The sequence below is a fragment of the Bolinopsis microptera genome, chromosome 10 (assembly GCF_026151205.1).
Source record: "Bolinopsis microptera isolate Bmic1 chromosome 10, MBARI_Bmic_1.0, whole genome shotgun sequence".
NCBI lineage: Eukaryota > Metazoa > Ctenophora > Tentaculata > Lobata > Bolinopsidae > Bolinopsis > Bolinopsis microptera.
In genome coordinates this window covers 4,686,315-4,817,053 of record NC_087081.1, presented here as the reverse complement: position 1 = coordinate 4,817,053, position 130,739 = coordinate 4,686,315, and the positions used below count along the sequence as shown (strand labels likewise).

At 37.8% G+C, this 130,739-nt stretch overlaps 4 protein-coding genes and 1 long non-coding RNA gene across 7 annotated transcripts; 2 read left to right on the top strand and 3 right to left on the bottom strand.

Moving 5' to 3' along the window:
* Positions 1-15,759: 15,759 nt before the first annotated feature.
* Positions 15,760-39,292, bottom strand: LOC134822309 (arfaptin-2-like). Of its 2 annotated transcripts, XM_063833289.1 has the most exons (12): positions 39,246-39,292; positions 38,331-38,383; positions 37,828-37,953; positions 32,622-32,779; positions 22,007-22,135; positions 21,660-21,785; positions 21,223-21,316; positions 20,900-20,975; positions 20,642-20,750; positions 20,354-20,437; positions 17,856-17,939; positions 15,760-17,662 (listed from the first exon to the last, which is right to left on the bottom strand). In XM_063833289.1, exons 2-12 carry the CDS (start codon positions 38,368-38,370, stop codon positions 17,576-17,578), a joined length of 1,113 nt encoding a protein of 370 aa, XP_063689359.1. In that variant the 5' UTR covers positions 38,371-38,383; positions 39,246-39,292; the 3' UTR covers positions 15,760-17,575. The 2 variants fall into 2 exon arrangements, with proteins under 2 accessions (XP_063689359.1, XP_063689358.1); XM_063833288.1 differs by lacking the exon at positions 38,331-38,383.
* A 311-nt stretch (positions 39,293-39,603) lies between these two features.
* Positions 39,604-44,235, bottom strand: LOC134822311 (magnesium transporter protein 1-like). The gene is made up of 8 exons (XM_063833291.1): positions 44,186-44,235; positions 43,907-44,073; positions 43,650-43,767; positions 43,350-43,432; positions 43,012-43,210; positions 42,755-42,836; positions 41,546-41,689; positions 39,604-40,155 (listed from the first exon to the last, which is right to left on the bottom strand). The coding sequence occupies exons 2-8, from the start codon at positions 43,975-43,977 to the stop codon at positions 40,052-40,054; spliced, it is 801 nt and encodes a 266-aa protein (XP_063689361.1). The 5' UTR covers positions 43,978-44,073; positions 44,186-44,235; the 3' UTR covers positions 39,604-40,051.
* Positions 44,236-52,717: 8,482 nt separating this feature from the next.
* Positions 52,718-53,416, top strand: LOC134822460 (uncharacterized). Its single transcript, XR_010161189.1, has 3 exons — positions 52,718-52,816; positions 52,937-53,068; positions 53,304-53,416. It is a non-coding gene; the product is annotated as an uncharacterized LOC134822460 (long non-coding RNA).
* A 7,724-nt stretch (positions 53,417-61,140) lies between these two features.
* LOC134821852 (uncharacterized) lies at positions 61,141-65,394 on the top strand. Its single transcript, XM_063832666.1, has 4 exons — positions 61,141-63,601; positions 63,760-63,898; positions 64,177-64,274; positions 64,406-65,394. Exons 1-4 carry the CDS (start codon positions 61,782-61,784, stop codon positions 64,647-64,649), a joined length of 2,301 nt encoding a protein of 766 aa, XP_063688736.1. The 5' UTR covers positions 61,141-61,781; the 3' UTR covers positions 64,650-65,394.
* Positions 65,395-68,853: 3,459 nt separating this feature from the next.
* LOC134822307 (alpha-protein kinase 1-like) lies at positions 68,854-105,783 on the bottom strand. Of its 2 annotated transcripts, none has more exons than XM_063833286.1 (18): positions 105,738-105,783; positions 89,473-89,577; positions 87,378-87,429; positions 84,034-84,141; positions 76,895-76,979; positions 75,620-76,101; positions 75,155-75,250; positions 74,778-74,852; positions 73,966-74,640; positions 73,632-73,818; positions 73,290-73,433; positions 72,937-73,073; positions 72,633-72,758; positions 72,349-72,465; positions 72,054-72,152; positions 71,694-71,829; positions 71,327-71,403; positions 68,854-71,184 (listed from the first exon to the last, which is right to left on the bottom strand). In XM_063833286.1, the coding sequence occupies exons 2-18, from the start codon at positions 89,565-89,567 to the stop codon at positions 70,693-70,695; spliced, it is 3,183 nt and encodes a 1,060-aa protein (XP_063689356.1). In that variant the 5' UTR covers positions 89,568-89,577; positions 105,738-105,783; the 3' UTR covers positions 68,854-70,692. The 2 variants fall into 2 exon arrangements, with proteins under 2 accessions (XP_063689356.1, XP_063689355.1); XM_063833285.1 differs by having other exon boundaries at positions 68,939-71,184; positions 72,337-72,465.
* Between the last annotated feature and the right edge of the window lie 24,956 nt (positions 105,784-130,739).

Here is a 130,739-nt window from a genome sequence, read left to right as displayed (position 1 = left end):
AGCAATTATCTTGCTGAATATTTTGGCCAACTTTTTCATTCACAGTCTGACTGTTTTAAGTTTTAGAAGATTCCTTTGGTCGGGGACAAAATATTAAATTTTTGTTTTTGGAAATTGTGAAGAAAACCTTTCAAACGTATACTAGGTTAGATTTGTCTTCTTTATGCATTTATGTTATTCCTGCTTTTATTATTAATAATATTAATATGGTGTCTGTTTGTATCACATAGTGTACAGAGGTGCGAGGGAGGAGAGAGACACGTACCTACCTAAAACTAGTTTAATGTAACGAGAAATTGCTGTTAAGGACCTCGCTTGCCAGGATACGTCCTCTTTAGATAAGGTAGACTATGTTCACATACTATGATAGTATTTTCTTCGATAATAAAGATAGCATAATTATCTTAGTGTCTTTACAATAATCGTGATCAGCAGAAGATATCGGAACGACTCATCTGCAGAAGGCAAGGGCTGAAGGCGTGTCAGTAAATAGTAAATATTTAGTAAATACCGCGATCCTTTGTTTATTGTGTTAGCCGACCACAGGATAGTCTCTGACTGCTATTGTTTACTAATTGTATAACTTTATTATTAGTGCGGTTTTAACTTTTACTGTTTGTCGCTGGGCTATTAAAAACGTTTGCAATTCTTGTTGTTCAACTAAACTTTCAGTTCAACTATTTAAAAAGTTAGACTCCCGATGTATGTTGTTTTTTTTGGCCTAGCAATTAAGGATTCAAATATGATGACTCAATATTTACAATTCATGTTAAATAATTTTAGTTATGATTAACTCAAGAATCAAATGATTCTGAATATAAAGACGACACCTTTGTTCGTCTTATTAACATCATGGTTTGGACTTATCATTGGTCAAGGTAAAATCACAATAATTTAAACATAAAATCCTATCCTAAGTTAAATTTTTTTAATAACGATAGTTGGCCATGAGACAAGCCATTAGGCTCAATCTCATGAAGCAGTAGTTATGACTTAAGAGTGACTACATTTTAGGCGGCTGTCATGGCTGACAGCACCGGCGGAGAATAATTAGTTGACTCTTCTTATCGAATAAGCGTACAAGTATGTGCACCAATCACATACCGGGCGCTGGCCCAACATGGACGTAATAATATCCGCAGGATGCACTGTGTCTGGTCCGAAAGTTTGTAATACTGTGTCCTGCTCTGACTTACTTCGTGTTGACTTCTCTAGTCAGACACTCCTACTAAGTTACAAGGTAAGTTAGTAATACTGTGTCCTGCTCTGACTTACTTCGTGTTGACTTCTCTAGTCAGACACTCCTACTAAGTTACAAGGTAAGTTAGTAATACTGTGTCCTGCTCTGACTTACTTCGTGTTGACTTCTCTAGTCAGACACTCCTACTAAGTTACAAGGTAAGTTAGTAATACTGTGTCCTGCTCTGACTTACTTCGTGTTGACTTCTCTATTCAGACACTCTTACTAAGTTACAAGGTAAGTTAGTAATACTGTGTCTTGCTCTGACTTACTTCGTGTTGACTTCTCTATTCAGACACTCTTACTAAGTTACAAGGTAAGTTAGTAATACTGTGTCCTGCTCTGACTTACTTCGTGTTGACTTCTCTAGTCAGACACTCCTACTAAGTTACAAGGTAAGTTAGTAATACTGTGTCCTGCTCTGACTTACTTCGTGTTGACTTCTCTAGTCAGACACTCCTACTAAGTTACAAGGTAAGTAATACTGTGTCCTGCTCTGACTTACTTCATGTTGACTTCTCTAGTCAGACACTCCTATTAAGTTACAAGGTAAGTAATACTGTGTCCTGCTCTGACTTACTTCGTGTTGACTTCTCTAGTCAGACACTCCTACTAAGTTACAAGGTAAGTTTGTAATACTGTGTCCTGCTCTGACTTACTTCGTGTTGACTTCTCTAGTCAGACACTCCTACTAAGTTACAAGGTAAGTTAGTAATACTGTGTCCTGCTCTGACTTACTTCGTGTTGACTTCTCTAGTCAGACACTCCTACTAAGTTACAAGGTAAGTTTGTAATACTGTGTCCTGCTCTGACTTACTTCGTGTTGACTTCTCTAGTCAGACACTCCTACTAAGTTACAAGGTAAGTTAGTAATACTGTGTCCTGCTCTGACTTACTTCGTGTTGACTTCTCTAGTCAGACACTCCTACTAAGTTACAAGGTAAGTTAGTAATACTGTGTCCTGCTCTGACTTACTTCGTGTTGACTTCTCTAGTCAGACACTCCTACTAAGTTACAAGGTAAGTTAGTAATACTGTGTCCTGCTCTGACATACTTCGTGTTGACTTCTCTAGTCAGACACTCCTACTAAGTTACAAGGTAAGTTTGTAATACTGTGTCCTGCTCTGACTTACTTCGTGTTGACTTCTCTAGTCAGACACTCCTACTAAGTTACAAGGTAAGTTAGTAATACTGTGTCCTGCTCTGACATACTTCGTGTTGACTTCTCTAGTCAGACACTCCTACTAAGTTACAAGGTAAGTTTGTAATACTGTGTCCTGCTCAATTTAAAACATAAAGATTGTATTTATAAATCCTAAGGAAAACAAGTAAGTTCTAACTTAACAAACTTAAGTTCCAGTATTATCCATTAATAAGAGACACTTCCTCCTCAAATTAAACTCACTTCTCAAAATCGTTTCCCCTTCAGGTGATGGAGCAACCACCATTAATCTACCCAAATGTTGGAGGTGGAGGTTTTCGTTTTCAGCTCCCCGTTATCGCTGACCTTTCTATCACAGAAAACTTAGGACATTCTTCAAACACTCTCTACCAAGGTTGTGAAATTTGAAAGAGACAGATTTATTCGAAGCATTGTAGTATTTAGTTTCCATATTGTAGGAAAAGTTATGAACAAGTGAATTAATTTCATTAATGTTAGCCAAGTATCTAATTTAACTGTTTTGCGTGATTTTCCTAATAAATTTCTCCCACAGCGGCAAGTGTTGGTGACCTTGTTGCTGATTTTGAAGTTTCACCCTCAACTGGACAGGCAGAGGTAATCGTCCAATTAGACGAGACGAGTTCAAGGTTCAAATCCTTGCAAACAGTCAGGTACCCTACAAAGCTTTAAGCAATATCTGATACTATCTCGCGGCTATTATAATGCTGTATAGGTTATTTGCATCGTCCAATAGTAGGTTTACCAAGACGCGCGACGAGTTGGACTCGTCGACGGTCTTGGAACAAATAATATACGAGTATCACTCGTTAAGATAGTAATTAGGTACACCTGAAATTAAGCCGTTCAGCACTGATAAGCTTCTACTCATCAAATATTTTCTAGTCATCCAAAGCGTAGTTTTAAATTTACAAGTAACAACTATATTATCATAACAACAGGTGAAGGATAACACTTTACTGGACATCACCACAACGAGCCCATTAGAACAGTACGGTATCACGGGGGATGGACTTAGTAGTGTAGTGGTTGGGTACACTCTGCACACTGGTCAGTGTATCAGCGTGGAGGGGAATGCATTTCCTGTTCCAGGTAAGAGAAGGCAAAGTTTCACTTTCACTTTGAAAGTTTCACAGCTAGATATTTGTTATTTACCATGGTTATTGAATACTTGTGCTGATCGTGTGCAGCTATGAGAAGGCAAAGTTTCACAGCTAGATCTTCGTTATTTACCATGGTTATTGACTATTACTTGTGCCATATAATGTTTTCTTGTATTGCAGCATTGTGGTTTGCAAGACTCATATTAGCATCAAAGTTACCATCGCTAGAATTTCATCATACAACCGCATACAATCACAAATATCTTTTTCTTGTAGATTTTTGGGCTGCAGTTATGTTGAAATTTCAATCCTTAACATCAGATATAGAATTGTATTTCAAATGCCAGGCCCGAAGACATCTCATCAAGACTTTATAATCAGAAACGATGATAGGTGGTTTTCAATGAAGCTTCTTTACGGATTGGCCCAATTTGAAGATGCAAAGGGTTTGATAATGTGATGCCGGCTTCGATTATACAAATGTTCAGTCTGGAATTCGATGAAAATTTGATGGACTCTAAAAACATTGTTTTGTCTTATTTCGAACTAAATAGACAGAATAGAATAAATAGAACATGTCCAATATATCACAACAAGATTATTTTTAGTAAGAATTTTTTAAATCTGAAATATAAGCCAATAATAACTCTCTGGTTTTTGAGAACTTAGATTTTATAAATTGATCGTTCATCGCTCATCAATGACAATAGGAACAATTTTTACAGCCAAGTTTTCACAAAAACACTTATTTAGATAAGCTAAATCTAATATCAATAAAGCAATGATGAACTTGTTTCTTTAAAAAAATCAAAAAGATTTTCTAGTAATTAATAAATAATTATTTGTCTTCGCTCAATACCATCAAATCAAAAACCATAATCTAAGCAAAGAAGCTCACTAAAATAAAAACACAAGCTCCGACCGACAGACAGATATTCCCGCCATGAAACAGAACCCCACTGTCAGCAGTGTCAGTAGCAGGAGCAGCTTCCTTAGCTGGAGCATCGGTCCCTGCAGATTCGTCAGCGTAGACGGAGACAAAGAGGGTAGAGGGTCAGGGTCAGGATGTAATAGATGAATTTGTTCATGGCGGGCGGGAGGTTTATCAGCTGTCAGGGAACGTTTTGTGAGTGATATTATGGTTGCAGAATTAGCTTTTATTTGCTCAAAATATTACAGTAAAAGGGCAATTTTGCAGTTTGCACACTATAATGAGTAATCATAGTTACTATGGTACTGGTAGATGGCTAACTAAACTGCGATATAGGATTATAAGTATAAAATAGTCACTACAGATCGTATTACTGCACTGAAGCTGAACGAATTCGCAGGAAATAAAAGAGTAGCGGATTAAAACTTATTACACGATGCTGTATAGAGTATAAAATTAAATATCGAGTATCCCATCATAGAAAAAAGGGTGGATAGAGGGGGCACCACAATGCAACTGCTCTGTAATATCAAATTTAAACGGAGATGGTTATTGTCATTAATAGCCAAATCGGACCTCGATCACGACGAAACAAATTTTCATCGACGCAATATTAGTGACCAATCACATGTTGTAGACACGTGTGTAGTCACGTAATGTTTCTCTTCCTTAAAGAGTCATGGCTATTGCCTAAGATTAATTTTATGTGGAGTATGGCAAGAGAAAGTGAAACTGGGCAATGTGATAGATGCTTTAATTACTTTTTTGTGTTAAAACGATCGAACCTCATACGAGTTTTGATTAATAATTCTATCAAATCGTCTGTAGACTTTGTTAAAAACTGTATAACCTTACAGTTGTTTATGTTAAAGCTTTAAAGGTTATTGACAGCCATCTACATAATGAACATGATCGCTTTCACTTTCACTTTCAATGAATATATCGGGGAACTTTATCTATAGTAATATCGCATTGTTTAAACACTAAACAGCTCAAGTCTAATTGATTTGAGTTAACCACTGCGAAAATCACGTATGGCTAGGATCCCTTTACCCGGATATTATGATTAACGGTACATAATTTATCTGAATAAGAATAATTCACTTTAGGCTGAAACTTTGTATATTAGTATATTATCAATTCAATCTATCCCGGTTTTGTTGGATAACGTATGTTTATAAAAAAGCATTATCATTTTGTAGGACTATCCCCAAACAATAACGAATAAAATTAGCAAATAAAATTAGTCAATGCTATCTTTAGACAAATGTGAAATACAGCTTTTAGACTAGCATTTAGATTAGTCAAAGAAAAAGAAAACAGGTTAACTGGTTTAATTTTAAGTCTAAAGTATAAACCAGTTTTTTGCATTTTTAAGAATTACCTTATCAAACGTTATTTGACCTGGCATTGCGTTAAAGGACATAATTTTGGACGGACATTAAAATAAACACTCGAAAGCATTCAAAAACATCAAAAATCCGAAATTTGTTCATCTTTTTGGGCGATTTTTACAATTTAAGGAATCGATTTTCAATCAATTTTTAATACAGTAAGCAAGAAAATCAGTCGTTAAACAGTACAAACGTTCATTTAATTCAGTCCGATGATAGGAATTAAGTGAATTAACTTGACCGAAATCAAAAATAAGTCATATCTTGGACAATAAGTTCGTTGTGGAATAGGTTGAGAAAACATTTTAATGGACTTTAACGGACAAACTTTATTTGAACGGATATTAAAATAAACGTTATATACTATGGCCACCAGCATCCAAATAATGTCCGTTCAAATAAAGTCCGGTAAGGTACGCATCAGGCATCTTCATGATCATAACCAATAGTCAGATGATGCGATTATCAATCGTTCTCATCAATTATCAATGATTCATTTATACTCTCCACAAATCTGTTGCAGAGTGTTCAGTGCATCTTTAAAGCTGTTTTCACAAGTAATACTAGACACGTGTTCAGGGGTGGGTGCACCTTTGGTAATCCTAGTCAGTATGGGAATCAATAATGTAGCAAAGGTCTTTGTGGTCTCTGCTGAAAGCTTTACTCTTTGAAGGTGAGTGCGATGTTTATCCAGAAGTGCTCGTAGAGCTAAAGGAATTTGTAATGCGTACTTGACCCTATCATTACATTTACAAGCCCAAGCCGGCCTGTTAACATTTACTTTGTCACCTGCAAACCCGATCGATAAAGCAAGGTAAGCTTTCGTTGCACTCGAATGATAGGTTGGGGGCATACAGTTATTGTCGTTACTGCACCCTGTATCTTTTTCTCTCCACTGCATATGTGAGATACATATTGACTCAATTGTATGTTCGAGAGATGATGATGTAACCACAATTTCGCTGTAACATGATTTTATTTCTGGTTGAAATTCGTCAGCCATTCTTTTAAGGAAGAAGTTAGCTGCATCCTGTATATTTGCAGCTCCGTATAAATTTGATAGACCATTTACAGATTTCGACAAATCTTTTGCTAAGTTGGAAAGAGATAGGCTAACTTGGGCGATTTGTTCATGAATTGTTACATTTACTTTCACTTTTAAAACTGACAATTCGTGCACTTTCGTCGCTTCTTCTAGTTCTATCATTTCTTCGTTGATATTCATCGCAGTTGTGAAGTTGTGTGTTTGACTGCTAAGGAAAGTTGTGGTAAAGTAAAACAAAGTAACAGACAATCAACTATGAAGATATGGTGTAAAACATCATTTGCGAGGATCATTTCAAACGTTTTTGAGTGGTACCAGCGATTATATCGCTGAATTTAATAATTTTGTATGATGCTCATGCAATATTGACGAATTTATTAACTAAACAGTCATTGAAACTGCGATCAATTGTTGGTCTATTGGAAAGATGTAAAATGTTTGAAAAAATTACAAAAGAATACGCTAGAAAATCGTGTTCAAAGAAAATACTGTTAACAACATTCGAGAATCGAGAACAACTTCTATACTCAACATGCAGACTGCCCCAGTTTTCGTGTGACTGCAAAATTAAATGTAAATCTACTACCTATAAAAACAAATTAAATTTAAATTTAAATTAAATTCCTCATGTCTTTCTCCGTTATTGTATTATTCACGATTTGTTAGTCAGCCAGATTATCATTAGTCAATTTATTGAGACTTATCAGTATCAAGTCAGCTGCTAAAAATAACGTAGCTAACCTGCAGTGGACGTAGTCATAATGTAAATTAATCGCGATCCATGCATGATATTCGAACGAGTTTTTGTGAAGTATAATTGTGATCGAGTAATAAGACTCAGAATGAGCTGTGACTGTAAAATGTAAAGGTATATAATAAATAACTTCATTAAATTTTTGTATGCTGATTCTGAATCACCCCCATAAAAAACTTTCTTGAGAAGATGTGGGCGAAAATCTAACAGTATGGGTCGTTCACATATTACGTAATCCCCCTTCCGTAATCAGTTTTACACATACTCATAGCTATTACGTCAAAATTACTCTAGCGTAATCATTTGGAAACCTACCTCCCCCCTCGGCTGATTATGTAATATGTGAACGACCCCTTATAATATATTATAACTAAACATAATCATATTTTAGAGCATAGAGCAATGAGCATGCGACTACGACGCACATATTATATTTATTTGACTTTTATCAAGCAAAAACTGCTTTAGCCTTTACCCGGATAAAAAGTAGCAGAATAACTTCAGATCCCAGCTGCATCACTCCCACGAATATTTAAAAGCCTTCTCGCAAAGCATCAGTATCACAACCAGTAAATATTTTAAAAAATGTCATGATGTCTCGTAGAACGGCTGTCAAACATTTTACAATTATGTATGATTAGGATTAAATTTTAAAATGCATGTATAGTATTACATTCTACGACATTTAATGTGGATTTGCAAGCTAGCAGGAGGCCAACATCGAAAATTGTACATCCTGCAGCAGAATCATTCAAGGATAAACCTTTCGCGAACAGTGAACACCACAGTTCTTATCATATTATTCGCGAACACCAGCAAACTACTAAAGTGCAGACTGCAGACAATCGTAGGATTTGAAAAGCCACTTCTGAGATGTTATTTCGATTGAATTTTGGTTTCATCCCTGGTTCAAAAATTGTAATCTGGTAAAGTTATTTGAATCCTAAACTTTTATGAATATCTGATATAAAAACTATGAGATTATAATTTTTAATTTAATGAAGCAGCAAAAAGCATCATGTCATTAGAACAGGTAATCTGATTGAAGAAATAATGAATAAAAAGGAACGGTATTAAAAACTTGTTCTCAAGCTAAATTCTTGAATGGTAGTACTATTAAAGTTTTGATTTTCATTCTATTTTAAAATCAACATTGATCTGTTTACGTTACACTTATAGCGGCATAGTCGATCTAATATCTCAACATTCCAGCAATATTTTATTCATTCATGGCTTCGTCAACATGGTACAAGAATAAAATATCAATAGCTGTCCTTTCAATACATGAAACTTGCCCTGAAAGGCGTTTTGAATAAATCTTCAAATACTTATTTTTCTTTGTTTCGAGTTTTTTTCATCGTTTCCTGGCAGTGGTAGGATTGGCATAAAGGTTCAATTGTCTGAGCCGTTGGATATCTGCATTAAAATATACACAAATCTTTCAATCTGTAACCTGGATAATTCTTACTGATGGTTTATATTGCAGCCAGTTCAAATCACTTTCATGTGTTCGAATGCATGTCTTAACTTCCAAATTCTTCTCACACCTCAAAATCACCGATCGTATCCACTCTCAATCTCTCAGCAACAAACAATCTAAACCTCTTGTTTGTCAGCGCGTATATGAACGGGTTAAGAGTAATATTGAGGGAAAGAGAGTGTGTAAAGAAGATCTGAAACCACTGAGGGATCACAGCTCTCTGACTCATCAGAGCAATAAAGATTATGAGGGGAGTGTAAGAGGCTACGAAGACACAGCAAATTAGGGTTATCGTCAGGGCCGTGTTCCCAGAAGCTGGAGATGTGACTGTACGTGTTTTTTGCTTTCGAGTGAGGTATGATTGGAGTAATCCACGGAATGTAGGTGGGTCTGAAGCGGCAATTTCCCGTTTCATTCTGAACTTGGTGACCTTGAGAAGGATGTATAGGTTGGTGGTAACGATTACAAGCATGGGAAGGATGATAACACAGAATGTCAGAACGTTGTTTACTACCTTGTAGCTTGGGTTAGAGAAGTTGGCTGGAGCACATCTGTATCTCAAGGGTTGGTACTTTGCGTAATTCCCCCTGATCCCAAACATCAAGACCGCACTGTAAGCACACCCCATCGCCCAAATAATGTTAACAATGATCTTGAGGGTTTCCTGGCTGACACCAGAGGCTCCGATCCGAGAACAGTTCACCTGATGGATAACTCTGACTCGGTAGCAAGCAAGGGTTACTAAGATCAGGATCTCCACGACAAAAGGCATCGTTCCAAAGAAAGCTAGTAGGTAGCAGAGATGGGACCTGGTGAGAGTATATTATCAGGAGCTAATAGTTATACTCTATTTAATACTTAATACTCTACTCCTAGGATATGTCATGTATTTTAATCTTTAAATTTGCAGTGTAGGTCAAATACTCCTAAATATATTTTCCTTTGTTGAAAGATGTAATCAAAAGATTGTACAACACAATTAAAATAGCAACTTGCACAAGACTGGAATGAAAATCTCACCTAGGATCCATTCTTTGAAGATGAGACTAAGAAAAATAGGTATATTGTGAAGCACAAGAATTAATATCTCAGCAGTAGCGAGATGCTCGATCAACATTATTGATATCTTATCAATATTGATGGCTTGATACTTTTTAGAACCGTACAGAACGATGGAATTCCCCAAAATCCCAAACACCAACATGAACAAATCAAACAGAGCAAGAACTTTTCCTTCTACTGTCGAGAACACATCGTCAGCAGTGTGATTCGTATTGATGGAGGTTATGTCCACACGTCCTACGATATCTGGTCCTTCAGCTACTAAATCATCTGACATCTCTGATTCTCTACATGTACCTGACACCTTAGGGTTATTGTTAATTATACAGTAGTCCCCTCTATAACGCGGTTTTTGGGTCTCAAATTTAAGTAACATAACTGAGTTGTAGAGGGGACAGCGCTGTAGAGAGATGGGAGGGGGGGGGGGGGGGGGGGTGTTAACCAATGACGAGAACATTGAAATTTTAAAGTTTACACTTTGACGACGTATTTGAATTGGAGAACTTGAAAAATACATGCATATGTGTAATTGTATTGCAACAATCAATAGATTATCAACAAGGAAATGACAATTTCGGTAATGAAATAAAACAATACAAGTACTAATTCATTGTGCGTCAACTGTACGTCAAAAAGAAGATCAGCCATATATCATTTCATTATGATTACTCATACACTGAATCTATAATCATCATGAAATAAAATGAGGTAAATTCAGAAATAATTCATGTTTTGATAAAGCAACTTATTAGTTATCCGCAGAAATTCCATGCACTAAAGAAATAACATTTGAGCAGCAGATCAATTATACTGTATCTTTTATATTTAAGGAAGCGCATACGTTCTGGTAAATTAGTCACCAATTAGTCACTAATTATTACATGTATCAGTGATGATCTGTCATTTTAGTAACAAAGTATCGCCTATATCTTTTTGTTATTTACGGTCAATAATTAGCCAAGATATGTGTTCATCGATCGGTAAGAAAGGTCGAAAGTGTGGTTAAAACCTGAAAACTGTTTGGTTTAAAATAACCATAGGGTTCACGATTTTCGATAGCCGGAAACCATAACCATGTCTAGTTTTCAGAAGCAATCGATTTGTAAAAGGATCCTTACCAGATCCTAACAGACTTAATCAATTAATTAAACAATTAAACAAATGCTCCTTCCTCTATACTTCGTGCTCTACCAGACCACTTCCACTGATGAACACACGAACACGTGACGAACACGTGACGAACACGTGACGAACACGTGACGAACACGTGACGAACACACGTATACGTCAGCTAGACCGGAGTACGTGGTTAGACTCCTTGTATTTATACCGTTATAACGGTTAATTCAACCACAATATCCACCACCAAGCTGCAGACGTAACACTAATTATGCGTTTTCGAGAAATATTTTGCATACGTAAACAATCCTGGTTTTAAACGTTCAATCCTAATATTTAGTGAGACATAGCATTGCTCCTTAATATAAGGCAAGATTAAGAGTTTATTAGATAAACCATCACAAAACACAAGAAGAGATAAGCACACAGCTTGTTACCATGACACGTGATAATGCACAAAACCTGTTACCTGGTTACGTTATACGTAGTTATATAGTACTGGTACAGGTAATATATCAGTGGATTAGCTCCCACCAAACAATATGATCGCCACACAGTGAGCCCACTGAGCCAGTATTTATGAGATACCCTGACAGTTACTATTACAGTATTAATATTATACGGCACGCTATAAACAGTTATAAACAGCTATAAGCAGTTACCGTATCGCATCAGTGCCAGCCTGACCTAGGTTCACAATACCACTCTGACAAGGTGAAGTGAGGATCACGATTAACTGATTAAGTTGTTAAATACCAAATACAGCTGCCGTGATTACCTCTGCAGGCAGTCATGGTATTACAAGAATAAAACTACAAGTATGTAATATAGAGCACGTGTAATGGAGCACGTGTTATATATAACAGAGGGCACGTGATTAACACGTGTCTCAGCAGTGTTTTGTGTGGTTGTTGATGGTGAGAACCCCATGAGGGCAGTTTTGTGCATAAACTAAACCCCGGGTAGAATGACATTAACGAGTCAAAAGACAACCAAAGTGCACTGAACTTAAAGATGCTTGTATAATACAATTTAAAAGTGTCGAAACTTGGAACTACCTTAATTTTATGTTTAGGAATGTACAGTAAAACCCTGATTTATCGCGGAGTTTCGGGGAAAGGAAAGTAAAACAGCCGTGGTAAATCGGGGTTTGCGGTAAAATAAAATTAAGTAAAAATAAGCCATATTCGGGGGAAGGAAATGGCCGCGGTAAATCGCGGGGTTTGTAGTAAATGGTGGTGCAGTAAATCGGGGTTTTACTGTAGCAGTATCAGCTGCTGTTCTATTTCATATTTATCAACCTGTCACTCCGCCAAATCAAACAATCTTTATTAACACTTAAGCCTGGGGTCTCCAGGTAAAATTTCATGTATGAAATGTAAAAGTTACGGTATTATCGAATGTTAAATGTCGAATTTTCATACAAAATGCACACACCGTCTTACATAAATAAGATTAAGGTTTCCCAAAGAATAAAATGTTTGCTCGATTCCTGATGTTTTAAAGTATTACTGCAAAATGTCGACTATTATTATTTCTTTCGCCTAAGAATTATCATTTATCTTAGGTTTTTGCAGGCAAACGATAAGGTCTTACCTTGTGATTTTTGTCCATAACTCCTCAGGGAAGCATTTTAATCCTACGTCACGTGGGGGCGATTTGGAATCAGCGTCCAAAATACATCGAATGAAGTTACTTTCTTGATACTCTCAAAGCCTTTTCGTAAGATTTTGTAAATTTAGGGGCGAGTGATGTAATGAGAGCCAGATGTTATTTGCAAGGTAAAAATTGTTGAATGTGAACATCTAATACAAATGTCGATTATATAAAATTGTACTTGTAGCATAAAACGCATAAAACGGCTTTCCCCGAAACGGATATTTTGCACTAATCCTCGTAACGTTTAAAAAATTCGCAGGATTTCCAATTACGTCAAGTACCAAGTAATTTGTAAACTGTCAAATCTTATACTGTTGAATAATTAAGGGAATCAAATTGTTATTTTTGTAGGATTTAAGTTTATAGCCCCAATAAGGTCGTTTAAATTATCACGTGGGTGCTTTAATAACTTAATTGAAACATAAAAATCAAACTGATTAATTGTCGGCGACCGATTATTTTCTCCACTGGAAATATAAGATTTATATAATTATAAGAGAGAATAATCCGTGGTTTAGAGCGGATAAGCAACCCATTCCCTTTGCTAAATACTCATACCAGTCGCCATGATAAAATCAAATTAAGAGCATTGAATGATATTCTTTATTTCCAAGAAAAATGTATACCACAGCGCGAATACGGAACCAGGTGCATCAAAGACACCCATCTCTCCCTCTCTCTGCTGTGTCTATATAACAGGGTTGTATAATACTATAACTACTTATACTACGGTAGGATAGTAGGAGATACACCAGCATCACTTGGAAATTACTACAAGAAATGACCAGGCCACTACGAAGGCGGCCGGGGAATATCCAATATGTATCACGACAACTTGATTGAAACCCAGCTCTCCTTTCTACGCTGGTGGACTGATTGATAAGAATCATGACCACTTTCCGAAAGATTTATCAGGTACTAGTAAAGTTATTAAAATTTAAAGAGCGTGATTAATGTTAATTGTTTTAGGTCCTGTGCAGGCTAATTTTACCTTTTGGATTTAATGAATTTGGTATGACTTGGTGCCAGGATATATCGCAAAATAAAGACTTTTCTTGAGTCATCGTAAAATACAAAATAACATTGTAGGCTGCTAGTTTGTACACAGTACACGTTGTATACCTCGCTTCGCACGCGAAAAGGGGTCGCAACGTGTGTCAACTGCTAGTATTGACACAAACTAAAGACACGACTTTTCTTCAGTCATCGTAAAATAGAAAATATTATTAGACTAAGCTCGTACTGTAAAATTATCCTGCAAGTATCTAACCATAGATCTGGATACTGATGAGAAGTTGGTTTTTGTTAGACACGTGACATCACGTGACGTCACGTGACATCGATAAACCGATCCAACTTCCAATCAAAATCACTGTCACATGTAAAAACGAATATTGTTCACCTCCCTCCAGTATATCTAATATACAAATATAATATATCCATTAATCTAAAACCTTTACTAAAAGTAAACCACGCAGACTATCTGACGTCCAAGCCCAGCTCTCTGTTAATGCCATTATGATCTACATGTGTAAAAAGTTAAAGTTAAAGCTAAACAATACAATTTAGAGCACTTAGGTATTTATAGTAGCAACTTAACAACTCCACGTAAAAACACACCCTTTTCAGGTGAACAAACAAAACTACTATTTCAGGGACACTAGTCACTACAACTGAAGCTGCTGTTTTGTTACGATTGTAAGTATAACAATACAGGCAACTGCAGACGTGTAACTAGACGTGATAATGATATTTAACAGTCAGGGCCGGAAGACGAAGGCTAGAAGCCACCTTCAGATAGCTGTCAGCTGTGTATCTGTAAGGGTGGATGGGGTTTTCCGGCACCTGCACCCTTAGTCTCACTCTTACAATTTCACCTGTGAAGATAGTGATAACAGATGCTAGTCTTTACCAGCATTGTAGCTTAACAATGGAGGTATAATTGTTCACGTCATTGTTTGACTACTCTTATTATATATGGGTTGTATAGTATATACTATGTAGGAGTATATAGGAGGGTATCACGGAGGAGGGTGGTATTATTCCTCAGGGTATTTACCCGCTTCTGTTTGAATAACGGTTTTTCATTTTGGGTGAGGGCCAGGGTAACCTTATATTTATCGAATTAATGTCCAATTTTGGAGCAAAGTACACAATATCACACCTCTATCAGTGTTTGGTCGATGTGACAAACAATTATGCGGGGTGCAACAACTGGGGGTATAAAAAGCCACAAGGGGGGCTCCACAAAATGTTTGGACGGTACCAAAATAAGAACCATGAGGCGAAAAATTTTAACTTCACGAGTTAGGCAAGCATGATGCAATAGTCTTCGTCGTCTCGTAGAGTACGTAGATAATTTTTGCTAATAAAGTAATAACAATATTAAAGTAATAACTGTGGACGAAAACAGTGTTCACCTTCCCGGTCCACGCTAACTAAGTAAACGAGACCTATATTTACAGCTTTAACGTTGTGAGAATAGCCGTGAGATGAAACGAAGGATGACCAAATAGTAATACTCAAATGCCGCGTAGCTAACTAATTGTAAATGACAACCCTTCTACAACCATGGCTCCATTTCGCTATACTTTTCTAGTGTTCTATGACGACAATGTTCTCTTATATTCTCTGATTTGATTTGAAAAGATCATTGTAGGGCAATATGGCTGGCCAGCCACGAGATATTCAGAACAAAAGAAAACAAATTTGTCATGTGGTGATATGAAATATAAAATTCGGGTCCTATATCCATAATATAAACACACTTACATTTTTGCTCAAACCGAATATTATTAGTTAAAATTTAGTTGAGACACCACATCACAAAACCCGCACATAATTACAAAATATTCCTGGAAAAATTCAAAAAATGTAAGCAACATAACTTTTTAATATCCTTAAACTTCCAATAAAGTAATGCTACAAATTGCATAATGTTCGCACCCCAATCTAGATCTAGAAACGTTCCATTAAATCGCTTATATTAAAGGGGAATCATATAATTAATTACTTGAACCTTGGATTAGTCCACAAGTTAATCCGGCAAGAGATATTATTGTTCCTTAAAAACGCCTTAATATCGATATACTCCTAGGACCACAAATCTGTCGTCTCACATTTTCAGGTTCTGCAAAAACCAACCAACTCTATTTGTGGCTGAGAAGCGGAATGCAAATGATTAAGGGCTGATTTATTACATAGAACATACACTGAAATGTGAATGGATTCTGTGACAAATGAGCACGAATGCACTACCATAGCACCATACATTCAGCCCAAGTAAGGCTATCGAGTATTCGTGATTCTGCATTTGAAAAGCCGTGAAAACGAAATCTGACATAATCTCAGTTGGTTTGATTTTATTCAGCAAAAAAACGCTGAAAATGCAATGTCTACCCTTTATTAGCACAAGTCGTCACTTTCAGCAGACAAAGAAATCAAATTAACGGATTACTTTCACGTGGAGGAATATGTGATCATTCTTCGTAGACACTAGACAATCTACCAATATATTTAGACATTGTGGAATGTGGGTGAACCGGCACCTTCAATCTAACATAAATTAGACTCCACAACTCAAATCTAACTTCAACATAAATGAATGATTAAACTCCAAAACTGTGTGATCTACGTTTTTTCAACTTTAATTTGAAGACTACTGATCTACTTTCTAAATATAGCTTCAAAAGTTTTTACTTATTGACATGCATAATGCGCAACATGCAGTAATATTATGGAAAAAAAGCAAGAACAGAACTGATACATTAAATGAATATTGGTGAATATGCTCTCATCGTGTTAAAAAACTCAAGCTTTGATACATAATAAGCGATATGAAATACCTTTTAGGCTTAAACGACTCAGCATTTATCCTTAAAAATCACTTTTAAGCCTAAAAATGCGAATAAAAGAGGATTGATTTGATTTTCATCATAAAATTCCATTGTGACGAGAGGAAAATGTATTGACTTCAAAATTGTTCATTTTAAAGAACTCCATGTCCGGCCCTGGGTGAAACACATCCTTGTCTGTGGATCAGTCCGCGGACTAGTGCATAGATCGGCCGAGCTTCTTGGATACTGCTAACAATTATGTAGATAAACCACCGTATCCTGGCATATCAAACCACACCCAAACGAGAACATGCACCGACTCAAATTCAAACTGTAGAAATAAACCACATCCTTCAATTTTCTGTCAGCGTATGTCGAGAACAGTGATACTAAATCTTAAATTAAGCACTTATGTTATAAATCCGTCTTATGGTATAATCACACCGACACATATAATTTAATACTTAAATATGAGACGATGTTATTTTAACGGTTATTTTGTCGGTATTCGGCCGGGTTTAGTAATTGATTAGGGATTATAAGCCAATCTTCTAAATTATCCAATATTTTCAATGATGTTCAGTTTATAAAATGCACTACGGTCTAAACCATCAAACAATTCCTGAATGACTGTTCATCTTTCCATCACGAGCTAACGACGAATGTTCATGAAATACTTGTTGAGAATGAATTCTAAAATCTTAAGAATACAAAATGTCTGAAATACACACAAATCTTGTCCAGTGGGTCCACAAGGCCCGATATGATAATATTATTCGTTCCGAGCTAAAAATGAATTGGTTGTGGCGTCACCATCTTCAGAACTTTTCTTCGTTTTTATGTGGTATTCTGCTAAAACCTGCAGTGAAATGAGAGTTGTTGAAATTGCTATTGAAGTTGTATCAAATCATTTTCCTTGAAATGAAACAAAGCAAACGGTTTTCATTAATTATGCTCATCCTTGACGTCAAGTCCCTTAGGTAACGACATTGCATTTATAAGCTTTATTTTGCACTATCAAATGTCAAGAGTATAGGATCTTTATTTCTAACCTCGCTAAGCTTGTCTCCATTTCCACTGAAGTAAGCGATAACTGCGGAGTTGAACATTTCCAGTTGTGTTTTCATCACCATCGACTGAAATTGAAGTATTATATTTTAGTACTTAAAATTAATAGTTACCCAATAAATACCCAGTCAAAAGACGCATTAAACACTTTACAATCAATTGTAATAATCTCAATAAATGTGTGGGTGTGCCAGGTGATGTGTGTGTGTGTGTGTGTGTGTGTGTGTGTGTGTGTGTGTGTGTGTGTGTGTGTGTGTGTATGTGTGTGTGTGTGTGTGTGGGTGTGCCAGGTGATGTGTGTGTGTGTGTGTGTGTGTGTGTGTGTGTGTGTGTGTGTGTGTGTGTGTGTGTGTGTGTGTGTGTGTGTGTGTGTGTGTGTGTGTGTGTGTGTGTGTGTGTGTATGTGTATGTGTGTGTATGTGTGTGTATATGTGTATGTGGGAAATTTCCGGCCGACTTAATCAAGAAAATGGTAAGAGTTATGGGACTGGTTTTTTCGGTATTGTTTCGACAAAACTATGACGAAGCCAATAATATACTTTTAAAAGCACATTGCATACTTTCGCATTTCAATTGCGATTTACTTAGGACGCCCGCCAAAATTGTAAATTTTCAGTCCGGGTGTGTCCGAATTTTCAAAACCACCCCCCTACCCCGGACGTCCGGATTTCCAGCTACTTTTGTAAATAAAATTCAAAAAGTTGAAATAAAATTCAAGGAGTTGAAATAAATGAGACTTTTTCGTTAATTCTGCCAAAATTTCCGGATTTTCAGTCCCCCCCCTCCCTTTTTGCCGGACGTCCTAAGTACCTTACAAGACATATTTATGTGGATCATAATTCTGGGGATCGGAATTCTTTTTCTTTTGATTGGTCGGCGTCGACTGTAAGCCTTCCTTGCGGTGGCTTTCGCAACGCGTCCCCATTCTCCAACTCCTGCTGCTGGAGAGAGAGACTCCCAAATTATATACCATAAATATATTATACATAGATATCGACAACAGACTCCGAGAGTCTTGAAGTGCTGTTACCACCGCCCCTGGTGCAACCCCTTACGGGTTAACGATGGGGAGACAGGGACTTCCAGGGACGGTCAGTGCCTAGAAAAACTGCAAGATGTCCTATTTGTATTAGTGGTTAATGGGATCCTCGAAAAGATCCTCCTTTAGTAGTCTATTGGTTGCCTCGATAAATTTTATAACCGTACTAATTCTAGCTGATACTATGTCTTCCCAGGTTAGAAAAATATTACCGAAAATTCTTAGCCTAATGGTCATGTATCCTATACAGTGACACATGAAGTGTTCCGAGGTTTCTTCCTCTTCTGGACAGTGTTCACAACGGGGGGATGTGAAATTGTTTGCCTTGTATTGGAAGTAGGCTAGGGGGCTATGTCCTGTGAAGAGCCAGGTTAGCCATCTTTGATGGCTAACCTGGGGGGGATTATGGGGGAACGAAAATATGGGGATTTTTTTCAGAAATCCCCAAATTTCGTACCCCAAATTAAATTGTCGCATTTTCACGCTAAATTATTTCAGAGAAATCAAAATCAGTTTTTGATGGAATTTTTAAAAATTGCATGTCTTCCTTATTCTATTTTGTACTTAATGTTTTTCTAGTGTGAAACTAGTCGTTGTTATAGAAGTCTTTATAAAATTATATGTGAGATAATTTTGAATCTGACGCACGTTTTTCACGGAACACTGAAAAACCAGTATTTTCTATTCAGTAATTTTTATACTAAGTAACTTTCTATTTACCTGAGAAATGCGTATCCTTGTCTCACAAAACACGTAAAACAACTTATTTGACAAATTCACCTCAAATAAGCCCTATTAAAGCCAATTACATAAAAATTAATGTGTGGGATTTTGAAATGGCGGCCGCAATTTTGGTAGTACGAAAATATGGGGATTTTTTTCCAAAAATCCCCAAATTTCGTACCATATAAATATGTCTCGTAAGGTAGATGGCACCATAGGCACAGGATACACTAGAAGTGACGTGCGTTCAATATTTCCGTACATGAGCGCGTAGGTGGCCGTTTGGTAAGATATTCGATCGCGCAGCACAGCGCATATAATTGCGCGGCGCGCGCGTGACATCGACATATAACTACTTAAATTGTGTGTTATCTAGCTTTAATTAATTAGACGACTGCGCGTTACGTCTAAACATTCAAATACTTGCGGAGGTAATAGTTCATACTTCCTAGGCTACGTAACACAAGTGCGATTTAGAACATTCAAATTCTGACAGCTGACTTTAAGGTGTAATCAAAATATAAAAATAAAATCAAGAGTCGGAAGACGACGTGGAAAAGCGTGTACATTTTTTGGAAAAGCAGAAAAAGGAATAGGAACAAGAGACTCTCAAGGTAAATTAACAATTTCGTTCAACCGAAAACACGATCAAACTTCGAAGGCTCCTCAATATGTAATAATAATTTATATAATAACCGTAGCCCTAAAAATTATAATTACCCTGTTTTCCCCCAAAAGATCCAGTTTTGTGTTCGTGTCCCGTTTCAGTTTCTCCCACTTTTGTTTTCTGTTTTCAAAAATGACCTGTTGAAAAATAAATAAAGTTAATATTTCCACCAATCATATCGTTGTGACGTGTATAACCACGTGACCAATTTTATATCAGGTTGCAGCAAAGGATAACTACGATATAAGCTTTTAACTGTCAACCTTCGTACAACTGAATGGCAGAGGTGAATAAAAACATATATATCTAAGAGTCTGTAATTGAAAGAGTCATAAACAAACCTGTAATTCTAAAAGCCTATTCTTATTTGCTTCAGTTTGGGGCGCATTTTGTAGAGTAACTATATCGTTACGATATGCGTCATATTCAATACGTGAGTTTTCGTAGTTTCTGAAGAAAGAAATAGCACATTATATTTGAGACACCCTATGAGTTATGAGTCGATAATAGGTTTCAAAAAGTACTCTAAACTTGTTGACTGTAAATATGATCGAATAATAATTATCGATTGATAAACTAATTAATTAATTATCACATACTTGATGGTGAGAAAAGTGTCTTGAATAGTGACGTTAACCAAGGTGTTGAGCGAGTCTACGAACGTTTTAATAGCACCTGCAACACATATCTTATGTTAAATGAAGTTATTATTATAGACTTATTATAGATTGTAGACTTATTACAGACTAATTATAGACTAATTTCTAGAGAAACTCATAAGATCTCTATACAGATTACAGATACGTGCTATTTTATAAAATCAATCATTAATGTTTGTCATCGAAGCTAGTTTGGAGATCAAGATAAACTAAGTAGAGAAATTAAAAGATGGTTCAGAAAAGCAGTCAGCAATATGTCATACCCAGCAATCCCTCTCCGTTTTTCTCTAAAATAGAGTGAGTTGTGGCACTTGCTTGTAGCTGGTCTTGAAGGTCAGGTGCGTGAGATATCAGCGTCTAAGACAATGTAATGCTTTAAGATTCTGGATCAATTGAGAAAAGTAGTAGATTCTAGAATCTAGATTATCTTTATAAAGTATTGGTCAGCATATTCATAATGGCAGAATTTCATTCATTCCATACTCGTTCTTATTTAAATTATAAAACCACCTGGTGCATATTTTACATTTACACATTTTACATATTTACATTTTCAACTCTATAATTTAAAAATTATATTATTTGTGTGATGCATGTTAATCTGCAGCTTTACTCATCTCAACAAGACATGACATCAGGTTAAGAAACAGAAGTTATTAAATATATAATTAACTAACGAGTTAATGAGTTAATGACCAACCTGGAACTGAGCCCGGATATTGTGATGAGTGGTGAGCAGCGCCTCGAATCTGGCGAACATTACCCGTGCTTCCCTTAACATATTACCATACTGTACTTTAGATAACCTTAACTCTTCTATCCTGTCCTGGGGTAGAAGGTTGGTGAGAATGCTTCGCTTGATTTTCTTAAAAGTGCACACCGCGAATTTTGCAACTTTGGCTAAAATAGTAATAGGGCGTGATACAGAAACATTGTCGCATCGTGGGTCTGATTAGATCAAGTGGGTTGACTTGAGATTTGTTGTTTTTGGGTTATGGTTATCAAATAGTTACAATTCTATGCGAGTGATATATAATAAGGACTTACTTCTAAATCCTTGTCCACGGTTTTAGTGGAATGCCCAAACTTTTCACTGACAAGCTGTTTGGTAAACTTGTAATTCTGAACAGTCCACTTCTTGATTTGCTCAAGTTTGGGTTGCTCCATTGACAGGCACTGCAAACAAATATACCATTAAAAACATAGCGTTAATACTACATAGTCATGTGATCAGGAACATGTGATCAGGAACATGTGATCAGGAACATGTGATCAGGAACATGTGATCATGTGATTGTCTGTGCCAATGTAAAATGTTGCAAAGCAATTATTCACTGTCGCTACTTTTTATTGTTCCTTGTCACAAGAAATATGTTGTAGTATATATACAGGATACATGACATAAAGAATTTGGTTTAACTTGTTTGTACGAAAAGCATCAATATAGTCACTAATGTATACAGTATGTAGTTACATAATGTAGTAGTAGTAGTCAAGTAATAGTTAAGCAGTATAGTAGGTGCTATTTTCAACCTGTTTTAAACTTCGCCCAGATACAAGTTTAGCGGCGGTATGTTTGTCTGTTTGTTTGTCTGTTTGTTTGTCAGTCGATGTGTTCACTGGGTCCGGTAATTGTAACGCTACTTCTTCATTGTACTGTAAGTATAATTATAGTAGTTATGTTTCATTGTTATGTTGCAATGTGTCAAGTCCGCTTGATAATATTTTAACATATACTTTAAAGTTTAAGTAGAGTTGGCCGCTGCAATGTAAATATATATTTAATATATTGAATATTATATTATATTTAATATATTGAATATTACATTATATTTAATATATTGAATATTACATCATATTTAATATATTAAATATTACATTATATTTAACATATTGTAATTAGATTGTTATGGAAACTAAGTTATTCACGTCATGGCAAACAGAGTGTAACTTATAATTATAGTACCCTCTTGTAAAATGTAGCTGTTCAATATGTACTTCAAAATAATACGGTATCCAAACGGTTATCTTAGTTTTTATCTTTTACCTTACCTATCTTGAGCCTCGAAAACAAGAAGTGACCGTAGATTGAAATGAACGATAACTCAACAATCCACGTTCAAAAATGTAATAAAATTCCGACGGTACTATTCACCACATAAAAAGCGTGTAACTATAACTACAGGGAAGAAGGGAGGCGATACAAACACGAAACACCATTATACTACAACAACCGTCAACCACAGCTGTTAAACAACATGTAACCTCGGCACACGTACACACGTACACACGTACACACGTACACGCTCCTGTATAACACAACTGCTAAAGTAAGGGTTCATTGCACTCTACCACCTCATTTCACACATATTGTTGCGTTATTTGGAGGTGTAGCTAGACAGTATCCCACAGTATGTGGAGACTGCATAACTTTATAAACTACAATGGTATACGTTGTTCTATTTCGAAATCATATCCTGTCCAAACCCAGGCTAGGATGCACTACATGAAGAAGCAGGGTGAGAATCCCTGCCACGTTTTTTGGTCAGTTTCGCCGGGGCTCATGTCTTTCCTCGAGGGAGCATTAGTGTCTACAGAAAAACTAACAAATCCTAGCGAAGTCCAATCCGAACCACATCTTCCATCAGAGGTGGTGCTGGGTCAGCTGGTTACTGAACGGATTGGCCTGGAGAAAGGCATAGTCCTGGTATTCTCAAGTTAACCATAGCTCAGGGGGTCAGGCGCTGTTCCCTCACGGCTGGTTCTTGGAGCCAACACCCTCAGCCCCACAGAAGTGGGAGCACTGTCGGTGGTGACTCACCCAGATAACGGACAGTGTCTCTCCTTCTTTCTTCTTGGACTTGCATTGTTGCTGGTGAGTCAGCTGGCATCAGTGTATCATACTTTCATATTCATGTTCTCTTCCCCACTTCTCCTACACCTCACTTTACTACTCACTCATTCACTCACATGCCGCCTTAGGGCCGCTACCAGTTAGAGGGGATCTAACAATCAGACAAACTGCCAGCCTTAGGGCCGCTACCAGTTAGAGGGGATCTAACAATCAGACAAACTGCCAGCTATTGGAGATATAGCACTTAGATTATTTCCAGCAAACGTAAATTAGCAATAATTACGTGAACAAAGAAATTGCCAAATTGCGACAAAAAAAGGGTCTACTCAAAATACAAATTTCGTATGTAAATTCGTGAGTCAGCACTTTAGTATAGCGCGGAAATTGAGCCGCGCATGGCAAAGACAAATAAATAACACAAAAACAACAAAGGAAATGGGAGAATTACATCATAGGCTCAGGCATGCCTGGTAGGTTCCTGTCAGCCCACTAGAATGACAGGGGGCAGCCTGTTCTATCGAGTACCCGGGAGAACATCCAGACATGGGTGGTGTTCTCCCGTGAACGAGCATTATGACAGTTTCCCTAACGGGAAACGTCGCTCACCAGGCTTTATCCTCTGGAGGGGCGGGATCACTAGCCCATGCCAAGTGACCCAAACCTACTGACACCTACAACCAGAGGAACCCCAATAGACGTTAGTCACTAACTGACGGACGTAGCCTCCCAATAGGGAGGTAAAGTGGGTGCCCCAACATAAAAAAAAAAAAAAAACTACATGAAGAATTCGTTCAAGCATTAATAAGCAATAAGATGCTTTTTCATAAGTGCTTTGGACACATTTGTGCTTTGGACACAATTGCAAACAAATATTCGTTACGATTTCAACTTTTTATTGGCATCCTTGATATAAAATGTAGGAATAAACATTACCACTGATAGAACACTGCCAGCACGTTTGAGTTAAATATTGATATTTTATAAAAATATTTACAGGAGCAAAAGAAGCCCTGTGTAAGTATAAGTCGCGCCTTCAATTGAAGTTATGGACAATCGAATGAATACCTTCATTTGTCCTTCCACCAGCAATTGTGTATTAAGATACACACAATATACATTAATACACAAGCTTTAGTGAGTATACATTTCACGTGTTTTGTATAGTTGAGCAATAGATGAAAGTGTCAATAATAAAGAGCATTACAAAATAAAGAGCATTACAATTAGCGCTTGTTCTATTGTTCCCCTCAAATGTACAAATTATTGTGTACATATGGTGCAATGTGTACATTACATTTAACAATTATACACTCTGCAATTTCAACCTACTATTATGTATTCCTCGCTGTGAGTTATTAATAGATCATGGAGTCATTTACCCTACTGACTGTCCAAAAAGCAGGGAAATGCAGATTAAAACCCAATAAACCCAATAAGTAAAAACAAAAGGTTGCAAAACATCTACACAGTACACACCTTTTCATCGACACTATAAATATATCCTTTAAGTTTACTCAACAAACTGAGATTTTCCGTTTTTTGGGTGTTACGAAATACGAAACCAAGCGATAAACTAATGCAACTAAGCTAATCTAGACTTACAAAGAATCTAGACTTATATACGTTAATTTACAGAGGAGATTTAGAAGACAAACTGTATATTATATAAGATATACTGCGTGATTACAGATATCATGCATGTTATACCGTCATACAATTCCCGCAACGAGTAGCTGTAAAATTGTGCGCTGTACAAGGAATATATTATATCTAATGTACTATTTAAAGTACTATTTACATTGTATTTAATGTATGTATATTGTATAGTGAAATACACACGTATATGTGAAACGTGATTCAGTGAAATTTGGAACCAGCCTAAATACCATAGCGATGATACTGTAGTTATATAATCAAGAGGCTTACTTATATCGGTCATGACTTTAGGGGCTAACTTGTTAAAATTTAGATTTGTTAAGAGTTGAACTGTAGCGGGGAGCCATTAGCTGAGAGTTTACTAAAGAACTACAAACCTTGCATATATTTCTGGCCAGTAGTTTAATATTATCATAATATCGTGATTAAACTCAGAATATTGAATAACATTATTTCCTATTAATAGAGAAAAGTTAGTACTCGAGAGGATATTATTGAGTACATTGACAGGTATAGGATTGCTTGCGGAGATGTGATGTGTAGATATTTGTTGACTATTCCAACACGTGTATCCCTGCACTCGTAGTTTGTTGAGGGCGTTGACACGGACAATTACAGAGTCGAGTACCAATCAAAGGACAATGTTTGAAGTTATTTGGCCCAGTTATCTGGGTATCAGCTGAGAAAAATGTCGATTGTCACGTAGTAAGAATCGCTCAATATACACGAGAGTCGATTGCGCTATGTATTTAATTAGCTGATTATAATGTTGGGTATAGAGTATAGATCCCTTGTCTATATTTAGCGGCCAGTGCAAGTTTGCATATGTACAGTACATTGTACCGTGTATAGTGTATATTATATTATGTATATTATGTCATAAAGTACGGAACAAATTCTCACTCATTATTTCTGGGAGAAAGCTGACTTTAGTTAATTTTGTAAACTATTCTAGGGATCAGCTTGAAACTTATCCTTAACTAGATATTTAAGGGGCATAGGGCGGTAATTAGAAATACTATCAAAAATTAAATGCTCGAAGAATGACAAATGGGAAGGGAAGCCTACATTTTATTAAAATCTGTATCTGGGGCCTGATTTTGCAGACTGTGAGCTTCATACATAATCAAAACAATTTCAAATAATTTTCGAAATTTTTGTCGACTTACCATTCCACAGCTTTGTTTTTCCGGTACATTCTCAATGCTATTCGGATCTCGTTCTAACTCTATCTCCTCCTCCTGCAGGCCCCCCTCTACATTTGCATCTCCTGTCCTCCCAAATATTTTATCGAAAATCCCTTCCCGTTTCTCTAGTTGAGGCGATGCACAGCTACTATCTATATTTAGCGAGGCATTAGATTCGTTGTAGGGAGGAGGAGGGATGGGAGAAGAGGGAAGATCAGGAGCTGAACCAGAAATTGGAGAAGAGGGAGGGGAGATATAGGACGAGGAGGAGGTGATTTAGTCGGGGTGGTTGGTATCGGGGAGGATGGTGTTGGGGGTGTTATAGAGTTTGTAGGAGAAGAAGGTCGAGTAGACACAACAGAGTTAGACGGAGATGAGGGTCTAGGTGGAGGTACTATATTTGTTGGGGGTGATGTACTAACTGGGTAAGCTCGGAGAGTCAGCCTACGTTTCTCCCTGGGAGGGCTTACTGGGGTGTAAAATGGTTCTTTTAGATCCTTGATAGCCTCATCTATCACCTCATCTACTGATTCTAGTTTACAAGGTGAGAACTCTGCTTCAGAGCCCTCTTTAGATAGCGTTTCCTCGTAACTTTCCATTAGTTTCTAGTGAGAGCGAGGACCGCTTTTTGCGTAGTGGTGGTGACAAAGGTGTGGAGGAAGCGCCGGGGTTTTCTATTACGGTTCCTAGAACAGGTTCCATGGTCATAGTGAGGGCTGCCTTCTTTTACTCCTCTCATACAGATTAGTTCCTAACCCGGTCTCTTCTAGTGAGGTTTAATTTTTCAACAAGAGCTAATGAAATAATTTAACTGATTTACAAGGACAAGTGACAAAAAGTTTAATAGTTGGTGACGAAGTGAGAGTGACAAGTGACAAAGCTAGATTTACAAAAACTAGAGTTCATATTTTGCATGATTTTCTAGACAGCACAAGATCAAAGATTTTAGTTGCAGGTCAACTTTACAAATCAAAAATGAAACAAAAATAATAAATTGGCAAAGCTAGATGATATGACTCGTAAAGCATCCGGCAACGCACAATAAGTACTGCATTTCCAATCTTGATTGTGTAGCATGCACGCTGCATTTTAGCTTTTTAGTACATAAAATGCTCGTATTATGCAACTAGGCGCACTAGCAACACTGAATACAAAACAACATCTGCATAACATCTGAAGTATCAAAATCAACGTTCAAATTATAATATCCGCAGCTAGGATCTAGAGACCTAGAAAACAGCAAGAACGAGTTTCACAAAGCAACAGTATTATTATAGAGTAAACTGATTCTCAACAATCTTTATAATATAATGTATTAGAAAGCACGTGTATATCACGTGACTGAAAACATTGTAACAATAAAAAATAAAGTTGGACCTGGTAAGCAAGTTGGGGCTAAGAAGTAATCAGTAGGGAGCTGGTCTGTAATAGAAATGGTAAATATCTTTAGAGTAAGCTGGTGTCATGATAACGTAGAGTCTAGCGCTTTACCATGATTGGAATCCAACCATGGAAAAGCGCTAGACTCTACGTTATCGTGACATACTTGGGACGGTGCCACAAGGCTCAAAATCAAGAAGGTTATCAAAGGAACAGTTTGGCAAATTAATCCAAAGGCCAAGGATGTGAAAGTAAAAACAAGTGGTAATGAACATGAACATGAGCCTTAAGACTTAGTTAGGAGACCGCAGTAACGCCGAGTTGGTTGACTAATGAAAGAGATCACGCGAAACTATGATTCTTAAAGGAAGAAGGGAACTAAATTTAATAAAGATGGGATTAAACCATTTTGGCAGGTAGGGAGGGTCATTATGCTGCTTTTGCACAATACACTTAAACGGTATTACAATCACGATTGTAACAGCTGCGTTCTGCATAACCCAAAAAACTCAAAATGAACTTTATACATAAGAAAGTAAATGGGCTTTGGGCAAACATCAGCTTCACTTATCAGTGAAACAGCAGGAAACAGGTGAAGTTTGCAATTATCGAGGTTAATACTGTAAATCTAATCAGATCAGATTCCTAAACCCCAGGTCATTTATCTGGATCTAGGTATCAAAATAATTGTGAATTATGGGGACTTTCTGTGTACCTTATTCTCGTAATCACAAATTATGAATTGAGATGCCACACAAATTCAATAAGTCATTTTGAAAATGAAAGCAACGAGTACCTGACCATGGTCATTAGAAACGCCCCTAAAAGTTCGTTTTTTGACAAAATATTTAAAACTTCTGTAATTACATTTCTGTTTTAGTTACGCATTTGATTTTTAGTATGCGTATAGAAAATCGACACGGCTTTAAAATGAGATGTTCGGCGACCTCGTAGCTCAATCACTAGACTCAGTAAGAGTGATTGAACTGCGAGGGACAATTGCAGCTAAAGAATTAGCCTCATCACTTTTCAAAAAGAATTTTCTCATGTTACGTCCATGATATCCAAGTTGCAAATATAATCCATAGTGATTATACTTGATAGTTGATCGAGATCTAAACTTTAAATATTCGAGGTGAGCTAACCACCTTTTGAAAGGGTGAAATGAGGCTTACAAGACGTATACTTTTGTGTATACGTTCGGGCAGGTTCGGTATTGTGATTATCTAATGTGTCAACAATAAAGATTGATTCATCCTCTTCAAGCTCAACATTTCAGAAATTGCCGAGTCTACTTCTGTAAAATGTAAAATGACTTGTTAGCCTCAATTTGCCCTCGACTAAATGCTTCAATAATTTTATTAATCGAAACTCAATTAGTTGAACTATAGACATGTGAAATATCATATGCCTATCTTAAAAGTTCTTCCTGAATAATCCTGTGGCAAACTTCTAAAGTTAAATTGGGAAAAACGTGGTCCATCTCGTGCGAACTTTCCTAATGACCAGGGTCTGCTTCACAAATTTAAGAAGTTATTTTGAAAGCAACGAGTAAGGTACATGAAAATACAGCTATTGAATATGTTCCTTCACGGCTGTACATCGCTACATGAAATTCTTGCGATTTATCACGTCCTTTGTGCCATCCTCCTAATATTGAGATTATGTTTCTTATGCTCATAATGCATAATTTTCTACAGATTCTAAATAACTGTTTTCGTGTGCACTACAAAGTACAAATCTGTGTAAATCTGAGGATTATTGCACAATTCAAATGACGCAGTTACTCTCAATTACAATAAAGTTGATCAAAATAGAAATATTACAAAAAAAGCTACAAACTAATGACACCAAAACAAGAAAGAAACAGGGGAGAAACAAGGAAGAAACAGGGGAGTAACAAGGGAGAGACAAGGAAGAGACAAGGAAGAAACAGGGGAGAAACAAGGGCCAGGGAGAAACAAGGAAGAAACAAGGAAGAAACAAGGAAGAAACAAGGAAGAAACAGGCGAGAAACAAGGAAGAAACAAGGAAGAAACAAGGAAGAAACAAGAAAAAAACAGGGGAGAAACAAGGAAGAAACAAGGAAGAAACAAGGGAGAAACTACGAATAACGGACGTGACTTATCTGTTCAAAATCCCGCAACAACAGATAAGCTACGATGACAGGAATAAAGATCCTACAGTGAACAGTCCACAATGCCACCTAGTCCTCACACGCCTCGTGTATATTCACTGAGCTATATTAAGTTGTTCCCTTAATTTAATCTTACCTAATGTTATATTTCTGTAGATCATTGAATAGTTAAGTTACCAGACCAACAAAAAATGCAATAATTATATAACAAAAACATTCCTGTTGTGCATCATTAGCTGGAAAGAAAGACTGAAATATATTTTGAAAACAGATTTTGCTTGACACAACTAATCAAAGATTGAAAACAGACTAAGTATCGTGATGAACAACATCAAGTTAATGATACTCGGCATACTCCAAACAAAAGAAACACACAATATTATTCTGCAACACACTCACACACACACTGCAAAGATACACAGGAAGAACCTATTCCTCATCATTATCCGAAGAATGTAAACTATTAAGGTGATCAATCGAGTTAACAATGTTCCGGGAACTGATCCAGGGATATGAGAAAAGCCCGCTACACGAACAACACGCGATAATACCCGCAAATTGAAGTAATTGAAGTAAGGGCCGAGAGGGCACCGAGGGCACTTTGTTGGTGAACTAGTTTGTCATTGCCGTGTCCCGATATTATCTACATTGTTGTGTTGTGTTGGAAAAGTAATGTAATATTGGTAAAATTAAGTGTAAATTCAATGATATTAGGTAAGGTTGCAGTGGGTAAGGACATATCACGTATTTTGTTGGCGAAGGACAAAGGTCGAAATGTTTATTCCGGCGCAGCTGTGTCTCCATATTTGAGGATCAATGATCGGAAATATTCGGCAATGTTTTACGAAAACTAACTTAGTTATGTAATTAACTGGTTACTTAAACTGTAAAAACAATGTGAATTTATTGAAATAAACCATTCCACAAATGAAACATTCATTAAGCAGTTGTATTAATTCATCCAACAGTCAAGTTGCTTGAACAAATAATTAACATTGAATCTATTCTATGCGGCTAATGAACAATATCCGGATAGGAACAATCGCACAAACATTCAAACATTCAAACGTTAACCTTGACTCTGTTACAAAGACTCTGTAACATATTTGCCCCTTACTGTTCCGAAAATAACCAAAGCTGAAGGTAAATATTCGATGCACTATTTACACACAACGAAAGATTGATAGATCAAGTTAACAGTTACGATATTATTGATAAATCAGTCAGAGGGGTGGGGTACTCTCACGACTAAGGGATTTAGGCCCTGTAATCTGTATAATATGGTAATCAAGGTTGAAAGCGAGGCTGCAAGTCTACGTATTAACGTTAACGATTGATCCTAAATTTGATTTAACGAAGTAAATTCTTTAATTATGAACCGGCATATTGAATATTGATGCTGCGGGGGAATATTTAGAAAACATACACTGACATACACAAACATACACTGAACAGCTGCAGTGATTTTAAGCGACGGCAAGAATGGTAACATTTATAAAAAGATCAGAAAGTTAGTTTGAAGCACCCAAGACCATGTCAAGAAATAGCCATCCTTAACTGAAAAAATGCAAAGTTACCCCCAATACTGGCGAAACGACCAACCACGGCCCAGAAAACCTGTAGAAGCCTGGCCCCAAATAGCTACACGAGCTGTCTCATTATATTAAATAATTGTTCAATTACGGACACTAGTTTAAGTTAATAACAGGACATTATGTCCATTTAAAAAGTGACAAATTAAGTAGATTCAATGGACAAGGAAGGTTTCTCAACTGATCAGATGAAAGGTTCTTGACAAGAACAAGGAATGATGTTGAATATTTTGACGTTTGAAACATTATCTTAACTTACCAGTTCTTTACTTGGCAGTTTGTCGTAAATCATACAAACAAGACAGTCTCGTCTGGATGATAATGGAACGAAATAATGGATTTCCCTGTCACATCAACAATCTTAGTTTAATCTTACCGAAAGTTATGTTTTTAAGTTACACTGAGAAAAACGAATTGACAAACTCATGAAATTAAAGCGGTAAAATACGATACGTAAGAACTTATTTAATAATGTTATATCAATGACACACTGCAGATACAGAGTTAGTAATAATTTTTTCTTACACGGGGAGGTGTTTCATGATTTACGTGACCAGACTCACCAGAATATAATTAAACGGTAAGAAATAACATTACAAATTGCAATAGCCTCTAGGGAGGGTGAAATATCTGGAAATTAGTTGATCCGATTACTTTTATCCTTGGTGTTTGGTCTTTGCTCCAAAGGTTTACTGGCGCGGTATGGGATAGTCAGTATAGGTACTAGTTAGTAAATGTAATATGATGTGATTATCGGGGACGTTAATTAAAACGATTATAGTCAGTTGTACGGAAGTAACATTTTTGTTTCAGATTATATTATATATTTTGTTTCTTTTAACATATTTTAACTAACCGGTTGGCCAGTGTTTTCAGTAACCATACCACCACCACCACCACTCGGCATGTAACCATCCTCAGTAGTGTTACCATAGTTACCACTTGGAGCATCTCCGTATGTGGGGGCGTTACCATAGTTACCACTAGGGTTGCCGTAACTGGGTACTGTGGGGGCTGAAAATAAGTTATTTAAAAAATAGTTATTATTTTAGTTCTGAAACGTTTAATAACTTTTTATTTAAACACCCATGAATATTCCAGAAGTACCAAGGTCAATATTAATAATATATTACTTTGAGTAGCAACAATCAGATTTACAATGTACATAATTTTGTTTTCCATACTAAGTCACGCTTCAATATATCGTTTTGCGGTATGTTTTTATTGCCGAAGCGTATTATATTTATAAATATGTACTTGGATTTATTTATTACCCTTATTATAGGGGGGGGGGGGGGGGTGACATGTCTCCAATGTCTCCAATGTCTTTTGTCTTTTTTGAAAAGATAGGGTGCAGAGACATGTCCTGGAGACATTGGAGACATTGGAGACACAGCTTTTGGAGACATTGGAGACATTGGAGACATTGGGGACATTGGAGACATTGGAGACAAAGCTTTTGGAGACATTGGAGACATTGGAGACACTGGAGACGTAGATGTATGATTGGAGAAGGAGGAGGATCTAGGAGGAGGATGACCCAGGAGGAGGACTCAGGAGGAGAAGGAGGAGGATGAGGACTCATGAAGAGGACTGAGGAGGACTGAGAAGGAGGAGGACTGAGGAGTACTGAGGAGGATGGCGAGGAAGAGGACTGAGGAGGAGGAGTAGGACTGAGGAGGAGAAGGAGGAGGACCTAGAAGGAGGACCCAGAAGGAGGACTCAGGAGGAGGAGAACTCAGGAAAAGAACTGAGAAGGAGGAGGACTCAGGAGTACTGAAGAGGATGACTGAGGAGGAGGAGGAGGAGGAGAAGGACTGAGGAGGAGAAGGAGAAGGTGGAGGAACTAGGAGGAGGATGAACCAGGAGGAGGACTCAGGAGGAAGAGGAGGAGGACTCAGGAGGAGGACTTAGGAGGAATGAGAAGGAGGAGGACTGAGGAGAACTGAGGAGGAGGAGGAGGACTGAATAGGAGGAGGGGGACTGGGGAGGACTGAGGAGGAGGAGGACTGACGAGAAGGATGAGGAGGAGGACTGAGGAGGATGGCTGAGGAGGATGACTGAGAGGGAGGAGGAGGAGGACTGAGGAGGAGGAGGAGAAGGACTGAGGAGGAGAAGGAGGAGGACCTAGGAGGAGGAGGACCCAGGAGGAGGACTCAGGAGGAGGACTCAGGAGAAGGACTCAGGAAAACTGAGGAGTGAATAGGAGGAGGAGGGGGAGGACCTAGGAGGAGGAGGACCCAGAAGGAGGACTGAGGAGGAGGAGGAGGAGGAGAACTCAGGAAGAGGACTGAGGAGGACTGAGAAGGAGGAGGACTGAGAAGGAGGAGGACTGAGGAGTACTGAAGAGGATGACTGAGGAGGAGGAGGAGGAGAAGGACTGAGGAGGAGAAGGAGAAGGTGGAGGAACTAGGAGGAGGATGAACCAGGAGGAGGACTCAGGAGGAAGAGGGGGAGGACTCAGGAGGAGGACTTAGGAGGAATGAGAAGGAGGAGGACTGAGGAGAACTGAGGAGGAGGAGGAGGACTGAATAGGAGGAGGAGGGGGACTGGGGAGGACTGAGGAGGAGGAGGACTGACGAGAAGGATGGGGAGGAGGACTGAGGACTGAGGAGGAAGAGGAGGATGAAGAGGAGGAAGAGGACCCAGGAGGAGAAGGACTGAAGAGGAGGATGAGGATGAGGACTGAGGAAAAGGAGAAGGACTGAGGTGGACTGAGGAGGATGGCTGAGGAGGATGACTGAGGGGGAGGAGGAGGACTGAGGAGGAGGAGGAGAAGGACTGAGGAGGAGGAGGAGGACCTAGGAGGAGGAGGACCCAGGAGGAGGACTCAGGAGGAGGACTCAGGAGGAGGAGGAGGACTCAGGAGGAAGACTCAGGAAAACTGAGGAGGAGGAGGAGGAGTGAATGGGAGGAGGAGGGGGACTGGGGAGGACTGAGGAAGAGGAGGACTAAGGAGAAGGATGAGGAGGAGGACTCAGGAGGAGGATGAGGACTGAGGAGGAGGACTGAGGAGTACTGATGAGGATGGCTGAGGAGGACGGCTGAGGAGGATGGCTGAGGAGGATGACTGAGGAGGATGACTGAGAGGGAGGAGGAGGAGGAGGAGGAGAAGGACTGAGGAGGAGGAGGAGGAGGAGAAGGAGGAGGACCTAGGAGGAGGAGGACTCAGGAAGAGGAGGACTCAGGAGGAGGACTCAGGAAGAGGACTCAGGAGGAGGCCTGAGAAGGAGGAGGACTGAGGAGAACTGAGGAGGAGGAGGATGAGGACTGAATAGGAGGAGGGGGACTGGGGGAGGACTGAGGAGGAGGGGGACTTGGGGAGGACTGAGGAGGAAGAGGAAGACTGACGAGAAAGATGAGGAGGAGGACTGAGGAGGAGGACTGATGATTGAGGAGGAAGAGGAGGAGGATGAAGAGGAGTAGGAGGACTCAGGAGGAGGAGGACTCAGGAGGAGGAGGACTGAAGAGGACGATGAGGATGAGGACTGAGGAGGAGGAGGAGGACTGAGGAGGATGGCTGAGGAGGATGACTGAGAGGGAGGAGGAGGAGGACTGAGGAGGAGGAGGAGAAGGACTGAGGAGGAGAAGGAGGAGGACCTAGGAGGAGGAGGACCCAGGAGGAGGACTCAGGAGGACTCAGGAGAAGGACTCAGGAAAACTGAGGAGTGAATAGGAGGAGAAGGGGGAGGACCTAGGAGGAGGAGGACCCAGAAGGAGGACTGAGGAGGAGGAGGAGGAGGAGAACTCAGGAAGAGGACTGAGGAGGACTGAGAAGGAGGAGGACTGAGAAGGAGGAGGACTGAGGAGTACTGAAGAGGATAACTGAGGAGGAGGAGGAGGAGAAGGACTGAGGAGGAGAAGGAGAAGGTGGAGGAACTAGGAGGAGGATGAACCAGGAGGAGGACTCAGGAGGAAGAGGGGGAGGACTCAGGAGGAGGACTTAGGAGGAATGAGAAGGAGGAGGACTGAGGAGAACTGAGGAGGAGGAGGAGGACTGAATAGGAGGAGGAGGGGGACTGGGGAGGACTGAGGAGGAGGAGGACTGACGAGAAGGATGGGGAGGAGGACTGAGGACTGAGGAGGAAGAGGAGGATGAAGAGGAGGAGGAGGACCCAGGAGGAGAAGGACTGAAGAGGAGGATGAGGATGAGGACTGAGGAAAAGGAGAAGGACTGAGGTGGACTGAGGAGGATGGCTGAGGAGGATGACTGAGGGGGAGGAGGAGGACTGAGGAGGAGGAGGAGAAGGACTGAGGAGGAGGAGGAGGAACTAGGAGGAGGAGGACCCAGGAGGAGGACTCAGGAGGAGGACTCAGGAGGAGGAGGAGGACTCAGGAGGAAGACTCAGGAAAACTGAGGAGGAGGAGGAGGAGTGAATGGGAGGAGGAGGGGGACTGGGGAGGACTGAGGAAGAGGAGGACTAAGGAGAAGGATGAGGAGGAGGACTCAGGAGGAGGATGAGGACTGAGGAGGAGGACTGAGGAGTACTGATGAGGATGGCTGAGGAGGACGGCTGAGGAGGATGGCTGAGGAGGATGACTGAGGAGGATGACTGAGAGGGAGGAGGAGGAGGAGGAGGAGAAGGACTGAGGAGGAGGAGGAGGAGGAGAAGGAGGAGGACCTAGGAGGAGGAGGACTCAGGAAGAGGAGGACTCAGGAGGAGGACTCAGGAAGAGGACTCAGGAGGAGGACTGAGAAGGAGGAGGACTGAGGAGAACTGAGGAGGAGGAGGATGAGGACTGAATAGGAGGAGGGGGACTGGGGGAGGACTGAGGAGGAGGGGGACTTGGGGAGGACTGAGGAGGAGGAGGAAGACTGACGAGAAAGATGAGGAGGAGGACTGAGGAGGAGGACTGATGATTGAGGAGGAAGAGGAGGAGGATGAAGAGGAGTAGGAGGACTCAGGAGGAGGAGGACTCAGGAGGAGGAGGAGAACGACTGAGGAGGAAGAGGAGGAGGAGGAGGAGGAGAAGGAGGAGGACCTAGGAGGAGGAGGACTCAGGAAGAGGAGGACTCAGGAGGAGGACTCAGGAAGAGGACTCAGGAGGAGGACTGAGAAGGAGGAGGACTGAGGAGAACTGAGGAGGAGGAGGATGAGGACTGAATAGGAGGAGGGGGACTGGGGGAGGACTGAGGAGGAGGGGGACTTGGGGAGGACTGAGGAGGAGGAGGAAGACTGACGAGAAAGATGAGAAGGAGGACTGAGGAGGAGGACTGATGATTGAGGAGGAAGAGGAGGAGGACGAAGAGGAGTAGGAGGACTCAGGAGGAGGAGGACTCAGGAGGAGGAGGAGAACGACTGAGGAGGAAGAGTAGGAGGAGGAGGAGGAGGAGGAGGAGGAGGAGGAGGAGGAGGAGGAGGAGGAGGAGGAGGAGGAGGCTGTGTCTCCAATGTCTCCAAAAGCTGTGTCTCTAATGTCCCCAATGTCCCAAATGTCCCCAATGTCTCCAATGTCTCCAAAAGCTGTGTCTCCAATGTCTCCAAAAGCTGTGTCTCTAATGTCCCCAATGTCCCAAATGTCCCAAATGTCTCCAATGTCTCCAAAAGCTGTGTCTCCAATGTCTCTAATGTCTCCAATGTCTCCAATGTCTTTGTCTTTTTCGAAAAGATAAGGTGCGGGAGACATTGGAGACATGTCACCCCCCCCCCATTATATTATATGTATTAACACTTCAACATACCCGTATCATACCTCAATATTGTAACTGAAAATAACAACATCTCAAAAAACACTAAGGTTGCCAGGGTATGCTCACTGTCAGTAACATGATCACAATATCACAGATTAATTGATTAAATCTGTAGCAGAAAGTGAAGTTTCTTCACGAGTTAAAATAACCCGCCAATTCTCGGGGAGTTGCATAATTATAAGCAACTCCTGCACTGGAATATTATTATTCCCGAGTTTTGTAAATAGAGAACTTTAACACACAGTAACATACTTAGTTCAGAACTCTTAATCAGAATCCTTAAAGTAACCTACTCTATTTGACCAGTAAATAACCAATTAACAACCAATTAATAACCAATTAATGACCAGTAAAACTACCCGGTACTAACCGGTGAATGGCTGGGTGTTATCGTAGGTCCTTGTGCTGGGTTCATCCTCATCAAAAGTCACGTACTTCTGAGCCGGGGCGGTGGGAGCTACCATCTGATCCGTTCCGTTCTTCATTGGACTACCGTCTGAATTATTAGAAATTTAATCTAAAGTATTAGATAATTTATAAATATCGTTGATCTCTAGTTTAAATATGTATTTTAATTAATGATCATTGATCAGTTTACAATCAGTGAACAGTTTTGAATTTCAAACGAACAAACTTGAATCGTAATTGCAATTGTGTGATCCAGCTAAAATCTGTTTTCAACAGTAAAATTGTAAAAATGTCGACAATTTTACGAACAAATACTTCACAACGATAAATGTTAATTTATCAATTAACCAATTAATCGTTCAAATAATCATGAGTCTCAAACCGTTTATTATATCCACTAGCTCATTAAATTTCGTGTTTTCAATAAATAACGAAGGATTGATTTACGTGGTCGGATTTTCATACCATTTTCTATTTGTGAGAAGACATCATGTAAACTGTCCATGTCAGTTAGTGAACTGTAAAATGAACAATGTAAACTAGAAAATGTTGTTCATGTATTATTCATTGTATCAATTTAAACTATGCGATGTATGATGAATGTATAATGAAGCGAGGAAATGTATACAATGTAAAATGAATGTGTATTTTCGGACTGCACGTATATATAAATAAATACACAAATATTAGGTGCCATTTTTCAGAATAGCACCGTTAAAATTAGACAGCTCATTCCCGGCATTTGGCGTGATTTTCCGAAATCTATTAAAAATCTCCTCTAGGCCTGCAACTTACAGAGGAAAGAAGGGCGGCAATACACGCAACAGTACAATTAAAACCAACCTGAAACAGGTGTGGTCAGTATGGCACTGTTGATGTTGCCCCACTGAGAGCAATCATCATACCTTAAACTGTGTTCCCGCATAATACGGCTCAGAATTTATGTCGTAAAATAGGGATTTTTTAAACTGTTCCGGTCTGTTCCGGATCTAGTAAAGAAACAGCGATCTGGTCGGCAGCTAACGAAAACAAGAGGATATACAACACAAAGTGTACACAATGTAAATGAATGAAAAGTGTGTGTCTTCACATGGCACGTAGATAATTCAACTCACAAGCAAGCTGCAAGAGTTTTACAATATGAGCAGTGGAATGATAACATGAAACGTGATACTGAGTATTATAAGTAGTGAATTTAACAGTTTTTTGGAGATGGAAATTAGTTTTTGTTAGGACTCGTGACTGCTGTTAACCACTCGCTGATCCGCAACGATCCATTAAATTTGGAAATTGTTGACACCCTCTAAAAACATTTATGCTTTCTTTGCACCAGTAATTAATGAGCTATCAAGTTATAAGTATATAATTAGTTTCACTTACCAAGGTTAAGATCTACAAAAGAACCCATCGAAGAAGGCATCTAACCTATTTGGTGATGAAATTGTTAGTTAAATAGTTGAACTGCTAGATACAAATAGATTATCGTTAAATTATTAACATTAACAGGTTTACTAAATTGGTAAAATGTCTGAATAATTTAATGTTACTGGGTCTCAACCTGTGATTTGAGGATTACAATCAAGTTTATACTTCTCGATTAATAAATTTATTCGAGAGTAAATTTAACGGTTATAAGTAAACCATGGAATTTGTATTTAGAAACAAAGCAAGATAAATTAATTTCCAAATCAAAGTACATCAAAAACAAACAGCTCTTATTATTCGATACTAAATCAACCCTTACTCATCACCTCTGCTTAACAATAATAATTATCAATAAATAATTAGTGCAACCACCCCAAAAGATACAAGATTCTGTGTATTTACTCAAAACGAAGTCATCAAAATGTTGTCCCAAAATTATACGGATCAGCAATCTGCATAAACAGTAAAGTAAGCATGAAGTAGATTTTAATTATACCTTACATCAAATAAAACATAAAGCCAGACCAAATGTAGAAAAACAATAAATAATTTACTACATTAATGCAAACAATTCACAGCGAGAAAACCATTTTCTTTCTTCTCAATTGAAATATCAGAGTTTTAACTAATATTATAAGTAATAGGATACAATGGACAAGGTAAACACTAAACAGCGTAGGAAAGCAGCTAATAACCTCATAATATAGTAGCGACGTCATAACGCGACGATGACATCACAAGCTAATGATGACGTCATAACATTAGAAGAGGAGGCTGTAGGGGTATCCTCTGTGTTTCATACGGAATATAGCGAGCAGAATAGAGAAGAACACTACTACCAACGCCAGACCTCCGTAACTCATATCTGAAAATATAAACCTTCAGTTTTACTAAAAGTAGCTTATAAATTTGTACGTTTCTTATGTTGTAAAGTGCTCCACTGGGGTGAATTAGGAGTAAGTATATATGCTCGGACAAAGCAAACTAAATGTGTAGACCAAGTTTAAGTTTCTTGACGTTTGAATCAATCATCAGGTAGTAGCTTATAAAGTAAATGAGTATACTTAGTAGCTTACAAATAGTACAATTAGTAGCTTACAAATGTAACGTTAAGACTAGCGAACTTTAATCGTTAATCGATTACTTCGTACATTGTACTTAAAATCGAATATGTAAAAATCTCTGCAAGCACAGGACGAGTGGGCTAAAATAACAAGTTGTTTCCTTATATATTAGGGTTATGTTATACAAGCTATTATAACTTACATTACCTTGTAATGTGGCGTCACATCATGTGTACAGTGACACAAACACACAAACACGCAGAACAATAAAGCCACAATGTGTCCAGGCCCTAACTTCTACATTCTACACTACATTCTACACTAACTTCTACATTCTACACTACATTATAACCGAAAACTACAGTCACAAAAGCAGAACAACGTGTGACACAGAGTAACTGGTGGGGTGCCGTGTGGGGTGCAACATGAACACAGTTTGCATCATTACTGTAACCTGATTCCACACCTACCACTACCAATGACAATCCAGTGTTTTTCAGGGTTTTCCTAAGATTTACGTTGCCATCTAAACAACCGGAGATGAAGTTTGGTATTTGGTCAGATAAGAAGGTTCTGCGCGCAGGTCTTCTAAATCATGGTAACAATGGACACATCTGCATATAATTACACAGCGGTAATTATTACTGTACAATTTAACCACATGCAATCACGTCAAATTGGTAAAAGTGGATTATATCATTTATAATATGTATATTGTACACAATTTAAATCAACGCTACTTTCTGCTCAAAAGGTATCTCAGAGACTACGGTTCAATGTTTCCATCACTAAACACGGCTCACAACAACAACAACAATGAACAAACTACAAGATTACGTGTAAGAACTAGGAATGTGCTATAACATTCCTAGATGAAGCACAAAATACTCCAACTATATGTATAATACAGATCAAAACATGACACAAATGAGACTAAATGAGCTTCATGTTGATTGTTGAAGCACACAGCAATGATTGTAGCGCACGCAAATATAAGCAAGCTATTTATAGGAGTAAAGTCATGGTTTTACTGTTTTAGGCCATATTTTACAAAGCCATCTAACTCGAGTTATGACGTAGCATGATAAAATCTCTATTTAACCTATTCAAGCAGTATTTACTTAACCTATTCAAGCAATATTTACACAACGTCTTCCCGTTTAAATGTAGAAAGTTGAAGAGAGAACTTACATTTGGAGTTAAGGTTAGTTGGATCTTTAGGAGCGTCTGCCATCATGATGAAACCAAGTGCGATAACCCCGTTAACTACTGCTATTATGTAGGACTCAGCCACAAACATCATGTTACTGCCACCGTGGATAAAACTGGTTCTACCTGAGGGGGTTTATTGTAATTTACTAATTAATTAAATAATTAAAAGTTAGGAAACGATCGTTTTTCCAGAACATATGATATCGGCTGTGCATGATGAAACATATTTTTGATTACATATTTTGTGCAAATATTTCGAATTGCCACGTCTGCAATCTGCCATTACAGTATCTGATATCATTTTCACCGATACTTATTTATAGCACACTTCACAGTTCACATTTCACAATCGACCCATCTCTAGACCCAATCATGCAAATGAGTTTTTGTCACCACCACCTACAACAAGAGTCTGTTATCAGCATCACGGACAAAGGATAGGACAAAGAAGACACTCTCTGCCACACTCATAGAGCCTGGCAAACTCTAATCAAAGGTTAGTCTGGCAGTGGCTCACACTCTGTTGATATCTCTATAATGAGATTTGTTTGAGGCCTCTCAGCTTCCCTAGTTGAGTGTGTCCCACAACCAAGCTCATTACCCAGAAGTCCTACATTATATATCTATTATAATGAATCTGGACATACGTGGCAAGTACAGCTCAATATGAAGAAAAAAATCTGATATCAACACTGTTGACGACAGACTTGGTTGGTAGTTACTCGGTACAATCATCAACTTGTCAATACGTTTTCTTATAGACCCGTCAAAATAAACCATAAGAAACGTAAAAAGTCAGGTACAATCAGCTTTTTCAAGGTTGTTAAAGTTGTCAATGGTTGTTAAAGTTGTTAAATTGTTAAAGTTGTTAATGGTTGTTAAAGGTTGTTAAAGATTGTTAAAGGTTGTTAAAGGTTGTTAATGGTTGTTAATTGTTGTTAAATTTGTTAATGGTTGTTAAAGTTGTTAATTGTTGTTAATTGTTGTTAATTGTTGTTAATGGTTGTTAATGGTTGTTAAAGGTTGTTAAAGGTTGTTAAAGTTGTTAATGGTTGTTAATTGTTGTTAATTGTTGTTAATGGTTGTTAATTGTTGTTAAATTTGTTAATGGTTGTTAAAGTTGTTAATGGTTGTTAATTGTTGTTAATTGTTGTTAATTCTTGTTAATGGTTGTTAAAGGTTCATTACCTGTCTCCCGGTCAACGTGAGCGAAGGGAGCACCTCTGATATGAAGCCACATCTGTCCTGACGTCATAGCAAACATTATAAACTGAAGAGTAGATTTATTGTTGGTTGTATGACTGTGATAAGGATTGGTTCGACGGGCAAACTAATTTAGCGGTTATCATCTTGACTTTATTACATGACGAGATTCTGTTTTATTTGAACAACAAAAAAGCCTAGAAGATCAATGAAAATAAAGTTACTGAAGGACCACAACTAACCATAGATGTGATAGCCCAATATTTCCACTTGTAAAGGAAGTCCAGGCTGTTTCCCTTGATGAGCAGAGTACCAGACACAGCGAACAGGAACACACCCAGAAGAATAGCGTTAGTGTAGTTTGGAGGTCTGATCACTTCTATTCCTATATCTGTTCTGTCTTTTACCCACTTGGAGATGGATTCGGCGTTTATTCCCCTCCTGAGATAATATATGGTTGAGAGAACTTGATTTCTGAGATCAGAGAGGCTTAATTCAAATGATCAGGCTCTATTGCGAATAGCATGTTGAAGTCTTACTATAAAACTGACTATAATCATCAACTTTTAATTCCAAGTACCTTTCAAGGTCGAATTTGTCCTCCTTCTTTCGTTTACCACTGGCAGGGAAATGCAGGATTACTGGGGCTGAGGTCAACTTCAGCTGAAAATAGGAACTTGATTGAATAAATCTGTCGCAAAAAGGTAAAGTAACTACAAAGATTACACAATTACAAGTCAATTGCAATGAAACAAGAAATTTCAATGAAACAAGAAAAAGTGGGAAAATATTTGTCGTTATGAAACAACTATCTCCGAATTAAACAAGTAATTAATCTGGGGGAGGATATGATAAACATTTAAGATAACTTAAAACTTACCCTCTGAAAGATAGCAGCACCCCCATCATAGTCTACCATTGTAAAGAAGATGTCACTGTTAAAGCTACGGGAGTATCGGTGAGACCTTGCTAATGTTGTGTACTCAGTGTGCACCTCTCTGGAAAAGATAGGGTTGGATTTAACATAAATTTGAAAGCTAATTGTGCTTGTCATATTATTTGTCTCATGAGTCTGAAGAAATCTTATATCCTGTGACTCTTCATCTTATACTGTGTATCCAAAACTGAAACACTTACTTGCAAATCTTGCAATTTCTGTTAGGGGAAAGAGCAGTAAACATGACAACAATACTGTAGTTTCTAGGCATTGTCCTGATGAAGGATTTGTACTTGTCATCATCAAGTTTTACAACAGGAGTGCGGTAAGAGATCTCATTCAGCTGCTCAACTCTGGTCTCCAGTGACTGAGGTAATAAACTGGTTTTCATGTTATTGTTGGTACAAACCAATGATTTAACATAATCTTCACAAGAAAAAACATTGAAAATGAGAATAATTGCAATCCTTATAACTTACATTGGACAGTGCTGAGGCAACGAATGCGCACAGGAGGACGGCTGTAATCATATCCTGATCAAGATTTAGGTTAATAAATTGTGAAATTGTAAATCACAAATATACCTATCTAAATTATTGCAAATTTTGTTACCAAAACCTCACTGTGGGAATGTTTCCAGGAAAAAGAAGAATCATTTTAAAATAAGGTTCTAGGCAAAACGCTCAGTTGGGGTGTACAGTGTTGTAAAAAGTGTAGTAAAAAAGGTACAATAAATTACACTTTTGTACACCTTAAATTACACTTAATTAAATTATCTTCTCAAAATCTTCTTTTCTCCTATTATTTTCTCATCAGTCTTCACATAACAAAAATGTCACTTTTACACACTTTTTTAGGCCTTTTAAGGCTATTTTACACTACACTTTGTTACACTATACTTTAGCCTTTTTTATGTATGGCGTAAAAAAGGGTAGAGGACCCCCTCAGATCTTTTTATTCTATCCCAAACAGAATTGTTTCACAGTTGATCAACTAGAACGCCTTTGTTTTACTATATAATAAATAAACATTACTTTGATTAACATTAACACAACAGAGTTTCTCAACAGAGTTTCTGCCACGAAACAACTTGCACCGACAAACTTTCAACGCATACTCAATACTGTATAGATCAAGAAAAACTCTAAATCCACAAGTAGAATACAAACTAATTTAATAAATTTAGATACTAACTAGTCAGTAAACATATTACAAACAAGTGCTTTGAGAGAGGGCTAGATTTATAAGGCCATTGCCTGTCCGCTTATTGGGCCCAATAAGCACTTAAACTTGTTGATGAAAGGCAATAACATAAAAAATGCTTGGAAGGTCGGAAAAATAGCCAGAAATAGATAAATTGTCAGACATGATGTAAATAATTAGTAGCAAATTATATCATGATGCACCTGTAACATGCACATGTAAAACTGGTTTATACAGATGTAACAAATTTCTCAGTTTATTCTAAAATGTTTATTGATTCACAAAGTATCAATTTCCATTTCGCACCAGGTTTATAAATCATTAGTTGATAATTGTAAAAGCAAATATTCTACCGTAGCAAGTAGCGCTCGATTTCAGTGATTTGCTAAAATTTTGCGCGGCGCACTTTTTGTTCCTCTAACTGCCCACACTATTTTAAAGCATATAAATTTGGTCATGTAACTTGACCATTGTTAATGATCTGGCCCAGCGCGCGTTACTTCGTAGCACGTGCCATCGGGTTCACCTAACCATGTGCTTTCGCGCCACTTCGGGCGCGCTTGTTTCACAAGTCAAGAAAAGTGTTTTACCGCCGTGAGGCGGGCGCGCGCTACTGCAAGCGCAAGGGCTCTGGATAGAGCAACCATCGGGCATGTGCCATCGCACGAATTTTAGACGAGTAACATTCGTCAATCATGTAACATAATGGACTTATTTGATATTAAGCCATATTTTGTAATAGCATTTTTAATGTTATTACATTGCATTCGAGCGTTAACGGAGGTTATTCGTCTAAATTTCTTCGAAGTAGCGCGCGCCGCTTTCTTCTCGAAATGTTGGCCCGATGGCAAGTGCTACGAAGTAGCGCGCGCCGGGCCAGACCATTAACAATGGTCAAATTCGAGCGTTCACAATTAAAAATTATTGCATTACATCGAGATAAAATGATTGTTCGCGCGTCGTGTCGAAGTCCTCCAATATAAGGCAGTGTTATTTAGTTATTTGTAAGTTTATAACCTACCAGTGACCAGGACGCGCGCCGAGTTGGAACAGATATTTTACGAGTATCACCCGTTAAAACCTACCAGGACGCGCGCCGAGTTGGACTCGTCGACGGTCCTGTATATGGAACAGATATATGGAACAAATATTTTACGAGCGTGCTAACTCACTCTACAGTCGATTTTCAAGATTGTTCTAAAAAGGCCCCCAACGGTTGTTACCGACTTCAATTGATGTATTTCGGACGCTGATTCCGAATCACCCCACATGACATAGGATTAAAATGCTCCCCTGACGAGATATTGGCGAAAAACTGTCTCGATCACGTGATATGACCGTATAAGGAAGTTAGTCTAATTTCTCGTTAGGGTTAGGGTTTCAGCATATGTTTTTGTTAAGGATTGGGTTAGGGTTAGGGTTGGGATCAGATTAGAGGGTTAGGGTTTCGAAAAGTCGTTCAGAACCAGCTGGAGAACGGGTTGAAAAAGTTACGTGACAGTCGAGTGTAGAGTGATTAATCATTATCCGATATTTTACGAGTATCACCCGTTAACCGCATTATCAATTATTACCGGCCAGATCCAATTTTGACCCGGGGATATACTTTAATATGAATATATCTATATTATCTCTATTCAAAATTTTGAACCATTTTAAAGTACCTTATCGGACCTTATACTATTATTTGGACGGACATTACTTGTCATACATCATAGTTCCTAGTACATTGTATGACCCGCCGCGCACTGTATCGTCACCATAGTGAAACGACCGTGGGAGTTGCAACGTGATACAAGACATTCATGAACGGACATAATTATGAACGAACATTAATATGAACGCTCAAATGCATTCAAAACCATCAAAAATCCGATTTTTTTCAATTTTTTGACGTTTTTTTTAATTTCAGCAAATGATTTTTAAATCCATTTTTTGTACAGTAAGTAATATATATATAAGTAAGTATATACAAGAAAAACGGTCATTAAGCAGTAAAAATGTTAAAATATGTGTACATGATCAGTGTCTAATATCACATATGACTGATGACATATCATCTTCATCAAATGGGTTTTCGTGCATGAAATAGTCCATGCTTAAACAAGCATCAGTGATTTCTAGCTTTATGGAAGCCTTTTTTAATCAAACAACCCCGGTCCTGCATTTCAGTGTTAACTTTTACAAGCCATTCGGCTGCCAGACCTTGGGTCAGAAGTGATATGACCACCATATACGTCATGAAGTAATTAACATGCAAGATTGAAGCTTGTTGCGTATAATTAGTGATGTGATCCATGGTTTGAATATAATTGACCTACAAATGGGCTAGATCTGGGGTAGAGTTCATATGACAACTCTGTAAGTTCGTAGATGTGCAGCTGGGAGGAAGAACGAATTCAAGTGAAGTTACAGCCTGGTTTGGAGCATGGTGCTGTGCACCTGTTCAAACATCTGCAATACGCCACTGAGATACAACTGACCCGGAAGGAGCGTGAAGTTGTTTATGCCCGGATCAGCCATAACAGCTATTTCGGACACCCTGAATCAGTCATTCTCGCTAAACTAGGTATTTATTTAACACCATAACACAGCCTTTATATAATATACGAAAACATATATATTTATAATATTGTATAATTATATACATCAGATTTTCAGTTTTGTGTCCTACGCAGCACTTTATCAGTTTAAGTAATTGGGATATATTATTCATTTCTATAAAATCTTTTAAATTTGATTGAATGATGAATTTCAGCCGATGATGAACAAGATGTGCGGAGGGAGGGTGTGGCCGATTGTCTGAAAATCCTTGACTGGGAGGAGAAGGTGCCACCCTCCCGACGTGTGAGGGTTTTTTACAAGCCATACTTGGACATGACCGCAAGGAAGTTCACTGAGCTCCCCATCTACAAGGAGGATTCTTGTGGATGGTGGTTTAAAACGGGAGTCGGTAATAATTATTATTATCAAAGATACTTTCTTGCATAATATGTGTCATATGGGGGGGGGGGGGGGGGGGGGGGGGGGGGGGGCCCATATGTTAACGATCAGCTTAATCAATCATTCATTCAACATATTATTATACTACTACTAGAACTAACGTGTCCAAGTTAGGTTATAGTTTCTTCGGTCTCAGTACATCAACATGATGCAAACAAAAAATAACACCATTATCCTCAGCAAAGAAGGAGTCCGAGTATGCTCGCCGCTCGGGTAACCCTACCCCCCTTGCTACGTGGTCTGACGAGAGCCGCTATCATATCATACATAAGAATGCCTCTCAAAACAGAGTTTTTTAATAACAACCAAGCTGTTGAGAGGCAAGTGGCGCTTATGTCAATCTGTGGTAAGAAGGTGGTAGGGGAGGATAGGAAGTCTGGGCAACAAATTGCTGTCGCAGAGCACAGACAGCAAAAGAAAAAGCAGAAGAATTGAAGGTACAATAAATCAGATATACTGTATTTCCTAAGTGGCTCACAAGTAGGAGCTCAACCATTATTTCTTGTATTGTCACAAAAAACGTCGGTAGCTTAACTTAATTTCAGATCACATCATTATAATGGATTATAAATAATGCTAAACATTAACCATATTAAGTGAAGAGTATTATGTAGGCTTTTAACAACCATATAATGCTTTATATCCCACACCCAAGTACAAAGTAACGGAAATGCAATTGATTTTAACCTGTCGACAAAATTTCAGAAAAGATTCCCGCAAGCAAGCATGTTCCTTCGTTCTGCTCTGATCTCTACTCTGTTACTAAGTTACTAACTGATGATGGACTTTGATACGATTCGTTGATATGATTTATGACGTATTGTATATAGCTTACATTTAACCATATCACAATGCTGGCAAGCATGACCGCCGCTCTTATATTCACAATACTATTTACCCCCTTTACTATTTACCCCCTTTACTATTTACCCCCTTTACTATTTACCCCCTTTACTATTTACCCCCTTTACTATTTACCCCCTTTACTATTTACCCCCTTTACTATTTACCCCCCTTACTGTTAACCCCCCATTCTAATTCGATGTTAAAGATAACAGGAATAAGAAATAGTTATTTGGAGGATTTCAAGAAATTTGTGCAAAATACGCGCCAGCATGTTATACGAAATTAGGTAAAAAACCCAAAATCGCCATATTCAGGTGCCTTAAAAACCACGTTAAAAATGAGTAAGAGATCTGAAACTTTGCAGGGTGTCTAGACGTTGACCAAATCGAGTGTAAATGAAATTTCAAGTTTCAGGAGTATCGGGAAGTGGGTTTCCTGGAACCCCTGTTTTACAACAGATTGTCGTGAAGTATAGTATAGACGCTTTGTATAGACGCTTTGGCAGTCAATTGTAGCCTACATTTAAGTGTCCGTAGATTCAAAAGTATAAAAGATACAGTCATCTCGAACCACAGGTTTTAAAGATAATCGTTTAACTTTAGTTTTCATTATATTTAAAATAATTTAACGCCATTATCATCACTTGATGACGTCATCAAATTAAGTGTTTTTAAAACTTGTTTTTTGACAAAATAACAACTTTTAAGATCGATTTTACACCATTAAAGAGTAATTTTATGCAAAATCTGAGGACATTTTCATCTTAGATAATTGTTTAGGCATTCTGAAAATCTACCGGAAAAGTTTCCTACTTTGCTCCTTCATAAAGATATTCGCTATTTAAGTTAGTGCTTTTTTGAAGAATAATATTATAAAAACACAAAAGTTGTGAATTAGTATTCTCTGGTGTTGGGCCATCCCTTGGATTGTGGAGCTCAATTTTGCTTCCTGAAGGTCTAAATTGTGTTATAGGCTAGTTTTAAAGTTGAAAATAAAAAAGTTGCACACGTGGGGTCACGCCCAAATTGATTTAAAATTGCTAAAATCACTGAAAATTGTTATTTTCATGATTTTTATCAACTTTGGAGTCCCGTTGTGATCCAAGTTCTTTTTGAAATCTTCTGAAACTTTGCATGCTTATCAAACTATATATAAAATACCACTATGCAAAAATTTACGGTGATTCAATGTTGTATGCGCACGAAACGTTTGCTCAAAGTTTGCACGTGCGAAAGGTGATAATTTTGCTCCTGCATGATTTCGTTTAGATTCTACTTTCCCACAACAGTAAAACAATATATTATATGAATTTAATACCAACTTGAATGAATTTAAATTGACATATTCAGTCAATGATCGACAGATATGCTACCTCAAACACAAGGAAATGTTTTAAGGCAATTTTAAAACGTTGAAATTGCATCCTTATAATTATTAACTTATAGCTTATTAATTAAGTTATCAGTTGACCCTGACATTAAACAAAAAGAGTTGATCGTTTACCAAAACTCATAATCAATAATTATGGGTATAGTAGACAAATACTGTTTTAAGCTTTTTGACAGAAATCTGTTACTGGAAACTGATGGAAACGCTAATTGATAACCAAAACTAGAATGTCGAGTTCACGCTTTCATAATTTCCCAACTCGAAATACGTCTACTAAGTGACAGAACATAAGGTTTTGACGAGAACTATGACGTTCATGGTTTCTCACAACTATGACGTAAATTGATTTGTAACAAATTGAATTCCTTTGCTTATCGACTTACAAAACACACCTGACAATTTTCACCTACGTCAGAGATAACCTGTTCTAGTGTTGAATTCTCGTGGGTTGTCTGTTAAACGTGTAAAATGAAACCCTATTGACCATGGTGTTAATTTTTTAGTACGGATTGCGTAACAGCAAGAGTACTGAGTAACCATATATGGTGAGGAATGAAGATACAAGAACAAAATTTAATAATGTCGTCATATAATTAATGATGATATCTGACGCGATTGTGACGTAAATTGCTGGGAGTTTCCTGGCTGCAGTTAATTAAACCAGATTGTAGCATAAAGTATAAAAACCCACCTCTCGCTTCAGTCTTGGAAAGATTTTTTCAAGTTGTGTCCTTTGTTATAAAAGCTTTGAAATATTTAGTTTGCTCATTTTCCCTTGTAAGTAATGATTTTTTGGCCTTGTGTCTGTCAAAGTCACAAATAATTTTACGGCTTCGCATACACCGGGCACCTTCTTTGTCTGCCTCTACGTGGCATAAATGTGAAACAAAATCATATTATTGAAGCTTTATTGCGACCCTTAAATAAAAATATACATTATATTTCATTTAATTGATTTGATTATCTTAGTCTTTGCGTCAGTCATTTTCAGTTTTCCAAATAAATTATTTCATACGGTCATGTCACGTGATCGAGACAACATTTTAAACCTGTGTCCTGTTTGGTGATACGGAGTCAGTGTTCAGAAATGCATGTTTTAAGTTGGTTTAATTATCGGGGGCCCTTGCACTTTTAGAAAAACCTTATAGCTCGACTGGAGATTGGCTTAGCCCTAAATGATATGATTGGATCCACTGAAACAAGTTATTACAAAGTGCTAGTTCTGGCTAAATCGCATTATGGCATTATTTTCTTCGGCTTCCTTGATCATCTTTTTTTTTGTGAAATTGAAAAAAGTTATTCTGGAATTTTATAATGTCCGTTAACGTAATATTCGGTAAAATCACACATGATAAGGGGTTGTCCTCTTTTTTCATCCGTATACTGTTAAATATGTAAAATAGGAGGTTTTCAGTAACCAATAATTTATTTTATGTAGTGGATAACATTTGCATCGTGCAATAGCTGACATGTCAGGACCCAGAGCTCAACTTATAACGGCCTGGTCAGAGAGAATAAAAATCCAGGTATGTCCAATTATAATCATATCGACAGAATAATGCATCGTTTTATTTTCATACCAGACATTTATTATATAGGTATAATAATTGTAGTTTTGAGTAAACATAGTTCAAACTTTGTGTCTAGTGTACTCATTGAGTCATTTGAGTCTTGAGTACTACTCAAAACTCACGCATAGCAGTTGATAATACAACATTCCATTTCCAATGTTAGAGAGTTACGGTATTCATTACGCATAATATTGGTACAAATAATGGGGAGCAGTGCAGCTGTATACACTGTCTAGTACAAACTCCAGTGGTTTTAGGCTGGGTGAGTTAACTCTCAACTATATAAATTTTCATTTTATTAGTTTTCGTTAATTTAAGGGACCATAGTTATAAAATATAAATCTTTGTATATATTTTGGTCTCGTAAAAATATATTAGAAGCTCCTCAATTTTCAGAATATGGACAGTAATATTGATTATTAATTGAATTATTACAACCTCTTTGTATAAATCAGTTAAGACTTTTTCGAAAAGGTGACATCGGCCGTTTAATTATAATTATTTTTCAGGGGAGTGAAAATGAAAACATACTTGAAAATTATGAAAAAGAATTTCCGCCACTTATCAAAGCTGAACTTGCACCTAAACCCCATAATCAGGTTTTTAATGACAAAATCACAATTATTTTATCATGTTGTTGCACGGTTAATTGGCTGTATTGTGGATAAATATTTTATTTCCGGAAAAAATATTTGAAGACGTTTTATAAATAGCATGTTTTACAGGAACTTTGGAGTCAAGTTGTCTCAAATCCAACACTCATTTATGGGTTGGCATCCTCTGAAGCTCCTGAAAATTGTTATGTCCAGAGGGTGAGTAAAACTGTTAATTCAATGATTACCCCATTTTATCGGATCCTTTTTTATTAAATTCAGGTTGCTGTAGACAAAAACACAAAATATATTAGTAATAGTGTCACTCTCGAGTTGATTTAGATTATAAGACAAAGCTTTTTTAAGTCGATGAAAATTACAGGAAAAGGATTACCTATGTGAAAATACGACAACCGGGGATGGAGTTCTTGTACTGAAACAGAAAAACATTAAATGTAAAACAACACAAGCTCAGAGATTCAAGAAGAAAGAAAGAAAACAAAAAGTTTGTAACTTAACTTTGATATAAAAAAAGCTTATCAAAGTGCGATTAGTTCCTTAAAATTAATAATAATTACAATCAGTTATTTTTTACTTTCTATACAATTACGAGAAACATTGGCAGGCTTATAAAGCTAAGGTGAGTAAAAACAAACATGGACAATGCAGAACAGAATCCCTATCATTTGGAATTAATTTACACAACGGATTCGAAAGACTAGGCCTAGGAGAAGAGCTGTGCAACAATTCAAAAAATGTAAGATTATAATTATTTGCATCCATAACTGTTTGTCTCTGACTTGTAATTAATTATCTGACATTTTCTTTTTATTTAGCTGTAAAATTGTGCAGCATAAATTCATTATAGGTCGCATAAAATTGACACTTTACCAATACCACATAATTATTTGTCCCGCAGAAGAAAATTGTTTCAAATATATGTTATATCAACATAATATTTACATTAATTATGATATTGTACAAAATTGCAGGAAGAATGTCATTCATACGAAAATAGGACAACAGGGGATGAAGCTGTCGCACCAAAAAAGAAACCCATTAGAAAAACAAGAGCTCAGCGAAACAAAAAGAAAGAAGAAAAACGAAAAGTTTGTAAAATTCATTTTTTGAAATATTGTGATGTTTTTGATTAAATCTTTTTATTGCGCATTCAATGCAGACTAATTGGCACTCCTTCCTAAAGAAATAAATTAGTATACGATGTGTAGCGATTAAATATATCAAAAGGTACTTAAACATCGATATTGTAACGAATTACATGAAGAACAATTTGCAGGCTAAGGCTTTACAGTTAGAGATACAATTACTAAAGCAGTTTGACGAAATAGAAATCATACAAAGATCGATATCTATCGAAGAAGAAGAAAAACATGAAAAAAGGACTGCAAAAAGAAGAAAGAAAGCAGCTAAAGTAAGTCTAGTCGTGAATTTAATTAAATCTCTTAATTATAATTATTTACATGACCAACTTCTTATATACGACAACTTGGTTCATTTTGAGGTTTCTTATACTTCATTCCCAGTGCGAAATCATCAAAGACATTAGTGGAGGAGGAACAGACAAACAATTCACAAAGAGTTTCAAAAGAAATTCGAAGAGAAAACGAATAGGAAGGAAATATAAAAAGCAAACTTCTGAGTCTTCCGTACACAGAAAAGGTAAGAAAATGTTATAAGGGTTGTGTTAATAAGTTGAGGTAATAATTACTTTTACAATGTATTGATTTTTTGAAAGAACAGCTTTCTGTCCGCAGGTCTTATTGATAATTTAGTATTATGATCCTCAATGTCTGGCATTAGAAGGCTTTCGTAACCTTCGAGACTGCTTCGACTTGTTTTATTTATTATTTTCAATCTACAGCTGCACTTTAAATATTATAGTTTAACGTGCATGATGCGATCATAAACGTCACAAAATATTCCACAATTTGTTAATTCTAATTCCCTTCTTTCACTTTGAAATGTTATTTTCATTGCACATTTTCGAAATACATGCCACTTCTAAACACAAAAATAATCAACACATTGGCCAAAAAGTACGCACTGTACGTATTTTTTAATAATTACGTACGCATATTGTTTGAGCTTAAATTATAATATCCGGTCAATTATTACATATTTCACAGTCTCAATATGAACGTAAATCCTCCATGTAACGATATTTAGCCTTAATCTAATATTTTGCGATTATAAGGTAAACAAACTCATTAAAAATAGATTAGATCAGGAGGGTGCTATCAATGACATTGCTATTTGAATTTTATAAGTTTCTGCGCGAATAGCTAGCCTCGCTGCACAGCTGTCGTATGTTAGGCCAAAATATCTTACTACATGTACGCGTCGGTACTTTATTATCTTAGATCCCGAGAATATGAATATATTTGAGACTCGCACCAAATCTTTTCACCAGCCTGTTTGTTATAATCGTAATAATAATAACGATTATATTTTTTATACAGTTCATGTGAAAATATTTTTGTACATTGTATTTCAGATTTGCCCGAAGAAGACAGTCTTGAAAGCAGCAGGAATTCTTCGTTCAAAGATAATCAGAGCGATGATCAGCCTTTCAAAAGGGAAAGTGAAAGAAATAGTTCGCCTTCAGATGATAGAATGAAAGAGGATGAAGAATACCTAATGAATGAGGAGCAATATGCTAAGGAAAGTGAAAGACGAAGTTTTCCTTCAGATGATGGAATAACAATGGATGAAGTATACCTAAAGAATGAGAAGCAAGATGCTAAGGAAAGTGAAATACAAAGTTCGCCTTCAGATGATGGAATGACAATGGATGAAGAATCCCTAATGGATGAAGAGCAAGATCCTAAGGAAAGTGAAAAATATCTACTAAGAAAAATGAAGCGTGCATTAAGAAACATTCGCTACCACTCTTCTCCCGGTGGCAGATCTGCGCTAAACAAAGCAAAAAGCAAGTACCACTCTTCTCCCGGCGGCAAATCTGTGCTAAACAAAGCAAAAAGCCAGTACCACTCTTCTCCCGGCGGCAGATCTGCACTAAACAAAGCACAAAGTAGGTACTACTCTTCTCCCGCCGGCAGATCTGCACTTCATAAAGCAGCTAAGAAATATAAATCAGTCCCACATGTGATCGATCGAAATAAGGAAGGACTCCGAATTTTTAGGCAAAAACCAGAAACCAGGCAAAAACGGAAGGATTATGAAGATTCGAAGAAAGAAAAACTGTCGCAGTCTAGAAGAACTCGGTATCGCCGAAGCAGATTGTTTGAAGAATTTGGGGACGATTTTGACGATGACATAGATTATTGCTTGAAAAGGAAGCAGGCCATGAAACAGATAAGGACGCACATGACCCGCAACAATAAAAAATTGCAATTCCTGTTACACAAGGAGAGGATCAAGGGATTCAGAAAAAGTGTCTTCCTCCCCAATCTTCCCTATGTTTCAAAAAGAGGAACTTTCAAATCAAAAACGTTCATGAGGTCAAAGAGCAGGCTGACATGGAAAAATGCCGTTATTCGATTGATGATGGAGCATTTGAATGATCAATTTACCAACAGCATCATTAAAAAATGGTACCCGTCTCTCAATTTTAAAGGAAAAACAAACCATTACAAAAAGAATTTTGTCGCATCACAGCTTCAGAGGAGAATTTTGAACAGCCGTGATCTGTGGATCAAAGTTTTATATGGCCGTTGTCATAAGCTGAACTTGACATCGGAGCAGCTTCTCAACAAAGAAAAGTTGGACACATCTGAGACTGACGAGAAGCGCCATGACAGCATCCTTGGCTATAAATGTCACAGAAAAGGTACGGAACCTTACTTTCCTATGTACAGCTTTCTCAGTGGGGAGCCATTCACATTTCGTTACAACAAGGCTTCAAAGAAGAGCAGAGAGGAAACGAGAAAAAGTGAACGATGTACTACCGACTGCATTCCTGCTGGGGGTTTTGCAGTAACTCGCTTCAAAGACTTCTTGGCAAGATGCAAAAATTTAGAAGTGAGAAATTCCAGAACCTTCGTTCAGGAGTCAAACAAGTGTGGCAATGTCAAAGCAAATGAAATCTACAGCTTGATAGTCGAGCAGCGTAATCACCCCGAAATCTGTTTAAGGAGGGAGGCGAAGAACAAGTGCTCAAGTGACTTAGTTCTGCTGAGACAATTGAGCGTCCACTCCAAAAATGCTCGATCTATCTATAAGACTGTCAATGAAATGAAAACAGCCGACCAATTTGTGTCAGACTTGGATACGGCAACTGCAACAGGGGATATCGAGTATTTGATTAAACTGCTGCAATACGAACCCCTGATTGCAGAAAAAACATTCAAGGTTGAGAGACCGGAACAAATCATTAATGAGCAGTTTATGGAAGAAAACTTTCCTAAACAGTATTTAGAATTCCTGACTGCAGTCAACGCCAACCATACAGTGCCTTGCATTTCTTGTCGAAGGCTGACTGAGGATGATCCTAAGAAATGCAAAACCATAACATCTCGATGGAAGAAGGTGAACATCGTCAACTCAGAATACATGCTTCTTCTCCACTATCTGCAGTCAGATGAATGGCTTAAAATGGGAGGTGTTTATGTTGACACGTTGGTGGGCAAAAGAATTTGCAACTACTGTCACACTAAAATGGACAAAGGGGAAGTTCCACGGATATCAGTGAGGAACGGGATGAACGAAGGGATCGTTCCCATGGAAATAGCTGATTTGTCCCAGTTTGAGTGTATGTTCATTCGACAAATTTCAATGTTCCAAACGTTTTTGAAGCTGGGACCAAGTGTTGGAAATCGGCCGAACAATGAAAAAATGGCGGCAGTCAAAGGATTTAGTGTCCACATCCCGGTCCCAATACAGGCGAACGTTGAGCAATTAGCGGGAGGAGTGCCTCATGGACTGTTGAATCCAAAGAATTTTATTGTCCTTCATGGTCTGCCAAACAAAAACAGGAAGGTTTGGCAATCTTTGATTAATGTGGAGAAAGTCATTAAGGCAATAAAATGGCTCGTGAAGAACAACCCTCTTTATGAAAAAATAAACGTTCCAACAAAGGGTGAGATTCTTGACATGATGTGTGAGGTTGATAGTGATATTGAAGATGGAGAGGGAGCGATTCCAAGAGACTTCTTTGATAGCTTTGATTGCTCTGACAATAAGAAAGCTCAAGATCCCTCCGATTCATCCTCTGCTACTTCTAGCGCTGGTTCGAGTATCAAACCGTCTACTAAGAGAGCTTGCCATAAGAACAGTTACACGTCTGAAGACATGGACATGTCATTGCCTGAAATGCTACCTGCGGAAAAGAAAGAAGATGTTGCCGATATAAATGACGAATATCTTGACAATTTATGTGAAATGGAAAGCGGCAGCAACGATGATAATTCAAGCAATAGCTCCATATTTTCACTTCGTAGTACATTGAAAAAATCAGCTAAATTACCCAATGACTCAACAGACATGGAAAGTGATATCAGTGTTGATGAGGAACCACGCCAATCATGTGACAGTGAAATTAGTTTCAACGAGAATGAGACCATAGATAAGGGCGGTAATTGTCATATAAAACCGTTCAAGAGCGTGACCAGTGTCGACTTTAAAGACATGGAATTGAGTCTTGACGAAGAAGATCCCTCCTATAAGAGTTTATGGAAGTTTTCTGCAACAGTCAGCAATGAAGAAATGGCCCGGATAAAAAATATCTCTAGTAGTAACAGCAGGAGGAAGTTGATTGCGCTAAAATGTGTGGTGCATATGGCTAGGATGCTAAACAGCAATGGTTCCCTCTGCGTTCGTTGCCATCAAGATGTCAAAAATTACAGAGATAGAGTCATTAATCTGTTGCGATTGGGAAAGAACACACTAGGCTACCAGCTGCTTCACATCCAAGCGATCCTAACGTCGTTTGCAAAGATGAGATCAGCATTGCTTGCAGAAGATGACTCGATCAAAACCAACAAGTGCTCCTTCTGTGTCCTAAATAAAGTCTCTGAAAATCCCCTCAAGAAGAAAGCTAGGCGTAACACAAAAGGCAGCGTAAAAGCAGTTTCGAATAGCCATCAATTGAGAGCAAGCTGGGGAGCCAAATTTTTTTATAGCACAAAAGTAAAAACCTTGTCCCTGTTAGATTCTATGAAAGAGGAAAGGCAGTTATGTGACGGATGCTACGAGGACGTTGAGAAAAAGTCAAGCAAAGGCATATCACACTTTACGAAACCCTCACGATCTCTAACACTCAAAATACAAAAAAGGTCTACAGCTTTGTATGACTCGTACTGTGAAGTACAGGGGCTATATGCAAATGCTAATGATAATGAGTCACGTAGAGATGGTATGTGCATAAAGTGTGATCACCATATTTCCCTCTGCCAGGATATCCTCGATAAGAGGTTCGAGGATTTGGAATTACCTGCAGAGGAAATGAAATGTTCTGAGGTTATCGGCTTGAAAGATAAGGAAGAAACTAGGCTTCTCACGGAGAACTTCCCTGAAAATATTTCTGCTAAAGAAAGGTCCACTTTAAGATCCAAAAACAAGTTCTATAGCGACCATATTCTTCGCCATATTGGCATCGCTTTAGTCAAGTCCATCCATTGTCAACATTGCAAGAAACATCTCAAAGCAACTATAGCAGCCTTTAAAAGACTCGCGAAGTACAAAAAGCCGTCACCTAAGAATCAACCCGTAAATCTTGAAGACTGTGATCCCAGTGTATTCCAAAGTTTAGACGTTTTCTACTCTGAGCGATTGGCAAACTCACTTTTACATGGGTGCTGCTTCAAGTGCGAGAAATCACTCGACTTAATTGGAGGCGGGACAGAAAGTAGTGATGATTTCTCTGATATGACATCAGCTTCAGGTTCATCTGCCAAGATTTCTTCAGCAGCAGAGGAGTATTCAAGTCCAAATATTTTCTTCGAGGACGTGAAATCAGATGATGGAGATAAAAAGGGGTCTAAGAAAATGATGGAAGAGATGACTGAGGAAGACTACAAGAACTTAATCGAAGAATTCACTGTCACTGGTATGGATATCCTCGACGATAATCCTGAGTTAATGGATGATCTATACAGGTTGTTGAGATTAGATGATGATCCTGTAGATCTGACAGACACAAAGCTGGACCTGCTGGCTTTTCCTGAGATCTTCAGCTGGGGTGTTGGTGGAAGGAAGGGTTTTAGAGGCGAAGAAGCGAAGCCCTTGCAATACGAAAAGTGTAGACTGATGTCCAGCAATGGGCCAACTCGAAGAAATGTACAGCATTTGTTTCACTTAGCAGGGGAGAATGAGCGTAGAAAAATCCGTTCTAGCATCTTCGCCACGCTAAAAAATGTACAAGGCATGGGACACCTAGATGCAGCGACTTTGCTCAACAAAATCAAAATGAAAGATCCAGCATTATTGAAAAGAATAAACAAAGTATTGAGGTTGGTTCCGAACACACAAGCTTATTGGGAAAGTGCCCGCGCAAAACTTAAAGCGCAAATTGAAAAGTTTGGTCCCCCAACCTTTTTCGCCACATTTAGCCCCAATGAGTACGACTGGGAGGACCTAATTCAACATTTAAAAGATGTCAACAGTGACATACCTAATATAGATGACCTGTCTCCTTCTGCTTTGCTGAATAAGGACCCTGTATTGACATCAACTTACATCCACAAAAAGTTTGATGCTCTTTTAAAGTTTATAATTGATGCAGAACCTTTGGGGAAAGTCAAGTCATACTTTGTGAGACATGAATATCAATCTCGAGGTACTATTCACTTTCACACATTTATTTGGATTGATAAAAGTCCCCTGATCGGCAAAAGTTCTGATGCAGAGGTTGCAAGCTTCATCCAAAAACACATCACTTGCAAACTCCCTGATCCAGTGAATGAAGCAACATTGTTTGATGTAGTGGGTAGCTACCAAAATCATTCGTGTAGACCGTATTGCTTAAGAACATTTAAAAAGACCAAAAATCCTTCAAAGGCCAACAAAACTAGTTCAAAAACGCAAGTCGCCTGTAGATTTGGGTTCCCAAGACCAAAATCACAGAAATTCATCCTTCATGATGTTCTCTCGAGTGTGATTGGAAGAAAAACAAAGCAGATGAAGCAACGATTGTATGATTTGCCAAGAAGTGAAGAAGAAAGAAGGATAAATGACTATAACCCAATATTATCCTTCCTCTGGAAAGGTAATATGGACATTCAATTCCTTGCGGAAGACAGTCACTCGATCACGCAGTATGTTACCAAATACATAACTAAGGGAGAAACGAGTGTTGTAGACATTGATGAAGCAGACTTGAAAGATCTGTCCAAAACATCGTATCAGAATCTTTCCAAGTTTGCGTTCCAGCTTCTCAAATCTCGTGAGATGGGGGCACATGAAGCAGCTGACAGGATCCTTCAAAACAGTGGCGAACTATGGAGATCCTCAGAGACTTTTGTGTGGCTCCCATCCACCACTCCAGATCGTAGGACTAGGGTTATGAGGAACCTTAGTGACTTACAGAATCAGAAGCCTGACAGCACTAATCTATTCTTTGACGATTGGGTACACGTTTTTTATCCCAATAGGCCTCGAACAAAGGATTTTGAAAGCATGACGCTCTACGACTTTGTCTCTAAGTACGAAAAAGCGATAGGGAAACCTGAAAAATTTGAAAAGAAAGACGAGGACAAGTATATCAAGATCAAAAGTGAAGATGGAAAATATATACGAACTCTTCAACGGAGAAAGAAAGAACCCGTTATATACCATCACAACTATTCCTTAAATACTGACCCTGAGCTGTTTTATTACAGCATGTTATCTCTTTATAAGCCTTGGCGAGATGAAGCGGACATCGCAAGCTCTCACGACAAATACAGCGATGCGTATTTTGATGCCGTCGAGGACTTTACACAGCTCAAGGAAATGTCGAGCAAGAAGATCAATATTGAAAAGGCTAAAGAGAAGATGGAAAAGGAAGCAGAAGCAAAAATGGCAGCATCTGGTACAGCTACTCCTTCACAGGCTGAGGATGACATCGATCTCGGAAATCAAGGTCTTAGATCCGGCCTACGAGATTTTGAGATAGTCAACGATAGAAGCGAAATAAAGTCTCATGGGGAACTTGAATCGTTCGTCAAAACATTGAACGAAGATCAAAAAAGAGTGTACGTCAAAGTCACCAAACATATTGAGCATATGGTTCGACACAGGGACAAAGAATGCACGGGTAAGGAGTGCAGTCGACCTCTCAATTTATATGTAAGTGGGTTTGGCGGAACAGGAAAATCTTATTTGATAAAAGCTCTTCAAGGGTATCTTTGGGTGCAAAAAAACCTCTTCGATGAATCAACTGATATTGCGTTGACTGCACCAACGGGGCTTGCTGCAGCAAATGTGGGAGGACAAACGCTCATAGTCTTTTTAGTTTGCCAGTTGAGCATGGTGAAAAACTGCCCAAGTATACCGCACTCAAGAAGAATTCGATGCAGCAAACAAGGACTGTACTCAAAGACTTAGCATTGCTTGTTATCGATGAGATTAGCATGGTGTCGGCAGAGATGTTGATGTCAATAAACTTAAGATTGCAAGAGATCTTCGGTGCTGATGATTTGTTCGGCGGAAAAACCGTTGTTGTCTTTGGAGATCTTCTACAGTTGCCGCCTGTTCATGGCAAACGGCCATTTCAGGATTTGTCTGGGGATGATGTCCATAAGTTAACTGGAGGCCTTAGAATCCCGAGTCACCTTTGGGAGAACTTTGAGTTTGATGAACTCACTATAAATCAACGGCAACATGGAGATGCTAACGAAAAATGGAGTGGTATGCTTGGCAGGATTCGTATTGGCCGTCAGAGTCTAGAAGACATTAACATTCTGCAAGAGCGGCTTATCCCAGTCAGACCATGCGAACTGCCTAGCCAACACTTGGATCAAATCGTTGATTACTACCTCAGTTTACAGAAACAGTTCCCTACTACTGTCTGTCTATTACCCAAACGAAACATGATGGAATCTTTTAACGCCACAGTCATGAAAAAACTCTTTCCTGATACAATTAAAGTTGAAGCAGACGATGAAGTCGACGGCAGAACTAAAAATGACAAAAAACGGGCATTAGATGCAGTTCTGAAGATTGATAAATTGGGTGATTCTCGAAATACAGCCGACCTTGAAAAGTGCCTCATTTTGAGCGAGGGTGTCCGAATAATGCTCAGAAAAAACATTGATACCGCGAAAGGGCTCGTGAATGGTGCTATGGGAATAGTCAAACAAATCGTGCGGCAGTCCGACGACCCAAACTCAATCGTTGAGAAACTTTTAGTGCAATTTGACGGAGTCGACGGCGATGTTGCAATAACGAGGGATACTCGCAAAGTGAAGTTGTTCGAAGAGTCATACCTCCATCGTCGACAGTTTCCTATCAGCACCGGGTACGCCCTCACCATCCACAAAGCGCAGGGCATGTCTCTGAGTCACGTGTTTTGCGATTTAGGCACTATGATCTTTGCAACTGGTCAGATTTATGTCGCTTTAAGCAGGTGCAAGACTCTTGAGGGACTTTATTTGGTAAACATAGATGAGTCCCGGATTAAAGTTGACCATCTAGCTATCAATGAATATGTCCGACTAAAGAGTAAGCCAATTATAGCAGCAGGTATAAATTTCATGACTGATGGTCAGCCAGATTCGAGCAAAAAAGGCAAGAAAAGAAAGCCGAAGAAAAAGACGGAACGCATCTGGTACGAAACTGACGCAGCAAAAAAAGCAAAGGCGACCTTCGACGATATTTTGAAGAATCACACAGATGACCAGACAAAAGCTCCTAAGAAAAAGCAGTCCACCAAATCAAAGAAAAAGAAGCCAACTGCTGAGAGGAACTCCAATTTATCTGCAGCTAACATCAGCACACACATAAATCAAATTCACGCTGGAATTCCTGACGAATTTATTCCAACTGCTGATATTGTGAGCGGCTCAGAAATGATGGAGGTATACAGGAGAGCTCTGGTACCCTGTTTTAGAGCCAACTCCCCAAACAGCTTCATTTTGAGATCTGCTTTAGAGTTGGACCCCGACCCATTCAACTGTAGACAGACTCGTGATCTCTGGTTGACCGGGTCTACCATTGCAAAGTATATTGCGGTGATCAAAGATGGTTTGGCTGAGGACGCGGGTCCAACTCTGTACAGTATGGGACCTTACTGTGGTGCTTATCGGAGTGTGCGTGGGCGTCGCCGTCAATCTGGATTGCTTGAAGATTTCATAAGGAACACATTTGCCGAAAGGCCGTTCACTCGACTTAGGTATAGTAAATTTGACGTTTTTGTCTATTAATTCTTTGACACTTTTGTCCATTTATTTCGTAATTATAGCAACGACTGTTCTTGTGTTGGTAAATTGACTGATAAAAAGTGTAAGGTATGCAAAAATCGAATGCAATTCCTAAACCTATATATTTCAGACAGTTCAAAGTTCTCCCCTTCACTCCTAGGGATCACTTAATACAATACGGAGATCCGATGACGTATGATATAATTGCTATGGTCGGCAACCCTGGTAATCATTGGTATACGGTCATCATCGACAACAGAAATCGACAGGTATGCTTTATTCAAAATATTATATAAAATCAATTTAAACTGAGAAGCTTTTGCGATTGGTCTTATCAGGCACGTAGCCAGGGGGGGGGGATTGAACCCCAGAAAAAATAAGCCCCCTAGTACCCATGGTCGCCTGGTAACTGGGCTGTGTTTATGACTGCAGTCTGCTTTTTAAAAATATACAAAATCAATTTAAACTGAGAAGATCTTACGATTAGTATGACAGCAATCTTAAAATATCTCAGCGTTTATCGGTATTAATCGTGTTTCTTGTACAGGTTCTGCACTTTGACTCCCAAAATTGCTCAACCGTAACCATGAAAGATCGTTGCCACTCACATTTAAGGCTACTTAAAGACTTCCGACAATACCAGAGGTGAGTTTAACGTTTAACACAAATGAAATATAAGTCAAAGTGTTATATTTGCTAGTCACAATTTATTGTTACTGTTAGAATGGGCATTGCTTTGTTCACACTGATAGTCTAAAATCGCACATTATTTTCAGAGACAAGCTACCTATTGTTGTCAATGGAGATTTGAATACTGATGACTATACATTTGTTGATGGTCAATCCAGTATTCAAAGAAATGGTTATGACTGTGGCGTCTTCTCTCTGATGAACATCGAAAAATATATAACTGCCAGACCATTCAATCATCCTATAGTACAACCTTTGATGAAACTATTTAGACTTAGAATATTAGCAAAACTTTATCACCAAAGTGTCATATCAGGATTAGGGGGTTAAATGTTCTCAGAAGATGGAATCATTTTTTCACCTTATCTGCCTTTAATGATATCATGTAAGATGGGCTGCTTGTGATAGCGTAATGCCTCTCTCGGCTCGCAGTCTGTCAATTATTCTTATTGTGGAAAGTTTCTGGCAACTAAAAATGTTGTAATTTGTGTCGGAGCAAATTGATATCAATTTACGATTTTGATGCTATATCTGCCTTTAATGATATCATGTAAGATGGGCTGCTTGTGATAGCGTAATGCCTCTCTCGGCTCGCAGTCTGTCATTTATTCTTATTATGGAAAGTTTCTGGCAACTAAAAATGTTTTAATTTGTTTCGGAGCAAATTGATATCAATTTACGATTTTGATGTATTATAATTCTTCGTGCAATTTGTTGTTATTTACTGTTATTATGTAATATTATGTTGATGTTTGTTTTGATTTATTTGTTTATATTTGTGATGTTTTAAATTATTTCTTGTTGTTGAATTTTGCATAAGTAATATTTCTTGGTGTTCAGTAATCTTTTAGAATGTTTTGTGATTATTATTTCGTATTTAAATTTGTTTATAACGTTACAGAAGGTATTTATTTAATGTAGTTCGAGGAGCCCTAACTCGCAGCCTACGATGGCGCCTCTTTGTGTTTCACTCAGATCACGGCCTGCTATATTGTTAATTGTAGTTATTCCTTTTATAATGATTTACTGTTTATTACTTCTTGTTATTCATATTGTTTTTTACTACGAATAGTGATTTATGAATATCAAAAATATACATGTGTATTCATGAGTCGCTTTAAGTTTAAGACCAAAAAAGGCTGATATTTAACCAAAACCCAATAAATTGGGTAGGATGGACCGTCGCCTCAAGTCAGTTATTGAAATTATAATGCTACTTATCAGCTGCGTTACACAAAGCTGCGCAATAAAAGTATAATAAAACGAGTCAAAGATGTGATATAAAAAAGTGACCGTTCTTGTCCCGTAACAGCGCGGTCGCTTGCTTTGACCGTCATGTCACCAAATCACGAAATTTAGACTTTCGAATCTTCTTTAGCATTAAATACAAAAACACGTATTTGTTATTTACAACAACGTCAAGTTTGAACTATAAACTACCACTTTGTCTTTATTACGTGGCCGTCCCTATACTTTAAGTTTATTAATTTCCGCAAACTACACGTTTATTGATTTCCACAAACAACAAATGAGTTATAATTAAACTGCGTACGCCGTGCAACTACATGCATGGAAGCTTTATCTGCTTTGATCAGTTTATACGCTCATGAGGCTCAGAGTGCAATTACGAATAAAAATCAAAACGATGACAGTTATGAGTTATGTCTTTTGAAACAAAATATTTAATGGACAAGTTTTGCTTGAATTTGAAATAAATGAATGGCAGTGTAAAACATAAATTGAAAGTGAAACTCACGTCTTGCAGTCTTTACTTACTAATACTGATGGTAATAGTAAACAAAATTCTTACTTATTTCCGGCGGTATATATTTAGAGTTTAAGTTTCGTAATACTAATTACTATCATTATACACTTAAAGTTAATCGTATTTTATCTGCATAATACAAATTAAAATTATTCTGGTTTAGTTTTACTTTCAGCGCTACTTTTATTAGAACAATTAAATCACTACAATTCTGTTGCATTTATCAAGGAATGAATATTGAATACAATTTAGTTATATGTTATGTTTGTAATGAATTTCCAGCTGTCTTGCTTGTTATCGGCCATCGCGTTCAAAATTTATTTACGTCTGTTTTTTACATAAAATATGCATGTTCATGATATGTGATACAGCCTTCATTATTTTCTGGCATTGTTACCGACTATGTGATTGTTCTGGATAAAAATATCGTAAACTTTAATTTGCCTACTTAATTTAAATGACGACCCAGTTCTAAGTTTCAACTGTAATATCAATATTTAAACTTAATCTAAATTAACAATGTTGATGAGTGATTTGGTGACATGACGGTCAAAGCAAGCGACCGCGCTGTTACGGGACAAGAACGGTCACTTTTTTATATCACATCTTTGACTCGTTTTATTATACTTTTATTGCGCAGCTTTGTGTAACGCAGCTGATAAGTAGCATTATAATTTCAATAACTGACCTAAGGCGACGGTCCATCCTACCCAATTTATTGGGTTTTGGTTAAATAATGGTTCAGACAAAAGGACAATTAAACTGGTGTTTTATTTTTAACGGGTGATACTCTTAAAATATTTGTTCCAAATATTACCTTCGACGAGTTTAGCTCGGCGCACGTCCTGGTAGGCTATATTTTATAAACCTACAATTTTGTTTAGTTTGTCTACCGCGTAACTATACTTGAACCCTTTAAGTAATAAGTTGAACTACAGGATCGAGATGTTGATTGTATCGATAAAACATGGATTTTTAGGCATAAGGAAGCATTGTTGAGTTCTGAAACCAAGTTTAATCGATTTCTCGTGCGATTTTAGGTCAGGAATGGTCATCAAAATAAATTTAAAACAATGACGATATTTTGGTAAATTTCTAGCTTTCTGCCAGAAAATAAATTTTCGGTTTCTATAGGGGTTTAATTAGGTATAATCTACAGTACAGCTATACTTACACCCACATTCACATGCATGCAAGCTCACCTGGTCCAATGAGCGGGAAACGGAGAGGAAGGTCTGGTGACGTCATAGTCACGTGACCTCAGGCTCATAATCACGTGACCTCAGACCCAATCAATTGGGTTCTGGCCTGGTCAGCCCCCTGTCACCCGATCTTGAGGTGACGTACGACACCTCGTTAACTCAATCAATGTCTGGAAGGCTGCAAATTTTCACATGCCAAATCCCTAAGATTCTTAAAGAGTTGTACGAGATGACGATACATAGAGGCCGCAGAATTATGAGGACTACCAGATCCTGGTGGAACCTAAGCGATCCATGATATCACGACAGGCCCTAGAGAGTACAGCTATGATTTACAGAATTGACATGTGAACTCTACCCCAGATCTAGCCCATTTCTGTGTCAATTATATTCAATCCATGAATTATCCATGAATTATAGCTCATGAACTATGTTGTTGAGTGCCATAATTTCGTTCACTTTTTCCGCCAAGTGACCCTTGAAAACATTTTTTTATTAAATACTTTTCAAATTTTACAGAGTACAGCAATAGATGAATATAGAATAGAATCGTTCAAAATATCGCCCCCATCTGTAAAATATGATGGGCACCCAAACACGGTAAACACATAGTGAACTATGTCCGCAGTAACTTGGACCCATTACATCGAATTAATCTAAATCCAAAAATTTATGAAAAACTATTTAATAACAAACAAATCCATGGTGAATAACTGTGGATATAGTGTCAAAATTGGTATTTCATACGTCAAATTCCAGATACATTAGATACAGGTCTGATATGGTCATTAATGTGTGAGAAGGTGTGCGGGTGAAGTGTGATATGATGTTGAAAGTATAGGAAGGTAGATAAAAAAACTTAATAAAACAAAAATAATAATAATATGGGGAGCAAAGAGACTAGGCTAGACTGTTGTTTCACTATCTAATAAACATTTCCATAGATGCTTAGTGACCTCAGCTTTGAAAAGACTAGTAGACACAATCTGTCTTACCTGTAAAGGGAGTCCATTCCACAGTATATGTGTTCTGTAGAAAAATGATTTTGCCAGTGGGCTATTTGAGGTACATATGGTGTGTGAATTCTGACTTAACTTAGGTAAAATTGATGACACAATAGACAGACTGTCGAGGTGGCAACGTCTTAGTCGAGAAGTGCCCTGATATAAAGAGAGATAGTGAGGCAGCGATACAGGAATTAAATTGTTCAGAACTCATCATATAAGCATATACTAGTAGAGTTTTCTGTGCCTCCGGCAGACCAAGGAGAACCTTTCCGTCGTTAACTTACTGCACAATAAAGTTATCTTAGTTGTCATATTCTGGACAAAAAGTTCGAAATGGAAAAATGTTTGAAAAAATTTCAACGGACTTAAACTTGGACGGACATTAATTGAACGGACTTTATTTGAACGGACATTAAGATGAACGCTAGGGCCTCCAGCGTTCAAGTAATGTCCGTCCAAATAAGGTCCGATAAGGTATATTAAAATGTAGGTTTTCCCGTTTTTGACCCGGGGATATACTTTAATATGGTTGCCCCCCCCTCCCAATCCTTTTCCTTTTTAAACAAGTCACACATGATATTCACGAATCATGCAAAAGACAGGCCATATTTAAATAAGCCTGATAACAAATAGAAACACTTTTATACACATTAATTTATTATAAGTTACAACAATCAAATTTAAATTAACAATAATTGTGAAAATTTTGCTGTCAGCAGTTGTATAAACCATAGTAATCGGGAAAAGAAGTTCAATTTTAAATTTAAACAGGGCTTGTATAATTATAACAGAACAGTGACACTGACTGATCTGTCCCACAGACAGAACTGGTACAAGAACACGTGATGACACGGACACGTGGCATCAGCACGCTCGAACAAGTGATAAGTGCAACAGGCAATATGAAATTCAACGGACCTACTTATCCTAGAAATAAATCAGAGTACTCGAACGTAAAAATTATTCGATTAGAAAATATGAATAACCCCTGTGAACATCAAGACTCAAGAGAGATTGATGCGTACTAAAGTTCAGAACTTAAAAATCCATGCCAAATAAAATTTTCTCACTGATTACAGCCTAAATCAACCATAATTTTCTGCGATAGTCTTATACAAACGTTAGATTTTGTCGATCTAACAGCCAAAATTTTACAATCATGGCAAAAGACCGATCAAATAAATCTTCAAATTCAAATTCACTGGTGTTTAATACGTGGACCAAGCTACGTAACCTTCGTTATAAACACAACACATTCTACATCTTACCATTTCAATCGGAATGCTATTCTACGCAAGCGAAGTTATATTAGTAATATAGACAGGCACCAAAACTTCTCTAAAAATGTTCAAACTTGAATTATTCAAAGAGCACATGTATTACTTGAAATTATTCAGCCTCCTCGCCGGGGAAAATGTCCCGGGAATTCAGATAATCTCAAACCATAAAACTCATTTCATGAATCCTTTATAAAATACATAATAATGTTATTATTCACCCACACATTGACATTCCAATAGATAGTTTATAGTGCCGACCACAAAAAACTTGAGTGAGGTAAATTGGTACAAATAATACAGAAATTTGACGAAATTTATCCCCTTTATATTGGAAATGTTATTGATTCTCTACAGTTTAAAAAATCAAAAGCTAAATTTCGCCAAAAAACTGATTTACTGAAACCGCTCACAGATCCACATACGGACTTTTATTACAAAATAAAAAACATATCATATATAAATAGTTATAGTGCATTAAAATAAGTTTATCTGATCTAGCACGGTGTAAATAGAAAAAAGGAAAAACGAAATAGCATCCCCACATAATTTTTATTATATAAATACTTCGTTTTAAATGATTTTTACAAATTGACTTTTATCTAAGAATTTTTGGATTGTACTGCTTGTAAGCGTACTTCTTTTGTCTTCATCGAATAAAATCGGAACATAATCACTTTCTAATTTCTAATTTACTTGAAACAGTTGCCATCCTTCACTCCTTTTTTAGAGATGTTAACCTAGTTGTTTCTACCTTATAATATAAGTTCATGTAAAATCCGGATTGGAGTATTATTTATGAGTCGCATTGTTGTAATATAAAGTAGAGCTAAAAATAAATCCCACGCTGAGACAAGAAAAGGACCAAATTTTAATATCAGGATACAATCAGATGACGTTTTGAAGGAAAATAGGACATATTCCCAAGTTTGAGTTTACAGTAAGATCTTTTGGAAAGGCTCTGAGGAAAGCGGAGAAGGCCTGGATAACTTTACATTTTTTTGAAATGTCTGGCTGTTGCTCTAGATGAACGGGCTAATTCGAAATTTCACTACATTTAACTAATTGGTGGAAGAATTAAGGCTGGCTAGCTGGATTCTCTAGAAAATAATTCCCTGTGTTTCATTTTAAGAACGGATCCATATCAAATAACCTATCAATTTCATCGCTACTAAAGTTAGTGTCCAAAATAGCGTTATCTAGTTCGTTCTGCTTGCTGCTGTCCAGCTTAGGAGAACTGCTTGTCTTAATCGCCACCTCGTTTAAAGTTGGCTGAGTTAGCGTCGGCTCGGGTTGTGACGTCATCATCATACCCTGTGACGTCATCATACCCTGTGACGTCATCACACCCTGCTGCGAGGACAAGGGGTTGCCTTGGGACGCCATGTGGTGCGCTGAGGACATCATATTGATCTGGTGGGGGTGGGAGAGTTGCTGCTGTTGCTGCTGCTGTTGCTGCTGCTGCTGCTGTTGCTGTTGCTGCTGTTGGGGCTGAGAGGGAACCAAGTGGGGTGGTTGACCAGGATGCTGTTGGTACATGGCGTACTGTTGCTGTCCAGGCTGCTGCCCTGACTGCGCCATTATATAGCGCCCACCTCCTGGCGGTGCACATACCTGAACAATACGGCTGTCAACCAATGCTTGAATTTGAGAAATAAACATATGTTTCATTATAGAACTATATAACTACGAGTTACCAGAGAAAAGGCGAAATCTGTCAACGAAAGTTAATAAAGTTTGCTTCATTTGCACTTACCACATTACGAGAGTTTGGCATGTTGCCAGGGTACTGCATTGGTTCTCCTTTCGTTGGCACACCTTCAGTCTTTGCTTCTGTTAGAAATACATTTCATTACAAACTAGGAATTTAAAATCCTTTACTATACACTACAACGTTGTACTGGACCCATTTATTCAAAATGTTGGTGGTATAACTTGTACTTCGTTCCATTGAACAAGTGGTATAACTTGCAGTAATGGGTACCGGTTAACAGATAACATTCTTTGATGATATGAAAACATCCTTGTATTCTAGATATTATCAGGTGATAACATCTAATGCATACTAGAAAAGTCTCCTCATCAATATTATAATACGAAAGAAAAGAAGAAAGTATTCTTACTCTGTTGATACATGTGTTGGATGGCCATCTGTTGTTGATAATAGTGTTGCTGTTGCTGCTGGAGAGCGTGTTGCTGTTGTGGGGTCATGGCTTGCTGTCTGGCCCACATGGAATGTTGAGCTGCCATCTGCTGTTGCTGAGGGAAAGAGGGTGTGTTAGAGATAAGAGGGTGTGTTAGAGATAAGAGGGTGGTTGTAGAAGGATTGAAGTATTTATTTTAGTAACGCAACCTTCTCTGAAATCAGGGTTGAAGCACCGATCGTAAGTAAAGCAGAGCGACCGCGCGTACATACTATAGAGACGGAAGGTATCCCGATTAACTAATTAGCAATTAGTAATTAGTAATTAGTAATTACTAACATGATGCTCGGGGTTGCCGGAAGCAGCAGCTGCAGCCTGGTGCTGCCTCATTTGTTGGTAGTACATCTGCAGTTGCTGTTGTTGTTGCTGCTGTTGCGCCTGATAGCAAGTTGGGTTAATAAGGCAGCTTGATAATAAGATAATAAACAGAAAACGAGACTATAAGATGAATTAAAAAAAGGAAGAGCCGCCCTGACAAATATAATGTTTGGACAGGCCACAATTAAGATTTAAACAAAAAAGATAATAATAGAGATCTATACTCAAGATATCGTTTGTAAACCTTCATTTTTACCTGCTGCTGCATTATGTAGTAGTTCCTCTGGTTAAAGTTTGGCTGCTGCATGGCGAACTGTTGTTGTTGAGCCTCAGTGTAATGCCCAGGCATGTTCATGCCAGGGTACTGTCCTTGCTGAGATTGAGGTTGTAAGATACATTATTTCTGTTTAGAATTACTTATAATTACAATTTTACAGCAAGGAAATTCAGGCTTTTTCAATTACAACCAACTACACCATATCTGTTGTGTAGTTGGTTGTTTATCACCTGATTTGTTGTATTGTGTCACGTGTAACAAACCTGGCCTTGTTGCTGTTGCTGTTGGGCTGCGTGCTGTTGCTGTTCCAATGTCGCTCTGTTCATGTTTTGTTGCTGCTGGGTCCGGTGGAACTCTTCCAACTTCTGACGCTGCTTCTCAGACTGACCCTGCGCAAAACATGATGTTACAGATCGGATACTCCTTCCAGAATTCAACATAAATTAGCCTCTTAGTATCTCTACTAGATCGTAAGTCTATAGAGCAGGTGTTTAGTACGTACACATAGCTTGTCCTAAGTATTCAACATTCCTCACAGTGGCAAAGATTAAAACATAATAAACCCACCTGTCGAGCCTGCTCCTTGAGTTTCTTGTTGAGGAGCAGCTTACTGTTAGCTAACTTATCGTGGTCATCCACCACTGGTCGTACGGCAGGGAAGTTTGGAATGTTTGGAATGTTGCCAGGGGCTAGAGCTCCATTTCCTGAGAAGTCGGGTGTCATGGCAACTAGAGGGGTGTCATGAGTCTCATCTCTAAGATTTGTGGATGCACTTTCTGGCGTAAATAGCTCAAATAGCGTAAATAGCTCAAATCCAGTAGTTGTGACACTGTTCTACAGATAAACCGTGCTGATAACTGATGAAGTTACTGATGAACTAACTGATAAAGTAACAACGAATTACAAGTTACAGTACTAACCAGGAGGCTGATTGTAGCCAGGAGTAACAGTGACATTAGGAACTTGAGCCCGGTTGAGTATACCCCCGGATACACCCCCTGGTATACCCCCTGGTATAGCTCCAGTTATACCAGAGTCAGTGCACTGGGTACTCATCTTAGTTCCTGTGGAGCAGAGAGTTGGTTTAGTGAAATTGGTAAATAAACTGGTAACTGGTAAATGGTAACTGGTAAATAAGCTCCTTTACAAACGACAAGAGATTTGATATTGATTCATTTGTTACCAAACGACATTTTTTAATGAAAAATATGTTTAAAAGCACTTCGGTCAACTTTTAATCAATATTATTTCTTGAAACTGACCAGCTTGAGCTATCTGCAGATGAGGAGATCTGGGCTGAATCGTGTACCCCTTGTTCGTCGTCATAGCAACCGTCATGTGATAGGAAGTGGAAGGAGCGATGTTAGGGGGAAGATGTTGCGCGGCGGTTGTCTGAGAATCCAGGTTACCAGGCAACATTCCATTGCTTTGTGTGTAGGGGGGCGGCGCCTGGAAAAAAGGTTATTTGTTATTTTGATAGAAGATGGATCAACTGATTTGCGATCTCATAGTTTGGCAAGAGTAGTTTAGTTGAAACACCAAAGTGGTAGTTTGAACCAACTTTAGACTGAAATCGAATTTAAACTTAATTCAAACCTGAGAAACCAGAGGGGGGTTCTGCGAGATCTGAGTTTTGGGCGACGATCGAGCTGCAGAAATCTGAACATTTGCCTGGTTGAACTGGTGCATGCTCGGCTGAACCATCTGCTTGTTAGGCTGAACCATCTGTTTGTTGGGCTGACCCATAGGCTTGTTTGATTGAGCCATCTGCATGTTGGGCTGAGACATTTGCATGTTTGGCTGGGACATCTGCATGTTTGGCTGGGACATCTGCATGGCAGGTTGGCCCATCTGTTTAGAAGGCTGAACCAACTGAACACTGGGAGGTTGGGACATCTGCAGAGGGGTCTGCTGTGTTAGCTGGACACTCGGCTGTGTGATCTGTACGTTAGGGGTCTGACTGACAGGCAGGGATTTAGGAGGGGTCTGTCCGTTGATAGGGTTAGAAGGGGTCGGGGGTAAGGGGCCTTTCTGGAGTCCCGTACTCATGTTCGTAGTGGAGATGGTCACGTTTGGGGGTGGCACCTTGCTGAGCGGGGAGGGTTCAACATTCTTCTCAACTGGTTGAGGTTGAGGTTTTGTCTCCTCTCCTGAGGTGTTCTTGTGGTCCCCCCATTCAGTGGCATCGTCAAACAGACAGAGTTCTGTTATGTCCTGACTCTCGTCCAGCAGTGAGCTGATTATTGCGTCTACGTCCTCTCCGTTAAAATCCTGTTATATGTTAAGTCATCGATAAAGAAGGCCTTTTTTAAGGTTTTAGGTTTAAAAGTAATAGCGCATAAAATATGCAAATTAGATTACACAAATTATCTATCTAAAAGTGTATGCATTTGGTTAATGTAACTTACATCGATGCCATAGTTTGGTTTCTTGGAGGCATTTTCGAGAGATTTATTGGGAGACGGAGATCGCTTGTTCTTGTTCTGAGAAGTGAGAAATCAGCCGATTAAAATTAAATTAATTTTGTAAGTTCATTTAAACAATACTATTACATTTCCACGGAAATCTGATGAATTATTTAGAAATTTATCATTCAGAAATATCTTTAAAACGGCAAAATATTACCACGTACGAAACTTTTAAAAATCTAGAGGTCAAGGGGTGTCATCACACAATATGACGTGTCCAACCAATATGTGAGAGTTACGTAACCAAGTAACAGGTAACCAGGTAACCAAGTAACCTGGTAACCAAGTAACCTGGTAACAGGTAACAGCTAACTAACCTTCGGTTTGATATCTTGATGTTCAGGGGCAGAAACAGGGGCCGCTGATTCGGGTAACTGTGACATAACTTGAGGCTGCATCTTTACATTGTGCACCTGTAATCGTGGGACTAGTTGACAAATGATTAATAAGGGACTAACAAACAAATTATTAATTAGTGATAAGTCTAGCCTTTTTATCGGAACTTTAATGTGAACAACTTGACGTATGATATGTTGGATGGGCTTGGAGGAATTGAAAGAAACTGCAAAATTGGGTTACATATCAAAATATTGAGGGAAGCAGTTCATCCATTAACCAATTTATATCAGATAAATCTACAAGAGTTTCAAACTTTCTATAAAAATAATTGGCAGTGAAATTTGGGCATTAATCAGAATATGATTACTCAGATGTCGAGCTAAGAAACTATGAAACTCGTGGAAAATCACAAAGTAAAAAAAACAACATGTAAAGTAATTCACCTGAAGTTGTAAGTTGTTGATCTGGTGTTGTGACGTCACAGTTTGGTTGTTCAGATGGTTATTATTCGGCAGATGTTGTCCGTTCAAGTGGGCCTGGCCGTTCTGTAAATGTTGTCCGTTCTGCAGGTGTTGTTGTCCTCCGTTTTGGTGGTGGCTGTTCGTCAACTGGTGGTGATTATTGTTCAGGTGTTGTTGGTTGGTGTTGTTCTGTTGGGGATGCTGTCTCTGATTCTGTCCCGGGTGTTGGTTCTGCACTGGATGTTGATTCTGTGTTGGATGTTGGTTTTGCACTGGATGTTGGTTCTGAGCTGGATGTTGGTTTTGGGCAGGGTGAGGACGCGCGCCGTTAGGTATATTGAGGTGAGGCTGGTTGTTGAGGTGGGGAGCTTGTTGGCCAGGAAGGTGATTGTTGAGGAGCTGGGATTGTTGGTTGTTGGGCAGATGATGACTCGGCTGGTTGGGAATCCCTGGTCCGTAATATCCTGAAGAGAGCCAAGTTAGGGAACCAAGTTAGAGAATGTAAAGTAAGAGAACTTAGTAAGATGACTAAGTCAGAGAGCCAAGTACAAGTCTGAAAACTCATAAAATTAGTTCAGTTTGAAGAAGCCAGGACCGGGAAACATTAAAATACATCAGTAAAATCTAAAGAAAGCTACATTACAGTACCTTCAGACAGAACAATACTAATTGGTTATTAAGTGAAGTGCGTAAAGGACAGGTAAAACTATACTGCTTAGAGCACAACCAATCTAACTACATAACAAGATCTCTCCTTCTCTCTCTCCACACACCTTATTAACTCTCGTAGTACAACTAATTAAGTAATTATATAATCGCCACATTTGTAATTAGTTCACATTTTAGATAATTAGACTGTCATACTGAGGAGGAGGATGATATCACATTTCTTTGTAATTTGGATTGCAATTTCAATATCAGCCCATAATTTGTATTATTATTTTAATACCCCCTACTCAAGTAAAACTCAGTCTTAAGAAGTATTGAAAATAATTAATTCAGGAAAATCAACTAAGCAATGAACTTTATTTTGATTAATTAACGTAAAACTAACCACTAATACTATACAGTATACACACGTACACTTATTAATGCGAGTTCACTTATAAATTCAAGCGTAATTATACAACAAACTCATTAAGTCATTAGTAGCTTATCACGCGTAGCTAATGTTACAAACTAATTAATAATACTAATTAATAGTACTAATTAATAATACTAATTAATAATGCAGATAAATTAAAGATGAAAACTCACCAGGAATTTGGTGTTGGTAGTGTTGTTGTTGTTGCTGTTGTTGTTGACCAGCTGCGTCTGCCTGTTGCTGGACGTAGTATCCCCTCTAAAAGTGAAACAAAAGGTTAAAATCACAACAAATGCAGGTTTATAAACAGATTATCAAGCTACTTGAGGGTTATAAACATATTATCGAGTGTTATAAACAATAATTATAAACAATCGCTGACTCTATTACTCCTGCAGAAAAAACAACTCAATTTGTGACAGAGATAAACAATATACACGTGGAACTACTGCGAACTGTAGTAATGAAAGTGTACACCTGTACTACCAACAGTAATAACTACAATGTGTAACTACAAAGCGAAGTATCACACGAAACACCGACATAGCACACAAGCAGTGCATATCATGAAGTAACTAGGTTTAAGATGGAAAGTACGTGCGTGTGTGTCAAGAGACATCTCAAAGAACGGTTTCAATACAGCTCTCTCTCTCACTCTCTCCCACTCTTACTCTCTCACTAGAGCGGCTAACAGCTGGCGACTGTCGCTACACACTCAACTAATACTGTGTACTGTGTATAATTTGTGTGTACCGTGTGCTAATGTGCCTGTCACGTGATCAAAGCGGTGATGTCACGTGATGTGGCCAAGAGAGGCTGATATATACTGTGTTACTTATCACCTGATAGTATTGATATATCACCCTTAGTGGGCGTCGCAGGGAACATTAAATAAATTCTTAAAACTAAAAGGATCTGCGTCAAACCCATCTATATATCTTTCTGAACAATTATCACAAGGATTTAGTTCAACGCAATAAAGTATAAACTAACTAATGCCTCGATAAAATACGTGAAATAATATATAGTCAAGCAATATTGGCATCTTTTTCCTAAGGGAACATATCAAAAAGGGCAGAAGTTTTCGTCCAATATTGACAATGTTGAGATACAAATTATTACAACGATATTGAAAATTGGGCGAATTGAGCTTGAAAAATGTCGACCCTACCAGAAAGTCAACTTCGCGTCAACACAAATAAAAGGCAAAAAGGCTGTACATTTATTAATAAGAGGGCAACAAAACGTATGTGATATTTAAACAGCTGTGCAGCTTGCAAGGTCCTGGCAATGTGCCAGGTGGGGCGAATCTTTCTCACGGGAGGAGTGAACACACTGGTCCCTTCTTCTCCCTCTCTAACTTCCTGCCCACATTGTTTACCAAATGTCACGAGTCAAAACAAACGTTATCGTTTAACCCCCCTTCCCCGCCCCTTAAACGACCAACTAGAAACAACGTTAGCGAACGCAGAGAGGATGAGTTAATCTGTGACATTACCTAGGAATTAGAGCTAGAAAACTGCACGAAAATACAGACAAACACTTTATGTACTAGCTTGAAAATTGTGTGCACAGGCTTGACTGGTTAGCACAAGAAAACACAGCACGTGGGCGCTTTGGCGTGATCTGATTGGTAGATTCCGGGTCACGTGCAAGTAATGCAGTGCAATGATTGGTCCGTGAGCGTGATGCGTGTTTTAATTAGTAATGCGTTTCCTAGTGCCTGCTACTGAGTGTATTGTATGGTGTTGTCACACAGCTGAGAATATGTGTGTGTGTATGTTTGAGTGTGAGTGTGCGTGTTTATAAGTTTGTGTGTAAAAGTGAGTGTTCCAAAGTGTGTTTATGAATCATGTGGTTTTAATTGAGACGTAATCAAATTGTGTGCGAGCGAGTACTTCAAACAGATAAAAAGGTTAAAGAACACCGTTACAATAAATACGGAGGGAGGTAAAAGAAGGATTTGCTGTGCAGCCTGCAGAATTTAAATACTCAATATCGTCAATATTTCCGACTATCTATCTATCTCTATCTAGGTCGGTCCAGATGATATCTGGAACGAGTTTATAATATTGCCGACTATCCGGTATTAAAGACAAAAGTTCCACCAGATTGCTTAACTAATTTGACTTTACAAGTAAGAATTGCTGAGGAAATCAGATATTTTTATAGGAATTGCTTAAGGCAACAAATCTTTTGAGGATATTGTCTGTAGTAAAACTCAATTCCTCTGTAGATTTGTTTCAAGCGCCTCTTGAAAGAAATACACTTTATTTAAGCGCAAAAAATTGTTTATCCTAATCAAATGTGTAGGTCCGGACAATGAACTTTATTATTTTAAGGTTTTAAGTTTAAATTTATTTTTACTTAATATACCAGCGTTCTTGAGATTCACATAGTCCATATTTGTGACATTTTATTCACGTACTGATTTTAAAGCGATAGTATCGTTCCGGAGCAAAACACAACAACAAGGTTAGGAGGCAATCTTTGAATTTGTCGCAAAAAGAGCACACCTACAGGGTGGGCGACAATTGACCCCCCGACAATATAATTTAATACAATAAACCCTGACCCTGACCCTGACCCTAACCCTAACCCGATCAATTGACCTTTGTGTAATTACATCAATTGTCGGGGGGGTCAATTGTCGTACTAATCCTTAGATTTCGCGACAATTGACCCATAGGGGGTCAATCGTCAGGGGTCAATCGTCAGGGGTCAATTGTAGGGGGGTTAATTGTCGTACTAAACCTTAGATTTCGCGACAATTGACTCCAGTGTAACTACATAGGGGGTCAATTGTCGCGGTCCATTGCACGATTTAGGTACTTCACAGGATGTAGTGTATCAGATATAGATATGTATCTGTCAGTTTAACGATAGACTCATCCGTCTGGATTTACACCACAAAGGATCTCTTGGTAACGACCCAAATAATTCTGTCCATTGTCGTGATGCGTCACGTACCGTCTAGCTAGGGTCTTAGTTTCATGTTTATACACGTCACGTACCGTCTAGCTAGGGTCTTAGTTTCATGTTTATCGATTGAACACAAAAACCATTTATACACGAGTGACAAGTAGTCACGGCCTAACTTTATCGTATGTATATTGGCTAATTTATCTATCAATAAATGGTTATCAAAACTGACTCCACGCCCAGACCTATCTAAAATTCTTCACAGTACCCAAGCCCGAATAGAACCTACTTGGATCCAGAGAAAAATTAAAAACTTACTTTGCGGAGGAAAAATCATTCACAATAGCTACGATAAAGGGTCATTATTTGCTGCTGTCTTCAAATCATCGAGAAACTTAAAAACAGAGTTTCAAAAATATCTCTTAAAAATACTGCAACGTTTCCGGAATTAATTTAAAGTCATAACGATTTGATAAATGATAGATTAAAATATCAGCGATGGTTATAAATGTGGCATTCCAAAGGAACACGCCTTTTTACATCTGCTTACATATAATCAAGAACAAACATACCTACTTTAGTTTCACGTAAATTCAGATGAATTTCTCGGAAAATTATGGACAGATACATTCCATTTTACATTAAAGTATCTCTTGGCAACGTGCCAAATACCAATGTTTCAAATATCCCTCAATTTCAGGACTCAGGATAGAATAAGAAAACCATTTTATCTATGATCCTGGTCATGAGTCAAATTTTTCGAGTGCATATTGATCAGGTCATGGTAATCTATTCTGGGTCTTGGCACCAAATCTTTTCCGCTCTTACCAAGAGAAAAAACATCCAAACATGTCTTTTTTAACACGATAAAGGGCCAAACTTCAAATTAATCACGACAGCGGTGATTTTCAAAATTATAATTTAAAAACCGTTAACTATGTCGAATTTTAACCTGACAGGTTACTTTATTGGGGGGGGGGGGGGGGGGGGCCTTTATTTGAATAGGAACTTCGCTGATGAAACCAGAAGGACAGAAAAGCCAAACTTCAAACTTGGAACAACTCCGTTTATAACCAAAAGAGTATAAGCTGAGAAAAGGTTAACGAATCGTACCGCTACTTTTCAAGATACACACGAAACTGTTGACATCGTATTCGCTGAATAAAACTATGTCATTAGTTTTATTAAATCCACAAGAGGGATACGATTTTGTTCCAGTATTCTCAAAGTCGAGAAAATTGTTTTATATATGACGCAATGAAACTATTGGGCCACGATGCATGGGGACTTGCCACCCCATGGCAACATTGAAATATATTGATTCTGTTACATCGTTTCCTGTTAATATAAAACTCCGTCACAAATTGAACTGGGATCTGGCAATGCTACACCTTAGATCAATAAAATATGATATATATGTCGAGTAAAACTATCAAACTATGTTATTTAAATCTACAAGAGCAGTCTCGAATTAACCAGAGGGATAATATTTCTTTTAAGGGGAAAGATATTGGTGATCAGGCTGTCAAGACTCAAGTTACCGAGAAATGACGAGCACGATGGATTAAATCCTGCGTATCAAGATATTTACGGCAGGATATAACGTAGTTCGACATCGTATATGGATGTGGATTGTGGGGTTAATGCTACTGTTAACCATTACAACTCCGTTACTGTTATACAGCATTGTGCGTACATACGTGTAAGCAAAAGACAATACAAGGTGGTTGATGGCCAGGACAATGTTGAGATAGGAAATTTACTTTTCCAGTATTGTCGAGATGGGGGTTTTAGTTAAAGTTAGATGTCAGGTTATATTTCAGGAAATTTCATATTGAAAAAACATTGTCTTAATCCGATGTTTTAAATATCAAGATACGAATTTATTCTAGTATTCTCAAAGTCGAGAAAATTGTTTCATTCCTATTATGAACAGTACTCGTCAGATGACAAGCGTACAAAAGTATGATTTTCTGAGCAAATCACTAAATCAGGTTGAAAGAGTTAATTGGTTTCGCTATCTGAAGTTTTCGCTTAAGTGCTTCAGTGACAAATTATCAAAGTGACGTCACCGACATTCTTGACAATTGCTTTTTGGCAATTCTTGAGTAGAGGAATGTTGTCAAAATTACTCTAACTTATTCCCCACGAAACTGGTTTAACAGTTAATTCTGAAGTAACGAATATATATATGAAGAGAAGAGCAATTAATTAGAAAGATTTACCTAACAACTTCGTTATTATGATTTACAATATCAGAAGGCCTCTCTTAGGAAGATGACAGCATTTCTGGACTCAGTAGAATTCATAATACAAGATATGGCACATATCTCACTGTCTCAAAACTGCATATCTTAAGCGTATGTTGATTAACCCCAAGGAGACACTGAGCCACATAACCTTGAAACTGCTTGTGTGGTCAACCCTATCATGTAACGATCAACTGTGTTCTTGCTGCTTTCATATTGTTAGTGGATTGTAACCGCTTTATCTTTTGTTGCGATTTCCCCAATTTGTTAGATTTATTGAGCGAAACTGGCTATGTTTTTGTAGTTTAAATTCAGTTTTCGTAGACATCAATTTTAGCGACTCAGCGCTTTAATTTCTACCTAATTCTAAACAAAGTTTGCTTACTAAAGCCAACCCGGACATTACTCCAGTGATCAGGCACGCTTCTAACATTAGGGTTTAGTTTAGAGCCAGGCTAGGGCTCTGACTTAAGTTAAAACAAGCTTTGCAACTTTAACTTGGGAGTGCCCGACTATCCTTGGTAGTTAAAATGTTATTTAGAATAGGTAAGAGCAGCGCTGATCTCGACATTTGATACTGTGATTAACATTAGATCTACATAGTTGCATGATTAGAGCACACAGTTTAAATACTCGGCACAGCTGATAAGATCCCCGCAGTTAATAAACTTCAGGAGCACCACCAGCAAACCTCCTGTCTGCTGGTCGTGTGTAACACTGTAACGTCAAGTCACCCCTCTTTGAAGTTTTACCCATATTTCAAGAATCTCGTGCGAGGCTGAATTTTCGTGTAATGTCGTGAAATCTAAAATTAGAAATGCAAACATCTCATAAGTCCAGGCCATTATTCCAACCCACGTGGGTTGAAAGTTTGTACGTGCGCGCCATATTTACTGCTGACTTGTTCAACTTGAATAGTCGTCCAGACACAAATTTCACAAAGCACACAACAATGCGCAATGAAGCCGCCGCGCGCAGAGTTTCCCGTATATGGACGTCTGCATTAGGACACTCCTGTTACGTCATCAGGGCGGAAATGTTACGAATAATACTGGCCTGTAACTGGTCCAATGCCCTTGTCTGGAGGTCTTGTGAGCTAGATTAACTATTGGCATGTCACTGGGCGGTGTTTATACCAGTGTGTACATCTTGCGGAGGTAGTACAAGGCTATGTTATATAATCCATTTCTAACAAAGAGAGATTCTTCTTAATATACCTGGATTAAATCACAGTCCTATTTAGTGTATATACTGCTGGCGGGTGTACTGCAGGCACGCGGCTAGCCTTGTGTGCAGTCTATGGCATTTAAGTACAAGCAACGGTGTGCTTATTAATGGGGCAGTCAAGAGGGTTGCAACACTGCCAAAATGGGAAGATTGCGAAAATGGGAAGATTGCGAAAATAGTTTATGGTTAAGTATTTAGTTTTGTTTAAGTATTTCGTAATCTAGCAGTGCATAGTTAATCTGGAAGATTAAGATTAATATGGAAGATTAATATTAGTGTGTGAGAAATCGGGCGAATGAGTGTCTATGTTTGGAGTATGACAAGGTCATTGCATCATGGTACATCTATAGTTTAAACATTATCTAGTTTCTTGCTGCAGCTGATTTATACAGTTTTGCAGACTTGGTGATATAATGGTTTTAGCTACATGATTGAGCAACTGTTCCTATCAGAAAACCTTATAAATACTCTGCTTCTTAAACCACTTTATAGTTGATACCACACAATAATCCTGTACGATATACAGATGCTCTGAGATCTAACTAACTCAATCTAATTGCCTAATTAAAAAGAGCGAATTTACAATAAACTTCTTAACCATGAAGTAAGAAATTGAAATGTGTTCACCATGCTTTGATAAATTATGGCGCGAAACTGTTTGACAGTGAAATGTATCTAATGGACATTTGCTGGCATCGAATTGATAAGAGAGGAATTTACGACTTGATAACCTATCTCTACTTTTGTAAAAGTGCGAATTATTACGTCATAATACCAGAAAAGAACGTTTACCTAATCATTACGACCTTTTACAAGATTTACCCAGCCGTTCCACCAAGCGATTTCATCGCAGATACAACATATTTAGAGTATTTTTAGACACATTTATCACACAAAAATTAAAAATCACGAACCTGATAGTTTCCGGGTATCATGTACGCTTCCGGGGGGAAATCTTTCGTTTTGCCGCCCAAATGAGGTGGCTTCTTTTGCTTACTGTTCAGTATCCGCTGATGCAATGTCTGAAATTGGGTGGCACCTTAATATCATCGTTAATAACTCAATAAATCTAGATAATGACCGTGTCACGTAACTCCTATAACTCCTAGTAATTACTCGTGTAATAACACATTGTTTGGTGATTATAATGAGATTGCTGCACATATCTCTGCAGCACGCTAGTATCCAGTGCACAGTTCCTGCTGCTCTGCACACCTCCATACAGGGTGATTTAACTGTGCAGCCTTTCTCTCTTCCTCATTATTAAACACCGCACCCTGATTTGAAGCAGTGTTACTAGCGGTGGGGTGCCATCTCATGTTTCAGGATCTGTTTCAAGTCTGAACCTATTTGTGTGCTCACATTTGTCTCTCATTAGATTATATACTTAAATAATAACTACATCTTCTCTTAAGAAAGCTGTGTTTGACACACGGCGTGACTCATGACATTGACGGGTTATGTGCACTGTTCCCTGTCTTTAGTGACGGGTTGCTACTGGCAGGGAGTCTGTACTAATTTCAGAGAACAATGACTTAACAGTGAAGTTGTACAGTTGTGTTACTGAAGTGGAGGGGGAGTTAGTGGGTTTTAACTGTCACATCTGCAGAGAGAGAGAGAGAGAGAGAGAGAGAGAGAGAGAGAGAGAGAGAGAGAGAGAGAGAGAGAGAGAGAGAGAGAGAGAGAGAGAGAGAGAGAGAGAGAGAGAGAGAGAGAGAGAGAGAGAGAGAGAGAGAGAGAGAGAGAGAGAGAGAGAGAGAGAGAGAGAGAGAGAGAGAGAGAGAGAGAGAGCACTATTGGAAGTATTATAGAGGAGGAGTATGGTAAGTTTCAGAGTTGTAGCAGTGTTTTAGAAGAGTCACGAGCGTGTGTGTCAGTATTTTGACAGTTATTTAGTCAGTATTAGAGAGTGTTACTAGAGTGTCATTAGAGAGTGTTACTAGAGTATTAGTAATACTTTAGTATACTAAGTACTGTCATTGGGGAGGCGTATTTAAGTATCCTTATGAGACTATTTGATAATCATAATATTTCTAGGTTGAATAATACAGAAGAGATATGTATCGAAGTGTTGTTGTAATGCCACAATCCGAGTATTACAATATCACCAGTACAGTAATTCCAGTATTAAAATAATGAATAACAGTGCACTACAATAACAGTGTTATAATGAGTTATAATACAGTACTAGAGATTCCATTCATATCACAATCTGCTGGCTTCATGTTAGCAACACAAACATAGTTTAAACCATCCCACAATACGTACAAAACATTACTACTTGCGATCTTTCTTACACACCGCGAGTACACGCCAGAGATTGATTGCATAATTACTAAAATTGAGCAGCCTCATCTCTTGTAATATGCATACACGCGATATACACATATTAGTAGTGCTCCCTTTAGTACAATGAGAGCTGTTTAGTGTGGGTTAGTGTGGGAATAGTACTGGTTCACCCGGTAACCGGTACTGGTTCACCTGGTAACCGGTACTGGTTCACCTGGTAACCGGTACTGGTTCACCTGGTAACCGGTACTGGTTCACCTGGTAACCGGTACTGATTCACCTGGTAACCGGTACTGGTTCACCCGGTAACCGGTACTGGTTCACCTGGTAACCGGTACTGCTTCACCTGGTAACCGGTACTGGTTCACCCGGTAACCGGTACTGGTTCACCTGGTAACCGGTACTGGTTCACCTGGTAACCGGTACTGGTTCAACCGACAAACCTTGCCGGTTTAATGATCAGAATAATGATCTGGAACTGTATACCTTGGCACATATACGTGCAGTCTCCAAGCATGATGGCTTCAAGCATGATATGACGGCGTTCATGCTTTCCTTGCCGGATAAACCGCCAATGTGGGGCTTCACATCACAGAACTACAATTCTATACTGGACTGGCGTAACGATCGAGAGGCATCTGCTCTCTGGGGTGCAGGTGGTCTGCAACTCTGATGGCCTGTCGAGTTTCGACGAAGCAGATCAAAGGTATCAAAGGAAAGGTAGTGATCAGAATCAATTTGTTTCGATAAACGTTTTTCGCTCGCATCTTACTTGGGAAAAGAAGCCTTATTAAGGATGTATTTGTACAGTAAATGTAGGGCTGTGCATATTACAGTGGAAGCGAAGAAGTCGCTACATTTTGGTACAAGTAACAATTGTTCGTCGCATTCCTAAAACCACAGGGGTTGTAACCATCTGGTGGATTCTTGGAATTTTTGACTTAAAAATCAGAGAAAATGAGTTTGCCATTGTGTGTCAAATGAATTGTACCGGTTATTTGAGAAGAACAAAGCTATGTTTTGAAGTGTAGTGTGCGATGATGGAAATATACAAAATTTATAATGTCGGCTGGGAAGGCTTTGAGTCGTATTTAAACTAAAATGAAGTCACGGTGTTAAAAATTGGCGTAAAAACACGCGTGTTTTTATAATGAAGTGAAGTCTTCCTGAAACGAAAATTCTGGAAGCTCCCAATCTTTACTATGGTTTACTATGGTGGGTCGGAATATAACATAATATTGTGTCATGCTTGGGTGCCATGCTTGGGTCGACCAGCTCATAAATAAGCTTTGTTACAAAAGCAGCTTTTGTAGCAAAGCTTTAGAAAAGCTACATTACTATAGCAGATCTTAACTCTCCAGCAGATATCTACTCTCCAGCTGTTGTTAAACGATAAAAACTAATGGTAGTTGCATGAACAATTAACAGCATGTTAATCTAAAATTACTAATAATTAACAGCATGTTAATCTAAAATTACTAATAATTAACAGCATGTCTTTACACAGTTATGGAGAAGGAGAGCCCGAAAGGGGCTCACTTAAAAAAGTAGGAGACGAGCAGATAAACCTATTATTAATGTTATTAACTTAATATACTTACTCTTTTATTGTTTGTTTTAATGTTTCCGTTATTGTTTATATAATACGAGACACAATATGTTGTAATTAGTACTGTATATTATAATAAGTACTATATTTTCAGTACTCTTTTACAGTATGTGATAAATAAGTAAGTTAAACGTGTTAACTCTGTTAACAGTCAATACCGTGCCTCCATTTACCAGGTTCCTAGTGGCGAAAATGGCGGGAAATTATGAATTGTCCATCTTGAAGGCGTACATTTACAACATTTTGCAAGATGGTAAGAACTTTAGCCACTTTTCCAATGTTGAAAATAACACGTCTAGAATACATTTGGTTATAAGTGAATAATCTTAATATATCCGAAATATCACAGGACAATCTTACCTTGTTAGTATCTTCTTCATCTCGTATTTGCTTATTTTCGTATTTCTCATATCTGAAAATGGAATGTCGTTACAAAGTATGGCACTATTAGGATTTGAACACGCAAATAGATCAAATGAATGTATACACTTCATTCTTACCCGATCTAGTCTGACCCGTGACGGTGCAGCGACATGATCAATTAATATAACATGATTAATGAATATAACATGATTAATGAATATAACATGATTAATGAATATAATGCTTTCAAGTCGGTTTGATCTATAGGATCTGATCACGTCTTCAGTTCAATTGAGATTTGAGTATTATTAATTACATATTCAGTTAACTATAGTGCTCACAATTCCTGTGACGTTCTGATCGTTTCATAAGAAAAACGGCAGCTGCCGACAAAGCCTTGGCCGACAAAGGTTACAACTCGGCTCCTCGACGACGGTCGACATAGTTAAGAGTCGACATCATTCCTTTCGAATTACTTAGAAATAGCACACGGCTATTCTACACACAATAATAACACCTAAATTACCTTTAAAGCTCCTCAGAATACGCTTATAATTATTATTTGACAAATCCGGATAACTGGATATCATAAGGGCTGGTACATATCATTTTTAAAATCTGAAATTCAAACATCGCAAACTGGTGAGTTCATTTTATTTTTGTTCGTTACTGGCATATTTTCATGAGTAGACTGAATAGACGTGTGTACGTTAACAGATGTCAATGCCATACAAAAGGGTTTGAAAAAACTGGCAGCTTGATGTTTACCTTTATATCAGTTCTTCTTGACTCCTGTTTAAGCTATGTACAATGTACATGTGAGTCATTCAGTCATTGCAAATGACACTTTTACTGTTGAGTAAGTGTGACTTTAATATATGGAGAAAACTTTGATTATTATTAACCATTTACCAAACGTGGATACCGGGTAAAAGAGATGAAACCATCATGATTAACGACTTGCAAACAAACTCCAATTGTTCAGCGCGAGAGATAGAGCAGGCCCTATTGCTCAGAGCCCTGTAACTGGTTGATAATGAAAATGGGGGGAGGGGGTGACGTGGGGGCGGGGGGGGGGGGGGGGGGGGGGGCGGGGGGGGCCGGGGGTAGGTAAGCTCATGATAGTTTAAGAGTCTCTCTCTTCAGCTGCAGGAGTTGGAGACATAGGGACGCGTTGTGAAAGCCGCCGTACAGGAGAGCTTACAGTTGACTAAGATTCAGAAGAAGAGTTTGAAGAGAGCTGGTATATTGCCAGCAGTAACCAAACTGACAACAAACATGGGAAATAAACGTTGGTTCTGGGGTTCTGGAGAAACGAAACTCTTTGTAATTTCCCCATCAAACTGGATGGCCGATTCTGATGAATTTGATGCCCATTTAGGTAAGATAAAAGTTGAGAGTTGAGTATTAATTTTATGCTTTCTGATTATTATTTAAAAGTTTATTTTCTGTGGAACTTGTGACCGACAGATTCATGTTGTCAATGTTGATTCATGATGTAGGCCGATTAGGTAATTCTTACCGAATTTAATGCCATCTTTGGTAAAATCAACTAATATCACTCTAAGTGAAAATCTACTAAACGTTTAGTAGATTACATCACAACGTATAATGTACGAGCTATAATTTTTTATTTAACTTAAACATGTGGCTGGGACGAATCCTAATTCTTATTGTTCAAACACAACTTCTTAAAAGAGTAAATTATTATTACTCCCACATTGCTTACTAGCTTACTATATTACTATATTATATACAGCACTGAGCACACGCCGTCTCGACACTAGTCGACACTCGACATGTTGACCAGTATCTTTTTGTTTCGTCAAAATCAACTCTTAGTATACATTTGTTGCTGCCACAAAATACAAAATTTATAAACGATGTCGGACAAAAGAAAGAAGGATGACTTATGATGTGAAACAACCCTGTGTTGCGCAGTAATTATAAACGTTTTAGAAGAGTTGTACAGTTGTGTACAGTTGGGTGGCAAAGTTTAAAGGAAATTACTGAGGAAATTTATAAAATCTTTGAAAAAAGGGACAAATTTACAAACATTCGTACAGAAAAAAGGACGAACAAAATTAGTTACCTTGCTAAGGCGTTGGTGTGTTGGGGTTGTAAAACATCTCTAAAGTGGCTGTCGATGGCGTGCGAGTTCTTCATCACCGACACAGGATAACTCATAGCATGTTATCTATAACAATGAGAAGTTTGTTTGTTAGATATTTGCCAAACGAAACAAAGTATTTACTACCCCTGTAACCCGTTATTATGCGACAAAGATATTGTATAAAATGCGACTAAATAATTTACACAATACGGTGCCCAGTAATGAGCGGATGTCATATACGAATGTTATATTTATACATATTATTTATAAAAGAAGTAAGTTTGTGGATTTAATGTGGTCACCCATGGTTGTGAAATGGTTGGACGTAACATAGGATTTTATCTAAGATAAAAGTAAAAGCATTTGATTAATAACTTGTTGAGTGTTGACAACTTTATCGAAAACGGGAGTAAATAAATTTGTTAGATATATTACAACAGAATCACAATTCCATTATACATATAATATATTCAGTATTCACTTATATAAAGACGTCACAATACACAGCATATCATTTCAATAATATGATAGCTCTCGTACATATCTGACGTAATAAAGAACAAAACATGTAGGGATCTGACGACGTCAGTTGACTCACAATTTAATAATCCCAAGCTGCTACATGTTTCATCAACAAAAATGGCATGAAAAATCGTTTAGAAACCCACCTGGTAGTAAGGTGCTTGGTTCTAACTAGTTGAGCAACAATGTAAAATCAGATCTTAGTCTGAAGCAAATCTACATTACACTGTAGTTGCAGTAGAAATAGGTCCTAGTCTACATTATACTGTACTAGTAGTTGAAATAGGTTAAACCAAACTATAAATAGAGATGACAAACTAATGATTCGATGCTGAAGTCCGAAAGGAAGGCATTTATAGACCACAACAAAGGGGGGAATATATATAGAACTTCTCAGTATTTCTCTCTTACTCACATTATAATAGATGCTTCCTTAGAATTGAGAGATGCTTCCTTAGAATTGGAGTCCCGCAAGGTTCAATTCTAGGTCCAATTCTGTTTATACTGTACACAAAGGAGCTTAATCATATTGCAAAGAGACATGGATTTAACATCCACATGTGCGCAGATGACACCCAACTTTACATTGAGTTTAACCCACTATTTCGAGATCTGTCAACAATCGAAGAGAGAATTACACGTTGTTTTCAAGAAATTAAGAGCTGGATGACCCAAAATAAACTCAAATTAAACCAAAACAAAACAGAAACTCTTGTAGTACAGACCAAGAACAGTTACTCTTCATGTCCAGTCGACTCAATACAACTTGACAATGCAGCTGACCTTGTGGATGCATCCCACACAGTAAAAAGTTTAGGTGTCCTCTTTGATCAATTCCTTACATTTGAAGATCAAGTCAATTCAATTATCAGTTGTTGCAACATCCATTTGAGGAACCTTCGAGTTAAATGGGCTCAAAGCTTAACTATGACCTAAAAAGACAGCTCATTCACTGTTTGATCTTTTCAAAACTAGACTATTGCAATGGACTTCTCTATGGTTTACCCGATTTTCTCATAAAGACACTCCAGAAGGTATAAAATTCCTGTGTACGATTCTTGTTTGGTAGAAAAGCTATTAAAAATGGGACAGTGTCACTCCATTCCTGAAAAAGGCCCATTTTCTTCCAATTAGACAACAAGTATAAGATTGCTCAAACAGTGTTCAAATGCATCAACAACATAGCTCCAGACTATACCACCAAATGCATCGACATCAAGAGTCAACCTGTACGTGTGCTACGAACTGAACAAGACTATTTCCTCCTAAATGGTCCTCCTGTCTCAAATTATAGTAAAACTGAGAGAGGTTTTAGTTACTGTGGACCCTCAGTATGGAATCAGCTTCCTTATCAATTGAGAACATTGACTGATATTGACTTGTTTAAAAAGAGACTAAAGACTCATCTACTTGAAAAAGTGTTCATATAAGTATCGTATAATATCTTTCTCATACAAACCATACTTCATTTAAAATGCTAAGTTCTTATGTACATGTTCATGAGTCGCTTTACTATGGCTTGAACTGAATCTTTGGGTTTTGAGTTCTTTTTGGCTATAAAGCGATGTATAAATTTCTAGAACTTATTATTATTATATCGGGTCTCAATAAGAGGTCTCGACTGCCTAGGCATCAAACCTTGGCAATCGGTAATTTTCCTCTGGCCCGGAGTCAGCTGACCCTAGGGACCAGAGGATAAAGGCGTAGAGACTGTGTGTATCTACAAAAGTGGTTGTTTTTACAAGAGACAGGGCTTGCAACGCAAGGGAAGAAAAACGGGAGAAACAAACACAAAATGCATATTAAATGACTTAGCAAATAGAAATTCAAACAATCCTACACTACAATAAATGTTTATTACATAATTATATTATGTTGTATAAACAAGAAACAGGGCTTGCAGGGCAAGAGATGGAACACATAAGAGCTGGCCACAGAGTGTATAATACAGTAATTCAGCAAACACCAATTACTAATACTGAAAACTGAATCACAAATTATCACAATAATTACAAGAATATACGAAATACTAAACACAATTTTTATACAAGAAACAGGGCTTGCAGAGCAAGGGAAGAAAAAAAAGAGAAATAACTGTAACAATTGTATTCACAAGGTCCAGACGAAAATAATCTTTACACAAATCTGGGAGTAATTTCAATACAGTATACTTAATAAATACAACAACTTTCCGATATGTACATTGATATGAGTTAAAAGTTGTATAAACAAGAGACAGGGCTTGCGGACGAGGGAAGAGATAAAAGAGACCAAAAAGTATATATTACAGTTATACAGAATAAATTAAAACTTCAAGAAGAGCTACGGTGTATTAAACACTCAATTAGATGTCCAAAACCATCCTGAGAATTCTGGCTGATCCAAGCAGAGCTGTCTTCTGAAGATTAGAGATGCTGCATCGAGGTGCTTACGAAAGTTTATGGTGACAGTTCCTAAAGCGCCTACCACCACTGGGACAATTGTAACCTTTCGTAAATTCCAGTTCTTCTTAATCTCTCTTTTTAGGTCTTGATAAGCTAGTATCTTATCTTGCTCTCTATCCAAGATCCGGGTATCTCCTGGTACGGGACTGCAACGTCGATGATGGTTGCTGCGTTGATTACCTTGTCTACCAGGAGAAGATCCGGTCTGCAGTGCTCGATAACGTGGTCTGACTGGATGTGAAAGTCCCACAATAGCTTGACTTTTTCGTTCTCCAACACCTTCTCTGCTCTGTGTTTGTACCACTTTTTACTGCGTGGGAATAGTTTATGCTTTGGATATTGAGTATGTAAAAAATATGTATTTTCAATATAATGTAGATTGTATGGGCAGCTTTTCCGCCAACATTCATTACAAAGAAAAATGTTTCAAGAAATTGTGATTCGAAGACAATAAATGTTGCACAAACAATTCCTGACTTGATGAGTTAATAATTCGGATATGAGAGCAGATCTACGTACGCCATATATCCTTTTCAAATATCTAACAGAATGAAGTGAATACCAGTTGTTGGAAAAGTTCCCAGAAAAATGAAACAATGGAAATATTTCATCTGGGAATAGAAATTCACTGCTAAGGACGAACTTTAAAACTTAAGTCTTAGAGTATGGCTGCAAAAAAACCGCGGCCACCCGCTACATCATTTTCCATCTCATGAGCAAACCTAAAAAAACACAGCAAGGAAAACAAAATAAAAGTCAAATCAATATACTGTATTTTGACAAGAAGGGAACCCACAAATCAGGATTGAAATCTTGAAACTAAGAGTCTCCTGACAAGCTAACTACAGCAAATATCACCGAGCAATATCGTGCTAGTAGGTCAGAGTAAACAGAATACATATTATTATTTCTCAACGTCAAGTAGGCTTTCTACGTTCACAAGTTCGCCTTGCATATATGTGAATATTGAAGCGATATGTTTGAAATTACTAATACTTTTTTAAACATTGGAATATAAGCAAATATATAAGTTTGGACTAACGACCTCAACCCATTGAAATTCATTTGACTGTCAGCGAAGTTCAATTAATTAATCTGATATCGTACAAATAAACGTCTGTGTAAGAAACTGGGTATGTTCCGACTTGCACGTAGATGTTTTTAGTCGGGGCAATTATAATTATGCAGATATTAAGCGGCAATTATATCTACACTGTACGGATAATCTGAGCAAAGACTTGAATTGAAACTGATTATGCGAACGGAGATTCTTGCCAGGAAATTTAAAACTTGCCACAAACAAATTAAATCATTTTCATATTGGAACGCATGTTTAAACTATTTTGACATGTTATAATTTACACATTTCACTTTTTTGTTGACCGTAGCAGAAAACACAGCTTGAAAAATACTGACTGATAAAAAACACTCGGCATAAATCATCAAAAATTGGATGCCATTACATCGTGCAGTGAGCACATAGTTCCTGCCGAAACTTGCATGTTCTATTATATAATAATAGCGAACCTTAAACAAAAAGAGGTGTACACATGTTAAGCCGATCGCATGACACCCAACACAGCCAACTGATTGGTTAATTACTGAAACCCTGTGCTCTGATTGGTTAATTACTGGATCTCTCGCTTCTCATTGGCTAGGGGAGACGACGACACTGCACTGTGTAGAAATACAGCCTCTAATAGGAGTCTCGGATTACACACATATATAATACCTGCTCTGAGGTAATGACGATTAATACTAAAATGTTAATACATGACAAGGTGCCCGATGTATTATATTATGCAAGATGTCAGATTGAATAATATGCAGGGAGGGATATGGTGTGATGGGTAAAGTCAGCGATATGTAATAGTTTGAGTTGTGTTTGAGAAAATCGGGGATAATTAATATCTACTGGTGGAATTGATAACTCCGCTTTTAATGTTTTAACAAAGAGACACTCAAGTGCCAGTTTGTTTGCCTGCATGAACGTTGCACACACTTACACTCACACTTACGTCTTACACTCACACTTACATTCACACTTGCAATCACACTTACACTCACGTTCACTTTAATATTCACACTGACAGTCACACTCATATTCATACTCACTCTAATAATCATGCTAACAGTCATCCATAATAAAACGATCACATAAACATACATACACACATACACACACACACACACACACACACTGGAAGTGCGCATGTGGAGTAAGCTATTTTAAAACTTGGTGGATTTGTAGAACAAACTCCCACTCAAATTAAAGGCCCACCCCATGGTGACATCAGCACTCGACTAGGAACCTCCAAAGTAAAGTCATTATGATTAGGATACTACTCAAGAGAAGGGCAGGGACAACACATTTTTTCTAGGTACAAATTTTCAGATGATCTACATAGCGATCATACTCACAGGATTCAGTTTCACATATATAAAGAGGCCAATGAAAATGGAATTGATAACGGAATTATCCGAATCAACTCTATTAATTCTATCAAAACATAAGTCACCATCTTTAGCAGGATATTAGACAAAATAACACTCACAAAACTCCAAGTATAACAAGACGCTAGATTTCGATTCACTACAAGCTCTAATCAGCTCACTTCATAACATGAACATTATGCTTTAAATAGGGAAACACTTGTGATTCAATTCAATTGCCGTAGAACCTAACTTTTATCTGCAATTTAAGAAATTGTAAGCAGAAAGTGAACTATACTGAATACTTATGTTTTATAATTGTACACATCAGTACAAAATACACTCGCGCCACGCATGCACTGACTAACGGTTATACATCACATCTCCGCAAGCAACCCTTGCTCACTGCGCGCGTCTAGTTGTCCAGTTGTCATGGTAACGGACGGAAGGACTGACGACATATTTAAACCCACCTACCTCGTTCTCCAAAATCCCTCTTTTTCTGCAAAAGCGACCATTGCATTTGTAACCTTTCACTGTTGGCTTTTTACAAAAGGGGGTGAATGGAAAAAAGTCTATACTACAGACAAATACCTTGGTACAGTGTCCAAGTTCTGACACAAGGCTAAACCGGTTTTCATTCCAAAGTGCCTTAAGATACGATTATATATCATCTGCAATTTGTAAAATGTATGAAACAAAAACTTTGTAACTGCAATGCTATCATGAAGTTCATTAAAGCATACCTTTTTTATGGGTCCCCTAGAGTCAAGGACACGAAAAACAACTTAATTTCCTGAAATAAACTTTGAAATTCATCTTTTCCCTGGCAACATGCACAATCAGTATTTTTCTTCATAATGTAGGAATAAGGAAATTTGTTTTAAAAAGTGGTGTAAACTATTTTATGTTTTTATTCTTGATTTGATTTGATTCTAACTTAAAACAACATCAACTATCAAGCACAGCTTGGAAATGAAATATAGCATTTCTATTAAGCAAAGAAAGTCACAACAGCTATTGCAAATTCCATGAAAGTAGCAAGAAAGCTTAAATAAGCAGAACACCAAGAACACAGGTGTTTCATATTCTATTTCCTGTTTGTTTCAGTAAAAATGTGTGTCTCTCACTAACCTTCACCCTGTCTTCTCATATAATCATCGTGGAAGAAAACAGCTGAAATTTAAACAGTAGCAAAAGTCCTATCAAAGAGGATAAATGAACTTGTCATGTCTAATTTTCAATTAAACTAAGCTCAGTTAATGTAAGAGCCGCTTTAGAAAGCACTGGAGTTTATCTCCAGGGTTAAATTATATCGAGTTATATGATTTAGCTATAAGACGGTTTATAAATGTTGTATTTATTATACAACTGAGCAAAATGAAAATTAGTGGGTGCTGCAGTAAAAGCAACAACAAAGAAGCTTTAAATGCAGATGATGGAACAGGCGGAGAGATTCTGTGCTTTTTCTCAAACTTTAAAGAAACCGTAAATTAGATTCATTTTTAACTTGGTTGTTTAGGCCAATAGATTTTAGATAATTTTAAAACTTTAGTAGACATATTTTTGATGATGTGTGATGATGTTTGTGTCATTATATTTTGATTTGATTTGATTCGTAAAACATATGCAATTGAAACTTTTGTAGTTGGGTTGAATGTATTTAGGCCTTTTGGACAGTATGAAGAAATAAAAATTGGCCAAGGAAGAAGAACTTTAGATCCCCAAATTTGAACCCCCAGTGCAGGTGCTTTCAAAATCGTAAAAATAAATAGATATTATTACCTCTTGACATCACTTTCTGCTGCAAAAAGGTAGTAATTTTAAAAATCTGAGAAGAATTAGTGAACTCCTTTGTATTAAATACAGCACTATGACAATCCAATGTACAAGACTCTATGTTTAAGTCTAATATAAAAAGTCTACATTATTATTAATTCTGCTATTTTCACCGCACTACAACTTTTCACTCTAAGAGCAACGACTGTGGTTCTCAAGTCGGTCAAATTTCACTCTTATCCTGATAGAGTAAAAGTAAAAGAACAATCAAACATTACTTGATTAGAGACAAATTTACCCTTCTATACTTGAGGGAAAAGTAAAACAACGAACAATGTGATGAAAAAATTGTTAATATCTCATCTATTTGGGTCAACTAAAGGAACAATTAAGTCATAATTCGTGTCTGATTAGCCTTCAGGTAGAAGAGAGCTACCAAAATGGCTCTGGTCGTATATGCTAAGACAGAAGTGGAAAACTATTCACGATTATCAACCAAACTGCAGTTATTAAGTACCAGGCTATGCCATTAATCTGGCGGAAAGATGCAATATTAGTACAAACGAACGAAACCGGAATTGCAGTCTTTAACAGTACAAACACTAATCCCGATGTCACCTACTTTAAGGAGATAGCTAACGACCAGTTGGATTTACTTGGCATGTCATTCCCTCCGTGACACGTGAGCATTCGTTTTACTTCGGGGAAATCGACCAATAGACTAGCAAGCTAGATTATTAAAAAATCGTGATATAATTGAAGTTAAATGAAAATGGAAAAGGGGCTCTTTTCATCGTCTTTGTTTATAAAGTATAAAGCCAGCTTTCGTTATCGACGAAACTAAAAAATTTTAATTTTGAAACATTTCAATATTAAAAGCAATTGCAAAGCGTTTAAATAAAACTAATAATGTTTGCGGTATTAACAGTTTAATTTTATTGTGTTGTATTAATTAGCTATATATAGCATAATATATAGCATACAGTTTTATAAATTGTGTACGCTAATGGCTAACAAATTTTTAGAATAAAGTGTTGCTCATTCTGCTTAACTTGCCATTGAACATAAAATAAATAAAAACGGAAAGAAAATAAATACAAAATATTCATTTAAAGCAATAAAAATTTAGTTTTGTAGCTTTAAAATTACAATAATACGCCGCGCGCGCATCCAACATGATGCTTTTCACTAAATCATAAATCGCTGAAATTTGAAATGCACCATTGGGCCGCGCAGCTGCAGAGCTGCTAAAGATTAACATCGTCAATCAAATAAAATTTGACATTGGAAATACATACTGTACGTGTATTAAATTGTAACGCAATCAAAATTTAAAATTTGCATTGAATGCCTTGTTCAAAAATCGGAGCGGTGCGTTAATTGGTGTTTAAAAATAAAATTCTTGACAATATGAGTAAAAAAAAAAAAAACCATCATGCTTGTTCCAGCTTCAAAAAATTGTAGCTTCCTAAATATTATGGCGTTAAAAAGACTAGACTTTAGCAAAGCTATTATATGAGCTGCAGGAAAAAGTAAAATTGATAAATTATACTCGATTCCTAATTAATTAACTGAGCTGAAATGCATTTATAAAGAATCGTTATGATATAAAAAAAAACATAGTAAATACTTGTTATATCACGTGGTGACCCCCACTGTCGCCTCACTATAATGAAAAACTGTATAGTGAGAAACTGTAGTAGCCGCGCACTCGTGCGCGGCGGGTCATACAACGTATGACAAGTAAATACAGGACATGTGGCAAATACATGAAATGGTAAATACAGGACATGGTAAACACAGCTAGAACATGGTAAATACAGGGCATGCCTAAAATTAGGCATGCCGGATACTTTGCTCGTCGTTATAACGCAACATGTGACTTGAACCTGAACATTATAAAATGTAAAAGTTTCTTGTAGCGCGATGCACTACTGGGTCGCGCCGCGCATTTTCTCGCAACCACGTATGCAGATCGGCGAGATGCGAAGGATTGACATCGTGAATCAAAAAAGTTCCCTAGCTAGTGCTCCCATCTAGTGCTCAAGAGTCGAAGGCTGTATGTTTGTTAGAGCTGCCTGAATAGTAAAGTAATGTAAAGTAAAGTAAAAATTATGACATAACATCATCACTAATGTCTACAAATTATCATCACACTACATGGACAAATAATTATTTCTCCATCTGCAAATTTAAAGGTTATAATTTATCAAATATTATTTATGAATAAAAACAAGATTACAAAATATAATTTATTCATACTTCCCAGTGGAGTAGAGATTTATAAAACATTTCTTTGCTACATAAGGATGAAACCGGCCACAGATAATCATTGTGTTTTTCCTTATTACTGATATAACTGGTACCTTCAATTCTTGTTAAAACTTCTTTCGAAACATTTCAAAAATGAAAGTCATTTACAATACATTTAGAAATCATATTCTTTTTAAAACTTTCCAATCCGATTTTAAAACTCAAAACTGTCAAGCAGTTCTTCACCTCCGAAGGGAGTTTGTTCCAATAAGGAACAACCCGCTCTGGAAGAAAAGAACACTGAAGATTCTTGACCTTGGTCACACTCTTACTACATCTATTGGATGAAACCAGATTAAGACCTGATCTGCTTGGTCTGAAAAAGTCTGAACCATAATCAGTCAAGCCATTAATAACCTTAAAAGCTTCAATAAGGTCCCCACGTATTCGCCGCTCTGCCAGCGTTGTCAAATTAAGGATTTCCAGTCTACGGCTGTAAGGAAGAGTACCCACCTCATCAATCAGACGGGTAAACCGCGTCTGGACGCTCTCCAGCTCCAAAACAGTCCCCCAACTTCCATGAGCCGCAACTGGATTCTACAATTGGACACAATACTCTAGATGATGCCTATCATTACACATTTTTCTCTAATTATCAAATTCCTTACAATCCAGCAAATCATACGAATAGAACCACTTGTGGGCACTTTACATCATACATACACTATGCAGTTTCATCTACTAAGTGTTTTCTCAAATTTTTTTTTTAATTTGAAAATTCAATTAATCATTATATATATAAATCAAGCGTTACATTTCAGTCATGCAAAATTACAATGACATATTTTGATTACTAAATGATAAATGGTACTGCAATATAAGTTGCTTAATGTTTGGCCGGATGACAACTAACGAGAAAAATAAACTTGATTAAATATAATAATTAATTCGGCTGAACCAACACATAGCAAGAGCCACATTAACGTTGGGGCCGTCTACCAAATTTGAATGACAAACATTAACAAGAAATCAAACATATCATAAATAATTATAAGGATTTTGTTCATTACAATTCCGTCACAACTGATAAAGAAATAAGAAAAGGACAAGCAGATAGGAAATTGGACGGACAGAATTGTAACCAACAAAAACAAATTTCTGAGACTCATAAGACTGATGAGCTAATCTGGCCAGACAGTATCGGCAGCCCAGAGGTACTTGATCAGTTTGGCCTTAAAAGTAGAAATCCGCTCTGACTGCCGGATACATACTGGTAGACTATTCCAATTCAGCATAGATCTATGAAAAAAGCTATTTCGGAAGGCATCCGAGCAGGGCACAGTGGTACTCATGTAAGTTGAAGTATCCGACATATCAATTATTTGAGCATTGTGCCTAGTGTATCGGGTGCCCTCTGGACGGCATAGGACTATATATGTAGGGAGCGAAACTGGAATTATGCTATTCACTATTTTATAGAAGGTCATAAGATCGTTATAAATAAACTTCTGTTTAACAGGGAGAATATTTAGTTTCTTTTGCTCTGTAGCAAGTTTATCGTCATTATAACTGGAGTAAGGTTCACCATTGATCCATTTAATAGCCCTCTTTTGGATAGCAACAAACTGTTGAAGATGAGTTGCAGATTGAGGGGACCATATGACAGAACAATGTTCAAATATAGACCTAATTAACGCTAAATAGAACGATCTTTTCTGCCTTTTATCAGTAGTGAAATGACATGTTCTCTTAAGTAGTCCAAGTCTAGATGTAGCTTTGGAAACAAGCGCTTTACATTGTGCACCCCAATTAAACCTGGAGTTTATTGCGACTCCTAAATCTGACTGAGAGGGCACAAAGTCAATATCACTTCCAGAAAGTTTATAAAAGAAGGTATTGAATGGCAAGTTATCCAGCACGTTTCTTTGCAGGGACACAGAGAGGGCTTTGCACTTTTGTGGGTGGAACTTCATTCGATTTCTCACTGACCAATCATATAATCTATTGATGTCATTTTGGATTATGTGATGGTCAGGGTAACCAAGAATCTCCCTCCAAATTTTAGTGTCATCTGCATAAAGGGCGATATTGGTGCCTTCAGAGACACAGGAGAACATGTCATTTATAAATATTACAAACAATAAAGGGCCGAGTATAGAACCTTGAGGGACACCAGACCGAACTGGTAGAGAAGAAGACGTTTGGCCTCCTATCACTACTTGTTGTTGTCGCCCCTCAAGATAGGACTTAATAAATTTAAGCATTAGTCCATCGACATTAAAAATATTCTTTAATTTACTTAAAATGAGGTCATGCGAAACGCTATCAAAGGCTTTCGCAAAATCAAAATATATTATATCAGTCCTGGACCTGTTATTCAATGCAAGTGCAAGATTGTCTGTGAAAGGTATCATTTGGGTTGTGCATGAGCGTTCATTAACAAAACCGTGTTGTCGGTCATCCAACAGATCAGAACACGCAGCGTATAATGCAGTCTTTATGCACCTTTCAAAGACTTTCATTACAAGAGATGTTAACGAGATAGGCCTGTAGTTCTCAACCGAAGACTTATCGCCCTTTTTGTGCACTGGTACTACAAGTGCCAGCTTCCAATCAGGGGGTATGCATCCGCTCGAGAAAGACAGGTTAAATAAAACACTAAGTGGGTATGCAAGGCTTTGGGCACAGTTTTTGAGGACTCTCCCATGAATCCCATCAGGGCCAGGGGCCTTGTTAGGATTTAACTTTTTAAGAATCAACAGAACATCTTCTCTACTAAACACAAGACTTGAAAAACAATCATCACGAAAATCTATGTCAATGCCATAATCGCTCTCTTGAGAAAACTGCTCATAAAAATATTCGTTAAAAAGGGCAGCTTGATCAGATGGATTGTTTCGAAAGCGATTATGATATTTGACAGTTTCAGGGATCCTGGTTGACTTTGATTTAGATTTAACGTAGGTCCAGAATTTCTTGGAGATAAGAGCATCATCGGAGTCATCCTCAACACTGAGTCTCATTCTTTCGTCCATCAAATTTTTAAATTTTGTGCGAAATGCACGAAACTTTTGTTTATGAGACTCAGAGTTGCTCCCCTTATGCCTTATTCTCCATTTCTCCTTATTTCGTAGGAGGCGATCACATTCGGAGTCATACCATGGGGGCTGGAACTGAGACTTAATGGTCTTTTTAGGGATCCATTGGTCACAGGCTGCATCAAGAACTCCTCTGAATCGACTCCAGGCAAGATAAGGATCATTACACTCAAATATATTATCCCAATCGATGCTAAATAACTCAGAATTCAGGCCCCTAAAATTACCTTTACTATAATTAAAGATCTTTCTTTTAGGCTGCTTAATATACTTGGTCTTAATATCAATGTCAAATGTGATACAAAAGTGGTCGGACATACACATTTCGTTTTGATCTAAAACTTTAACATTCTTAATAAGGTTCTGAATGTTAGTGAACACAAGATCTAAGGTGTTGCCTGACTTGTGAGTAGGGAAACTAATAAGTTGTGTATGTCCGAGGTCATCAGTGAGAAAATTTACAAAGCTAGAGTGTAGCTGACAAGATGACTGACCATCTGGCCAAGAAATCGAAGCCAAATTAAAGTCCCCTACCAGAATGTGTCTTTGCAACTTTCTGGCAGATGCTAAAGTAACAAAATGTTTCTTGAAAGATTCAAAATTATCTAAGCCAAGCGTTCCTACTCTATAGAATGTTGATATACAAAAGTTTCTTCCACACTGAGTCTTAATTATGACGGATAATAATTCAGCTTGAACACTAACCTTAGAAAACTTTAGACTAGAGATATCAATGTCTGTTCTATGGGCAATCAGAACACCACCACCGTTTTTTCTGAATTTCTTGGGCTGGGTTGCATCCACTGGATGCGATCTTAAGGATCGGTCAAGCCTAAATACTTTGTATTTGTCAGGGAGCACCTCATTACTGAGAATGGAATTTTTCAGCCATGTCTCGTTTAGAATAATGATGTGAGGCTTATGTTTGTAGATATAACCATGAAATTCATGTATCTTGGTCATATTTAGTGGTGGTGTTCCTGATGCTAGATCGCGAGTATTTAGGAAACCATGGACATTATTGTAAACAACGGATAAATTTGGTCCAGGGTTCAGTAAGGAACAATTACAAATTACTATCAGGGAAATATTAAGGAGAGATAGAAAAACCAGACCACACCTAGACATGACCCCAAGCCAGCTGCTGGTAATACCGAAAAGTAACTTAACAGTCTGTTTCGGTGACATGGTAGGTGACAGTTCAGTTTTTGTGGTAGATATCAATTTTACAGAAATTGCAGTTAAGGCTGCCCCAATGCCCCTCTCACCCCTATACACAAGTTTGAAGTGTCTGAGAAAAATGGTACAAAATATTACCATAAAGTAAAGATTTATGGATGACCTCAAACATGGTACAGAGTGTATTTTAGGTTGTAGGGGAGCACCAGGGAGTATATTAGCATCGATAGTCAAAGAAAATATATACAAAATAACATACAAATAAAATATACCCAATAGAGCACATAACATATGACGAGACAGAAGACAGGACAACAAATTTTCCCCGTTACCTCTATTACTTTTACTGATGATAACATACCTAGAAAACATACCAGTTGCAACACGGTGTTGTTGAGCTGATATTCCCATGGAACTTTTAAGTATATTATTAACAGAATTGTGTCTCGCCGTTGTGTTTTGTTAGGTATTGTGCTATAATATGAAGTAACATACATTATGCTATCACTTCGTTTGAATACATATAAATAACATCCAAATGATCAGATCCAATAGGATACTGATGCAGACAATGAAAAATTGAAATATTGAATTGGATTACCACATCAGTATCCCATTGGATTAAACCACTTTGAGTGTATGATTCTGAGATAGAACTTTGCCAACACTGGCAAGCCCCTATTGTCACACTTAGGAAATAATCTCTCGTTTCTGTTTCCATAGCGGTCTAAGAAAGCCCAAAAAACATCAAGGTAAAACAGTTTATGCCTAGAGCAGCGATCAAAGATCAAATTATTCATAGCACAAACATTACCAGGGATTTTATCTTGTCCGTTGGGGTGGACTGGTGGAATAGCTTGTACAAAAACACGTGCATTTGGATAAAGTTTTTTTGCTGTCTTCATAAGGTCACTCACAGGGGTCTTGAGATGATTGACACCCTGGGTACAGTACCGGATGTCGTTGGCACCGAAGCTTAAGAACAGTTTCTTTACCTGCACAAGAGGGTTCTTTGTATGAAAGGCCTCAATAGATTTCTGTATAGCTGAGATCTTAAGCCCACCCTTAGCTATGTTGGTGACAGTTTCTTTACCTCTACTGAGGCGATCAGCGTCCAATCGAGCAGCAAAGGAGTCACCAGCAATGAGAATAATAGACTTCTGTTGTTTTTGAGAGTCTGTGATGGGGGCTTTTGGGGATACTTTATTAGGACTGTCGGATGTAGGAGAGGGAAGAATAGGAGATGAAGGGGAAGAGGAAGAGGAAGGTGTGGTTAACTTTCTGAAGGAGAGACTATACCTCCAACAAATTTCATTGTCAGAAGGTGCAACTCCTGGGGCAATCCTGTGCCTCATGACTTGCTGTGCACCAGGCTTCATGATGTTCAGTGTGCCATTGGTGGCAGGGAGGGTGAAGTCTGCGTTAATCAACTCTTGGGCTGGCCTTTACCTAGAGGCCCTAGTTGTGCGTTGTTCTACTTGGGTTGTATCGAGCACAAACTCAAGTGACCGTGGAGCCCCTATAGAGTAAGTGCAAATGGAGCTGGACTGTGATATTATTAGGTCTTCATCGTCCTTATGGAGGCTTAACTTAGCTTGCTGAGTGTCGTACCTAGTAACAAGGCAAGCATCCATGTTGTTGGTGGTGGAGGGGAGGTCATTAATAAGTCCCATCAACTTAAAGATGCTAGGGAAGTTGTTGATGGGATGTGGCTTGTTAACTATGTTACCAAAGCAGTAGTCTTCTGATGAAGGGCTTAGCCATAAGGTGTGGACTTTTTTAGATTTGCCTTCAAGATTCATTGAATCTAATTCTTCTGTGATTTTCTTGAATAGATTTTCATCCATTCCAGGGAGGACTGGGACGTGCTCTACGAGCGCATGTGGGCTATACGAGACATTTTGAACAGTAGTTTCCTTCTTCGTTTTCTTTTCCTTCTTCTTTTCATCTAACCGTTCTATTTTAGAAGTAAGCTTTTCCTCTTTCAGACTGTCCAGGATACTCTGAGTGAGGAGGGTATGCATGTGTTGCTTTACTTCAAGAGATAGATTTTGCAGTAAGGTGAGGAAGTTGGCGGGCAGTGTTGGCATCTTGTTGTGAAGTGTGGGAGGATCGGGAGGAGACTGGGTGATCCGGATAAGAGATCAACAGCAGGATGTTTCAGTGGCACCGTTATAAACCCTAGCAATCTGGATCTGAAACAGTTAATAGGCCAGAGATTTATAGTTCAGAGTGAAAAAATTTGAATTATAATGAACAGAGTTGTCGTAAAGAACTGTATAGCAGAAAAAAGAATGCAATACTTATCTAAGGGAGAAGTAGCTAAAAGGAGTTAATAAATTAATTTCAAACATCACTAGATCTCTAACAATAAAACTAACCTCGTACCAGACCGCAGGAGCCCTGGCAGTACAAGACTACCAGGGCAATAGGAAGAAACGATTACCACCTCCACAATCTGCCATCTAACTCAGATCCATCACACCCAGGACACCGGCAGACTTTACTCCAACGGATTACTCATCGGTAGCCATGCCTAAATAAATGTATTTAATTGTAGTTGTGAAAATAGTTTAAAACTCATTTAGATAAAAGCCAGTTATTTTAAGATTACATGTTTTTTTTCAAGAAAACAACAATTCAGGATCAATATTTTAACAAAATCCACTGGATTATTGATTCTATCGGAGCCCCATTCTGCTAACTTGTGGCAAGCTCTTTGAATGGCCCATCGATAAAGATTCACTGAACCTAGACTTGATTAGACCTGGCAGTATATATAGAATAAAATACCTACTTCAGGAGAGGAGCCATGTCATCAATTAATTGTTTATAGATTGTATTGACAATCTGACTCCAGTCGACGATAAGAAATGACTGTCCTTATACGTGAGACCGTGAGCTGAGTCTTATAGTTCTAGAAATTCTAGAACTTGGACAATTATTTAGAAAAGTGGTGTAGTGGTTTTTTATTCAACTCGGTTCTCGAAATATGAAGTTAATCATATATATATAAAGTTGCTAAATTCACACTATTTAGCAGTTTTTTAATGTTTACCCGTCCAGTCTTAACTGGTTATATTTTTTCTACCCATGGCCATGGCAAGCGAGAGTTTAAATATTTGTAAAAAGGCTAAACCAGTTTTAGAATAAATTTAATCACTTGATATTTTGATGCAGATAGTAATAATCCCACTTCTAGAAATGTTGTTGTCAATGATTGTAATCATGATTCATATGCTTTGCAGCTTTCATTGAAGGTGAGCCAAATGCACAATGATCAAATTTAAGTCAAATTTCAATTCACAGAATGCATTCTGTGAATTGAAATTTGACATGGTAAATTACTTTTTAGCTTTGATATGAAGAGAAAGCTAAGCTGTTGAACCATCAATACATGGTAGACTGTAAGATTAAGTTGTGTGCGTGTCTAAACAATCACTGTTGGCAGGTTTACTGTAAGTGTGTATAAGTTAGCCATGGGTGGTATAAGGTTGGTGGGCTAACCGGGTGTTATCAGGATTATTACTGGGTGCTTTTTACAGTATCGTTTTAGAGCTGATGGTGATTTAGTGTCAAGTGGTGTCATCAGGATAGTGTGAGTGGTAGATGTTTATAGAGTTTGGGATAGTTTTGGGGCAATTAGTTCAGTGGATGGTTATTATGTAGGATTAGAATTGGATGATTTTAGCCAATTTTCTCCATGAACATAGATTATGCTAAAATAAAATGATTTCCAATTCTAAAGCTGTTCATGTTATGCTCCACAAATGAAAATCACACTTCCTACTATAAAGTCTTCATTTCCACACTAATACGAGCTACCTGTATTCCCTTAAGGCCCCCATGGCCTTAAACTTTAACTTGGACTAACATTATTTCAAGGGATACCAAAATTCTAATGGCAAAACCAATTTTTTTCCGTATCCTCATACAGTTCATGTTTTAAATATGAGAACAATCAAGTCGTGCAATATGTTCGAAATAAATAGCTTATGACACATAATAGACTATAACTTGCATAATCACTGAGCCTCACAACATAAAAGACTTAGGATCTTTCCAAACAGTGACTATGTTTCAACTCAACCATAACCCAATACATTCGCAGAACAATGACATAATCAGTAATCACTGAGGCATTTATCCAGGGGCCACAATGTACCACCACAACACACACTGTGTCGGAGTGTGTGTGTGTGTGATACCAGGCCAGGTGGTGTCGTGGCTACGAGTAAGTGATGGACTCTATTCCCCCTGGATTTGATACACCTGGTCACTACTTGTTTTGTGTATTAACTATTGTTCGACCTCTCTTTCTCCTGTAAACACCCCCTGGTAAATCTATTGGTAAAGTATTTAAGTCACTATGGTTTGTGCTGGATTAATAGGCATGATAATATCTCGTTTTGACGGTTTATGTCGTATTTAAGGTATCTGCTGTAAAAGGAATCATATTTGGACATTTACTGCTGGTGCTGGTTGCTAGAGTTAAAGCTGAAGTTCATACCATTATGTCATTATATTTATGGACTCTGCTGCTCGGTTAGTAACAGTTTAACTTCGTTTATTAGTCACGAAAGTTTGATGGCTTCAGCTAAATTAAAGATAAAACTAGGTAACTCTGAATATTACCAGAGAAATTACAGAGAAATAAAAATCATGTCATTCTAGGAATTAACTTGGTAGGATGGGATATTGATTTACATATAGAACTGGTACCTATTTAGGTCTATAAAATCAAATAATGTTTGCTGTAGCCTCGTGAACACTAAGATATAAGATCATTACATAGATATGTTTTAAAATATCATTCGCTTTATGACAGTGTTAAAGCTATCAAAAATTTACTTACAATTGCGTTAATTTTGTAGGACTGTTTGTTAGTCTGGTGATTTGTTGAAAATGTTTGTAAATTTATCACCAAAACATTTAACCAGCTTTTATTTAGCATGTAAGTTATCACAAAGATAGGTATCACGAAGACCCCATCCTGTTGTACTATATCATAACGTATCAGGGAGAGTCATCTCGTGATAAAAAGTATTTTGACGAAATATTTGCTGGGATTTTGTCGGGGAAGAAAAAGTTATAGAACGCTGGTGGACTGAATGGTAGGTATCCTTTTTATTCGGGAATGTGCTCTACCTTAACTCGATGCTTAAGTATTCTCAAAACTTTATATTTGAAATTGATATTTAAATATATACACGTCACATGCTAAGACTTAGGATTAAACATTAATTTTGATAGGGTAAGGCACGTAATTTTGTCAGGGTACCTAATTTTGTCATTTTGCTCTGAAAAACTGCCTCGGCTCGGAATTTCAGCTTGAAAGAAAAGGTTTGTGTATAAAAAGAAAGCTTAGACTTTGCTGAAACTGCTCCTACAAAGTTTCTAGCTCTTTTGCATCTGTGTCAAAAATGAAGGCGAAACTGTTAACCCGAAAAATAAATAAGATCCTTAAAGTTTTCTTAAGGAATTTTCAAAATTTTGATTTATTGCTATTTCAAAAGTAATTGAGCTAGCTTCATGCCATTGCATATTTCAAATATCTTCTACAGCAGAAGTATACGTACAAATTTTCAAGTCTCTAGCGCAATTATTGTTCAAGTTACAGAGGGTGACAAAATTAGGTTCGATTTTGCCAAAAGTACTTAATTTTGTCAAAAAAATCGACCTTTCTCAAATTTCTTGTAAATCACAGATTGTGTTGAAAATGGCCTTATACAACTATTCTGAAGTTTTTTTGCCCATAGGATATGTATAAGGCACTTATAATAGCATTTAAACACTTATAATAGCATATTTTCGCCGAGAAATATACTGTAATTCTGGGTTTTAAAGAGCTATTGGTAAATATAGTTTCGTGAATCAGTAACCAATATTGATTCATGCTTCATAGAAAGTTTTCAAGATGCCAGTGGTTTCAGGGGCATTTGGGGGCTATTTTCTAAGATTAGATACCCAAAAAGTGTCATCTTTTCATCAAGCTACAAAACTATGAAAACATCATATCTTTGGGATTTTTGAGGTCAATGTTGGTAAAAAAGCGCTCGAATGATGCATCCAGGTAGTCTAAAATACCGAGAAACGGTTAATTTTTGCACAATCTTCAAGTGAAAAAATTAGGTTCGGGGTGACAAAATTAAGTAAAGTCACCTAATTTTGTCATTTTTTCAAAATAATTTTTTTGAACATCTTCAACCCCAGCAATTTCGATCATTTTTGTGTTAGAACTTGCCTAGACTGTCTACTATAACATGGTGGAGGTTTCATCTAAATCGGAATTTCAGACGAGGTTAAAACCCATGGTTTATATCAGGCAGTCGGAAAATTGCCAAAAAATGACAAAATTATGTGCTTTACCCTATTAGCTAGAAATCATTATAATGATAATCTTATCTCCGCCATCAATTAATTGTGATCAACTCCACCATCTGATTATTTAAATTGTATCTAATTATTTTACCGTTGGTGCGAATATCATAACGAATCTAACGGGCTTTTTTCACAACCTCAAAACCTATTCACACGGTGAATTTCACCGTCAAAATATGATTTCAACTAGATTAAATGAGCGGAAAGATTTTTTTCTAGATGTTCCCGACAATTCAAGATTCAAAAACTGACATTTTCACATTCTCAAAGTAAAAACAGCTCAGTGTGTCGATATCAAACACTTACTGCCGTCAAATTTTAAAACTTTCTTATGACGACAGCTAGACAGGATGCTGACGGCAGTAACACAGTTTTGTAGTAGGCCGTACGGTAGACAATAATCTGTAGATTGAACGGTGGAAACATTAAAAGATTAAACTGGATTCTCTTCCATAATTATGACCGTTTTAACCAATATCTTTAAATGTCTTTATGAAGTATGAAGTACGCACCGAACATTCCTACTTCCACTTCAGGTTCACCGTTTCTAGTTTCTACCAGATATCTGGTAATATCTGGGACAGCTACAGATGTGTGTCTGTACTCAGTACTGTGTGACATTTCTCGATTCCGTTAGACAGTGATGAAAGTTTAACATTTTTTCAATTCTGTCTGCCTTGCTTATAGGTACAGTTCCAAACTTGTTATATAAAAGAAGTTTTGACATTCCCTTGCGGTCAAAATTCGTGAACTATCATTTCATGTCGAGGGTAAATCGAAAATTTAAATGTTCTGCATTTTTACCTCGTTTTCTTTTCAGTATTTTTTAACATTTCATTTCGCTCAATACCTTATCAAATCGTTCTGAACTGTACCGGTTTTAGGGGTGCACAGTTGGGATTCCCGTGTTCCTTCTAATAACTATTTCGAGGTATTTCAAGGTATTTCTGAAAGGTATTTCAAGGTATTTCTAATGTATTTCTGATCTATTTCAAGGTTTTGATCCCCTGAACAACACATCCTGACCTACCAGCTAGGATATTACAGATCAAATTATGCGGTTATATAACAGGACTGCAACCTCCCCCTGTCACCCTGTCTGTCAAACCAGGCTCAGTTACAACCTGCCACCCCGTCCGTGTAGTTAAACCAACCAAACATGGCTACATTCATTTGAGAGATCGTTAAAGAGCTGTCCAAATATGGTTTAATTTTTGTTAGACGGCAGAGAGAGAGAGAGAGAGAGAGAGAGAGAGAGAGAGAGAGAGAGAGAGAGAGAGAGAGAGAGAGAGAGAGAGAGAGAGAGAGAGAGAGAGAGAGAGAGAGAGAGAGAGAGAGAGAGAGAGAGAGAGAGAGAGAGAGAGAGAGAGAGAGAGAGAGAGAGAGAGAGAGAGAGAGAGAGAGAGAGAGAGAGAGAGAGAGAGAGAGAGAGAGAGAGAGAGAGAGAGAGAGAGAGAGAGAGAGAGAGAGAGAGAGAGAGAGAGAAGAGAGAGAGAGGACGCGGTAAGAGAGTAAGAGTTAAGCGACAGCGAGGGTATCTCGATGTGTGCGTCGACAAAAATGCAATCAATCAAACAGGATCTGGCGTTTGTGCGTCACATATTGTACTTTAAAGGCCACGAACGCGCAAGTGTTCACAGTTTTAGTGTATTTTTTAATTCAATCTGCCGTGGCCCGTCAGTGCTTGTCCTCAAACTTAGCTTTGATAAATCGGGGCCTTCCGACGTATAAAAGAGGGCTCCACCTGACCACCTTGATCATCAAGTACATGGTTTTTTCTTCTTCTATTTTTTGGTTATCGATCGCCACCGTAAATGCCACCTGCGTCCAGGTTGCTTTGACAGAGCGATTATCATGTATTTTAGTTGATAAATCAGAGAGTTTTAAAACAAATACTGCAGCTCCCCAAAGATTGAGGGGCTGGAACCTGTTCCTAAAATCATTAGCAGCTGTTGGTAAAGGTAGTTACTGGACGAGCACGTTAGGTTTCTGGTTTACTATTTCGCAATCAAAACTTCAAAGATCTTGAAAAAAAATCATTATGCATTGACTTAAGCAAGCACATCTACAGAATTAAAGGCCAGCTAGGGTTCACCACTGTTCCTTTTTAAGAATTCGGCATGGAAAACGTTGAGTAAATTGTATCCCAAACTCTCATTGAGATGTTTGACCTTATTAATTAAATTCTGGGGATTGTTACCTACTGTTCAAAATCTAAGAATCGTGCTCTAAAAACTGGCTTAAAAAATCGATTAAACGCCACGCTTAGCCGGTTGTTTTCACTTTGGATAAGATTTGATTTGATATTGTACTGTAAGCACTGGTAAAGGAGCTGAGTATATTAATAGATAAAATTAGAATGTACTTTTCTGTTAAACCAGGCCCAACTTGTGCGATGATCATAAGGTAAAGTAGGTTACTGCATGCATGTCTTGACTCTTGAATCATTTCAATCATCAAATTTTGGCTCACAATCAGTTGATACAACTCTAATTACACTTAATATAATACATACTACCAAGGAGCAACTTCTTACACTATTGTTACTATATCATCTACTTGTCAAGGTCTCCTCCCAATCCTCCGATGAGAACGACAGTTCCAGACATATCACAAACTCCGACCACACTCCCGATCTGAGGAAAACGATCGGGACCCGATCCGTTTTCCTCTGAAATGGCCCAGTTTGTAAGGAGACATGGTGAGAGTGTCCATATCACGTGACCCACACATTCTGTACCCTCACTGCAGTGTGGCTAGCATATGACGGTCAATATAAATGATATATTATGAGCTCTACTCATTACAGCACCATCGAATACTCTTGAGTCTCGAGCTCTCCAGTTTGCGGGGGTGGACTGATCATGATTCATGAACGGGGTATGCTTGATTAATGATTTATCTATCCTTTTTTGGTGACAGTTCCTATCGCTTGGATTAAATCTAAAAATAGCCCAGGTTGTGCTGGAGATTTATAAGATTGGATCTCCGAATTAGGATATGGTTTTATGTTCTGGGTGGACTGTCATGAAGTCAGAAATACCACCAGCAAAGACCCGGAACCGGATGGTATCAAATTTACATTAAACGTTTGTCAACTTGAGCTGAAAATACCTTACTGACAATTTCTTGATTGTCGTCATTTCAATTAAACTGAAGGCAATACGTTTGCTCGGAACTTTATGGCTTCTAGTTCTTTGTTAACAAGGACTATTTTATCGTTCTCTACTACAATTTCTTTAGTTCAGAATCGCATACTACTACTACTATTAGGTTGGATCTACGCCAGATAACCCTCCATATATCCCTGTCCCGCATCAGGGTTCGCAGTTCCTCTTTGGGGTTTGTCCCAACTTCCTTCAGTAGTATAGACAAATAGTTTTGAATCGCACATTATGTTTTCCCACAATTCGTCAATATAATGACACAGCATCTGATTGGATATGTGTACCGACAGTCTAGTTAATAATATGTTTCAAACTGCGTAAATTTAATTTACTGTTAATTTGCATATTTATACCGGAAATATGACAAATATCGTGTGTTCTTTGTATACGAATTAGCGGAAAATTTAATATAAAAGAGGCAAATTAATAGTGGGCATATCATTAATTTATATCAAGGTGACGGTTTTAAAATAATTTGTCGCGGTCACAACCATTGTTTTGCTCATGTTTCTTTTTGGATTAATAAGCTTCAAATAGAGTTTCTCCTTATATTAGCTTGAGCATCATGCGATAGCTTGCGGATCATTGAGCTTGAGTATCTCGTGGATTTGATTGAACACGATCGAAGGAATTTGTGAGGATATGAAATTACTTTTTGTATTATATATGAGCACTACCGCTACCATGGAAACAACGTCACATGTCCACGAAATCTGCTTGAGTTGATCAGTTCATGTATTCTTTTTCCTCACATGACCTCATCACGTGGTGACACGTATTACCACGTGACCAACATTAGTGACCACGTGACCAACATTAGCGGAGTGTTTCAGACCTCGTGATCATTCTGAGAGCTGCACAACAGAACAATCTCATATGATATTCATATAGCAGTACAAGAGCACTTATACTACAGTACAAGATGAAGTGTGGGGTATTACAGAATAATATACTCTCTCAGTTTGATTGAATTGATACATGTTCCCATGGAGTTCATGACTTGATGAATTTCAGTACCTGACCTGAAGTTGAGACAACATGACACGTGACACACAGTATCACACTGTGCGGCTATGCACTATAACCGTGCAAATAGCACTAATCACTAATCGGTTTTGTGAGCTTATCACTGACAATATATCTGCCTACTATAATATAGGAGAGATATCTCTGATAAAGAGATATCCAATATATTATTTATCAGAGGACAAGATATTATCTTATATCCTTTTGTTTTAATTTCTCTCTTTTCTAGTATCCCTCGTACCGTGTGTTGGTTTGTAATTGTAGCTCAAACTACTGATAGGTGTCTTCACGCAATCTTCACAGTTATCACGCAATCTGCCCTAACCGGTGGTAATGCTAAAATTCAAAAATAATGAAAACCTTATACGTTGTACTGTACGTAATAAATTAAGATGGCCGGTAGTTTTGGAAGCTTGCAGTCTGATAAGTTGGTGATCCTCAGTAAACAATGTAGTCAGTGTAGTCGTATGTTGTCGTCAGTGTAGCCGTATGTTGTCGTCAGTGTAGTCGTATATTGTCGTCGGTGTAGTCGTATATTGTCGTCAGTGTAGTCGTATGTAGTCGTATGTGTAGTCGTATGTTGTCGTCAGTGTAGCCGTATGTTGTCGTCAGTGTAGTCGTATGTAGTCGTATGTGTAGTCGTATGTAGTCGTCAGTGTAGTCGTATGTTGTCGTCAATGTAGCCGTATGTTGTCGTCGGTGTAGTCGTATATTGTCGTCGGTGTAGTCGTATATTGTCGTCAGTGTAGTCGTTTGTAGTCGTATGTGTAGTCGTATGTAGTCGTCAGTGTAGTCGTATGTTGTCGTCAGTGTAGCCATATGTTGTCGTCAGTGTAGTCGTATGTTGTCGTCAGTGTAGTCGTATATTGTCGTCGGTGTAGTCGTATATTGTCGTCGGTGTAGTCGTATATTGTCGTCAGTGTAGTCGTTTGTAGTCGTATGTGTAGTCGTATGTAGTCGTCAGTGTAGTCGTATGTTGTCGTCAGTGTAGCCATATGTTGTCGTCAGTGTAGTCGTATGTTGTCGTCAGTGTAGCCGTATGTTGTCGTCAGTGTAGTCGTATGTCGTCAGTAGCCTGTTATCACTCCACCCCTACAACTTGACATCCGGCAGCTCATTGTCACTTTGTAGTGGTTACAGTGCTAAATTGTAGCTAGTTAAGAACTGCAGGGCCAGGGTTGGCTCCACCATATGCTTTTCATTAGGGAATATTTGGGCGATCTATCTGAATGGAGAGTGATATACTCAGTTAATGACGGTCTCATTTTCACAACCCTTCCCCTTTTTTAGTCCTGTTCCAATCTGTCTGCGTCATAATTGTCTCTGCATCTGTAATAAAGCACTTCCGCGCCGCAAAAGGTCACACAATTCACGATTTCGAATTCATGATCTCTTTATTTAGAAGTCTTGAGCTCAGATCAATTAATTATGGTTTGTCGATCTTAATCCTGCCGACCTGCCACGTCACTTTTAGTTGTCGTCACCGTTCTAGTATCATAACCTTAACTGGGCATGTTCATGTTAAATGCTTTTCAATATTTCGTTTAGGTCATCAAGCATTCATGACGCTTTAATTATCATGGCAAATTGAACAAGTATTTTAGCTTTTTATGGCCTGTAAATTAAAACCATCGGTTTAAGCGGTATCTTTATAAAGCTACAGTGTCGAGAGAATGTTATTGCTGCTTGGCATTTTGGTATTTGCTTATTTGCGATCGTTTGGAATTATAATGTTCTTGGGTCTGCGACTTAACATCTATATACTGTGTCGTTCTTCTGTTGCTTTAACTTTTTTCCGTATCTTGCAACATTGATTCTGACTGTTTCAATCGGACTAATTGAACACTGATTCCAATGCCAGCTCACTCAAAAACGTGTGTCCATTCATTTAAAATAATAAATGATCGTACAATCCGAATTTAAAATATGGAACAAAATATGGAACAAATTTTCATCCAGCTTATAACCCCCTCGGCCTCCAGTATGGGCGCAAAAAATCCTCAATGACAATGTTCAGCGTTTTATTTATCTTCAATTAGCCAATCACAGCTCACAGATATTAGACATCAGCCAATCACAGTTCACAGATATTAGACATTAGCTAATCACAGCTCACAGATATTAGGCATTAGCCAATCACAGCTCACAGATATTAGACATTAGCTAATCACAGCTCACAGATATTAGACATTAGCCAATCACAGCTCACAGATATTAGACATTAGCTAATCACAGCTCACAGATATTAGACATTAGCTAATTACAGCTCACAGATATTAGACATTAGCCAATCACAGCTCACTGATATTAGACATTAGCCAATCACAGCTCACAGATATTAGACATTAGCCAATTACAGCTCACAGATATTAGACATTAGCCAATTACAGCTCACAGATATTAGACATTAGCCAATCACAGCTCACAGATATTAGACATTAGCCAATCATAGCTCACAGATATTAGACATTAGCCAATCACAGCTCACAGATATTAGACATTAGCTAATCACAGCTCACAGATATTAGACATTAGCCAATCACAGCTCACAGATATTAGACATTAGCCAATTACAGCTCACAGATATTAGACATTAGCCAATTACAGCTCACAGATATTAGACATTAGCCAATCACAGCTCACAGATATTAGACATTAGCCAATCATAGCTCACAGATATTAGACATTAGCCAATCACAGCTCACAGATATTAGACATTAGCTAATCACAGCTCACAGATATCAGACATTAGCCAATCACAGCTCACAGATATTAGACATTAGCCAATCACAGCTCACAGATATTAGACATTAGCTAATCACAGCTCACAGATATTAGACATTAGCCAATCACAGCTCACAGATATTAGACATTAGCCAATCACAGCTCACAGATATCAGACATTAGCCAATCACAGTTCACAGATATTAGACATTAGCTAATCACAGCTCACAGATATTAGACATTAGCTAATCACAGCTCACAGATATTAGACATTAGCCAATCACAGCTCACAGATATTAGGCATCTTACTTTCATTCGTTTCTAAAGTCCTCAACTTCTAAATATGAAAAAGTCTCAACTCATCGTACTGTTTCGGAGGAGGGACTCCAAACCTAAAATATATGAACATTAATTGTCAGTCAAATGTTTGAGACCTCACGTCCTCACTTTAGGGTATCAAAATATTATATTCAAATAACGAATTACAGCCAACACATTTAAATTTTAAACCAACCTGTTACAGGCTACTCCACCCTGTTTAAATCCACCCTACAGTAGGGAACGAACACGAAGTCAAGGGTCTCCGTTCCTGCTAAATCTAATGGACTTTTCCTCTACGACTTCGTGGGAGAGATTCTGAACATTTTTAGCTGGTACCGTCATTTGTTTCCCCGTATATCTCTTGTCGTTTCTGTTCGTTTAACTGCAATTTAAATTCAAACCGATGAGTAACGCAGAATTGTTGTTAGATTAATCAACTCCACCTAACAAGCGATGTTTTCTAAATTGCTTATTTTAACTCGTTTACTTTTGATCATTTCTACCAATCACACCCAAAAAGGTGTGATTTAACTGCTTTTATATCTTTTGTAATTCTATTTCATATCGAGTATTGGCTGATTATTTATCAATCATCATTTCTAAATTTCAAATCGGCTATCATGCTGATCCAATTAACTGGCTTTATAACCGATTAGTTACTAATTATATCAATTAATTAGGACTAATTATACCAATTAGTCCTCATCCTCTCAACTTCGTTTCCACACTTCCGGTAGTTTTATTTCGTCACAACGATTTATTTCGTCACTACGTTTCATTTTGTCACAACGTTTCACTTTGTCACACCGTTTTATTTCGTCACAACGATTTATTTCGTCACAGCGTGGGTTGCCATTTAACTTGAAATATTCTTATGCATAATAAATATTCCTAAACATTGAAATAATGACGTAAAATTATGAAACACCCATGTAATAATATTTAAAGTTCAAGTACCTTTGATGTCACTGTAATACCTTCGGAAACTAATACGTAATAATCTGCCATGGGCCATTCCTCCCAACTCTTTATTCAAGGTTCTCTGACATAACACAGGCATTTCTTGACACTTTCTAACGGCAACCAGTTCTTAACCCTCCGTAAAACTAATCAAATCTGTCCGAAACGCACCCATTCGGGCTATCCATAACCCGCGTTTACCACGTTAAAATCCGACACACCATCACTTAAAACTTGGAAACTACACCACCCACAGTTACACATCCCATGGTACAGGCACCCACTAGAGAGGTGCTTCCAATCTTCATTTTTTATTAATGAATTTTATCGTACACCAGAGAACAGCACTACTGCCAGTCTTGTGTTACTATAGTGTTACTATAGTGTTACTATAGTGTTACTATAGTGTTACTATAGTGTTACTATAGTGTTACTTGAGTGTTACTAAAGTGGTACTATAGTGTTACTATAGTGTTACTATAGTGTTACTATAGTGTTACTATAGTGTTACTATAGTGTTACTATAGTGTTACTATAGTGTTACTATAGTGTTACTTGAGTGTTACTAAAGTGTTACTATAGTGGTACTATAGTGTTACTATAATGTTACTATAGTGTTACTTGAGTGTTACTATAGTGTTACTATAGTGTTACTATAGTGTTACTATAGTGTTACTATAGTGTTACTATAATGTTTCTTGAGTGTTACTTGAGTGTTACTATAGTGTTACTATAGTGTTACTATAATGTAACTTGAGTGTTACTATAGTGTTACTATAGTGTTACTATAGTGTTACTTGAGTGTTACTATAGTGGTACTATAGTGTTACTATAGTGTTACTCGAGTGTTACTTGAGTGTTACTATAGTGTTACTATAGTGTTACTAAAATGTTACTTGAGTGTTACTTGAGTGTTACTTGAGTGTTACTTGAGTGTTACTATAGTGTTACTTGAGTGTTACTATAGTGTTACTATAATGTTTCTTGAGTGTTACTTGAGTGTTACTATAGTGTTACTATAGTGTTTCTATAATGTAACTTGAGTGTTACTATAGTGTTACTATAGTGTTACTATAGTGTTACTATAGTGTTACTATAGTGTTACTATAGTGTTACTATAGTGTTACTTGAGTGTTACTTGAGTGTTACTTGAGTGTTACTTGAGTGTTACTATAGCGTTACTTGAGTGTTACTATAGTGTTACTTGAGTGTTACTTGAGTGTTACTATAGTGTTACTTGAGTGTTACTATAGTGTTACTTGAGTGTTACTATAGTGTTACTATAGTACTATAGTGTTACTTGAGTGTTACTATAGTGTTACTATAGTGTTACTTGAGTGTTACTTGAGTGTTACTTGAGTGTTACTATAGTGTTACTATAATGTTTCTTGAGTGTTACTATAGTACTATAGTGTTACTTGAGTGTTACTATAGTGTTACTATAGTGTTACTATAGTGTTACTTGAGTGTTACTTGAGTGTTACTATAGTGTTATTATAATGTTACTTGAGTGTTACTATAGTGTTACTTGAGTGTTACTTGGGTGTTACTATAGTGTTATTATAATGTAACTTGAGTGTTACTATAGTGTTACTTGAGTGTTACTTGAGTGTTAGCATATTCTATATGCTATATATATACTATATTATTGTATTATATATATAATATAGTATATATTATATGCTATATTTATCTGTTATATTTATCGGACATGGTGATTGGTGGTCCTGGTAGCAGCAGGTGTAATTATAATTGTAAAGCGCATTGTATTCGGTCTCAGTACGTTGTTGATACTTTGGTACATCGGCTTGTAGTACATGGTGAAGAGACCACACTCTTGTAGCAATATGAAGAACTTGTAGCGATATAGGCGACCTTCACCTGTATCAAAGTGGTGGACCCCCACTGCTTACTTATTTTCTAAGTGGCTGAGGGCTTTCGCCCAAACCAATTTGAAGTTTTGGAAAATATAAGGAAAAGTTAAAGATTAAGTTTAACACATTTTAACAGGGTCCTAACCTGCTCATTATATTTTTAGTAAGCGCTGTAGTGTCCGGCTTGTAGTGTCCGGCTTGTAGTGTCCGGCTTGTAGTGTCCGGCTTGTAGTGTCCGGCTTGTAGTGTCCGTCTTGTAGTGTCCGGCTTGTAGTGTCCGGCTTGTAGTGTCCGGCTTGTAGTGTCCGGCTTGTTGGAGGTATACCGGACACCTACTTGTACCGAGGTGTCGGACCCCCACATGCTTTATACAGCCTAAAAGTGGTTTATACTTTGTCAACTGGTTATAATATGTGATAGTGTCAGTACGTGGTCCTCAGCTTGTAGTGGACCCCCACTGAGGACTCCTGACTAAAGGGACCTCGAAGTCGGGTTCAGGTTGGGTTTTTGTCAATCTGATGTCGGGTTCACTAAGTTGGATTTAGTAAATTTTAGGTCGAGATTGAAGTGGTGATATTATGTCGAGCTCTGGGTTATGATACCTTCAATGAAAATTACTCATTCTTAAATGTGATATGATTGGTCTTAACACACGCAACTCATTCTGCGGTCGAAGGTTTTACTTTCACTTTCACTTTCACTTTCACTTTCACTTTCACTTTCACTTTTGAGTCTCTTGAATAAATAACTGTTGATATAACACTTGGTAGCGGACTGCGGAAGTAGTTAAAATAGTTGAAACAAAGTTAGATAACTTTGTTAGATCATTAATCAGTTACCAGGTTAGTTTCGTTATGATGCTGATGACTAAAATTTGCTTTTGCGAAGCTCTCTGACGTCTGATGTCGATATGGATGTTGCTTAAACGAGAGAAACATATGTGTAATATTCATATAATTTAATATTTATAAATAATACACATGCTACTACTACTCATTGCGCTGTTTTTAAGTTTGAGTTCAAGTTTGCTTTAAAATAGAAAATTTGCGAATCTTTAATTTTAAATTCGAGATTATACTTCGTTACTTTGAATACAGCAAAATTTAAAATAAATGTCATACTTATACTACCACTTCAACTATTCTAACTATGTAAGTACTAATCAACGACATTTCGTGAGAAGAACTCTGGGAAAGGGAATCGTTTTGCGCTTAAAAATGCTTCTGACTTTACCACAGTACCACTACCAGTCGACAATTCAAAGTTTTGCTTTTATTTTAAATCAAAACTGTTCATTTTATAACCTGATATATTAAAACTAGATCTCTTAACTGCTTGTTTGGTTGTGAAGTATCCCGGAACTACTACTCCCATTGTACTACTTCCTCCAACATACTCCACATCCCACCAGGATCCTTATAATTCCTCTTTTGTTCTCCTTCTCTCCTCTTTCTCTTTTGTCTTCTGCATAACTTCAGAATTACTATGGAACATCTCCCACTTCTCCAGACACAATTTGTACGTGTGCCATGCTCATCCAGCTACTCAACCATCGCTTAAAGTAACCAGCGCACGATTTTAATATTGAACCAATCTTCTAGAACTTTCCTAATTATCCAATCTGCCAACTTTCTAATCGTTTGAAATTGCTGGGCTTGACGTTTATTTATCAAATTGAATTTTTGGACCGCTCAGCGCCGTTTAATAGTGCTGTCACCGGGGACTAACATCAGTGGGTTTAGTCGAGAATAGCACTGTGTCTGAGGGAGTGTGTGCTTCTCTAGAGGGGTGTGTGCTTCTCTAGAGGGGTGTGTGCTTTTCTACAGGGAGTGTGTTATTCTCTAGAGGGGTGTGTGCTTCTCTAGAGGGGTGTGTGCTTCTCTAGAGGGGTGTGTCCTTCTTGAGAGGGGTGTGTGCTTCTCTAGAGGGGTGTGTGTGTGCTTCTCTAGAGGGGTGTGTCCTTCTTGAGAGGGGTGTGTGCTTCTCTAGAGGGGTGTGTGCTTCTCTAGAGGGGTGTGTGCTTCTCTAGAGGGGTGTGTTATTCTCTAGAGGGGTGTGTGCTTCTCTAGAGGGTGTGTGCTTCTCTAGAGGAGTGTGTGCTTCTCTAGAGGGAGTGTGTGCTTCTCTAGAGGGGTGTGTTATTCTCTAGAGGGGTGTGTGCTTCTCTAGAGGGTGTGTGCTTCTCATACAGAGTGTGTGCTTCTCATTCATCTTGTTGTTAAAAAATTCTTTCTTATAAAATTGTTGGTTATTAATATATGTTACCACATGGCTATTGAGTCAGCTAAATCATTTAGTAAATATTGTGATTTATCCGAGTTTGGTTAAACCTGACGTTGCCTAGTGATGAAAAGTTTTGTTCATTAATGTAAATTATACAGTATATTATATACTCACATCGCACTTTAAATTTTAAAGTTTAAAATGGTCATCTTGCACTCATCTTGATCTAGAATATTCTCATCTATCACCCAAATCCCAACACTATTAGAGATCTACAGGGGCACAAAACCGTCTCAATATGTGCTCTTATATTTTGAAGGCCTTGAAGCCAACCGATGTGTTGATGTATCGTAAAACCAATCTGATTAGACGTGCTTCTTTCATCTTTGTGTATTTAAGTAAATTGGCTTCTCTATACTATATTTAAGTTAAAGGAACAGAGCACGGCTTCTCAATCTCGGTGCTCGGTTGGTTATTCGTTCCACGGAAAGTAAATTTCCCCCGTGTTGGACAGCTCTCAGAATTTAAAGCAGAAACAATTATTATTATCATGATATATGAGGGCAAACGATTCAACAAATTTTAGAAATTCTCATCATTGAATATGCTGGTTTCGGTAAACCAACGCTATATTGAGAGGACAATTAGTGTATAACCTCGGTAACTTAAAATGTAACATATCGCTCGCGATATTAATAAAAGCCACCAATGATATATTGTAAGTAATAGGGCCACACGGTGGATAAGCCTTTTATTGGGTGACCCTTTGATGTGAGGGTTGTTGAACGATTCTGCGTTTATAGCCGATAGTGTACAGATAGTCTGCTGGTTTTATTTGTTATTTTTAATCTATCCATTGTTATGATACAGATATTACAGGGTGTTCACGATACATCGGAATGGTTTCAAACATCTGTAGATTAATTCATGAACGAGCAACCAGCTATATTTTGCGCTCATTTTCTTGTTAATGTTTGTTTGCATGGTTTGACCCTGTACCACTTTTCGGTGGATTTGTGATTTTGGAAGACCACTTTATTATACGCATACATAATGTGGGACTAATCTACATAATTGGGACTAATCTGTGGCTACCGAAAAGATACACTGTTCCATAACATTCAGGACCTAGACTGATATCTGTTTCACCAATATATTTAAGAACTTAAAAGAAGAAGATGACAAAAGAAAGGATTTCCCAAACATGTTTCCTCAAACAGTACTCTTTATAATTTGGTTCTAATGGTGCTCCAGGGTATCGTTAAGGGTGCACATTCAGGTAGATAATGGAAACAGCCAATAGATCTCCCCTTAAAGAGTATCGAATGATATGACACTATGGGCACGACGGCCTCACACGTACCCAATACAATTACCAAGAAGTTTTTATCAGCTGAGCACTGAAGAGGGCAGAAAATGAAGAGTGTATTATAGACATGTGAGTGGCAATTATGATTATTGTCACGCCGCGCGTCTCTATTATTGGCAGAAGTCACGGGAAGATGTTGATATTATAAATATGAGTTATCAAATGAGAGCTAGTACTCTTACCATTTGCGTGCGGTTTGAGTGCTTTGTTTGTTGATTTCTGAATAGAGACCTTTAAATAGTAACCTTTAAATGGAGACCTTTAAATGGAGACCTTTAAATAACAACCTTTAAATGGAGACCTTTAAATAGATACCTCTAAATAGAGGCATGGGCTGACTTTTTCATGGAGCTTGATTCTGGTCTGGTGTCTATTTTACAATGGTAAGGATGGCCACGAAACTACAGAATTAAAAGAGAAGTGGTTGGGGGTTCTACTCGAAACAAGTGCTATAATTCCCCGTTTCCATGTTCCATGTCTTTCATCAGAACAGATTCGTCAGAACAGATTCAACCGTTTATTTGATCGGGAATATACCAATCTATCTTGATTTTAATCAGAACAGATTCATCAGAATAGATTTATCTATTTTATTTGATAGGGGAATATACCAATATATCTTGATTTTAATCAGAACAGATATCAGAACAGATTTATCCATCTTATCCCCAAACTTTCTCAATTTCCTCAGAACAGTTCGTTTTACTTAGTACAGGTGGAGCATAATACCTATCAACCCCCGCTAATTCCTCAGTATAGACTGTTATTATTTAGAGGATCTCTGCTCCGTTTAACCTAATAAGGAAACACGGTCTCTACCATCACTCTCCCCGTCTTATTAAACTACCTCCCTGTCACGTGACGGCTAGCTGCTTTATTGAAACATGCTGCTCACTTCAACCACGTCAAGTGAGCAGCGTGCTTCTGCTTTGATTTATTTTCCTGATTTCTCTCGGAGTAAGTGTGCTGTGTTTCTTGGAACATTGTTCTGGTTCCTGAAATGCTTATTAATTTCTAGGGTGATGGCAAGTGCCCGACATAAGGGGGGGGGGGGGGGGGGGGGCAGCTCCCTCCAAACTACGACCAACTATATTTGATTTATTTTCCTGATTTCTGATTTCTGGTTCCTGAATTGCTTATAAAAAAGACACACTCCCTTTATATATTTTCCCTTCTCCCTATCCTTGTTGAAAAGAGTACCACCCTGTATGATTGCCACTTGTTTTATTACCACCATGATTTTGGTAACCGCTCAGTTCGGTTTATGAAAAAGGAAAGTCCGATTGAACAGCCAACTTTTAACTCGATGACTGTAACAGTGTAAACACAGTTGTAAACGTTGAAGTCTGCAGACTTGACAAGTCTGAGACCTGCAGTAGTCTGAGTTTACCGATAACTTCATTCATAGTCCGCCTGGTTTTGTTAGATGACATTTTCCTTGCCAATCACCACCTGCGGTAAATAAAGATAACTTTTAAAATGATAATGTGGTGCTTTGTGGAAACCTCTTAAAACTTAGTAACAGTTTATTTCTCTGTGATTAGCTGCTTTTAGTGCTTCTTCACCATGTATTCGTAGAGCCTTTTTTCTTTTTGACTCTGAAGCCGCCTTAAGTCAAGCAAATAAGTCGTGTGTTTAACATTTTTAGCTGCGAAGGAAATCACGCATAGAGTTGGCAAACTCATTTATTCATATTAGTTTTATTCAAAAATATGATCCAAGAAGGAATTATTTCCTGTTTCCACAGATTTTCTTCCATTCAATGAATTGTAACTCTGGTATTACTTGTTCTGTACGAAATAGCTATATTTGTCCAGCATTACTAACGGTTACCTGTTACTGTCAGTAAGTTGTGAGTAGTTAAACTGTATTATTCGGCTGAAGTATGCAGATAAAATTACAGCTCGAAATTAATCATTCCATTCAACTCTTAGGAATCTGCTTTAAATATGTTCGCCTCCACTGATTCTGCTGGGCACGTTTTAGTGACTACTGACTATGTTTCTTAATTACGCGTGAGTTAATATGTGTTTTGTAACACGTATTCTTATCATATTTCTTAAGAATTGAGAAATATGTGTTTTATAGCACGGTTTGTTAATCATATTTCTTGAGAATTAAGAAATGTGTTTTAGAAGATGTTTTGTTGAGCCTAATGCTCCTCTTGTCCAAGAATGGCGTTTCTCTTGTATCAAAAGGTCTTATTAGGTCTTTTCCCTTTTTGCACTCACCTTTTTACAAGTTGACCGTAAAATATTAAACAATTTAGCACAAAATAAATAATTTAACACAATTTTGAATTAAGATAAGTATTAAGTAAAATTATATATCACTTAGTTATCTGGGTTAAATTACAGACAGATTAGAACAGAAGGTTCTTATATCTTATAAAAACGTCTAATTAAGCACAATTTAATGATATCAGCGAGTAATTTAACAAAGATAATTACGTTATATTATTTGAATCCTGATACCAGGATTCAAATAATATAACGTAATTATCTTTCCTAAATTACTGGCGGATTAGCACGGAAGTCATTAGCGGTTAGCCAATAGCCATAACACCATTATACTATTGTTATAATAATTGTTAGTAGTAATTGTGAGATTGATACAACGTGCGAGCGTTTGTTCTTTTGTAACTTATTATATTTGGGATAATATCATGTGATATAATAATAATGTAAGTTATACCTCGATTAATAACTTGATAAGTACATGATTACCGACAAACTTAAGAGCGCCTAGTTGTAGCCATCTATCTGACGTTTGGTGATCATGTTAATCTTTGAATTTGCACTATTTGCACTATTTGCACTATTTGCACTATTTGCACTATTTGCACTATTTGCACTATTTGCACTATTTGCACTATTTACACTATTTGCACTATTTTCACTATTTGCACTATTTGCACTATTTGCACTATTTGCACTATTTGCACTATTTGCACTATAGTTTTCACTACAGCGTCTTATTACCCATATTTATGCCACGTGACATCTTCATATCGTTAACTCTCCCCGCTTTTCTGAACTACTAAGTTATTATATACAGCATTCCAACAGAATACCATCAAAATTCCAACAGAATACCATCAAAATGAACATACAGCCTCTGAGTTTAGTGTGTTTACCAGGTGTCACTTGGGGTGTCGGGGGATCGATTACAGGATTACGTATGCCCGATTTGGCGCTTATATTTTCAAGAAATGATACATAACTAATATTACAGTATGAGTTGCAGGTGAGGTACTTACTTTAGGTACTTTAGGTTGGTTTGTCAGGGATCGCTTTTGGACAACGGTATCACATACGTCCTCCAGCTATATAGGCCCACTAGAACATTATGGTCGATGACCGTAGAACCTTTTAGATGACTGGTTTTGTATCTTTCTAAGGAATTAACTAAAGCTTATCTGAGCGGATCTGATGGGTGTAATCGCATTTTGGGCAGTAACCTCGGGGATCGTTCCCTCTGTGGACTATCTATATAATTCTATGCATTGGCCATAATTAGATTTTTATGATAACTATAAGTTCAGTGAACCATATAGCTTTTACATATTTAAGTATTAAGGACGCTCTAAATTTAGGGAATTAAAATGAAATGGAGTATATCATTGGTTTAGATATCAGCCAGGCTATAATACGTCTAGACCGTCTATCTTCATAGTTTAGTATAATATGTTCTTTATGATCAGATTTTGAATATTATAATATATCTTGCTTTTAATATTAATATGCTAGCTGCACGTACTATACCAGATACTTAAAATAAAACTGCATGCGGATTATTCATTGCTGCGGAGTGTGGTAGAGTTCATTTGCTGCTTAGTTTCACCCAGGGTTATTGAGGTAATTCATAATTACAAAAGATAATTCAGTTCTGTGCAAAATTTCTAAAGGTTGGGCGAACTGTATATTTTACTTAAGTCTAGCTATATATTGTACTTTATCATATTTTATTGAACTAAGGTGTAGTACTGCCAGATCCCAGTTCAATCTGTAACGGAGTTTTATATTAACAGGAAACGATGTAACAGAGTCGATATATTTTAATGTTGCCATGGGGTGGCAAGTCCCCATACACCGTGGTCCGGTAGTTTTATTGCGTCCTAATATCTTAATATGTATCTGGAATCTGAATACTGTTGGGGAGGTGAAACAATTTTGTTTTGACAATCGAAAGTAATTTCGATTGGACAATACTGGAAGCTGACTAGTTAATCGCTGGTTCACTGCAAGCATCCAGATCTATCAACAGTGGATTCATATTGTTTTCCATGACTAACACTACAACCTCACTGGTCAGTCAGCTCCCCTCTATCAGCGGACATCATTTGTGCGAACACATGATTAGTGAGATTACCCACGTGATTACCCACGTTATTACCCACGTTATTACCCACGTGATTAACCACGTGATTAACCACGTGATTAACCACGTGATTAACCACGTGATTACCCACGTGATTACCCACGTGATTACCCACGTGATTACCCACGTGATTACCCACGTGATTACCCACGTTATTACCCACGTGATTACCCACGTGATTACCCACGTGATTACCCACGTTATTACCCACGTGATTACCCACGTGATTACCCACGTTATTACCCACGTGATTACCCACGTGATTGCCCACGTGATTACCCACGTTATTACCCACGTGATTACCCACGTGATTACCCACGTGATTACCCACGTTATTACCCACGTTATTACCCACGTTATTACCCACGTTATTACCCACGTGATTACCCACGTTATTACCCACGTTATTACCCACGTTATTACCCACGTCATTACCCACGTGATTACTCGAGTGGATGGATGGAAATGCTTTTTCTGCGCTCATTCCTGGCAATATCCTGATGATTTTGGGTGCAAACGTACTGTTTGCCTCCCGCTACAGCTCCAGGTTCACTTATATTTGTTGTAAAAGTGCACTTTTAATGAGCAACCGTTGTGCATTAAAAAGGCTACAAATAATTAGGCCGGAAAAATGAAAATATCTAGGGTCAGAAAAGGATGCTATAATTTCATGTTATTTCTTTATTTTTAGCTTTATATATGTCTTATATATGTTCGAAGAGTTCGAAGTCACAATAGGAGCCTTTCAAGGTGACTGTTTGTCTGGCTCGCTTTTTACCATGTACCTAGCTGGAGCACTCTACCACCTTAGAGTTGTTGTTATACATCTACGCCCAAATCCCCCCATATCTGAAAGCTCCCTTCCTTTAGAATGGGAATATGCTGATGATGTGGACTTTGCTGATGAGGATGAGGATTCGTTACACCAGCTCCTTCCAATTTGCAAGGAAATTCTCTCAGAATGGAATTTGTTTGTAAATGAATCTAAAACCGAGTTTGTAAAGTGTTATCTGGCTGGAAGTAGTGAGAAGGACGAAAAAGGAGAACCGCTAAGAAATAGAGAACCTTGGAGGAAGTGTGTGTCCCTAGGCTCTAAGCTATGTAGTAAAGAAGACATACAGCATCGTATAATCCTTGGAAATGTTGCATTCGAAAAATACAAGAAAGTTTGGATGCAAGGATCTAAGATTAATCTGAAGACCAAGATTAAGATATACGAAGCATACGTTACATCTGTTATGCTCTATAACTGCAATAGCTGGGCTACCCCTCAGAACCTATTTGACAAACTTGATGCATGTCATAGAAGACACCTGCGTCAAATATTGAAGATGACTTATCCCATTATTATCAGTAATAAAGCACTCTATGAACGCTGTGGTGTAACACCGTTGTCAGAGCGAGTGACATATGCTCGCTGGAAAATGCTTGGACATATCCTTCGCAGTGACTGCTCATCACCAGCTCAGAGAGCTCTTCAATTTGCTGTTAATGCGTTATGTACCATGAAAGGACGTGTTGGTCGACACCAAAGTAATCTTTTAAAGTTTATTATAAATGATTTGAATAAAAGAAACCTACCATTACGTGATATTAATGATCTTTATGATCTTAGGGCTACTGCCTCTAACAGAGTTTTGTGGAGAAAATTATTTACCTCATAATGAACCTTTATTTTTCAGAGAACTGTTATGTTTTTTTGGGCACTTATCAGTCTCTTAAGATGTTTCTTTACTATTTCGAGATTGTTTTAAAAGTTAGATAATAATAATAATATATATGTCCGCTGTAACAAAGAATATGATAAGCTAGCAAGACGTTATTATATTGAGAAGTTAAGTTGCAAGATCGTTCTATTTATAGATTTCTCGTACACTTGTATTTCTATCAGGAAAAATACAATTTGAACGTTAAAGATTTTGTTTGGAACTTTGGAAGCTTTCGAAAATGATGCAATTTATTTTACCAGCTCATAGTGGTGGATTGTGGAGTCATTAGTGGACCAAGTAAACATTTTATTACGTATTTATGCGTCATGTTTATACATATTTATAGCTATTTATACATTTTATCACATGTTTCCGACAATCCATGACCGTCTAATCCCCATAGTCGCTAAACGACAACTGAACTAATTCTCAAGACAACCAAAACACTATCGCCACGTCTAAGGTAACAATAGAGCACCAGAGCACCACCGCAGACTTGTCCATCTGTCTAGAGAATGCTTTGTCCAGCCCAACTATTCCTCCGTTCATCACAGGAATGCGCTACCCAGCACTCAGCAGTAAGTCTAAACAACACTGGACTATTAATATTAGTTGGGATATGTAGCCTGGTTAGCTCACGTGACCAAGCGGCAAGCCGACCAGGTCGCGTGATCTGTTCGGCAAACGGCCCGACAGAGGCATGCGAGTTGTCCTACCTTCTTTTGTCAGGACAAGTTCAAGGCTGTACTGGGGAATGTTGTGATTAAGCTAGGTCTAAAATTTGCAGGTAAGTTCTTGTCAGGGCAACAGTCGTCGGTTCTTTGTGCATTTCAGTGCTTGTTTTTTTGTCTCCTGGTGGCTTATTAGTTGATTCTTTGTTCGTTCTTATGGCTCGTTTAATTTTGCATTCTTTTGCTGGTACTTTTGTTGTCCACTCGTCTTTTATCTTCCTCCTACCGTCTCATAGTGAATAAACCTTATATTATTATAAAAACCAACTTGCATTTTCTTTGTGCACAATTGTATAGTTAAACATAATTACAGATAATTAAAAAGCCGCCATCCATCTGGTGGTCTCATTTCCATTATCCAGCCAGCCGCATTGAAAAGGTTATAGTTCAACACTGAAACAAAAGGGGGCCTAAAGACATAATTTTTATTAAGTTATTGGCCATTTTTTGTTGTTCAACACTCGCGGTGTCTCACAGTCACACACCGGGCTCCAAAACAACTAATGTTTGGAGTTATTAATCATTTGACTGGGCCGACCATATCGTTTGCTTGCGCTGCAATTTGTCTTCGTTGCAGATAGTTTTCAGGCGTGGGAAAATGTAATGAGTACATTAGTCAAGGATCTGAAAACATGTCTGTAGAAACATCTTCCGCTCCGGGGTTTGAGACTAG

Bases quoted from the DNA above. Each gene is read 5' to 3' on its own strand.
- LOC134822309 (XM_063833289.1), bottom strand. From the start codon at position 38,370: ATGGACAGTTTACATGATGTCTTCTCACAAATAGAAAATG. The intron at 32,780-37,827 runs GTTAGTACCGGG...ACTTATTTTCAG, and splicing joins TAACACCCAGCCATTCACCG to CCCCCACAGTACCCAGTTAC. The intron at 22,136-32,621 runs GTTAGTTAAAAT...ATTTGTTTGCAG, and splicing joins CTGAAAACACTGGCCAACCG to TGCCTGTCAATGGAGCAACC.
- LOC134822311 (XM_063833291.1), bottom strand. From the start codon at position 43,977: ATGCCTAGAAACTACAGTATTGTTGTCATGTTTACTGCTCTTTCCCCT. The intron at 43,768-43,906 runs GTAAGTGTTTCA...TATCTTTTCCAG, and splicing joins AGAAATTGCAAGATTTGCAA to AGAGGTGCACACTGAGTACA. The intron at 42,837-43,011 runs GTTAGTTGTGGT...TCTACTCTTCAG, and splicing joins ATTGGGCTATCACATCTATG to TTTATAATGTTTGCTATGAC.
- LOC134821852 (XM_063832666.1), top strand. From the start codon at position 61,782: ATGCAGCAAACAAGGACTGTACTCAAAGACTTAGCATTGCTTGTTATC. The intron at 63,899-64,176 runs GTATGCTTTATT...TTTCTTGTACAG, and splicing joins TCGACAACAGAAATCGACAG to GTTCTGCACTTTGACTCCCA. The intron at 64,275-64,405 runs GTGAGTTTAACG...CATTATTTTCAG, and splicing joins GACTTCCGACAATACCAGAG to AGACAAGCTACCTATTGTTG.
- LOC134822307 (XM_063833285.1), bottom strand. From the start codon at position 89,567: ATGAGTTATCCTGTGTCGGTGATGAAGAACTCGCACGCCATCGACAGC. The intron at 72,759-72,936 runs GTGGGTTTATTA...TGTTTTGCGCAG, and splicing joins TCAAGGAGCAGGCTCGACAG to GGTCAGTCTGAGAAGCAGCG. The intron at 72,466-72,632 runs GTTTGTTACACG...CCTCAATCTCAG, and splicing joins AGCAACAGCAACAAGGCCAG to CAAGGACAGTACCCTGGCAT.